Here is a 139,573-nt window from a genome sequence, read left to right as displayed (position 1 = left end):
TCCTATTGTCCCTCCACTGACCAGGCCCGGCTCTGAGAGGAAGTGTACGTCCCTGGCCTCTGTCCTGGTGAACCCAAGGTCAGGTCCTCAGGGTCCGGGGCCGGCTAGGTCCTCATCATGCTCTGCATTGGAGGGTGCGACCTGCTTCCCCCTCGAGCCCAGGACCAGGCCAAGCCAGCGCCAGCACAGTCTCCCAAGGGTCTGCGGAGGGATGCCGGAAGAGCCAAGGGCTGCACATCACTCGTTTGTGTGTAAAACAAACTCGATTTAAATTTCAGGATGCGCATCTCCACCCCGCATAATCCCGAGGATGAAACTCCGTGCAGAAGCCCAGGCGCCCGTGCTGAGTGGGCACCTCCCCTGGCGGCAGTGCCCACCCCCCCCAACCTCTCGCAGGCCTGGCTGTTGTGGTCCCTCGTCCTCTGTAGCATCTCTTCCCGCTCTCCTTCTCATGCACCTTGGGCAGCTATGGGGGTGTCAGGGGACTTCCCAGACAGTCCAGTGGTTAGGACTCCACGTTTTCACTGCAGGGGGCTCAGGGTCGATCCCTGGTCAGGGAACTGAGATCCTGCATGCCGTGCAGCATGGAGTGGCCAAAAACAGAAAAAATGGGGGGGTGGGGGGTCAGCCCCTCACCCAACACCCAACTGTGGAGCCTCTGGACTTTGAGCAAATGCGGTAATGGGAGGAGACTCTTGGGACCCTTGGAAGGATAACTGTATTTTACAGGCGGGAGGGACATGAATCACTGGGGGCCAAAGAACAGACTCTGCTGGATGGACCCTAAAGTGGCTTCGTGATCCAAGCCTTCTGGTGTAACCCCTTCCCCTTGAGTGGGGGCTGAGCTGTGACCTGTTTGTAATCACTAGACTATAGCAACAGTTACGGAATGTCCCCTTTGCGAGTACTTTACAGAATTGCATAATGCCCATCTTTCTGGGAGACTGTCTCCCTTACTGGCTTTGATGAAGGAGCTGCCATGTGAGAGGGCCCCACATGACTGAGGGTGGCCTGAGGGCAGCCCCCGCAATGGCCAGCGAGGAACTGAGGGCAGCTTCCAGGTGACGGCCAGCAAGAAACGGAAGCGCTCATGTGACAGCCCACAAGCACCTGGATCCTCCCCCAACAGCCACAGGAGCTTGGACTCTTCCCCGGCTGAGCCTCCAGACGCAACCCAGCCTCCTGCCCCAGAAACTGCGAGATAACAAAAGTGTGTCATTTCACACTGCTACGTTGGTGGCGAGCATGAGATGCTCAAAGTGGCAGCTAGACTGGACGGAGGATTTACTCTGCTGAGCGTTTTAAAGAAAATAATATCTCCAACTTCAGTGATCATGCTAAAATGCACAAAGGACTACTCAAATATTGAAGACCACTCTGGCTCCCAAGACCCATTAACCAGAAAGAAGGTCAGACTCAAAAACACAAACTCACGCTCAAGGTTTCTAAGCCAACTGTGACTTGGGAACCTACCTCGGCTCCAGTGGGATCCTGTCGCTCTTTCTTTCCCAAGGTCTCCAGCTCACCAGAGGCTCCCCAAGCTCAGTTCTCCCTGGCTACCACCCAAGGGTGTCATGGTTGTATTTGCTTAACCAAAGCCACCATTCATGCTGCATTAGCATTGCTAAGCATTTAGACATTCAGACCCTTTCTTAGTCTGCTCAGGCGGCCATAACAAAATGCCATAGACTGGGGGCCTGGACAGCAAAGCATTTCTCACAGCTCTAGAGGCTGAGAGTCCAAGATAAAAGTTCCAACCAATTCAGTCTCTGGTGAGAGCTCTCTTCCTGGCTTTTAGATGGCCACCTTCCCACTGTCCTCACATGGCAGGGAGAGAAAGAGAGACTCACCTCTCCTTATAAGGACACTAATTATATAGGATCAGGGCCCCACCCTTATGACATCATTTAACCTTAATTACCTCCATAAAGGCCCCATGTCCAAATATAGTCTCACTGGGGGTTAGATGAAGGGGGTGGCCCATTCAGTCCATAAGAGACCCCCATGGCCATCTGCAAAGAGAGGCTTATGTCTCTCCCTCAACCATGGACAAGGGAATCTACCCTGGACTTTCTCTTATTTCCTTTGACAATAAAGGAAACTTTATTGTCAAAACTTCCCAAAACATTTTCCATCAAACACCAGTGTGCATACAAGAGTAACAGGTGTTTTGAGAAAAGAAGATTCCACAGTGAAATAGGTTTGGGGTGACAGGGTTATACCAAGGTGGCAGGCCTCTTTGAGCCAGGGGTGGTTCTCCTTGGAATGGATGCGTGAATGGCAGTGCCTCCGGCCCAGACTCCACGTGGCCACTCGCCCTTCTGAGTCCAGCCAGTGAATCTGTCCCCAAGGTGAGTCAGAGGCTGGCGAGGAGACCCACCTAGTCCAGCAGACAGAGGAGCCCCGAGGGAGCCGGTTCTGTGACAGGACCACTGGCCTCACCCATTCGCTGACACGTCCTGACCCAGTTCCTGCCTCAGTCACAGTTTACTGCCGCTTCACAAATGGCCTGAAAGGTCACTTCTCTGCCAACCCATGAGCAAACTAAACACGAAGCTTTTCCTCCCTTCAAATGTTTAAAAGGCCATCGAGGTCCAGCCGGCTGCACAAGGCTCCCTGCTCAGACTCACCACCCCGGAATCAAAGCCCCAGGTCCCGACAAGGTGGGGGACCCAGCAGGAGACACACGAGGGTAGCCACGCCGTGCACCCATTCGGCACTCCTCTGGGAAATAATCAGAGCCTGGCACACAGTTGGTGCTCAAAATAGACACAGCTGAGCCGTGCCCAGAACGGCTACAGCGGCAGACCGCAGACCGCACCCCTGCCCGCACAGAGCCACCAGCCCACCAGGAATACGGACGGTAAAGACCAGAGGCGTCCAGGGTGCTGGAGGCCGAGCCCCACCCCCGGGCTGCGTCAGCCCTCTCCTGGCACTGCTGTAAAATTGGGGAAGGCAGCAGTCCTTTCAAGCATGACTGAGCCCTGATGTCCCCGTAGGACCTGGGCTTGGCACAGCTCCTCCAGCGGGATCCCGCCGCCCAGCCCCAGGGAGCGCTCAGCGCTCAGCCTCTAGCTGTCACCTCCTTCGAGGTCTCGCCCCTCCCTTCACCCCACATTCAGAGTGAGCGAGAGGTCACTCTAGAGGTCCAGCCACCGCAGCCTAACGTTGGATGCTCTGTCGGGGGCAGTGGCTCTGGGGCGCCCTCGGGGATAGGCGACGCCTTACAGGCCTGAAGCCCCTGCAGACACTTTCTTGGCCCAGTCCCACCTCCCCCTGCCCTGCGCAGTGTGGACCCCTCACACACATCCGGCCCCCGACCTCCGGCACGGCATCTGCTTCCGGAACACCCAGCCTGAGACAGTGGTTCCCGAGTGGTCTGAGAAGGCAGCCCCCCTTCCAGAGGGGTGGGGAGTGAAACGCTCACGGATTCCATCTCTGCTGGCTCGCGAGGCTCTAACCCCCTGCAGGGCTGGCGGCCCAGGTGTCGAAACTTTGAACAAGAGGAACTGGGACTGCGCTGCTGCTGGAAGGGACCAGATGGTATCTGTGAGGACTAAAGACTGGATGGTCACTGCGAAGCCCACCAATGTCCCAGAGGAAGACGAGGGGCCCCTGGGGGCTGGCAGGCAGTTAGAGCGCAGGTGTGCAAGCCAGGGACCCTGGGGGGGCGGGGGGGGGGGCCAGGGCAGGCAGTTAGAGCGCAGGTGTGCAAGCCAGGGACCCTGGGGGGGCGGGGGGGGGGCCAGGGCAGGCAGTTAGAGCGCAGGTGTGCAAGCCAGGGACCCTGGGGGGGGGGCCAGGGCAGGCAGTTAGAGCGCAGGTGTGCAAGCCAGGGACCCTGGGGAGGCGGGGGGGGGGCCAGGGCAGGCAGTTAGAGCGCAGGTGTGCAAGCCAGGGACCCTGGGGAGGCGGGGGGGCGGCTGAGAACACCCAGCACTAGTCCGAGGGCCAGGATGGTCAGAGTGGCTGGACTCCACAGACAGCCAAACGTCCGACCAGGCAGGCCTGCCGGGCCAAGGTCAGGGGCCTGGCTGGGGGAAGCTGGAACCACGGCACACGGGATGAAATATCTGAAGATGCCCGTCCCCAGGTCCTCCAAGCCTTCTGAGCCACAGCTGGAGCCCACCCAGCCCTGCGAGCTACACCCCACCCCTGCCCACAGAGTGGGGGGCCTCCCCTGTGAGACAGTAAGTGTGGCTGAGGCAGGCCGGGACCCGGGACCCGGGACCCGGGTGGACACACGCCTCCTGGAGCGGCGAAATACAAAGAAACCATAAGGGACTAAAAATAACTGCGTGCATGCGCAGGCGGGGCAAATTCTGGACAAAAGATACAAAGAGACCAAAACAACCCAACCGCCGCTTCTGAAGAGCGGAGAGCAAAAGCGGGGTACTGCGCATGCCCCCTGCACGCAACGCCGCCGAGGGGGCGGGCGCCCTACCCTCGCCCCACCCTCGCCCCATATAAGGAAGCAGCTGGCCCCTCCCTCAGGGAGAAAGCGAGCAAGGGAACCTGTTTATTCTCGCTCGCTCCCCCCACCCCCGCTGCAGCAGGGGCCGCGGTACAGCCTCGCCTGAACTTCTTACCGCGCCTCTTGTCAATTTCTGTTGATTAAGGAGGCCAAGGACCCTGGTTGGTAACAGCACCCCACCTCCCCTGCACGCACGGCCCATAACGAGGGTTAAGTCATAGCCTGATTAGGGACGAGGGGGCGCCACCCCAGCAGTGGAGAGACGGGGAACACACAGGATTCGGTCTGAGGGCGCCAGAGCAGAGACCGGGTCATAGAGTCATCCGGGAAGGAGGATGCTTTGGGAGAGACTGTGGACACACTGGGCTTGTCCCCTGGCCGGGAAAACAGACCCGCCTCAGCGGGAGAAACAGAGAGGCCCCTAGGCTGGAGCAGGCTGTCCTCAGCGGAGAATCGCGCACCTTTTGAAAGGCACCTCCTGGCACTCCGTGGCCCCGGCAGGGTGGAAGCGGGCCCCTCCGAGGGCAGGGTCACGTGTCCTAGAGCCGTCCCGCTGTAGCGCAGCCAGCCCCTCGGCTTGCTCCTCGGCGGTCCAGGGTCCCACACAGCGAGATGGAGGAGGAGGAAAGCCCTCCACCTGCAAGCTGGGGTGCAGAGGGGCCCGCTGGGTTTGGGGGTGCAAACTGAGAACTGACAGCAGGCTCACCACCTGCTCTGCTCAGCCGCACGGCCCTGGACAACAGCATCCCAGCCAGAACCACCCCGACGCCCTCCCCACCCCCCCCACCCCCAGAGCCCCAGGACTTCTGACCTTTTAAGAGAGAAACAAAAGCTGGCTTAGAACTGCATCCCAAGGGACTCGAATTTTCCTCAAGTACTGAATTCAAAAACGTTTTCCCACTTCCCTTGAAAGGAGTATCAAAAACTGCACTTGAATCATTCTTTTTTTTTTTTTTCCTGTACGTGGGCCTCCCACTGCTGTGGCCTCTCCCGTTGCGGAGCACAGGCTCCGGACGCGCAGGCTCAGCGGCCAGGGCTCACGGGCCCAGCCGCTCCGCGACATGTGGGATCCTCCCGGACCGGGGCACGAACCCGCGTCCCCGGCATCGGCAGGCGGACTCTCAACCTCTGCGCCACCAGGGAAGCCCCTGAAGCATTCTGAATAGATGTCACAAGTGTTATAAAACCTAGGTGCAACTAATTTTGTCCACCTGGTCTCTGTATTCCCAAATAAAACTTCACAAAGACTTAAAATTCTTTCCCCTTCCAAAGTGTGCTCAAGAACACACTTACAAGGCGGGGTGAGTGACTCCCGCCAGAGGGAGGAGGGGGCGGAGGGGACGTGAGCTTGTGTCTAATTCTGATTTCATCAGCGCGCCCCTGCCCCAGAGCCTGGCTCCAGGGCACGGCTGGACTTCTGCCCAGAGTGGGGCAGCTGGGCCGCTCCAGGCCCGGGCCCAGGCATCTGCTCGGCCGCCCGCCCCACCCCTTCCCTCCGGGCTCCCCACGGGCTGAGTCAGTCGCGGTGCAGGAGCAATGGTGGCGTCCAGGCCACAGTCCTAGACTTGCTGATGGCAGGGCTGGGGAGCAAGCCTGTCTCGGGGTTGACACAGGAGAAGCCGGCCTGGGAGGCGGCAGGATGCGGTGGGCAGGCATCCCTGTGTGCCCGCTCCCACACCCTCCTCCCTCCCAGGGCTCTGGCCTCACTTGGTCCCTCGAGGCTGCCCCACCAGCTCCGGGGGACACAAGCAGTCGCCTCGGTGGCCACAACTCTTCCCACTGACTGAGCATTTACACCGTTACAGAGGCAGGGAAACTGAGGCTCAGGCAGCGAAAGCCACTCGCTCAAGGCTGCAGAGCTGAGACGTGGCCAGGCTGGGACCAGCCTGTGCACCACCAAGGCCGCACATCGGGTCCACACCCACCTGGCCACCCCTGCAGCTCTCAGCCCGGCACACAGAGGGTCAAAGCGAGGCAGCCGGCGGTGCAGGTGGGGGTCCCGTGTGTGTTCACGGACTTGTGCTGAGACCCTCCAGGGGCTCTGGAAGCTTCCAGGGAGCCCCACTCTGATAATGTGTCAGGGCTGGAGGGACCGCTGACCCTGGCTGCATCCCAGCCAACCCACACCCTCCCTGGGCTTCAGGGCTCCGGGGCGGGCGGAGTTGGGGTGTGGCTTGTTTTGGGGGTGGGGGGGCCTGGTGGGGAGAAGGGAGAGCCCTGGGCGGGGAGAGGCGCTCAGGAGCATCTCCTGGGCCAGGGCCCGCCTCCCCTCACAGCCCCACCCCCCCACCCCCGGGAAGCCACCCAGAAAAGGAGGAGGAGAAAGTTCATTGCCTGAACATGGGTGCAGAAGGGGAAGAGTGCAGGCCGCGCCCACGTGGCAGTTCCTGAGCGCCCGCCCCGGCCAGCAGCCTCACCCAGGCAGGCTCCCCAGGGGGTGGGGAGGACCCTACTGGGACCAGCGGCACCCCCTCCTCTCCGCTGGCCCTTCACGCCCCTCCCCTTCATGCCCTTCTCCAACTCTGCCCTCCTCTGCCCTGCAGAACTGGCTTGTGCCTGTCCCCCGAGCCCAGGACAGCAGGGACAGGGCCCCAGGAGCCGGTCAGGGTGCGGGAAACGCAGGTCTCTCCCACCAGCAGCAGGGGGCTCACCCAGCTCCCAGGACCAGGCTTTCCCTCGGGGCCAAAGCCACGCCTCTGTGTGCGAGGTCTGCCCTGGCACCAGGGACACAGCCCAGAACAAAGCCTATGTCTCTGCTCTGGGTCCCCCGAAGAGTACAAGTAAACAAGCATATGGGTTGCCGACCCCACCTGAGGAAGGAAGATGCAGGGAGGAGATGGAGAGCAGGGTTGGGGGGGGGGGGGGGACCCTCAGAAGCGACACCCGAGTGAGGACACGGCGGTGGCGGAGAGAACCTGGAGTTCTGGGAAGGTGCTCCAGGCAGAGAGTGCGGCAAACGCAAAGGCCCTGAGGCAGGAGGGGCTCCCAGGAGGCCACAGTGGAAGAGAGCGAGAGGGAGGCCAGACCAGGCCCCGGTGGCATCCCAGAGCCGGGACGGAGCTGCCTCTGGCCCTCCCCTTGTCTTGATGGTGCAGACAGCTGATGCCTGGGGAGGAAAGCGAGTGTCTCCTGCGGTTGTACGGGCCACCCTCTCCCTAAACACACACTGAGTGCCAACTGTGTGCCTGGAGTGTCTGTGCGTGAAGCGTCTGCAAGGCGGATGTGGGGCACTATCTCCAGGCCAGGCTAAATCCTCCCCCGGCAGTCCCACCGTCTGGACCAGGAGGCCGGCACCGTCCAAGGCAGCACTGACGGAAAGCGCCGGCACGGAGCAGGCAGGGGACGGCCTGGCCCCAGGCTGGCCCTGCTCCAGCCGCTGCTGCCCTGCTGCTTGCAGACCTCAGATGTGAGGCACTGCGGGGGAAGCCAGTGATGACGGAACACCCAGGAGGTGGCTCTGGAAGGTTCTGGGAGTTTGCCCAGCACATCCTCCCACCCCGAGGGGTCTGCAAATGCTCCCCCAGGGGAAGCCGCAGGAGCAGGGTGTTTGGGGGAGGAGAGAGGTCCACGGGAGGGGCACCAGTAGGGCTTGGCCTCATCCCGAGGGCATTGCGGGTGGCTGCTGCGGGGTACGCAGGGCCCGCAAGGCCCTCTTCCAGTTCCCCCTCCACACACAAGCCACCCGCCTCCTTGCAGATCTCCCCAGAGAAAGGCAGGAGCCATAGGGCTGCACTGACCCGGGACTGCGCCGTGCTCGGGGACCCAGGCACTGAATGCGTGTGATCTCACGACAACCCAAGCAGGGGGGACGGCCACCCCCGTCACAGATGCCCAGGGGGGTCACATTACCCCCTCCCCAGCCATGCAGCGGCCGGGTGCTCCAGCCGCCAGGCTCAGCCCAGGTCAGGACCGCGAAGCCGACCCCAGTGCTTGGCCGAGCTCAGCCCTGGCGCTTAGACGGAGCCCCGTCACCTGCCGAGTTTCCAAGACGAAAGAATGTCGGCCCAAGTCAGAGGCTCACAGAGCTTCTTGCCCAAAGCCAGCCCAGTCCCAGCACCCCTCGGCCTCCCAAACGGACACCCAATGCGGGTGTCAGGGCAGGCTTCCCGAGCAGATGTGAGGCACAGCCCGGACAAGAAGAAAAGCTGGGGAGGAAAGCCAAGTGCTTCCCTCACTCCCCGGGAGATGCCCCGAGTGGGAAGACGGGACACAAGCCTGGGCGGGACCTCGTGGAGGGCAGGCCGCAGCCTCCTCCCCAGCTCCCCCTGCTCACCTTGGGGCCCTGCTCACCGCAGGGGCCAGAGCCACGATCACATGCAGTTTGCACCCCGAAGGCCAGAGAAGCCCCAAGCTCAGACCCCCCAGCCTCCTCCTGACAGTGGGGCAGGGGCAGGTCCTGGGGCTCTGCTTCCAGCTGGGAACCCTGGCAGGGTGGAACTGAGGGTCCCCAGAGGGCACCAAGTGCCCCTCACAGACGTGACAGCCCAACACCCCGCGAGTGAACGGACTCTGTCTGGACCTGGGACATGGGAGGACAGGGCCCGGCACGTGGCATGCCAATGACCACATGTGAAGGGAAGGGTCCTCAGAAAAGCCCCTGTGGTCGGTGCCGTGACTTCCGCTTTGCCTGCTGGGAACTGGGGTGACCTGCCCCAGGCCTGCGGCTCCAGAGTAAGGCCCGGCCAAACCCTCCATCTGCAAGAGCCTCAAGACCCGACACTGAGCCTCCAGACGGTTCCTGCAACCCCGAGGCCCGGGGTACTACCTGAGGAACAGTGAGCCACCACCCCAGCCCAGGACACCCCTCAGGTCCCCTGGGCTGCCCGTGGCCAGGCTCCTGCTTGGGTAGGCTTCCTCTGCCCCCTAGTGTCCGCAACTTCAGGGCCCGTCAGGGTCAGTGGGGCAGGAGGGCCTGTGAGCAGGACCTGGGGCCAGTCACACCCGCGGCCTCGGGCATGAGTGCAAGTGGGGTGGGGCGAAGACCCAGACAGGCCGTGCTCAGGAGGCCGTGCTCTGTGGTTGTGAGATTCTTAATCATCCTTGAATGAGGACCCCTGCAGTTTCATTTTGCACTGGGGCCCGCAAGTTCTGCAGCTGGTCCAGCTCCCAGCTTCCGCACTGGGTGGGTTGGACTCAGCCAGGCCCCTACCCCGGCCTTGGTTGCCCATCTGTGAAATGGGTTTATGCCCAGGTCCCAGGGCGGCCTCAGGGGTGAAGGAAACAGAGACTGAGCTCTGACACTCTGGGGCGGGTGGTGAGGGAGTCCGGGAGGCTGGTAGGGGGAGAGAGGAGGGGAGAGAGGGAGTACGGGGGAAACAGGAAGAGAGGGAGGTAAGGGGGAGTGCAGGGAAAGGGTGGGAAGGAGGGGGCAGGGAGGGGGCAGGGCCTGCTGCAGGCCGGGCACCCGCGAGCATGGAGCCCCCCAGGGCCGCAGCCTCTCTCTCTCTCTCTCTCTGGAGCCGGCGTCCCCCACTCCCCCGCCACCCAGTCCCCCACCCTCACGGAGGAGCTGGGAGGACTGGGCCACGTCCCGTGGAAACGAAGTGGCTGCACGTTTCCCGAGATGTTTTAAACGTTGTTCTGGCAAAACGCTGAGGCTCCCACGCAGCCCGAGACATCCTGACATAAAACACGCCTGACCCCAGGCTCCTCCGGCCTCCTCTCCCAGCCAGCCCCAGCTCCCAGCTGCCGGACACACAGGCCCAGAAAGGCCAGCCCACCCTCTTCAAATGGCCTCTTTTTAGGGCCAAAATACAGCTCATGGTGAGCTTGTTTCTGCAGTTGCTAAATACAATAGCAACGCTGCATCCGTGTGGCTGGTTTCCTACTCTGCGCAGACTTTCTGGGCCAGAAGGGGCCCAGGTCTGCCGGTAAAAAGGCCTCATGGTGCAGGGGAGAAACTGGAGTCCAGAGAGGCACAGGAACTTGCCTGGACCTCGGAGCAAATGGTTGAGCTGGGGGCAGTGTGTGGTCCCTAACAGCTGGGTCGTGGGGTGTCCCAGGGGAGGGGCCGGCCTGGTCAGCGCAGCACAAGTGTCAGCCCTGTGGGCCCTCTAAGCCTCACCGCCCCTGTCTGTACCTGCTTCTAAACAGTAAGGACATCATCTTACCTAAACTACCTGGTGCAGGACCTGATTCGTGGAGGGCAGCAAAAACAGACACTCAGGCAAGGAGGGAGTGAAGGGCTTGGGCAGGTGAATAGGAGTTCACCAGGCTTGCCAGGCAGAGGCAGGGACCCAGACCACGTGGTGCACAGCAAGAAGGAGGTCAGCTGACCCCCACCCCGGGCCTACCACCCCTGCTCACCCCGGCTCCCTTCAACGTGTGAGAGGTTCTGGAAACATCTCCCGTTAGGGAGGTGAAACTTTTCCCCTGTCCTCTTATGTTCAGTTTTGGAGGCAAGAGAGAGATTATGGGAGAGAAAAGACAGATTTTTATTCCTTTGCATTTGTACTTGGGAGTTCACAGAAAAATTTGACTCAGGCAATTAGAACGTGGGGCTTATATGCCGCCTTACGGGTACATCATAGGGGAAGGGGAGGGGGAGAAGGGTACTGGCAGGAAAACACGTGACTTTCCGGAAGGATTCCTGGGCCCCTAGGAGAAGGGCAGGAGCTGTGACAGCTCTGCACGTGTCTGCTCGGGTGCGGTGTGTAAGCCCCGGCGCGCTCGTGCAAACTGTCTTTACTGGTGGCTCCAAGGAGGGGATTTATGACAATTGGATTCTTTGGAGTTCTTTTGGGCGTCTCTGCTTTCAGGCAGATCAGAGATTTGGGGACCCAAACGCCTTATTCAAAATAGTTTCTAGGCCACCAAGGCCTGCTGGGAGCCCTGCACTGCTCTCCCCAGACCCTCCATCTGGCAGGGGGGCATCCACTGAAGACACGGGACTCACAAAGGTTCAGGCTTCCGTGGTCACGTGCCTTCTGAAGGCTCCTTGCCAGCGAGGGTGGCCTCTCCTCCACCGGGGGCACGGCTGCTGGGGGGGGAGTTAGGGACATCCCCGGGGGAGGCCCCGGGGTAACCGAGCCACCGTGTAGGCAGAGGGATGCCCGGGAGAGCCGCCTGGGTGCATCCGCGGAGGGCCCCGAGTCTGGAGGGTCTGGTCATCGTAGTGTAACTCCAGGCTGCTTGTACCAAGGCTTCGACACTTTCGTCCATTCCCCGCCCCCCAGGTCACATCCGGGCTCCCGGTCACGTACCTACGCGCAGGTAGGGCCCTTCTCTGGAGACGAGAGAGGAAGGTCAAGGGCTGTAGGGCACCCAGAGCTCACCTCCACTTCCTGGCCCTCAGTTCAGCCGGCCTGCAGGGCCCGGGTGACTTCAGCTGCAGCTCCAGACCTAGAATTAGCACGTGAGCTGAGGCCATCGGGCCCAGTGACAGTGAAGCAAGGGACGTGGGTCAGGGCCGGGCATGCAGAGGTCAGCTAAGTGAGCCGAACGGAAGCAGGACACCGGCGCTCCAGAGCGGCAGTGGCTCAGACCTTCTGGCTCTACCCCAAGAGGCCTGCCTGCCCGGGAAGCCCCAAGATGGCCCCTGGGGGCCGCAAGCACGGATGCCCTCCACACAGGTTGGCCCCAGTGGGTGTCAGGTTTTCACCAGCATGGGATGTAGCTGGGAACCCCACTGTTGACTTTAAAAAATGCACAACGTGAGAGTTGCGAGTTAAGTTTTATTGGGGGCAAAATGAGGACTGCAGCCCGGGAGACAGCGTTTCAGATGGCTCTGAGAAACTGCTCCAAGGAGGCCAGGGGAGGGGCCGGGATATACTGGAGTTTTGCAACAAAGGGCAGGTAGTGGGGAACTGTCAGAGGATTATTGTTAATTAAAGAAAACCAGATATCTCAAGTTAAGGAAGTTAGCACTTGGGTTTCCCTGGTGGTGCGGAGGTTGAGAGTCCGCCTGCCGATGCAGGGGACACGGGTTCATGCCCCGGTCCCAGAGGATCCCACATGCCACGGAGCGGCTGGGCCCGTGAGCCATGGCCGCTGAGCCTGCGAGTCCAGAGCCTGTACGGGAGAGGCCACAGGAGTGAGAGGCCCGCGAACTGCAAAAAAAAAAAAAAAAAAGGAAGTTAGCACTTCTCTGTGTATGGGAAGATGCAAGAGTCTGGGCTCACTGAAATCATTCCTTGCCTGACGTGCACCTTAGCTTTCTGGGGCCTGTATCCTGTGTTCTCACATCCTGCGTTTCCTCAGGGCTCACCTGCTCACGTCGGAGGGCTGCCATTATTGGTGACTGTGACATCCTTTGTTTATTGATATGGCAGGAAATAATCCATTTATAAGTATTCCATTGATCACCACCATGTCTTGGCCACACAACGCACCTGCTGGGATGCCCCCGCCTCTCCCCACGGGGCATAGAGCATCGCGATCCAACCTCAACCTCTCCGCATGTGCCCCCTACAAGGACTCAGATATCCAGTGCAGAACAGGAGCTCTGTCTACGGTGGGATCTCTGGGGGCCAAGGCCGCTAGCTTAGAGCTAACTGGCCACCTAGGCCCCACATTGGCTGGGCCAAGACCAAGGGGAACTGTAGAGGAAAAAGGTCTTCTTCATTTCCTCCTGGCCCCCTGGGCTGCCTGCTCACAGGTCCAGGGCGGCTCCCTCGGCCCCACGCCCACTCCCACAATCACGATAGGGATGCAGCTGAGCTCTGGACAAGGCTTCTGCTTGGACACCCGCAGGCACCTACACTGGCCAAGCCTGGGGACACGGAAGGAGGGAGGCTCGATGGGGCGTCGCAGAGGCCGCTGTCCGAGGGTGGAAGTGGATGGCTGCACTGAGTTCCTGGGGGACGGGGGTGCAGAGGAGGGCCCCGAGCCCAGCCGGGTGTCTCTGGGGCCTCAGCCGTGCACCGAGAGAGGGGAAGAGGGAGCCAGGTGAGGAGAGCGCAGAGGTGCCCGCGGCGGGAGCTCCGGGAGGGTTGGGCGGGGGTCAGGGGAGGGGAGGTCCAGCCTGACCCGCAGCTTAAGAGCGAGCAGCCTTCAAGTTGGGACTCTGGGTTTTTCCTCATGGGAGAGATAATCAGATTGGGGTGAGGACAGATGACTAAGTCACCTCTGGCAAGAGAGGGGTGACCCGGACGCTGCTGCTGCTGCAGAGGGCAGTGGAGGTGGCCTCGCGGGGAGGTGGCCGTGGGGATGGAGAGGGACGGGCGGCACAGAGGCAGCTCTCCCCCGACCCGCTTCCTGCGGAGCCTGGCCCTTCCTGGGCAGACACCTCCTCACTCCTGCGCCTTCCGAAGTGAATGCTAAACAGGCCTTGAGGGTGAATCCTCTGCCCTCCTTTTAAAACTTTTTTTTTCTTTTTTTTTAATGAAAAAGACCATTGAGTAACAGGCAATGGAAACTGATTCTATGGAGAAGTTTGGGACAGTCTCCAGGCCAGTGACCTGCACAAACATGGAAACTTCTGGAGCCTGGGGAGGGTCCGTGGCCACAGGCCTGTGGATGGATACCAGACGGCCGGGACGACCAGGGGCCTCCCTGTCTCAGCCACCGGCATGTCCCCATTTCATTGGCTGCTCCAGCCTCCTGCCTGGCTGGGTGCTCTGTTGGCTGGGCGTTTTATTGCCTAGTTGTGACTCCAACAACATCAACGCCCTCGCCCTACAGACCGTCTTCAGGCAGACAGATGCCGCATGGGGGCTGTGACTGACTGGTTGTCTCCATGAAAAGAAGTAGCAGGAGTTCAGCTGCAATAAAGATGCAGAAGACACACCGGAAGCGCCAGAGCTGTGTGTTCCTAAACCACGCGGCCTCGGGTGTGCAGAGCTGGCTGGGCCCTCTCGCCGTGCCCGGCGCTGCCCCGCGTCAGAGGTGCCACCCTCGCCCCCCCTTCCCCATAGCCACCGACAGCAGCCTGCAGCCGGGAAGTGAGTGGCCCTCATCTGCCTCTAGCCTCCCCGCTAGGCCCGCACGGCCCAGCACAGCCCTCCCAGGGCAGAGGCCTAGCAGACAGACGCGGCGCACAGCCTGGCTTAGGGCAGCTGCCGCTGGGACAGTCCCGTCACACTGGCTTGACTCTCGGCCGGATGCTGTGCTGAAACCTTTATGCCAGAGGAGGGGGTTCCTCTTTTATCCCCATTTGACAGACAAGGAAACCGAGGCCAGGGAGCCCAGGGACATACCTGAGGTCAGGCGGCCGGAGTTGGAACACACATCCCACCAGGCTGCAATGCTCCCCCCAAGACACAAAACAGTCCCCGCAGGCCCCCAAGGGTCCATTTAGGCCTGGGCACAAGGCAAGCGGGGAGGCCTGGGGCCCAGCTCAACTCAGACACTGACGGAAGCATCCTGCGTATCAGACGCTGGGTCCCAGTGAGGAGAAGAGTCAGGAGTGTGAGAAAATGGGCCACAGGTTGGTGCCACGAGGGCCATCTTGGAGAAGGGCCACTGCTGGGACCTGGCTGAGCCAAGCGGGCCAGGTGACCAGGAGGACAGCGTGCGAGTGACAGTGCAGGACTTCAAGGCGGTGGCTTCCCCTGGGCCCTAACCACGTGTGCTGGGAAGCCGGCCACCATGTTGTGAGGACGCTTAAGCAGCTCCCTGCCCCCCCCCCCCGGGTCCTGCAGGGGGCCAAGCCGGCCCGCCACGCGGTGGCGACCCCGGGAGCAGCTCCTCCGGCCCCGGTCAAGCCCGCAGAGGATGCAGCGCCAGCCAGGACCACCCCTGAGCTGCTTCTCAGTTCCTGACCCACAGAAACGGTGAAGGAGGATCGACGGCTGCTGTTGCCTTAAGCCAACGAGTGTCAGGGTGGTTTGCTACACCAACCCTCCACGGCCCTCCTTGCTCTCAAGAAGAAGGTGGGAGATCTTCTCCCAGGACCCAACTCCTACGTGCGCCGCCAGGCGCCTGTCACGGTGTTTTCTCCCGTTTAGTCCCCGGGGCACACGGCAGTGCGGGGCTCGGGGGAGCCTTTGACAGGTGGCGTGAACAGACGGCCATCACCTGTCCTCGGCCTCCAAGGAGCATCGAAGCAGCCCCGTCAGGAGCTAGTTCCGGCTGAGGGAGGAGAGGCGGGGACCCGAGCGCTGGGCCCAGGCTTCCCCACATCCCCAGCACTGCGGAGGGGGGGCAGCTGTCACGTAAAGGGCCCCTCACCGGCTGACGGCCGCCAAGCAGTAGGAGGCTCAAGGACCCTCCAACTAGCAGGGACAGGACTGCTCGGAGGCAAGGGAGCCGTTCCGTCCAACCGACGCGTTCCCACCACGCCAGGAACCTCCCCCAGGCCGTCTCTCGGCCAGGCGGTGCGCTGTCACAGTTTCTCTGGGGACAGCCTGGGTTTGGCAGCCGTGACAGCCTCTTCCGCAGCTCCCCAGCACATCTCTGAACGCCTGCACTTCACCCTCAGGTGACCAAGGTGCCGTCTGGGTCTTGTCGACGTGGGGACGCGAGGGACATGCTCTCGACCCGGCCACTGCGCTCCTGAAAGCCGTCCAGGAGGCCTGGGGACGCTCGTGGTGTCGGCCGGCCAGGTACCCCGCCCCACTGGGAACAACCCAAATCCCCACCAGGGAGGGCACAGGAGGGCCCAGAGATGCCATCTGGAAGAAGGCGCTCGGCACCCGATGCCCAGGAAAGGGGCCCCACGCCAGCGATGAGAACAGCTGTGCGGGGCATATCGGCCTGTCAGATGCCGGAAACTTCTGGAGGGTGAGCACAGAGCGGGAACATCATTCTTCAACGAGCTCTGGAAGATTCTTTCTCCCACGCCCGCGCACCTATCCGTGCACCAAACCCACCTGATTCGGCCACTGACCAGCAGACAGAGCTTCAGGCGACACCTGCCCTTCTCTGGGCCTCAGTGTCCCTTTTGTCACCCAGAAGGCCTCACAGGGACGGGTCCCCAGGAGCCAGAACCAAAGCTCCCGCAGCAGGAGCCCACCTGGTCCCGGCGCCGCAGGCCAGGACCGCCAGGGCGGGGCCTCCAGCTGTGAGGGCCCCAGGGCTCGGGAGGGAGGGGAAGGTTATAGCAGCGCCCCGGACGGATGCACAGCATCTCACACCAAGATGAGCAGAAATGCTCAACTGGGGAGAGCTCTGCAGGGAACCAGGGCTGGCTTCCTGGAGGAGGCCACACCCGGGCTGGTCCGAATCCCGCCTGACTCAGGAGGGGGCTTATTTCTCTAGGCCTGGGGTTCTCGACCAGGGGCATTTTTGCCCCCCGGGGGACATTTGGTAATGGCTAGAGACACTCGTGGTCATCACAGCCAGGGTGGGGGTGACACCTGGCATCAGGCGGTAGAGGCCAGGTGCCCTGATGTCCTGCACTGGACAGGACGCCCACCACAGAGACACAGCCAGTCCAGACGCCCGTGGTGCTGGGCACAGAAGCCCTGCTCTGGGCCCAGAGGGGACAAAGGGACTTCACAGACCGACCAGACCCCGCCCACGGGTGCAGCAATGGCCCCGTTGCCAGGAGCCCCCAGCAACCTGCAGGCAGACTTCTGGGAGAGGATGCGGAAGCCTGGTTTGGGGCTCGAGGCAGAGGTGCCGGGACTCTGTACCAGGGGCACCGGGGAGCCTCAGTGTCTGGGGAGGGAGCCTGGCACCGATGCGAAGGGGCTTCTTGACTTTGGACTCATGGCAGCAGGGGTAGGGGGGTGGGTAGGGGATGGGGGCTCACTGCTGAGTCAAGCACGGCTTAAACCTCCTGAAATAAATTCTCAGAAACAGACATTTGTCATTTTGGAGGGTCCTACCTTCCTAACTTCAGTGGCCTGAGTGCCATTTCCTCCACCCGCCTCTGAGCTCCGGGCCACCCGCCCACCCCCCCCACCCCCCCCACCCCCCGTATCCTCTCTTGCCCTCCAGCCTCCTGCTGGCTCAGCTGGCGGGGCAGGGGCAGGGCAGGGCAGGGGAGTAACCTAGTTCTGCTCCCCTCGGCCGGGGCACGGGGCTGCAGCGTCCCCTCTGAGGATTCCCATGAGGCTCCCTGCAGGGCTCTGGGCTCCTCCCCACCTGTGGCTCCATGGAGGTGACAGCACCCACCCCTGTTCCCAGCCTGGCCCTGCACCAGCCCTTGGATCCCCTGCACCAGCCCCGCTGTGTAGGAGGTGACTCGTTAAACTCCCATCGCTGCCCCAGTGGCCTGGGGCATCCGCTTCCTGCCGGAACCCTGCTCCCTCCCAGTCCCTGAGGCCCACGACTCAGACGGTGACAAGTCAGCCGCCCCTGACTCAGCAACCTCTCCAGGCCTCTGTTTCCCCAAACTGCAAATTGAGAGCTTGCTCCAGGGGAATCTGAAGGACCCGACAAGTTTCCCTCTGGACTTCAGAGAGAGCAGCCAGGCAGGGTGACCCGGCCGGAGGGCCTCACAGCCCAGACAAGCACCACCGCCACCGGCCACCACTGCCCGGGTACCTCCCGGCCCGAGCCCTGAGCGGAACATTCGCGCTCGGCGGCTCATGGACTCTTACAATGACCCTACCGGCTGGGCATCAGTCCCATCGTACAAATGGGGAAGCTGAGGCTCAGGGAGGGTTCGTCATTGCCTGAGGTCTGAGAGCCTCATTTCCAAAATATACAAACAGCTCCTACAATTCAATAACAACAACAACAAAAACCCAATTGAAAAATGGGCAGAAGACCTACGTACACATTTCTCCAAAGAAGACATACAGATGGCCAACAGGCACGTGAAAAGATGCTCAACATCTGACGCACGTGCATCAGATGAGCTGAGGAGGATGTGGCTGGGTCCCCCCCACACCATCCAGGCCCAGGTCCCTCGTCCTCCTGTCCTGTCGCCTGGGACAAGCAAGGCCACTCGCCCTGGGAGCTGCCCAGGGCCTCTGTAAGGAGACAGACCCGGCCCCAAGCCCACAGTCGACAACCAGTATGCAGTGGTGGCTGCAGCCGGTGGGAGCCACAGTGGACAAAGGTTTAAGAAGAAATGGGACTTTTGTAGAGTCTCAAAGCACAGCAGTAACGCCCCACCTCAAAAACAGAAACCCACCAGCGTGAGCGGCCTGGAGTTCCCAGAGCACAGATGAAGAGCTGGGACTGGGCAGGCACGGAGGGGGGCCTCCTGGAGGATGCTCAGGCCTGAGGAAAGAGGCACGTGGCCTGGGCATTCTGAAGCCAGCCCCCGGCTCTGGGGGCTCCCGGCCCCTCCAGGCACCAGGCACTGGGCTGGGGGCTTGCATCCATCATCCCCCTTAAATCCTTCCAGTAACCCAGGGAGGCCAGTGCTGCTAATGTCACAGAAGGGGAAACTGAGTTTCAGACCCATGGGCAGCCCGTTCAAGTCCCTGAAGGCTGTGGGTGGCGTAGCCGGGAATCACAGCCAGGCCAGGGGCCCTCTCAGGGTCCACACACCTGGCCCCGCTTTCCCATTGGTCAACACAGCCAGTGCTTATGGGGGGGCCTTCCAACCGCCACACCTTAGGCCTAGCCCTGCCCCTGGCTCTTCAGAGAGACAAGACTTCCATTCACAAAAATGCAGAAGACGTGAAGATCAGACTGTGCTGTCCATGTGCCGAATGCAGCAGAATCCAAAGAAGGAGGAAGCTCAGGTGGACAGGGGGGTTCAGGAGGGCTTCCTGGAGGAGGGGGTAGGATTGCAAATGGTCTCAGACTGTTCTCTGTGGAAGCCCCAGGGCCATGTTGCCAAGACCACTTGGGGATAAGCCACTTGGGGTCTTTCCTAGGCTGCATCTGCTTCCAGCCACCAGGCTCCCCACGCAGGCTGGAGGCCTGCTGTCCAAGATGGACCTGCCCCTCCCAGCCGAGCTACAGAGAGGAGATAGGAGCTGAGGTCCTGAGTGCAGCCGCAGACCAGGTGGCACTGAGCCTCAGGCATCACTGCAGACCCATTGCCCCACGTGCAAGCCCTTCGGTCAGCAAGTGCTCTTGGGTTCCTGGGGTGCCTGCATTCCCTGTGGGGCGACGAGGCCTTCAAGGGGCTCCAAGGAGGGTTTCTGACTAACCATTCATGGCCAGGGTCCCCCAGCGGAGAACCAGCCCTGGGGAAACACACAGGCAGGGAGGTGCCCCTCCACCAGCACCCAGTGGGGAGGTTTCGGGGTAGCCGCTCCTAAAATTAGCAGCATCAGCAAACACTCAAGCATCCACCACTTCCGCTGCCCCCCACCAAGAGGACGGTCCACCTCCTGTACCTCCCTACGCCCCCACCTTCCCCCAGAGAGTTAACGAAGGAATCAGGTCTGTCCCCCTACAGCCAGACCCTGACATTCATTGCCTCATCGCACCCCAGGCAGACAGCAAACTGAGGTCTCAGGGGACAGTGCTTGCTGGAGGCTGACCGGCGTCCAGAACCTCCTGAAGGACCCCTGCCTGGCGCTCCCGCCCCACCCCAGGCCCATGGAAAGTCCAGCAAAGAGAATCAGCCTGAGGAGAGTGCAGCCCACTGCCAAGGCCCCAGCAGGCGGTGGGAGGGAGACAGAGAGCTCCCTGCTAAGCAGAGAGCCAGCGGCTACTTTCCATGGAAAAAATGTCTTCAGACCCCCAGAGGCCGGGAGGCCCCAGCCCATGAGTCAAGGCTCTGCTGCAGCCACTGCTGAATCGCTTCCCAGACAGACAGCCTCGACCCTGGCCCCCCACCCCATTCTGCGCCAGGCTCTGTCCCCCTCCCATCCATCAGGGCTGGGTCACAGCGAGGGCCCCCTCCAGGCTCAGCCCCACCGGCAGGCGCCGTTGCGCCTAGCAGGCCCCTGGCCCTCTGCCTCGCCCCAGCACGGGCCCCGATGCGAGTCCCCTGTCCTCCAGGATGTCTACCTCCCCCCTGAAAAGTGGGCTTGTTTCGAGTGGGCTCCTGAGAGCCCACAGCGGCGTTGCTCGGGGGTGACCCCGGAGCCTGGCCTCAGGCCCTGGGCCCTTGCTTTCGGGCCTGGCACCAGTCAGCTGCCAGCAAACTGGGATCTGAATCCCTCCAGGCAGACGCTCGCCCATTCTCGCGCTGTCACTGGGCTTCTCTGCTGGGTTTTATTTCAAGAAGCATGTCTGAGACAGAACGTGGAGATGACAGCTAAGCCGGGCCACCTGTGCGGACCTCCCTGGAGTGCCTCCTCGGAGATGCCAGGGCTTGTGCCCGACAGGGCTTTATAAGTGGCAGGTGAGGCCCTTTCTGCCCGGGGGGCCCCCTGCCGCTAGGGCTGGGAGGGGTCTGAGGCTCTGGCGACCGTGGCCCAGAGGCCTGGGCTCTGGCGGGGTGGGGAGACTCCCCGGAGAAGGGGACTTAGCACCCTTGTGCAGTGAGGACCATATCAGCTCCCGCCGTGTTCCAGGGCCCCTGGCTCAGGGACCCGCCCTCTGGAGACCCCGTCTGGAGGTGCTGGGACAAGCAGGGTCCCGAGGACAGGGGTGGACAGAGGTGGGCTGCCATCCTCCCCCCACTCCAGGGCCCACGGTAGCCAGGGGCTGGGGACACCGTGGGGGGCCCAGACAACCGGCTACAGGGCTGACTTTGGACAGTGCGGGAGCCGGGGGGCACTCAGAGGCAGAGCCCTGAGGGCCGAGTCACCCCCGCAGCCCCGAGGGGACCCTCCTGACGACGAGGCTGGAGGGGAAGCAGAGCAGGCCCGGCAACGCCGTGACGTTTCCGTCCGGGGCCAGCGGGCTCTTGGCAGGGTCAAGAGACACTGATCTTTTCGGGAGCAGCCCAGTGGGCGCCCCTTCTCCCTCCCAGGCTGTGGGGTTGAGACCAGAGAACCCAGGACACCCAAAGCAGGGGACCCCGTCTCCCCCACTTCTGCTTATCTCCTTGTGCAAAAGACCCCATGGGTCATCAGCTGGCCTGGCTCGAGGGCCAGGAGCCGGCCTGGGACCTATTTCATGTTGTGTGTGTCCCAGAACCAGCGGCGAGCTTCATATTTTCCCACTGACGTCACCCGGCATGGTTTGAATCTGAAGTGACTTCGAAACCCTCAGAGACATAATTGCAGTTGTCTTTGCAAAGTGAAATCAGATGGTTTTTCCAAACCTCCCCAGCCCCTGCCTCTTCCCCCACTCCCTCTCGCCCTCTCTCCTTTTTATTATGTTCCTTGGACCACGTCCAGGTGTTTCCTGCAATAGCAACCCTCCAAACATTACAAAAAAAGAGCAGGCGTGCGGCTTCCCGCCGGCCCGGGTGGAAGTGGCGACGTGGCAGGGCGGGGGCGGCAGCCAGAGCTTCAGGCCGGCAGGAGGCAACAGGCTCCAGCCAGGCCACAGGTCCGGACACCCGCAGAACATGGCCGCAGGGCCACAGGGCTCCGGGGCAGCCCCCATCCCCGGATGCGGGGCCCTGGCCCAGCCGTGGGCCGAACGCAGGCCGTGACCTGAGAAAAAGCAGGGCAGAATGTCAAGTCTGGTGTGATCCCAGCTCAGTGGCTCACACATGTGGCCGTGGGAGAGCCACGTCTTCACAGCGGCTGGGCGCCTTACTGACAAGCAGCCTCTGTCCAGGGCTGGCATCGGGGACCACGTCACCTAGACCAGCTCACCTGGAGGCTGGTCCACAGGGCCCATGGGAGGCGGGGCTTCAGAGCCTGGAAGGAGACCCAGCGCCCCTCCTGGAAGGAGGCAAAGATGGGGAAGGTGTGTCGGGCGGGGATGCCCGTGGAGCAGCGGCCTGGCTAGACCCACTGCTGGGGCCCGAGGCACCTCTGGGAGAGCCGGCACATGAGGACCCCTGGATGCCCCCCCGAGCCTTAGTGAGGGCAGCACAGAGGCAGCCCCTGAGCCGGGGGAGAGAGAGCCAGATGCTGCCTTTGGAAGTCCCGCAGCCCCAGCCAGCCCCCAGCGCTCCCCCTTCCGAGACGACTCAGCGTCTGCACACAGACGCTGAGTCCAAAGTCTTAGCAGGCAGTGTCCCCTCTGACCTATGTGCCTCCAGGTTCAGAATGGGGTGGGGTGGACGGGGGGAGGCCTCGGTCAGCAGGACCCCCCTCAGGGAGGGTCCCCCAACCTGAAAGAGTTTGGCTGTCCCCAGGACTGTAGGTGCCAGGTGGATGCCCGGTGGGCAGAGCTGGGAACCTGGACAGGGAAGCCCTCAGCAAAATGTCCCAGGGTCTGAGGACGTCCTACAGGGCCTGCTGGACACAAGCCTGCCTGCTGGGGATCGAGACAGAAATGGGACGGACGCCCCCCCACCGGCCTCGGGGCCAGTCAGCAGGGAGACTGACACTGCCGTCCAGGGGCTCCGACCACCCTCAGCTTCCGTGATGCACTGGAAGGACTCACAGAACCCAGACAAGCCGCTAAGCTCCTGGCTAACGTTTATTAGGGCGAGAGGACAGGTAAAAACCAGCCAAGGGAAGGTCCGCATGCGGCAGGTCCAGGAGATGCCAGGCACCAGCCCCTCCTGATGGACGTGTGATGTCATGGGTGAGGGTTGGCAGCCAGGGAAGCCCCCCTGAGCTTTGATGCCCAGGTTCTCGTTTGGGCTGGGTCATGTAGGCATGGCTGACTGGCCACGTGGGTGACCTTAGCCTCCAGCCCCTGCAGAGGTCGAGCTGGTACCATGAGCCCCTAGGCGCCCCCATAAACCCCATCATTTCACAGACTCTCTGGCCTGGCCTGGGGTGCCCCAGGTAGACAGAGATGCTCTTATCAGCAGGATGTCCCAAGGGCTCAGAGGTCCCTGCCGGGAGCCGGGCCAGGGACGGACCTTTCTTGAATGTGCAGGGTGTGGGCAGCCCAGGTCTGCTGAGTTAACCTTTGACTGCACAGTGACCGTGACCCACCATGCACCATATTGGGAGGCAGTCTGCCCAAATGAGCCCAAGTTGGGGAGGCGAGGAGGGAAAGCAAAATCACAGCCCCTGCCAGACACATGGCAGGCGCGGGGCCAAGGGTGGGGCCGCCGTCACCTCCATCTTACAGGCGACGGAACAGAGGCTGGATGGGGGCACGGAGCCAGACTGTTCCGGAGCCCAAGTCCAAACCCAGTCTCACATGCAGCCAGCCCCTCAGCAGAGCGAGCTGGACCCACGTCTCGGCGAGACCCTGCAATGGGCTGGGACTGGCTGCTGGACCAGCTTCCTCTCCATCACCCAAGGGTTCTTCCCTCAACTCCAGTGACACGAGCACCCTTCACAGCGGCCCCTGCTAAACCCTCCCAGGAGCCCCGAGAAGAAAGACCGGGACCACTTCAGTCTCAAATGTGCAGCAAGTGTCTGGAAGGGCAGAGGGTGATACTTCACCCCCCAGAATGAAGCCCCGAAGCTCGGATTCCAGACAACAGAGGAGGGAGCTTTGGGGAAAGGGAGGTCTTCCTGCTGCCCACCCCATCCCCCGGAACCACAGAGTGTCGATTCCAGAGAAACCCCCTCTTTCCACAGAAAGGAAAGCTGACACCCCAGAAAGCAGAAGGGATGTGCCTCTGGCCACACAGAGCCGTCACAGCCCTCGGCCGCCCCGCACCGGTCACCTCTCCAGAGATGCCCCTGATGCAGGTTTAACCTTTTGATTCTTTGTAGAAACATTTTGGAAGGTTCACATCTAAAGGTTTTCATGAACACGGTAGCTTTCCAGGCTGGTCCCTGGGAATAGCCACGGGTACGGGCGGCATCTGAGTAGCTCTGCAAAGCAGCCTCGCCTGGGACCCCAACAGCAGCAGAGACGTTTCCGTCAGACCTAAGGAAGACTGCCCGAGCGGTAGCCAGGAGATCGTACCTGGTTACAGACAAGTTTGGGGAATCCCCACCTGCACCTCCTTCCTGTAACACCTCAGTGAAGGCTCTGGAAGGCACAGGCACACACAATGGCCTCATAACACAGCAGTAGGGCCAGGTTATGCTGTCCAATGGCCTGGCCAATACAGCTAAGGTCTATGGCCCGCCTATTAGTAGCTAAACCTCTAGACCTTGGTGTTTGGAACTAAAAGATGGCGAAATAGCTGCACTGGCCCAGGGGCAGGAAGAAGAGGATTTAAACCAGCGGCTCCTTTAGGAGAAGCTGGTGGGAGGTCACGGAAAGTCCTTGATTTCTTCAGACCCCACCTAGGCAACGAGGAATGAAATTAGAAGGTTTTCTTTTCCCTACTTTGTACCCAAAGAACTACTATTTTCCTTTCAGTGCCCAGCTCAAATGCCACCTCCTCTGGGAAGCCTTCCAGCCTCCTCCCCTGCTGGCTGCTCCCTCCTCTGAATTCCCACAGCACCTTGGGCGTGGCCTCCTCCTGGCCCAGATCAGCCCACATTGGCTCCCCTCCTTACATGCAGCCCCAAGAGAATGTTCTAGATTTTCACTCTCCAATATGCCAGCCACTGGCCACATGTGGCTTTTGAGAGCTTGAAGTGGGGCTTGTACAAGTGGGGATGATGTGCCGTAAGTGTAAAATGTGTACCAAACCTCAGACTTGGTACCCAAAAACGAGTGTAAAATAGCTCACTAATAATTTTTAGATTGCCCACATGTTGAAATAATAATAGTTGACACATGGGGTTAAATTAAATATATTGTTAAAATTCACGTGGCTCTTAATGTGGCTACTAGAAAATTTTCGGCCACACACGTCACATTCTATGGGACAGTCTCTGCTCTCCCCTGAGCCAGCCCAGGGCCCGGCCCACGCAGGTTTCCAGGCAGTGTTTGCTGAATGAATGAACAAATGACTGGGTGGTCGGGGCCACACGCCATTGCCTTTGCCCTGGAGCCTCGGACTCACCCCAGCGTGACCCATGACCATCCTGTTAAAACACAGACGATGTGTGAAGTTTCAACCATAGCTCCCTCCTCTGGAGTCTGCACCCAACCCGTGCCGCAGGCAGTGTGCGCCTGGCCCTGTGCTGGGGTCTCGGGGCACGCTGGGGAGAAGCTGGGGGGTGCACCCCGAGGGGTAGACGGGGAGCTCCAGTGAGCGTGCAGAGGCCTGCAAGCACGCCCTCGGCTGTACCTGCAGGCTCACAGCGGGCTGTGCAGGCAGTGGGAAGGCTGGGCGCCCGCCTTCTGCTCAGGCTGAGAGTCTGCCAGGCCGGGCTGGAGAAGGAAGCGGGAGGCTGCGATGTCCTTCCCTGGGTCTCTGCGGGCTGGCTCCTCACTGAGGCCCGGCCCGACCACGCCGTCTAGGTCGTCTCCCCAGACACCTCCTGGGGCTCCCCACCTGTCCCACCACTTGATTCTCACTCTGAACTGGGAAGGTGCCCGTCTGAGGCTTTCTGCAGGCTCCGGGGAAAAGCTGGGGGTGTGGCACTGGGGTCCAAGGTGGTCAAAATTCATAATCGCTTCTCGCTCGACAAGGTCTGGCCACAGAGGGAGCTCCCACGGGACCTCCGCTGGGACCAGCTGGGGGCGGATGTCCCAGGCCCCGCCACTCTTGCACCGGTGATCTCCTGCATTCTGCATGCCCCTCCCCTCGGCAGGCAGCCACTGCACCCTCCCCGGCCCACTCTCCACCATGGGGTGTGAGATGATCGCTGCCTTTGCACCTGGTCGTGAAAGTTTGCTCTCTTTTTTTTTTTTTTTTCCCTGCTCTGTGTTTCCAGAACAGGACGTGGGAAAGAAAAGCATTTGGGGAAAAGGAGGGCCCCTCGGCCAAGATGAAACCAGAGATGCTGGTATGGGGCCCCTGGCTACTGGCACCGTCTGGCACCGTCCATTTGGGCAGCTCCGCGGCCCCAGGCACGGGGGACAGAGTGCGGAGGGACAGCACCTGTCCATCACAAAGCAGCACGCTGCTGGATGGGCACTGGGAGAGGGAGGGCTGGAGGCGGTTGCCAGGGAGACGTCAGGGCTTAGCCAATCAGCACCGGCCACCAGGCTTGGTGGTGGGGTTCACTCAGTGGAGCAATGCTGTCCTCTGGTGGTGGAATGGGGAGCTGACAGCCCAGCCCCATCTCTGCCATCATGCCGGGTGGAGGCAACTGGTGATGTTTTCGCCTCATTCTAGGTACAGTAAAGATACCCAGATAGGCATGCGTTTCTCTAGTGGGGGAGGCCGAATACCTCCCTTTGTGATGAGTTTCACAACCATCCTGTACTCCAAGGAGGTTATTTTTATTGGAGTCACCCTCACCTGCTGCCCCACAAGTCAAGGTAAGCTGTTGGCAGGTAACAGATCACGAAATGGCTCTTTCCTTGAATCTGACTTAATTCGAAGTTATAATCCACAGAGTTCTGTGCACAAAGATAGGCTTTATTGAATTTGCTCAATCCGTAAGTTATTTCGGTTTGGTAAACCCTCAAGTTGCAGAATAGAGGAACTTTCCGCTTGGAATAGTTAGAGAGCGCCACCCACTGTCGACCCAGAGAATTGCAACCCAGCTTTACAAGCTGTTGTAACTCTTGGAACAGAAGGGCCACAGCCTCTGCGAGTGGGGCGGCTGGAGGGGTAGGAGAGGGTGTCCAGGAACTGGTGGGATTTCTAGAGCCCTAAGAGGTCCTGGCGGGACCAACAGAAAGAAACCACCAAAGTCAGAGGGATGAGTAAGTGAAGTCAGCTAGCTCCGGACCTTTAAGCCAGCTGCCCTCTCACACATTCCAGCTCACCCATGGACACAGCTACACAGAGGCAGTTCTATCAGGCTGGTAAGTGTACAGCCTCCACTCTCCTAAGGCTGTGGCAGAACCAACCCATCAGGCATCTGAATCCTTCTCAACACAGTGCCCCAGGCAGCCCCTGCTTTTGACTGGAAAGGGCAGACAGCTGGCCCTGGAGATGAACAGCTCAGAACAGCCCCTCAATCCACATTCTATTTGCTCCTAACTCATTTGTTTGTTTTGTGGGTTTGGGGGAGGTTTTTTGGTATATTTCTTGTTTTTTTAATTAAAATCTCACTTATCTGTTGCACCCAAAGTTCACTGGGTTTGTACTCGCTGGCAAATTCCTGGACCCTTTCCTCCAACTTGTCCTACCAGGGCCCTCTGAGACCTCAGGGCCCTCCAGCAACCCCGATATCTTGGTCCTCTACCCCCTGGGCAGCCTCCTGAGGCCCAGGGGAGCCCCACCTTCTACACCCACCCACCTGTGACATTCTGCTCCAGAGCGGGGAAGCTGATGTGCGTGACTGCAGAACCCAGGGGCAGGGTGGCCGAGACCCAGGACTGGGTTCCAGAGCTGCCACCACCAGCAGGGCCCTGAGACACTGTCATGGAGGCTCTGAAGAGCTCACTTCCTGTTCCGTAAGGATGCTCTCATCTCCCCTCCCACGCCTACCTCATCCAACCCCAGACAAATCAGAAAACCTTGCCTCCCTATTGGGAAAGTATTCCCACCCCCTACACATGGGACCCCTCCAGCCCAGGTCCTGCTGACCTAGAACATGAGTGGGGGGTGATCTACTGGAGAGCTGGAGTTTGGGCCCTGAGGGGTAACATATGGTGTGGCCTGGGTGTCCAGCTGAGCTTCCTGCACCCCTGCCATCCCTGGTGCGTTCACTGGGCCTGGAAGCCAGACCGTGGGCCTGCCGGGTGGGCACCAGCTGTGAGATGGGACTGCTTTCCGCCCAGCAGCCCAACCCTCCCTCGCCCGAGGCACCCGGGCTCTCCCCTATCAGCTGAGTTTGGGGCCTTTCAGATTGAAACACAAAAGCTGAGCTACTGGATGAAAACTTGTCCATGTGGTTCTGTAACTGGGGTCATGCCCATTCCCAGAGAGCTTTCATTGCTGGGGAAGGGGTTCAGGCACATACAACAGAGACCCTAGTTAGTGACCTTAGAGGGGTAGGAGGGAGTGGGGAGGGAGGGAGGTGAGGGAGAGCCAGTCAGTCTAGCAGATCAGCTCTTCAGCCCCCTCCCGTCACCAGACCCCAGCAGCCCCCCATCATGCTCTCTCCCTCCATCTCTCTCTCCCCACCCCCTCCTGAATATGGGATATTACACACAGGCTGGATATGGAATACCTCTGAAAAAGCAACGTCCTTATTCGCAACAGCTGGGCTGTCTCGCAAGAGGTCTTCAGTAAACACACTGGTTTCCGTAAGTCAGTATTCAGGCCCCATTTTTTATGTATATATGCTGCTTTAATTTTCTAAATAAACTTTTTTTATTTTAGAATCGTATTAGATTTACTGGATTGTTGCAAAGATAGTACAGGGAGTTTCCATAGACCCCTCGCCCAGCTTGCCCTTACGCTAACTAACATCTTACATTCATATCGCACATTTGTCGTAACTAATGAACCAATATCAATACGTTACCTAAGGCAACAGCTCAGAGATATTGCGGGTTCGGTTCCAGACCACTGCAATAAGTGAATATCGCAAGAAAGCAAGTCACAGGAATGTTTTGGTTTCCCAGGGCCTATAAAGTTATGTTTACACTGTACTGTCGTCTATTAAGTGTACAATAGCATTAGGTCTAAAAAAAACAATGTACAAACGTTCATTTAAAATATTTTCTTGCTAAAACATGCTAACCACCATCTGAGCCACTGGTAAGCTGTAATCTTTCTGCTGACGGAGGGTCTGGTCTGGATGCTAATGGCTGCTGACTGATCAGGGTGGTGGTAGCTGAAGGTTGGGGTGACTGCGACAATGTCTTAAAATAAGACCACCATGAAGTCCGCTGAATTAACTGACCCTTCCTTTCGTTAACGATTTCTCTGTAGTGTGCGATGTTGTCTGCTAGCATTTCACCCACAGTAGAACTTCTTCCAAAATTGGAGTCAATGTTTTGAAACCCTGCTGCTGCTTCATCAACTAAGTGTGTGTAACATCCTCAATCCTTTGTTGTCATTTCCACAATCTTCACTGAATCTTCACCAGAAGTAGGTTCCATCTCAGGAAAACACTTTTGATGGCCAAAAAGCCCATGAAAAGATGCTCAACATCACTGATTATCAGAGAAATGCAAATCAAAACTACAGTGAGGTATCACCTCACACTGGTCAGAATGGCCATCATCAAAAAATCTACAAACAATAAATGCTGGAGAGGGTGTGGAGAGAAGGGAACCCTCTTGCACTGTTGGTGGGAATGTAGATTGATACAGCCACTATGGAAAACAGTACGGAGGTTCCTTAAAAGACTAAAAACAGAACTACCATACGACCCAGCAATCCCACTACTGGGCATATACCCTGAGAAAACCATAATTCAAAAAGAGTCATGTACCAAAATGTTCATTGCAGCTCTATTTACAATAGCCTGGAGATGGAAGCAACCTAAGTGTCCATCGACAGAGGCATAGATAAAGGAGATGTGGTACATATATGCAGTGAAATATTACTCAGCCATAAAAAGGAATGAGATAATGCCATTTGCAGCAACATGGACGGACATAGAGATGATCATACTAAGTGAAGTAAGTCAGACAATTATACCACTCATATATGGAACATAATTTTAAAAAAATGATAGAAATTAACTTAATTACAAAGCAGAAACAGACTTATCGATATCGAAAACCAATTTATGGTTACCAAAGGGGAAACATGGGGGTGGGGGGCGTGTATAAACCAGGAGCTTGGGATGAACATACACACACCACTATATATAAGACAGATAACCAACAAGGACCTACTGTACAGCACAGGGAATTCTACTCAATACTCTGTGACAACGTGTAAGAGAAAAGAATCTTGAAAAGAATGAATATGTATATATATATATATATATATATATATATATATATTTATTTATATATACACACACACACACAACGGAATCATTTGCTGTACACCTGAAACTAACACAACATTGTAAATCACTTTACTCAAATAAAATTAAAATTTAAAAAAAGCAAAAAATATGAGATTGAAGTTGGTAGACGTTAATACGTAAAGCATGAGTTTAGGGCAAAGGTCAGCAAACTAAAGCCCACTGTCTCCTTTCATAAATAAAATCTTATTACAACACACACACTCACAAAAGACATCACTTCCTTTGCTCATCCGTAAGAAGCAACTCCTCCTCTGTTACAGTTTTATCATGAGGTTGCAGCAATTCAGTCACATCTTCAGGCTCCACTTCTCATTCCAGTTCTCCTACTATTTCCACCACATCTGCAGTTCCTTCCTCCACTAAGGTCTTGAACCCCTCAAAGTCATCCAGGAAGGCTGGAATCGACTTCTTCCAAACTCTTGTTAATGTTGATATTATGACCTCTTCCCATGAATCACGAATGTTCTTAACCATATCTAGAAGGGTGAACCCTTTCCAGAATATTTTCAGTTAACTTTGCCCAGATCCATCAGAGGAATCAGTATTTATGGCAGCTGTGGCCTTACAAAACGTATTTCTTAAATAATAAGACTTGAAATTCCTCCTTGACCCAGGGGCTGCAGAACGGATGCTGTGTTATCAGCAAGGAAACAACACTGATCTCATTGTACCTCATCTCCATCAGAGCTCTGGGGTGACCAGGTGCATCGTCAATGAGCAGTACTATTTTGAAAGGAAATCTTTTGTTCTGAGCAGTAGATCTCAACAATGGGCTTGAAATATTCAGTGAACCATGTTGTAAACAGATGTGCTGTCATCCAGGCTTTGTTGTTCCATGTACAGAGCACAGGCAGAGTAGATTTAGCATTATTCTGATGGGCCCTGGGATTCTGGGAATGGTAAATGAGCACTGACTTCAACTGAAAGTCGCCAGCTGCATTAGCCCCTAACGAGAGAGTCAGCCTGTCCTTTGAAGCCAGGCATTGACTTCTCCTCTCTGGCTATGAAAGTCCTGGATGGTGTCTTTTGCCTGGAGAGGCTGTTCTGTCTACACTGAATATCTGTTGCGTAGTGTAGCGCCTTCATGAATGATCTCAGCTGGATCTTCTGGATAACTGGCTGCAGCTTCTCCATCAGCACTCGCTGCTTCCCCTGGCACTTGGACGTTACGAGACGGCTTCTCTCCTTAAACCTCTTCAGCCGACGTCTGTCCGCTTCAGACTTTCCTTCTGCAGCTTCCTCGCCTCTCTCAGCCTTCACAGAACTGAAGAGCGTTAGGACCTTGCTCTGGATGAGGCTTTGGCTTAAGGGAACGTTGGGCTGCTCTGATCTTCTATCCAGGCCACTCGAACTTTCTCCATACCAGCAATAAGGCTGTTTTGCTTTCCTAACATTCGTGTCTTCACCGGAGCAGCGCTTTTAATTTCTTGCAAGGACTTTCCTTTGCCTTCACACCTTGGCAAAGTGTTTGGTACAAGAGGCCCAGCTTTAGGCCTATCTCAGCTCTTGACATGCCCTTCTCACCAAGCTTCGTCATCTCTAGCTTTTGATTTAAAGTGAGAGCCGTGCAACTCTTCCTTTCACTTGAACCCTTGGAGGTCATGGTAGGGTTATTAATTGGCCTGATTTCAATACTGCTGTATCTCAGGGCAAAGGAAGGCCCTAGGAGGGAGAGAGAGAGACGGGGAACAGCCGGTCGGTGGGGCAGCCGGAACACACACATTGATCAATTCAGTTCACCGTCATATACGGGTGCCGTTCATGGCTCCCCAATTACGATAGTAACCTCGAAGGTCACAGATCACCATAATGGATATAACATTAATGAAAAAGTTTGAAATATTGGGAAAATTCCCCAAATGTGACACAGAGACACAACATGAGCACATGTTGTTGGAAAAAAGGCACCAACAGACTTGCTTGACTCAGGGTCGCCGCAGACCTTCAGTTTGTAAACAACACAATACCTGCAGCGCGCAATAAAGTGAAGCGCAATAAAACGAGGTTTGCCTGTGTTTGTGTCCATAGTTTAATTTTCTTTGTTTTTTCCCTCATGTCCTCCTCTGTCCCAGGGCCCCACCCAACCTTTAGTTGTCGCGTCTCCTAGGGCTCCTCTGGGCTGGCATGGTTTCTCCGACTTTCCGTATTTTCCATGACCTCGACAGTTTTCAGATTGCTCAGGGATTTTGTAGAATGTTTTCAGCCGGGGCTGGTCTGGCATTTTTCTTGTGGCTGGACTTGGTGGTGGGTGTGGGAGGAAGACCCCAGAGGGGAGGTGCCCACCTCATGCCATCACACCAGGGGTGCGGGCCAGCACCAGGGCTCATCACTGCTGGCGTTGACCTTGATCCCTGGCTGAGGTCATGTTCGCCAGGTTCCGCCCCATCTCCGCCTCCATGAAGCTCCTCTTTCTCTCCCTCCCTGTAGAGCCCTCTTTATAAGGAGGTCACTGGGCACAGCCCACGCTCAAGGATGGTGGGTCAGGCTCCACCCCCTAGAGGGCAAGCGTCCACGTAACTCCTTTGGAATTCTTCTGCAGGGAGATTTGTCTCTTGTCCACCGTTTGTCTGTTTATTCAATCATGTATTTATACGAGTTACAGGCTCACGGATATTCATGCTATCCTTCGAGTTATCATCCAATCCAACTTTATTTATTCTGTCCCAGCTCCGGTTGTTACAGCTTCAGCCATTGGGAACCGTGCCAGCCACATCCTGTGTCCCCCTGACGACCCCACTGTCATGCTTCTGTGGTTCCTGCGGGGTTCTTTTTTTACTTTTACTTTCAATAGCACGACAAGATGCTCCAGGCTCATCCTGGCCATTTCCTGCCCCAGCCCTAGAATCAGCGATCTCCTGCAGAAGCCATGGTCCTTGCATTGGAGCATCTCCCGCAGAAGCCGTGGTCCTTGCATTGGAGCATGGTGTTAGAAACCAAGATCTGGGCGCATGGGTGCTCGGGGCTGCTGGGGGCTGTGTGTCACTTCCAGTCTCTCTCAGCTGGTGGAGCAAGGAAACTGTGTGTATCCTACGCTGGGCTGTGTTTACACATAATTATAGGTATTCTCCATGCAGCCGTCTGTAGGAAGCCAGACCTGAGTGCGTACTGCATCTCCAGCTCTGAGCCACTGCCATGCCGGTCATTCGAGCACCTCCCCTGCTGGTCTGTCCCTCCCACTCTAGCAGCTACGTGCCAGGCCCCCCCCCCCCGACACCCACCCCACGGCACGGTTCAGTTCCAGTGTAGACATACAGCAGCATCGGATATCAGAGCCGTCAGCCCGCAGCCCCGGAAACGGCTTTCTCAACTTAAGTGCGGCCTCACACAGTGCGTTTCATCTCTAATTTTACAAACGCCACTCCTCTCCAAAGCTGCTAGCTCAGCGGCTGTTCCCTCCACCCTTTCAGTGAGGTTCATTCAGGAAGGTTGTTCTGCCACCGTCTGCACGCCAACCTGGGATTCTCCCAACCTCCTAAGTAATTCTCTATTTGCATGCAATAAGGCTCCCTGTTTGTTCAGTAAAATCCTGTGGGTTTGGACAAGTTTGCAGAACCCACCAGTAGCCTCGTACAGAATAGTTTCACTGCCCTGAAAATCCTGCATCTCACCTACTCGCTCCCCCCTGGAGCCCCTGGCAACCACTGATCTGTTTACCATCTCTCTAGTGCCGCCTTTTACAGAACGTTGCATAAATGGAATCATGGAGTATGTAACCTTTTCTCTTTCTTAGGCTTTTTCACTTAGCGATATGGATTTATAATTCCTCCCTGTCTTTTCGTGGCTGGACAGCTCATTTGTTTTTTATTAAGAGTGTTCCCTCTGTCTGGATGGACCTCAATCTGCTTGTCCATTCACCTCCTGAAGGACATCTTGGTCGCTTCCAGTTTTCGGCAATTATGAAGGAAGCTGCTGTAAACGTCTGTGTGCCAGTTTGGGGGTAGCCTGCCAAACTCCCTTCCAGAGCAGCCCTCCCCAAGCCCTCTGCAGAGGAGGTGAAGTGCTGGGGGGAGCCTGCCCTGACGCCCCTGCGGTGGCAGCCTCTCCCCTTTCTGAGCTCTCAAACGGCCTTGGGCATCTACAGAGTTTGGGCCCCACTGCCCAGCCCCTACCCCGCCTCCCCGAGGTCTCGGCGGCAGATGGAGAGGGAGGTCCCCAGGCATCTCTGCCGGGCTGCTCCGTCCCAGAACCCGGGGCCCCACCTGCCCCGCTGGGCAGCCTGGGCTCCGAGCAGGCGGCAGGGTGGGCTCATGATGGCTCCTCTCCTGGCAGGAGCGCCGCCTAGAAGCCGGGGGCCGGGGTTCCACTGCTCAGGCTGAACCCGGGCGGTCACCTCCTCTCCGGGCCTCAGTTTCTTACCTGAGCAATGGGGCTCCTCATCTTTGGTAGGATCATTACTCTGCTCTGAGCCGTCCGTCACAGCACGTGCTCACTACAGGACTCCCCCATCCATAGAAGGGAGACTGAGGCCCAGCAGGGAAACGTTTTGTCCACCAGTCCCCAGCGGGGTTGGACTCCGGGCCTGGCCTCCTGAGTCCCATGCCTCCCCGATGGCCCCGGCTGGGCACTGGCAGCTGCTGGTGTGAGAAGGGCAGGAGGATGGAGGCCCGACTTTGGTGGCTACCCGGAGACCTGTCCCTCCCCAGCCAGAGCAGGCTTCTCAAAGCTACATGGGGACCAGCCCCCGGGGGGTAGGGCGGCCAGGAAAGCCTCTGTGAAGCGCGTTGGCTCTGGGCCCCCAACCCATGTGCCCCTCTGGGCTGCGGGCCTGGACTCACCTCTGCCTTGTGGAGACGGGAATCAACCACAGTCCCACAGGCGGAAGCAGCTTTTCCCAGCCCCGCTGGGTGCTGTGCACCATGCCTCACGGCTTTGGGTTGGAGTGTCCGCGGCAGTCCTGCCAGGTCAGGGCAGGGCCCCAGGTGTCCAGGCAGGGAGGGCCTGGGGGTCAGGCTCGGGGACAGCTGGGCCAGGCCGTCCAGCGGGGGGTGGGATAGGGATGTTCGGGCACTCCTGGATTCAGACCCAGGGGCCCTAGTGGGGTGGAAAGCCCCTCAGGGTGGGGCTTGGGCCTGGTAAGTATCATCCGTGAATGACTGCACGAAGTCCCCTCCCCGGGATTCCCAAATGCCCAGGGCTTGGCCACCCACCCGGGCAGCTCTGACCTGCCCTTGGATTTTCACCTTCAAGGACACGATGGTGCTGACCTTCCTGGTCCCCCGGCCTGGAACTGGGCCCATAGCCCTGGCGTCCTGGCCTCCATAGACGTGGCCCCAGGCCAGAGCTCCGAGGGCTCCAGCCCCCGCCCCTGCCAGGTCTGCGCCTCTGTGCCACAGTCCCTTCGCACGGAAGTGACACAGGAAGTGGCGACTTCAGAGCACTTTCTGGATGACCAAGGTCTTGTACACCTCATCACAACGGCTCTGGGAGGTGGAGACGTCTGTCCTCGTGGTGGGGACGCGGAAACTGAGGCCCAGAGAGGGCGGGACCCAGCCTGCCCCACCTCCCGGCGCAGGCTGAGCGCACAGTAGGCCCTGCTGCCCAGCCCACCCTGGGCATCCCTGCTAAGCACCCGTGCCGCCCTCGCTTCTCCCACCCCAGCCTTCTGATGTGATCAGCTTGGGGGAGGCGGCCTGGGCCTCAGGATTCCGCGAGGCTCCTGGTCATTCTGCGTGTAGGGAATCGGGGACCCACTGCAGCGCGGGCGGCAGGGATGGGACGGACAAGGGACCGGAAGGACCAGGGTGGGCTTTGCCCCAGCACTTCCAGCAGGGGGCAGTGCCGCCTCGCACCTGGGGCAGCCTGGCCCCGAAGCTTCTGTTCTGAGGCACTCAGCGCACCCTTCTACAGGGGTCCCTCGTAACAGGGGTGGGGGCTGGGCTGGTCCTGCCTCTGGGCCCTGTCACCCGACTCAGAACTCCTCCCAGGGGCTCTGTCTGCATCAGGGAGGCTGCCCCGGGGCTGCAGCCCCCTCCCAGCCTCCTGTGGGTGATCCGGGCATCCACATAGAAGGCTTCTGCGGCTGGGTGGGGTCGGGGGGGTTGAAATGGCCAGCCCACTCTGACACTGAGTCCTCGAGGTCACCAGCAGTCGGGACGCCTCCCCTAGGGACAGGACGGATGGGAAGTCCACAGCCAGCAGGCTGGCCGTTCCCCGCAGTGTGGACCCACAGCCACACTGGCACGTAGTAGGGCAGCAACCTCTCCTCGTCCTGGCTGGGGACGACCCACCACTGCAGGGGAGCCCCCGCGTTCGGGGGCAGATGGGACTCTGTGTGGGCAGCAGGGGCTGAGGACTGAAATCGTGCCAAGGCCCCTCTGCCTAACCCTCCACATGCCGGTCACTTCCTGCCTGAGGTCTCAGCTCCCCTGACCATCTCTGCAGGGTTCTCGTCACTCTGGGTACGGCAGCCCTCGGGCCCCGTGATGACACCTACTCTTCTGTCCTCTGCATCCTCTGCTGGGCATCGAGGCCTCACTGGGGGGCTCACCCCACCTTTCCCGGATGTCCCCCCCATTTCCCACACATGCCCTTTCTCCAATCACACTGCCTGCTTGCTGACGGCAGGTCCAGCCCTTTCCTGTCACTGGGCTCCGGCACCCAGCCCAGAACCTGTTATCTAAGGGAGCTCAGCACGGTTCCATCCAAAAACCCCCCACCCAAATCTCACCTCTCATGTTACAACCCCCAAGCCCTGCTGACTCATCCTGTCCACCACCTGATCCTGCTGGTGATAAACTTATCAAGCCCAGCATCTCTGGTCCAGGGGGACCGCCCTGGGCAGGAGTCACCATGTCAACTGGAGGCAGCAGAGAGGCCAGAAGCCAGGTTGCCAAGCGATGCCCGTAGGCAGCCTGGGTCTCCGCTTGACTGGAGGCTCGCCAGGGGCACAGCTCTCCTCAAGAAGCCGGGTGTCAGAGCCCTGCCCACCCGAACTCACCCACCTCTCGGCCCCCTCCACCTACCGGCCCCTCTGCTGCCGTCCCTCCGGGGTGACGTCAGCCCAGGTGTGCTCCCTGGAGCCTCTGTCCTGGACGTTTGGGGGATGCTGGGCCTGGATAGGTCCTCGGTCACTGCCCTGCTCGGCCTGGGAACCCGCCTCTCCCTGCTCTTCCCCTGAGACCCCCGTGGCCCCTCCTCGCCCTGTAGCCATTGCAGCCATCCCTCCTCAGGGCCCACTTACACCTGTGACCCCGCACCCTGCCCAAGACGCCCCTGCAGGATCCATCCGTGGAGGCCGGGCCCAGAGCTGGGCCAGGGTAGCCAGTGGGCCTGGGCATGTGGAAGGCAGGGCAAGGGGCCCTCAGTGGGTGGCAACCCTCCAATTCTCCAGGCCCCCCAGGGCTGACCCACTTTTCAGACCAAGATGAGGCCCCCACGGCTGGTATTATTTGAGCTTTTATGACAGGAAACCAGAGCGGGCCAGTCCCAGCAAGGCCCGGAGGCGGTGGGAGGCTGTCTCCCTGTGCCCGCCCCTTCCAGGAGGTCCAGGCTGAGCTCTGGTGGGCAAGGCCACGCCCTCACTCTGGGGGAGGCCCCCCCAGGCAGCAGCAGACCTGGCAGCGGGTCCGGCGGCAAGGCCTCCGCGCCCTGCGCTTCCAGAGTCCCACTGGCACGGCCTGCAGCCCTGGCAGGGACGGGAGCCGCTGAGTTCGTGAGGTGGTGTGCGTGCACGTGTGTACGAGCGTTTGCATGGGTGTGAATGCGCGTGTCCCCATGTATACTGTATGTGCACGAGCACATCTTAGGGGGGTTACCAGGGGAACCCCTGCCTCCTGGGCCACAGGCCTCGTGGTGAGATTCACGCCCTCCTGCCGGAAGCCACCTTTGCCCTCGGTACCATGTGTTCGGCGCCACCGGGCGGGACTCTGGCCCTCAGGGCTCCCAGCTCCAGGACACCCCCGGGGCTCCCTGGAGGGTGCCTGCTGGCTGGAGGTGCACGAGAGGGTTCGGGGACCATCACCAAACTGCGGCCAGGCCCAGCGCAGCCCCCGGACAGCACGGGCACGAGAGGGGGAAGGGGCGTCGCTACCTGCCCCCTAATGGGGCAGTTCGATGACGTCACTCATTCTGTGGCTGTGTGAGAACCTCCCGCCCCTTCAAGCCAGTGTGGACACCGGGGCTGGGCTCGGCCCACACCTGGCCCCTCGGACGCTGAGGGCAGCCCTCTCGGGAGGCCTCTGGACGGGGCCCAGACCCAGAGGCAGGCTCCCGGGAGCTCTGCGATCGGAGCAGACCCAGGAGGAGAAAGGGCCCGGGGGGGCCCAGGGCGCAGCCTCACCATCCTGGACAGGCCAACACCGCCGTCCGGGGTGCAGATGGGGCACCTGGTGTGGACCCCGCCCAGGTCAGGGCGAGGCCGGCAGGCCCTCCCCCTCCAGGGTGGCCGGAAGCCCCCGGCGTGGCTGACTTCCAGACCGACAGGACAACCCCATCAGCACAGAGGCAAACTGAATGGGGATGTCGTTTTAAACACTCGTGTTTTGTTTCTCCTCTCACGTTTGGCTTTGAGTTTCTCTTTTCCACAATTCTAACACCATTGTTCGTGCATCCCCGGCACCTGCGGCCGCGAAGTATTCGGGAACAATCACGTGGGGAAGTAATTTCACAGTCACAGAGTCTCGGGAAGGCCAGCTGGCAACAGGGACAGAACAGAGCAAGGCTTCAAAGTTACTCGAAAGGGGAAGAAAACCCTTGAAAGTCTCAGGCCCACCTTCCTGCCCCAGAAAGAAAACATCTATGTGCGGCGGTTTCGTCTGAAGCCCGTGCCCCGTCCCGAGAGCTCCCCCCTCCGCTCCACCTTGCGTGCCAACGTTGACTCAGAAAGCTTTCGCCTCAATCTCTAGAAGCAGAAACAAAACAAGTCCCCCCTCCCCGCCACATCCTCCAAGTATACATGAGGGATAAAATTACATTTGTACAAAAATAGATTTTTTTCTACCTTTCCCGATGCTTTAGACATCTCTTTTCTCTGTATGTATTTGTCATCCTCTCTAAGTGTGAGCTACGCATCCCGGCTAAGGCATTCTAAGGACTGGGAACGGCTAAACCTGTTTGCTCCAAAGCATCTTAAAATAGATGCATCTCCTTGCCACGAGATATCCATTCGAACCCGGATTTCACCAAAGGAGGGGTCCTTACGTACTTGCTTACATGAAGCAAATCTGTAGGAAAACGGGGGGTGGGGGTTGGGGGGGGAGGAAAGTCTTGATTAAAAATAAACAGAAAACGCTGGTAACTGGTACGTGTGTGTGGATGGCAAGCAGGTCTGTGCACGCAGGGTCTCTGTACAGCAGGTACATTGTACACCACACACCTGCGTGGGCAGGGACCGAATTCCGTGATGGGGACGACATCAGCTGATTACCCACTGGCTGCACGTTCCAGCCGGTGGAGGAAGCTCGGCATGGTCTCCGGCACTGGCCACCGGCCTGCCAGCCCGAATCCTTCCGGAACACGGCGAGTGTGGCGCCGTCTTCCCCCCTCCCCGGGGGACGAGAGGGCCAGGGGCTGACCCGGGAGTCATCTGGGCGGACGTCCCCGGGCAGGCCAGCTTCCAAGGAGACGCCTGACGGGGGACGAGCCGGAGTCTGGCTTTGCCAACACCTTCCAAACCCGGGGCGTGGTCGTCTTCACTCCTCGGCCTTGGGAGGCCCACCTGATGTCCAAGCAGGGAGGGGACGTGCCAGAAGCGTCCAGCAGGCGGGGACGGGCACAGGATGGCTAATGAGCTGATGTTAGTGCTATCTTTAGAAAATTAAAGATTGTCCCACCAAAATAATAATAATAATAATAATAATAATTACAAAAAATCACCTTAGTTGAACCAGATTGGTAATACTACTGAAGGTCTGGTTAAATAAAAATCCGACCTCTCTACTGAGTAATGTGCCGTTTCCCCACCATCATCTTTCAAACAAACAGCACTGCATGACAACATCGATGACAGCGGACCGAGGAGAAGATGAAAGGGCGGCCCCCAAGAGCCCGAGATGCTGCCGTGCCGGCGGGGCCACGGAAGGCTGAGCGGCGAGGGGCCAGGGAGTTTCCGGCTTTGGGAGGGGGTGGCCTGGGGACCTCAGTGCTTCACGGGCAGCCAGCCCACGAGGCCGACCCCCCAGCAAAGCGCTCCATCCTGGGTCTTTCCCACTGGAGCCATCACGTTCCCGAGGGGTCCAGGGCAGCGGGAGGGGGCTGGGCGTGGACAGGGTGCATCTGGCTACAGAAGGCACCGGGGTGGCGGGCCGCGGGGCGGTCCACGTTCCCAGGGGGAGGGGGTCTCAGAGGGAGGCCCCTGAGGGTGCCGGCCTCCCTCTGCCTGACACAAGCATGCCCCCAAAGGGTGCCAAGACTTGCAGGAAGAGTCTGGGAAGAGGGACAACTAGGCAGGCGTGGGCTCGCCCCATCTCTGCCCCAGATGGTGGACGGGGCTGGGGGTGCCTGTGTGGCAGGGGATGCCTCGCCTGGGCCACCACGTTAAGGGCGGGGTGGGGTGCCAGAGAAAGGACGTGTTTGTGGAAGCTTCCACATCTTCTGTCCAGGCACCTCACGCTTAGCTCGGGCCAGACTCTGGAGGGCAAAGAATGGACCCCGTCCTCCCTAGAGGCCTGGAGGCCGGCATCTCCCCTTCCAGCCCCAGGGGCACCCTTGCAGCACCCGGGGGAACAGACTCGGGGGGAGGGCATCCACAGCCCCCATGCCCACCCCCGCTCTGGGGCCTCTCTGGTGGGGAGTGGTGGGAAGAAGACAGGCACCGCAGAGCATCCCCTTCATGGGCTGAGGAGACAGGACTCTCCTCCCCAACTCCTACCCCCGGCCCCCCAGCCCCCCGGCCCAGTTCAGGCCCCCCCCGACTGACAAATGCTGGGTTCATGGAGTACGAGGCATGCGAATGGAAAGTACTCAGACCAAAGGGAGGGCATTACAGTGCAAAAGAGGCCAGTTCAACCTGAGAGACCCTGCCCCCCGCCCCCGCCCCAGGGGCAGAGGGCCTGCCTGCCTGGGGTGGGTGAAAGGTTCAGGGGTGGGTGCAGGGCTGGGTGGGGTGCCCTCAACCAGAGCAGGTGTTGATGGAGCTCCCACAAAGGGCTCCATCAGCCGGCCAAGACAACAGCCGGGCTGGCTGTCCCCGAGGGGCATCCAGCCCCGGCCCAAGGGTGCTGGCACTCAACGGTTCCTGACCCCAAGAGTCCTCTGGACAGAACAGCCAGCAAAGGGGCCTCTCTACCCAGAGCGTTCCAGAATGGACCATCTGCCCCCTGCCCCGAGCCATGCGCCCACAAGTCCCTCCTTCGACGTGCCCAGCTGCCCGAGGACCCTCTGGGGAAAGTGACTCTCCTCTCCTCCCGTCCCTGTGGGCCTCCTTGGTGATGACCTCTGCCCTTGAGAGGTCAGCAGAGCCCAGGTTGGCATGGCCCTCCAGTGCTTCCAGGAGGGCCAGAGACCAGGCTAGCCCTCCAGGACTGGGGACTGGGGTCAGCCTTGGCCCTGGGCACAGACTGCAAGATTTGGGGGCGGGGTGGGGGTTGATTACCCAGGGCTGGACAGGACCATGTGGGACAAGAAGCTGAAACCAGGACGATGCAAAGAGAGAAATGAGGTGGGGTGCGGTGGGCAGGTGACTCCAGTCCCTGCAGCCTTGAGGTGGCCCCAAAACCCTGCAGAGAGGTCAGCTTCTGTTCTGACTGGCTCGGGGACAAAGCTGAAAGTCATCTTTGGAAACAGGGGTTGCTCACCCTTCATTCTGAGGGGAGACAAGGCTGCTTGCCCCAGAGCCCCTCCCGTCTTCCCAGGGGGCAGGTGGAGTCTTTTGCAATGAAAGGCCAACCCCCCCACCTGTCCCCTCCTCCCGATTGTGGGTGAGGCCCGGCTGGCAGGTTGCCAGCACACACAGGAGGCAGAGGGATCCCTGCAAACAGAGGACCTCGCGACAACAAAACAGTGACGGAACAAAGCCACCCTCTGACCGCTGCAGCTCCGGGGGCGGGGGCCTGAGACCCCGTGAGCCGCCCGGGCTCCCCCGGGGCTCACACCAGTTCCTGCCACTCCGGCTGCCACCCCAGCATGGCCACTGCCCGGTCCACTCGAGTAGTACTGAAGATAACGAGGGTGGCAGCACATCTCAGGCTTAGCAGTGACAGGCCACGCCCCCAAGTCCAAACATCCAGGCAGAGGAGGGGCGGGGCGGGCTCGGCTGAGAAGAGCTGCTGGCAGCCGGGCGGGGCGGCCGGACCGGCGGGTGCGAAGAACGGCCGCGGGCCTAAGTCATTTGGTGCGGGGCTTCCAGCATCTCCATGAGGAAGGTGTCGATGGGCGTGTCCCCGATGAGCTTGAAGAAGAAGAGGTGTTCCAGGCACTTGAGGCCGATGGAGCGCAGGGCCGGCAGACGAAGTAGCAGCTTTGCAAACCTGCGGGACGGGAGCCGCGTGAGGGGCGGGCGGGCCCTCCCACCCTCCGTCCCGGCGCCCAGCGGCCCCCTGGGGAAGGGACCAGGCTCACTGCCCCATCCCCCTGAGGCTGCCACGGCAGGAGCCCCCCAGGGTGGAGATCCAGGATGAAGGTCCAGTGGCGAGACAGTGGCCGGGCTGGGGCAGGCTGGACGGGGCTTCGTGGGGAAGCTACGACACGTGAGCGTTCTCCAGCGCAAGAGGGAGCCACGGTAGGATTTTAAGCAGGAAGAAGGGCTACGAGAAGAGATCTGAGTACCAGCAATGCCCCTGGCTGCAGGGGCGCCAAAGGTGAAGCCACTTCTGAGCCGCTCCTGATCTGGGAGCAGGTCTGAGCGCCAACAAGCCCTTCTCAGCAAGGACCAGCCTCCAGGGGGCCCCACGCCAGGGCCCACCTTCCCCAGAAAGAGCTCGGCCAGAGGCACCTGATGCCCAGACAGGGCGGGTGGGAGAGAAGGAGGCGCCTCGGTCCGTGCCCACCCCCTGGGGAGTTTCTGGGGAGGACGCTGGGTGGGGGAGGAACACAGGAAGACATTGGGAGCCTCTTGGAAAAGGGACGCCAGGCTTAGTGGCCCCGCTGCCAAGGACAGTTGCCGTGGGGGGGTGACGGGGCCACATGCCCCTCCAGCGACATCCACATCTGTCCCCCATGCCGTCCCCATCCCACGTGCTGCCTGGTCTCTCCACATGCCCCTCCAGGGGCCCCAGGGCCTCATTAATTATTAACAGTGTCTGTATTTCAGGGGGAAAAGCCCCATGCTTGGCTGCAACACTACCCGCGTTTTAAAGGCAGAAACGCAGCTTAGAGGCTGGAACAGGGCCAGAGAACGAGCTGTTTTCTGCTGAGCTGGCGAGATGGGCTAGGGCGGGAAGCCAGGAAAAACAGGCGGGCCTGCCACCCCTCCTCTCATCCTCCTCCGGGAAGTTTCACTCTAAACCAAACCAGATGAGGCTGAGCAAGACAGTTAACCCTGTGTGGCCCGTGTGTGCCAGTCGGCGGGGCGGCCAGCGGGAGAGGGAGGGGGCAGAATCAGGAGGACAGCAGATTTGGAATGCCGTGAAGCCACTGATGCTTCCCCTTCTCCTGGACGCCCACGGCGCGCCCGGCACTGTGGACCCAGAAAGGAGACAATTCCAGCCCTTCCGGGGCCCACAGTCGGCCAGGAGAGACGGGCAGGTCTGCAGACCACGGCCATCTCCTCTGCATACGCTTATAAACCACCTACTGTGTGCTGGCGTCCTTCCCTGCTAGGGGTGAGCACGCCAGGCCCCTACCTCTAGCGGTTCCCTTTGGCAGGCGGAGGAAGGCACTGACTTCGTTCACGTGCTTTACAGCGACAAGCACCTACTGTGTGCCCGCGCTGGGCCCATCTTTTTGGTGGGGCTACAAGGACGCGTGAGAGCGTGCCCACTGAGGCCGGGCGAGCGCCTCAATCCCCCACTGCCCTGGGTGAAGGCAGGGTGTCGCCTTCTAATCCACAAGAGGGTCTGAAGGGCTGGTGGCGGGGCCCTGCCCCGGGCAGGGGGTCTGCAAAGAGACCCCGAGGTCCGTCCAGGCAGAGGCTGGGCCGAGGCTCACCTTCCTGGCTGCTCGGGGTACTTGTGTTTGCAGTACGCCTCCAGGGACGCGTAGACCTTCTCGCGAAGCGTCTCCACCTCGGCCGGGTTCGAGAGCCCCTTGGAGTCTGTGAGGGAGCAGGGGCCGCGGGTGAGAGGCCTTCCCCGGGGAACCTGCCCCAGGGACCGAGAGCCCCGACTCGGACGAGGCTGCTCGAGCCCTGGCCCTGCCGCCTGCTTGCCGGCCACTTGACCTTGGGCCAGTCCCCTGACCTCCTGCCACTCAGCCCCATCTGTAAAGTGGGACGGGCCTGCCCCCCGGGGCGGCTCCTGGTTACCACGGCAACCGCGTGGCCTCCAGAGGCCTCTGCTGCATCGGGTCTCAGCCCCCTGGAGCGAGATGAAGGCTCCAAACCCTCTTGTACCTGAAAGAGCCAGAGCCACACTCTGGGGGCCCTGAAGCCATCCCGAGCCCTGGGGCCCTGGCGGCAGGAGTCCAGGCTGGAAGGCTCTGCCTGTGGACGGAGATCCCCGGGGACCAGGGTCGCCAAAGCCCCCAGGGCCCAGGGGTGAGGCTTAGAAGCACGGGCCGCCCGGCTCATCCTGGTGAGCCGTCACAGGCCTCTCTCCGAGGCACTGAGAGCCCCCCGGCCGGGCAAAGCTTTGCTAGTAAGCCCCCTGTGCTTCTTCATCTCCTGGAGTTACCCAGCAAGCTGACATTGGACGAGCCTCTCTCTCTCTCTCCCCACTGCCCCCAGACAGCAGCCACCACTGCGCATCTGGGTTTGGGCTCACACAGCCCTGAGTCTGGCCCCAGCCAGGCATGGTCCGTCCTAGTGGCTCAGGGGGCAGAGGCTAGAGCCTCCCTGCTGCTGGTCTGAAGCTGACGCAGCGTCCGGGGGCTCAGCCACGGAACAGGACAGCTGTCGGTTGGCCTGTAAGTCCCAGACCAGGGGGGTCCCACACCGGCCCTGCCCTGGCTGGCTGATGTCCCAGTAGGAGCACTGCGGCCCAGTGTGAATGCCATGGTGGCCCGGGGTCCTGGGCACCTTGGGAACATGCCAGGCTCCGCTGCAACTGGGCTCCCCCAGGCCCTGGGGCTCTGCTAGCTCTGGACACCTCCCTTCCGTGCCCAGCAACCCCACGCCTGGGCCCCAACAGGTGAACCAGAGCCAGGAGCCAAGCCACGCACGACTTCAGTGGGGATCCCGCCAGGCAGGGCTGAGACACATGGCTCAGCCTCCCATGCTGGCAGGGCCACGGGCTCGGGCACAAAGCTGGGGAACACAGGCCCCTGGCAACGGGCTGCCCCCCACGAGCGGACTCCATCCCCACCCCGCCCGGCCCTCAGCACTGAGCCGGTGGAGGGCGAGGAGTCAGGGCCCGCGACCCCTAGGGCCGCCCCATCCTCCCACCGCCCGGTCAGCTCCCTGCACCTCCCCCTAGAAGCCCTCAGCAGCCCCAACCCTGCCCCCGGTGTCCCCATCCACCCCCTAAAGCATCCGGGCTCCAGAACTCCGGCAGCAGAAGCACGCGAAGAGGCCATCTCCTCTGGAGCCCGGGATGCCGGTGCGAGTGGGGCCTCGCTTTGGACACAGAGCCCAAAGGCCCGGCCAGAGGCCTCAGCAAACCGCAGAGGATGAGCGCGGCTGCGCAAGCCTTGTCCGACCTTCGCGAGGGCCTTGGGAAGAAGGCGGCATGGGTGTGCCCCCCTCGTAAGGGAGACCCCGAGGCTCGGAGAAGGGGCAGGTCGCTGACGCTGCAGCGCCCGTGAGCAGTGGGGCTGGGATGAGAGCCCGGGGACTCTAGTCCCCCAGGCGGGCTGACACCCGGGCCTGGACAGCAGGTGAAGCGGCAGGAAGGCAGTACCGGGGTTGAAGAGGACGATGGCGCGCAGGCAGCCCAGCTCCGTCTTGTCCATCTGCATGTCCCGCATCTTGGACACCAGCTCCGTCAGCACCCTGCGGGGGAAGCGGGCAAATGCCGACGTCCCAAGTCAGACCACGGCCCTCACAGGACCCGCCAGGAACCCCAAAGCGCTCGGGAGGCCTGCTGTGGGCCTGGAGGGCAGCTGAGAAGAGCCAGGAGACCGGGGGAGCTGCCCAGCCTGTCCCATCCCACCCCGGGGGCGCCATGCCTCTTCCTCAAGAAGGTCTGCGAATGGGATTTTATCCTGGGGGGCCAGAGACTAAAAAGGAACCTCGTGACAGCCGGCGCAAGCCAAGGCCCCGCACGTCCAGGGCAAAGCCCACTGCCACACGCCCCCACGGGGATGCAGACCGACACGGCGGCCTGAGCGCCGCATTCCTGCCGCTCCCCGGAGTCCGCCCGCGGGAAGGCATTTCCCCAGCTCCGGGGCTTCCCGGCTCCTTCCTTGCAGCCGGAGCGGGCTCCGTTCCACTTCCCGACACCGGCCACTTATTACATTCCCATCACCGTCCCCTCTCTAGCAGCTGGAAGCACAGAACTGTCAGCTGGGTGCGTGACTGGGGCTGCACTTCTAAACATGTCCCCAGAGGGACATGCTCTCCGAAGAAGCCGTCTGTGGGCAGCAAAGCCCGCGCTCCACAGCCCCTTTGGGTGGCACTACTGTACACGAGCTCGTTAAAGGCCCTGAAACGTCCTGCGGCAAAGACACATCCCTACACTGTCTAAACCAGTGCTTGCCCACAGTACGAGGTGCCCCTCTGTTCTCCCTGAGCTATCCCACGGGGCAGCAGGGCTCCCACATTTATCCCCGGGGGGCTACAGGAGGGGCTTCTGCTGCTCCCCTCTAACTTCAAGGCTCCTGTACTCGGGGGCTCGCCTGGGACCCCTCCCACCACCATCCCCACCCCCCACGCCCTGCCACCCGCTCCTTCCCACTCACCACTCCTGTGCCACGCCCCCCACACCCGAGGCACCCTGGGACGCCCCTCCCCAGCCCTTCCCACTCCGGCTGGCTGAGCTGACACCCAGGTCCCCAGGTCCTCCGGGCTCTTAGGCAAGGCCCAGAGACAGGAATGAGTAGCTCCCGCCCGCCCTGCCTGGTGCAGCGCAGGTGGGCCATGATTCTGGAGGTACTTGAACGGAGCCCCCTGCCCACTACCCAGCACTGGCCCCCTGGCTGTGTGCCGAGGGGCAGAGAGCGGTGTCTCCACCGGGGACACGCCAGAAGCAGCGCTGAGATGCAGCCGGGCACCCGGGGACAGGGTGCGCGCGGGCTCACAGGCGCCGCGATGCTTTTAGTCTCAGCTCGTAAGAGTCTCCGCCGCATCCGACATGACAGCAGCACGGAACGGTACCTACGGCACAGTCTACCTTTGCATTAAAAATAGGGCAGCTTTCCTTCCCATGGGCAGGACTTGAAAACATACTTGGAGAAAAGTAAACCAAAAACGTCAGCTGCGGCTGTCGGGTGTCCCCGGAGGGATTTTAACCTCAGTCCTTGCACGTCTCTGTATCCCCGCAAGTGTAACCCTCGTGAACAGGACAAAGGCCAAGCAGGTCACGGCCGTGGGCTGGGCTGGGCCCCCACCTGTCAAAGATGGCGCCCACCCCCGCGCTGTGGGCGCTATTGCGGTGGACGTGCAGCCCGGTGGCCAGGAGGATGCCGTCCTTCACGGCTATGGAGCGGTGGGAGAAGGAGGCGATGAGCAGCTCGTTCCAGCCTGCGGCGGGGAGAACACACGGTCACTGCTGTCTCCAGACCCCCGGGCCGCCCTGCCCCCGACCCCCGTTGGGCCCCCCAGAGGCAGCTCTCACCCTCCCAAGCCACGGTTCCCAAAGTGGGCTCCATGAAACCCCGAGCCCATGACCGTTCCACAGAAAGGAAGTTCCCGAGCATGGACGTTTGGGGGATGCCTCTACAGCGCGTGCAGCAAAGGCCCTGAGAAGTCCTGCACGGAGCATGTCCTGTAGCGTAGTTTAACCCAGGCTCCCCAACTAGGGTGCCAAGGAAGTCTCTCTCTGTAAGTGCCAGACGCTTGTGCCACGGAGCACAAGGGAGCTCCCAGGACCCTCTCCAGGCGGCCCTGGAGCAGCTGCCGCCAGTCTGGCCCCCCACGGCAAACTCCCAGATGCCACAAAATGGCAAATTATTGAGCGGAAACAAGGTGTGTTCAGAGCCGAAGGCCAACCCGCCGCTCTCTCTGCATGAGGCCCGGGCACACCCAGAGTAGGTGCAAGGGCTACAAAGACGGATGGAAGCGATTCTGTGAGCAAGGGTCTCGAGGGCCCCATAAACTGGACAGCATGAATCGCCCCACGGGACTGTCACTAGTGACCGTCCCGGCCACCACTCCTGAGCGCCCCGAAGGTTCTGGGCTGGGGGCCGCCAGTTTCACAAGGATCATCCCACTGAATGCTGACTCCACCCCACAAAGCAAGTACTGGCCCCGTTTCATACAGAGGAACAGTGAGGCCCAGGGAGAGGAAGGGGCTGCCTGGCCAGTGAATCAGAATGCCCTCTGACCCCGGGTCCCAGACTTTCCCAATCCCTGCGGGTCTGACGGCTCTGGGTGTTGGGTTTTGTGCCCCAGAGTGAAAACTCCTCTGGGCACGGGCTCTCCCCGCCCCCAGGTTCAGCGCGAGGGACACCCCGCTGGCCAAACACCAGGGCCAAGGGCCAGACCTCTGCGAGGGGCCGGACCAGCCCCCCAGCGCCTGCCCTACCTGCCACGCTGCGATCACTCTGCCTCTCTCCCTCTCATCCCCCACTGAGGCCCACCCAGCCCCTTCCTACCTCTGACCCTGCTGCCACCTGTCCTGCCCCAAGAGTGGGCCCGGCAGGCGCTGGGCGGGCCCGATGCTCCTGTGGCTCCCAGCACAGGCCCGGAGCACGCAGGTCAGCAGGTGCACACCGCAGGGCCCAGCGCGCACGTATGGACCGGTGGGGCGGGGCTCCCGCCCAGCACCTCCCAGCTGGCCCGTCCCTACTGTCTCTCTGGCAGGAGCTTTGCGCCAAGGACCCCAGCAGAAGCCGGCTTCCACGCGGCAAGGCCGTCATGCCCACTTTCCAGATGAGAGAACGGCCTGGAGGGCGGGCGGCTGCCTCGTCGGGACTCCAAAGCCGCCGCTCCCGTCCCCCAGGCCCCAGGATCTCCCTCACCACCTGTCCGGCCGTGGGGTGTGTGCTGAGCACGGAGCGAGCTGTTTTTGCAGCAGCTTCGCGCAGCGCAAGCCCAGCCTGGGAAAGGGGCTGCGGCCTCAGTCGGGGGAGAAGGCAGAACACACAGACCCCCAAGGGCAGCCCTTGCTGGACATGCTCACCCCCCTCCACAGGTCCCCCAGACGGCCCGCCACCCCTCTGAAGGCCACTGGGAGAGACCCCAAACTGAATCCTTCCTTATGAGGGAGGGCAGGAAAACCCAGGCTGCGGTGGGCAGTGCCGGAGCAGAAGCCCCGGCCCGTGCCCCTTCCCCTGCGGCCCCACACGGCAGCAGGAAGGCCGCGTCCCACCCGCAGGGCCCCAAAGCCCCCGCCCCTCTCCTGTCCACGCCTGCCCAGCCCCCGCCAGGCCCGGCCACTCACCTGCCCGCAGCAGGATGACCTGGTCGTCCAGGGGCAGCTCGGAGAAGTGTGGGATCCGCTTGGCCCACTCCACCAGGGTGAAGAGCTGCTTGTCGGCCGCCTGGCAGATGTTGGTGACGGGGTCATTGGGCTGCGGGAAGGGGCACCGCGTGAGCACCGAGCAGAGAACGCGGCCCCAGGCCAGGCCCCGCCACACGCCTTACCCGGCAGTGGCGGCTGAATAACGCCCCCGGTGACACCCACGTCCTATACCCCAGAACCTGCTAATGTGCCACCTTACCCGACAAAGGGGACTCTGCAGACGCGGCCAAGTTAAGGGTTTGGAGATGGGAGGTTACCCTGGAAGAAGTGGGTGGGCCCAGTGCCATCACGAGGGTCCCTACTGGAGCGGGCAGGAGGTCAGAGCGGAGAGAAGGCGTGAGGACGGAGGCCGAGGTCGAGGAGGGAAGACGCTGCCGGCCCCGGAGCCGGAGGAAGGGCCGGGAGCTGAGGAACGCGGGCAGCTCCAGAGCGGGGACAGGCCGGGCAGCAGCTTCTCCCCGAGAAGGGCCAGCCCTGCCGATGCCCTGACTTGGCCCAGGGACACTGAGCTCAGACTTCTGACCTCGAGAAGCATGAGATACTAAACTCTGTGCTGTTTTAGACACTTGATTTGCGGTCACTTGTTCTAGCAGCCACAGGAAGGACACCGTGCTACGACCCACTCGGTCCCCACCGCAGCCCCGGGGGCTGGGGCCGGGTGACCCCGTGTCACAGGCCAGACTCGGGGGTGGCACTCAGAGAGGGTGCATCAGAGGCCCCTCCAGAAAGTTCTAGCCAGAAGGGGACGCCCCGGTCATTCTCAGAGACGAGGAAACCTGGGCGGCCTCTGCGGCACCCTGCTGCTCCCGGCTCCAGCCTGTGGGGCTCGGGTGGACCCCCTGGGCCCGGGGACGGGGGGACCGAGGCCCGTGCACAGGATGTGGAAACCCCTCATTCCAGAAACCATGACGGCCAGGCAGCCACACGGGGGAGGCCCCCTCGTAAGAGCTTCCCCTGACAGAAACCATCCGCCCTCCAGGGACGCAGCCTAAACAACCCAGCCCCGTGAAGGGCCTGCTGAGGGCTCTCGTGGGAGGCCCGGTGACCAACTGGCACCGAGGCCACCGGGGTGGACAGAGCCAGGCGAGCAGAAAGGGGACCTGGGACCCCGGGAGAGGCGGCAGCCGGGGGCGTGGCCAGTTGGTCCGCGGACCTCAGGGGGAGGGGCAGACAGGCACCAGCTGCTGGGCGCCCCCCCCCCACCTGCTCTGCAACAAACCTCCCAGGAGCGTCAACCGGAAGTCCACACACTCGCTGGGCCCCGGACACCACGTGCCCAGGACACCCTGCGGGCGTCGCCCACCCCATCCCGTCTGATGGACAGCGGCAGCCACGGGCACTCACATGAGCGAAACACCCAGCAGCTAGCGTGCCAGAGGCCAGGGCCAGGTTCTCGCCGGAGCCACTGCGGCCAGGCTGCACTCCCTGGGGACCGTGCTCCTTGCCCTTCCACACCGCAGGGCAGCCCCTCGAGGTGAGAGCACAAGCCTGATGGTGGGGGGCACGGGGGAGCCATGCAGGGGGAAGCGGGGGGCGTGGGGAAGACCCAAGGAGAGCCCCAGCGGTCGGGCCTTCTCCCTGGGCACCGGCCAACGGCCCCCTCCGAGCCCTCAAGGGGCCCAAAGCAGGTCCGGGGCACAGGCTGTCACCCTGAGCCACTCCCGGGCAGGCCGGGGCCTTGTAGGTGAGCACAGTCACGCCTAGAGCCGGGGGCGACGTCTGCCTGCACGGTGGGTGCAGGACTAGGCCTGGGGGGCTGTCCTGGGGGAGGGGCTCCAGCTCTGCCCTGCTCCGTCCCCGCAGGGTGGTCTCCAGCAAGTACTTAACTTCTCCGAGCCTGGATTCCCGCTCAGAGACAAAACAGGCCTCATTCAACGGCAGCTTCTGGAGTTCCAGCCCGTGCCTGAGAGGGCGGGACCTTCCCTGTCCTAGGAGGTGACAGCGGGATCCCCAGGCAGAGGCCCGAGGCTGCCCCAGGGCAGAGAGGTGTCGCCGGTGTCGAGAGAAGGGGCCTAACGAGCTGTCCCCAGAGGGGGGGCCCCAGGCCAGCCCAGCGCAAGCTGCAGCACGAGGGCAGACCCTCCGCCCGCCGGCCGGCCGCCCGCCGGCCCGCCTGCCTGTCCCCTAGACCCCCTCCGCCTGCTCTGAATTCGTGGAGAGAAGACGGCAGATTTGTTTTCTTCCCAATAACGTCCTTACTTGACAAAATTAAAAGCTGGCAGGCCAGGACTTCTCTTTCGGGGTTTCGACTCAGTCGTGAAGCCCTCCCCACCCCGCACTGGGACCGGAGAGGGGGAGTGGGGTCGGGCCGGACCACAGACCAGATGGACCGCTGAGCATCACAGCTGACGGGAGTCATTCTACGAGAGGCCGAGAGGCGGCGCGCCCAGGAGAGGGCCCGCCTTCCCTGGCACGCAGCCGAAGCGGGCGTCTCAGAGGGGCCGTGGTCCTGGGGCGTCACAGAGTGCGGGGCAGCAGGGCGGCCTGCGACCCCCCACAGATGAGACGGGACCCTCACGCTCGGAGATGGGGGTGGGGGCCACGTGAGAGCACCTACGGGCAGGGCAGGGTCCCGTGGAACAGCCTGATGGCAAGGATGGAGAATTAACCCACCGCACGCCCCCACGTGCTAGGGGCCGTGAAGAGTAACGTCACGGGCTCTGAGCCCCCAGAACAGGGGCACCAGGGGGTCAAAGGGAAAGGGGCTCCGCGAGGAACTGACACCTCTCTGAGGCTGAAGCCCGAGGAGGAACAGAGGGAGCGGCACATGCAAAGGCCCTGGGGTTGGGGCAGGGAGCTGGGCAGGTGCGTCCGGTGCCGTCTGGGCCACCGTGAGCCAGGGAGACCTCAGGGCAGTCCACAGGGCTGTGGTCCCACCCTGACCACACACGGGAGACATAGATGAAGCCTGGACCTAACGCTGCCCGCAAACCTGGGGCAGACACAGAACCCCTGAAACCCGGCTGGACGATGGGCCAGAGACAACACGAAGCTTGAAGGTTACCATAACATCCTGGGCTTTGAGCCAAACAACCAAAACCTCACCCACCCGACTGGGGACATTCCAGAGGGGGGTCTCCCTCCCAGGAGCGCGCCGGGGCCACAGTCCCCAGAGCAGGGCGGGTGTGCACTCACCGAGCTGGGGTTCAGCCCCACGTTTGCCTCCACGTACGTCTCGGTCTTGGGCTCGACGGCCAGCTCGGCCTCCAGGATCTTCTCCACGGGCATGTCCTCGTTGGCGCTGCTAGTGGACTCCACCTCGTTCTCAGCCCGGTCCTTGCCCCGCTGCCGCTCCTCCTGCACAGCTGAGGCACGGGGAGGCTTCCAGTCAGCCCGCAGCTCCCGCGGCAGCCCCTCCGCCGCCAGGGCCCGAGCAGCGCGCCCACAAGCTGGCCGGGGCCGGGGAGAAGGATGCTCAGAGCCGGCCAGACTGCGGCCCCCTTCTCTGCCCCAAGCCTGGCCTCCTGGAGGCTGTGCGCTCTGAGAACAGAACACGCTGCCTCTCATTAATTCATTCGCCTACTAGTCACCCCAGGACCCGCCCAGGGCCAGGGCAGATGGGACCCAGCTCTCAGGAAACTGACAGTTCAACAGGGATCCCAACGTGGAGTGAGAAGGGCTTTGATGGGCTGCGGACTGAGGCAAAGCCAGGAAGGCTTCCCGGAAAAAGTGACAATGAAATTGAAGGAACGGGAAAAATAGGGAGAGCACTTCAGGCAGGAGAGGTAGCGTGCGTCAAGGCCTAGAACCAGAGCAGAAATGCCGCTGATGGAAGGGCCTCTCACGTCAGCTAGGGAGCAGAACAACGGGTGCAACGCTGGGGAGCGTGGCCGAGAACAGGATCCAATGTGCCCCAGGAAAAGGATGGGGTGAGATGCAGATCTCTGATGGTCCCTTTCTGCTGCGGGGAGGAGAGGGGCTGGGGGAGAGCACAAGCTGGGTCAAACCCAGGCTTGAGACGGGACAGCCCGGGCCGGCCGGGCGGGTGCGGGGGTCCAGCACGAGGGTAGAACCTGAACAGATGCTGCAGTCGGGGCAGCCTAGTTTCTGGGAACCCAGGGAGAGAAGCTGATGGGAGGAGGCGGAGAGGGAACGGTTCATTCCAACACATCCCCGCGGAGACCCAGGTTGGAAGGAAGGCCGAGGGGACCAGGCACCCCACGGCCGGGCGTTCACAGACCCTCGACTTCACAGCCCGTGCAGCTCAAGCCGCCCTTTCCCAAGAGGGGCCGAGACCTCCCTGAGGTCACCCAGCAGGCCCAAGGCGACGCTGAACCAGAGCCAGGCTGTGGACCCCACCCAAAGCCCCGCAAAGACACAAGAAGGCTCCCGGGGGCCTCTGCAGCGCCCTCTGCTGACCCTCACACCCCCACTTCCTCTGCTGGGGACACCAAGGGCCCTGGACCCGGGGAAAGGAGGCCTGGCGGGGTGGGAGAGGCTGCCCACACAGCACCAGCACGGGGGAGCCCCTGGGCGTATTGGGCCTGTGCCTCCCCAGGGACGCGCCAGATGCCACTAAGCGAGGGCCGCAGCGCCAGGACGGGGCCCGCCACCGCCGCCAACCGCCCTCCCTTGGTCCTGCTCTGCTGAGCCAGAGCAGATGTCCAGACGTCCCCCGACACTCCCAGGGCGCCCACGGCCTCCTCAGGACCAGCTCCTCAGCCCCCACCCCACACAAGGCTTCCTGGGGCCCCTGAAGACCCCAAGGCAGAGCAGGAGCTTATGCGAGGCGACTTCCCGAGGGCGGCGGTGAAACCTCTCACACACTCCCAGCCCCACCGAGGGGAAGGCCCTGCACGCAGCTCCCAGCATGGAGCCTTCCGGAAGCCGGGAGGGCGCGGCCCCTCGGGGGACTTCCCACGTGCCATCACCCCTCTGGGCCTCCGTCGAGGCTTACCCTCCCCTGCAGGAAGTCTGGACCGGGCAAATCACAGTGCCCTGCTCCCGCAGACGCCGCTGTCACGGGACTGCCCCCCACGCGTACCTCCAGACCCACCTGCCCTGCCCAGCTCCGGGGCCCAAGCTCGGGGCTGCCTCACCCCGGGCCCTCTCACCCTTGGCCTCGGGTGGGTCTCGCAAACGCAGGGGACCAGCAGGAGGGAGGAGGGGGTCCGCGGCTCTGGCGCCCGCCCTGCCCGGCCACGGTTCTCAGCGGTCACTTCCTCCTCAGGCCACAGCTCTAGGGGCTCTGCCGGCCCACCCCCACTCCGTCCTCCAAGCCTGGGGGCGCGAGGGCTCCCCTCTCTTGCTCCCTGGGGGTCCCCCGGGCCCATGCGACTCTTGGGACACCGCCCACAGCGCTGCAACAGTCCACGTGGACCCCTCTCCACCACGCCGGCCCCGCCAACGACCGTTCGGACCCTCTCCGGGCCGTGGGGCTCCCTGAGGCCGGCCCTGCATCCTTCCCGCACCCACAAATGGCTATTTACGGATGGCCCCTGCCGGGGGCTGCGCTCTCCAAGACGCAAACGCCGACTCGAGCGAGAGATTCTCCATCCGTGTGGCGAGACTCGGGACAGAGGGCCGGCCCACGCTTCAGATCCACCAGCTGGGCCCCGGGGCCAGGCGGGAGGCCTCGAGTCAGAGTTTTTGCAAGCCTGGTGCTTCTGGAAAGCCTGACAGCCGGTGGGGCTGGGTGGGGAGCTCAAGCTGGCCGGCCTGGCTCTGGCCTCTTCCGACACAGCGGATGCCGGGCTGGAGCAGGGCCCCTCCTCGTGTCGCCGTCTGCTACAGGGGACGGGGTCACAGGCCAGAAGAGTGGGCCCGGTGGGCGGCAGTCACAGGCTGATCTGGAGTGATGGGGACCCTGGCAGGCCGGTGTCCCTGAGACCCTGAGGGTGGGGGTCCCCAGGGTCTGTCCTCTGAACAGAACCCTAACTCCTCAGGGCCGGGACACAGCTGAGAGGCACGTTTGAGCAGGTGGGGAAACAGGCCCAGAGCACCAAAGGGGTGCGGCTGAGCCCTCAGGAGAACAGGCGGCTTCAAGCTACAGGCTCTGGAATCAGACACTGTGTGGCCCCGGGCGAGTCCCTGGCCTCTCAGTGCCCCAGCTTCCCCAGCCACAGAGGGACAGGTCGGCACCGGCCTCCAGGCTGGATCCGCAGGAGGCGCCCTCGGGACGCGCACAGCCCCCATGACGCGGCCCAGTTAAGGGGCTCTCCTCCCCTTCCAGACGGTACAGGGTGGCAGGTGGGGGTCCCTCAGCACTTGCCTCCTACGTGGGGGCGTCCGGAATTAATTCGCGAGCGCTCTGTGAAGCGCTCTGAAGCCATGAAGGGCCGGGCCGCTCTGAGCAGCATTGTTACAAATGTTATTGTTTTATTTAAACACGGGGGGGGGGGGGGGGGGGCAGGGGGAGGGGCTGGGGATTCATGCTTTGCCAGCTCGACCACCTCTTAGACGTGGCTGTGTTTGACTTATGTCCGCTGGCGCCGGGAAGCCTCGGGTGGGAGGCGTCGGCCAAGACAGGGCCTCGTTATCCTCCCAGCCCCGAGCCACGGGCAGAGGGGCCGGCACGGGGAGGGGACGCTGCCGGGAGGGCAGAGGAGGCCGGGCCCCCACGCCGGGGATCCCCAGGAAAGCCCCCGGGGCCGACCCTCCCCCAGCAGCCGAGCACGCGCCTGGGAGGGGCACTCAACGCCCAGCATAAGCGGGGTCCCCGGCGTCAGGAGACAGCTGGTGCCGGACGTCCTGGGGAGCAGCAGCCCACAGCCAGGGTGGGACCCCCGCCCCGTGACCTGCACAGTGCCCACTGCCGCCCTCTGGCTCCTGGGGCCGGGCAGGAAGCCGCGAGGTGGGAGGGGTATCTGGGCGGGGTGGGGGTGGGGGGACCACAGGTCTGCCGCCTCCTTTGCTTTGGCACCGCCCGGCGGCTGGGCCCTTCCTCCATCCCCTGTATGGCCCCCGGGGCAGGCAGAGCTGGACTTCTCCAAGGGCTCTGGCCCGGCTGCCTCTTCTCAAGGCCGGCGGGGCATGTCCCTGTCAGAGGTCACAGGGCGAGTTATGTCCCTCGAGCTCGGAGGACACATCCCTCCTTCCCTCAGGGGGCTCAACCCAGGACAAGACGCCTGCACACAAGAATGATCACGTGCAACATACACGGGCACGCACACGGGTTCACACGCTTGCACACACGCTGCGGCCCCCACTCTCTGACCCCACCACCCGCCAGGCGCGGGGCTGGCACCCGCCACGTTCCCCCCAACGGGCCCTTCGGGGAGCCTGCCGACACCCCCATGCACCACGCGGAAACTGAGGCTCGGAGAGGCAAGGCCACGCGCCCCACCCGCACAGGGAGGCGGGGGAACCAGCGGGGGCCTCTCCGCAGCCGCTGCGGGGCCATGCCCGCCGGCGCACACGCGTCAGGCACTGCCGTTTCCACACCCCAGTCCCTCGGAGGCAGGGGATGGGGCGCAGGAAGGAAACGGGGAGAGGCCTTCCTCAGAGAGGAAGAAGGAAGCAGAGGCGGGGCAGCGGGTGCCCCTCCAGCCTGCTGCTGTCAGGTCTCCCCCCTTCAGACGGGAGCACAGGCAGGCCCCCGAGCCCTGCAGCTGCACGCTCAGCGGACAGGCCCGGGCTCAGCCTGGGGAGGGCTGGCCCGCGGGGCAACTCCCACCTGGGCCCCACCAACCCCGGAATGCTGCGGAACGAGCCCCCAGGGGCTGCGTGTGTGCGCACGCCCCTGCCGTTGCCCGACACGAGACGCCGTGGGCCTGCCGCGTCCCTCCTTACCAGCGCGGGGGCAGGGTGCCCGTCGGCCCTCCCTGCGGTCGGCCGGTCCAGGGGCCAGCCCCAAGCCTGTGCCCCACCGGCCCCAGGGGTGTGATCAAAGCCTCTCCCAGGGGTCGTGCGGCACCGAGGCCGGTCAGCATGGCCGCCCGCGTGGGGCTGGCGCCCAGGAGGGCTCAGGCCGGCCCTGGGGGCGGACAAGCCACATCCTGTGTCCTCCCGGCCAAGGCTGGGGTGGCACTCCAGGCCCCCGTCCCCCTGGGCCCCACTGTGCCCCAACTCATGCTGCCACCAGCCCTGCCACCACCAGGGAGCCCTCCTGGCGGGGGTCGCCCGAGGACAGCAGAGAGGAAGGAGGCTGCCTCAGGACCGAGCCCCCTGCAGGGCCGGCACTGAGGCTGCGCCGGGGCCACCGGTCACTCCTCCCGAGAGCGAGGCAGTGGGCCAGGCCCCGCAGGCGACGGAAGCACGACGGGCGCTGCCACCCACGCCAGGACAGAGCCTCCTCCCGTGGCCCCAGGGCTCGCGGGCCGCACGGCGGCGGTGAGGAGAGTTTTACGTTGTATTGGGAGCAGGAGAGGGCGGTGTAGGAGGGTCCTGACCGCCTGCTTGTGACTTATAAATCCAGCAGGAGGCAAGGGGGTGCGGGGGGTCCTGATGGGATCCGGTATTTATCTAATGGCCCATAAATCAGGTCTGCCTCAGGATCTCGCCCAACGCTCCACATTTATGCACCAGACGAGAGACGGGAGCAGCCCGGCCCTGCCAGTGTGGCCCTGAGACCTCCGCAAGCGCCCCTCCCCCCTGCACCCCATTTCTCCACCCGGGAGGTGTGGGAACAGCGTCACAGCACCACGGCTGGGAGTGTGTGCGACAAGGACAGGGCCCCCAAAGAGGCTCCGCACACGGCAGGCGCTCCTACAGCCCCCGGTGAGCACAGGGGAGGGGTCGGACCCGGTGCCTCCCCAGCCCCGAGCCTGCAGCTCCACTGGGACAGGAGAGGGGCGTCATCCACTCTCCCCCAGGCCTTGGGGGAACAGGAGCTGGGGTCTGCCCAAGGCTGACCTTAGGAGGGGGTCAGCGTTTCCGGGAAAGCCCTGGGGACCCGTGGACGGTCACCCCCTGGGGCCCCACAGTGCGCCACATCCACTGAGTTTCTCGGCCTCGGCGTGCGCTGACCCCGGCAGCTGGGCACGGGGTCTGCCAAACACTCTTCCACTCTTCTGGTGTCAGCTGGACATCTGCCCACCCAAGCCTTGCCTGATGTCCACGGCTGGGCCAGGGGCCCACTCTGGGCTCCCACAGTGCCCTGGGCTTCCCCCAAGGCAGCACTGATCACACCTGGGGGGCCCTGCCTGGCTGTCCGACGGTCACTGTGAACGGGCGGATGCCCATGGCTCGCTGCTGTGTGCCCAGCGCCCGGTGTGGTACCAGGCGCCAGGGGTGGCCAGCTCACTCTACACCGTGGTGCCCACAGGGAGCCCCGAGCCACAGCTGCATGTCAGGGCCCCACCTCCCCTCAGCACACTGGCACCTCCCCTCTGGCCAGGCTCCACATCTGGATGCAGACTGATCCGCTGCCCACCACACGCTTGCCCCCTGCCCAAGTTTCCATCCTTCAGGAACCACGCTGCACTCACCACCTCCAGGAAGTCTACCCTGACTACAAAGGGTGGCCAGAGGAACCGGGGCTGGGCACAGGCCTCCCCCAGCCAGGCACATGCTTCCCTCTGCCCTCCTGATGGTCTAAAGGAATAGATCTGCACTGGAAGCCAGAGGCCCAGGCTCCAGCCCGACATGTGACCTTGGACAAGCCCTGGACTCTCTGGGCCTCAGCTTCTCCACCCACACAAAGAAGGGTGGGCCAAGGTCTCCATGGAACACGTACCCTGATCAGGAAGGCCCGGAGCCCAGGCCGGCCCCTCGCTCACGCTGAAGGCCAGGAGGCACCCCGCCCCTCACCAGCGGCTACCACCGAGGCCCATCACATCACTGCACTGCACAGGCAGCCTCGCGGCCTCAAGGAGCTAATCCTGCAGGACCACGCGGCCCAGCTGAGGTTTCGGTTTCTCAGCAAGAACAAGTGGGGCTGAAGAGATAAACAAGTGAAAGGAGATGAAAACTGCAGTCCCCACGAGAGAACAGTCCTCGGTGGTGAGACGCCAGCCCGAGACCCCGACAGGAGCCGGTGGGAAGGAGGTGGAAGAACGCAAGCCACGCGTGGACCATGGGAACAGCCGCAGCGGAGAAGGGGTCCCAGACAGCACCTCCTCAACCCGCGAGGCCCCAGGCACGAGACACTCCAGCAGAGACGCAGACCCAAACTGAGAGACGCCACCCAGAATACAGGAGCCGCCGAACCTGCGCTGGGGAAACCGAGGCCCACGGACGGCCAAGGGCCACGAGCAGCCACCCTGCGCTCGGGCCCAGGTCTGGCCGGAGAGCTTGACAAGCTCAGCGACCTCAGGGGAGCGGCCTTCCGCGCTACACGCCCCTACCGCCCCTAATAAACGTCACAACCCGAGGCCGAGAGACCCGCGGCCCGAGTCCCTCTGCTGGGAGGACCTGGGGTCGCCAGGCACCCCGGCCAGATCTGCAGGAGGAAGCACAGCCCAGGCCCAGCTGGCGTCCAGCAGGCTTGGGAACGTCCCGATGGTCTCTGGAGTTCCCTGCCCCACCCCCGGCCCGGGTCTCCTCGACCGGCCCCTACTGAGCAGCGGGAACGAGGCTCCAGGACCCGCACGCACGCCTTCCCGGGCTCGCGCATTCAGCGCCCGCATCTCCCACCCCCAGCCTTGGCTCCCGCTGCTTCTGCCTCTGCCTCTCCCAGAGCCCAGGCACTCGGCCGGGCCCACTATGACCTTGAAGAGGCTCTGATCAATGTCTGTCCCCAGCGGGGCTGGGAGCCACCAGCAGGCAGGACCGAGAGTGTCTCTTCCGTAATCCCAGAGCCTAGCACACAGCAGGTACTCAGGAAAGAGCCGGTAAGTGAGCTCACAGCCCCCGGAGATGTGCTGCCAACAGAGCAGCAGCCGCCGCCTCTGGAGGGAGTGAGCACCCCGTCATCAGAGGTATGCAAAGGAGGTCCGCGCAACCGCCAAGTCCAGAGCCACACCCTGTGCTCCGAGAGGGGAGAGGGCCAGCACCACCTACCTTCGCGTTTCATGCCCATGGCCAGGCACTTCTGGTAGCGGCAGTACTGGCACCGGTTCCGCTGCCGCTTGTCAATCAGGCAGTCTTTGTTGTCCCGGCAGGTGTAGGTCAGGTCCTTGCGCACCGTCCGCTTGAAGAAGCCCTTGCAGCCCTCGCAGCTGTACACCCCATAGTGCTTGCCTGCAGGTGGGGCGGCCGTGAGCAGCCTGCGGCCAACTGGCAGAAGGGGCTCGTCCCACTGGGGGAAGGGAGCCAGCCTGGGAGCGCAGCAGGGCTGCATCCCGGCCCCACCCAAGACCCGGAGCCCGGGGTCCTCGCCGTCTCCGCGTCTGAGATGGCGGCCCGAGGAGGTCGGCCGTCCTGCCCCCGGGGCTGCCGGGCTCGGGAGTGGGACGCGAAGGGCCCTTCACCCGGGGCACAGCCCTGCTGCCCCCACGCCATCGTCACCACCACAGCTGCCTCGTCTCTGGAAGCCTCAAAGCCACGCTGCCGCTTACCACCTCCCGGACGTGGACACACTGGAAGGTCCCGGGTGCGCGGCTCGGAGCTCCGAGCAGCCCCTGTTGGCCGGGGCCCTGCCGTCCCCACTGTGCCCTCGCGGCCTACCTGAGGAGCGGTCCCCGCAGATAGCACAGATGTGCTTGGTGAAGGACGCCATGTTCCCCGAGGGGTGGGCCGGGACTTTGAGGACGCCGTTGAGGCCCAGCGGGGGCTTGATGTCCTCGCTGCTGCTCACGGGGTTCATGGGCGAGTTGAGCTGAGGGGGGAAGCCGGGGTCAGCCCTGGCAGGCTGCTGCGAGGCACCTGCTGCTGGGCCAGGAAGGTGCTGCCACACACCCCCTTTACTGAGAGAGAAACTGAGGCTCGGAGAGGGGCCTTGCCCACCCCAAGCCACGCGGAGCGGCAGGGCCCAGCCCCGCTGAGCGCAGGCGGGACGTCGGGCACCACTTCCTCAGCCGGGCTGGAGGAGGCCGTCCTGCCCTCAGGGCCCGACCCTCCCGCAGGACCCCAGGCTCGAAGGAGGACCCGCAAGGCCCCTGCTCACACCCTCTGCCCCTCGCCCACCTAAATAAGAACCGCCTGCCATTCCTGGGCGCTCCCCCGACAGGACAGCAAGAGCGCTGGGACCCTCCGGTGAGGCAGGCGCTTTGGGGACTCCCAACCCATAGATGGGCACTGAAGCCTGGTCCCAGCAAGGAGGGAGGAGATCCAGGGTCCACCAGCAGGCCACACTGCCCCGGCCTCGGCAGGCAGGGTAGGGGTCTTGGATCGTGTGACCCAAGGAGAGAGGGAGGAGACAACATCCCTTACACACACACACACACCCCTCCATCCCTCCCGCCATCCTGACACTGCTCCAGGAAGAAGGGTGGGAAACTCACCAGTCACCCTGGCAACAGCTGCTGCGGCTGCAATGACACAGCAGTTTTGGTTCCGCTGCGCCCACCCCAGCTCTCCCATCAGCGCCAAGGGCCCCGAGGTGCTTCCCGCCGCATCCTGCGCGCCAGCCGGTCCCCACAGGCGCCAGGACGCCAGCTGCACGGCCCCCCAGCACCCCGACTTCTGCAAACCCCTGACAAAGGCGGAAGTCAGGTCCTACGATGTCTCTGGATGGACTGCAGCTGCCACGCTGCCCCCCCGGTCGCCCCAGGCTGGGCCCCTCCTACACAAGGGAACCTCACCCCCTTCCTTCCCCGCGGCCCCCAACCCCCTACTCCCATCCCCCTTTCTCACGGGACGGGAAGAGCCGGGTGCTCAAAGCACAAACCATCCCAAAGGCTGTTTCACACCAGCCCCAGCGCCTGCAGGGATTCTTCCAGCCCTGGACAGGTCTGGATTCTTCTGCTCAGGTGGGCTGTGGTTCTGTCAGGTCACTTAACCCCACGGGACTCGCGGGGGGCTGCAAGGAGGCCGGGAGGCCAGCCCCGGCCACCTGGGGCTGTCAAGATGCAGGAGGTGGGGAGAGAGGGCGTCCAGAGGTCCCCACTGCACCCAAGAACACGTACCCCACACCTCCAACTGCCCCCGCAGGACCTGCACGCTTCAGGAGTATCTCCCAGATGAGCCTCAACTAAGCAGGGGCGCCGACTGTTTGCTAAGGGCCACTGTGCACGGCAGCTGTCACGTGGAAAGCCCCTAGTGAGCAGGGAGAGCTGCCCTCCCCTTTCCAGAGCGGACACGGAGGTTCAGGGAGGTCAGGGGACCAGCAGAGAGCCCACGGGTGCTAAGTGGCCGAGCAGGTGTGAGCTCAGGCCCCTGGGAGCCACAAGCGCTGAGGGACGCCCCGCACACGGCAGAAGGGACAACCAGGGCCCCAGGGCCGCTCGGTGATCCCATCCACCAGACCATCCGCTGAGCATCCAGCCAGGCGCCCGAGGCCCCGAGGAACGCGCCCTGCCCGGCCTGCAGAGCTCGCCCACGGCCGTAGGCGGGACGGCCACAGCTTATCGCGGGATTCTGCCTCCTCTGTGCCCTGTGTGACTGCAGGGAAATCATCTAATCGCTCTGGGCCTGACGCTCCTCGCGTAAAAACTGGGGAAAACTGAATGCCTCCATCCCAGGGCTGCCGCTGGGATGACGGAGGATTCGCGGGCAGCGCCAACAGCAGAGCTCATGAAGCCGGCCTGGGGCGCAGCAGCCCCTGCATTAGCACTCGGGCTTCCGGGGGCCGCCGCTAGGCCAGCTGGGCCGCGGACAATGGAAGGCGGCGTCCCAGGCAGAGGGCTCCCCCCCACCCCTGGAGCAGACGTCTGGAGGTGGGGAAACCAAAAGACTGTTGGGAAAAGGGCAGGAAATCCGTGCGGCCGGGAGTGGAGGGTCAGCAGCAGGGGCCGGGGGCAGGCCTTGAGGGGCCACTGGGCGCGTGGGAGCAGCGGGCGCAGGCTGGAGGCTGGCACGAGGCCTCTCTCGGGCTGCGGGAGCCCGGCCGCGACTCCACGCGGCTCTGGATCCGCTAGGCGGCACCGAGGAGAGGAGCTCGGGCGTTTCCTCTTTCTGTGGTTGCTCAAACCATGCCGGGTGGGTAGGGGCCACCTGTCCTCTCTCCCAGGCCCCCACGTGCAGGCCCTCGGGCCCGGCGCCTCCCCTAAGGAAACAGGCAGGCCGCAGTACCAGGGAAGCAGCTGCAGGCAGGATGGATGGAGCCGTCGGTCACGGTCAGTGTCGCGGCCAAGCTGGCTCCCAGGCCACACGCTGAGGGCGTCCCTGCCCTCCCGGGCTCAGGCTTCCTTCCCGTGGGCACAGCTGTCAGCCCAGAGGCTCTGGGGAGCCCTAGGAGACCCTGCACGTGTGTGAAGATGTCGGCTGGCCGTAGCCCCATCCTCACCCCGGGCCTGGGGCCTCCACTTCCCTTCTCTGCCTCAACTGGTGGGTCCTGGCACGGCCGCCATGGCAAGGCTGGGGGGACAGGGGTCGCCCTTCTCCCTCCCTAGCCCCAAGCTGGTGGGCCTTGGACTGGTTCACAGCCCCCAGGACAGAGCGCGGGGTGCCTTGTTCTGCCAGACACGCACACCCACCCACCGTGGGTTCAAAGCCCCCCCCGCACCTATGGGGGACGGCTCCCCTCCTGCACTCCGTCCCGTGTCCTAGGAGACCCGGGGCACCAACAGCCTCTTCTGGAGGCCAAAGACTCCCTGGCGTGCCCAGGATGGGGGTCCCATCCCATTTCCCCTTTCACATCCTTGGCAGGTATCTCAGTTCCCACGGAACCTACAGGACTTACTGAAATAACCACCCGGCTCCATCAGGGCCCCCTAGGCCTCCTCGCCGCCCCTCTCTTCCACGCCCACCGTGCCCTTCCTTCCCGGCCCATCCCCCACGGTCAGGACGGGGTGGCAGGCCGTTGGCCCCGCTGGCCTCCGTCTGCCCGTGAAGGCAGGTGGCGAACGCCATGAAGTACACGTGGCCTGCTGGACGCCCCATCACAGAGGCCTCCCAGCCGCGGTGCCCACGGCGAGGACAGACGGGCCACGCAGGCCCTGCTCCAGGGAGGCTCGCCGGGCTGGTGAGGCCAGGGGACTGAGGCGCCCACACGTGCCAGGTCCTGTGGGCGGGCTCCGGGATGTGGTGGGGAATGCTCCCTGGGCTGATGGAGCCCCCGAACCCGGGGAGAGAGGCGGGGCAACTCGGCAACGGCACCTGAGGTCCAGCCTGGCCCTGCCCAGACCCGCCCCCGCGCCGTTTCCATCTCCCTGCAGGCTGGGGTCGAGGAGGAGGCCCTCCCTGACAGCAGAAGTCAGAAAGCCTCACTGGTTCCGGCCCTGTGACTTTGTGGTTGTGGTTTTGAGGCAGGGTGTGGGGGCATGTCCCCCTCGAGCTCCACCCACACTTCCATGAATCTGGGGAACCCCAGGTTTCCAGGACAAACTGCTGAAGCCTAGAAGCTGAACTCAGGGCCCAGGGAAGGAGTTACGGGGGCAGGGGTGGAGGCAGGGGTCGGGGGGACTGAGGCCGCGCACGGGACTCAGACCACGGCTAAACCAACTGCGGCCTGATCGACCTACGGAGGAACAGGCGGACGGCTGACCAGAAGGGCGGCCGCGAACGTCTGGGACACACGGGGTTTGTTCCCCACCCTCACCCCCTCCTAAGCTCCACTCCTGCCCTCATCCCCTCATCAGCCTCACGGGACCTGCGGCCCCTCGCTCACAAACAACCCGCATTCAACAGGCACCCACCGTGTGCCAGGCACCTGGCTGTGTGCAGAGAACAACAGAGAACGGGGTGGACGTGGCCCCAAACCGCCACTCGCCAGCACCGCCCACCCTTGCCCCCAGACAGGCTACCAGTGCCCGGGGGCACCAGGCTCCCTCAAGGTTTGGGGGGCATCACTGCCACCCTCGGGCCCTGTCCCCGCACAGCCCTTGCTCCAGACTCCACACCCAGGCTCCCGCCGAACGCGTGCCCGCGGGGCGTGCAGGGCAGGCACCGGACCCGGGGGCCAGCAAGGAGCCTCACGGGGCCCTCCCTGGGAGCCAGCAGGTGCCGCCTCTGTCCTGGTTCCCAGGGGACAGGGTGCAGGCCCAGCCCTCGTGTGCCCTCCGGTCGAGCAGCATCGTCAGGGTGTGGCGGCCATACGCTCACAAGGGCACGGCCGGGCCCAGGAAGGCAGCCAAGACCCCCGTGCCAACACCTCCGGCCTTCTGCCTGCTTTTGGTGACAGGTGACATGAGGGGCCACCTGAGGCCCGAGCTCCTCTGCACCCGTCCTCCAGGCACAAAGGGGCTGATGAGGCGGCCCTGGAAGAGCCAGCCAGGTGCTCCAAGACCAGCTCTGGACAGGCCCAGCCGATGGAGCGGGGGAGGGCTGTCCTGCAGGCGGCGTGGCTCCGTGGGCAGCAGGGAGCCCACGGGACACGACCAGCTGTGCAGCTCTGGGCCGTGGAGGCTGCGCCCGAGTCCTTCTCTGGCCGCTGTCCTGCAACCCCGTGGAAACAGCTCCCAAAGCTTCCCCCACGGAGCCCTCCTCTAAGGGGGCCTCCCTCTACGGGGATGAAAGCTGGACCTGGACTTGAACGACGCTCAGAGCAAAGGGGGCCCCACCAATGTCCAAAAGGACAGTTTGAGCCTCAGAAAGAGGGAAGACCCCTGGGATTCAGCAGATCTCCCAGGCATCCAGTGAGAAATCCACCAGGAAACCCCCAGAGCCGGGAGAGGAGATGCCTAGCAGGGGTCCTGGGCACTCAGGACAGCTCTGCAGGGGTTCAGACGAGGAGCGCCCAGGGGAGGGTGGACCAGGCCTCGGGGGTCCCCACGGCAAGAACTGGCTGAGTCAGGCCCACCACGTGCCAGCAGCTTCCTGATCTGGACCCAACCCCGAAAGCCAGGCTGTTCAGAGGAGCATCTGGGCAAACACGACCACAGAGACCACCAAGCCCGGCAGATGAGCCTCAGGCCTGGCACCCCCGAGGAGGCAGCGTCTGCCCGAGCCCGGGGGTGGGGGCAGGGAGCACCGAGACACCCCGTGTGGGGAAGGGTCCGGGCCTGGACACAAGAAGGGCAGGCCAGGGGATGACGGGGCTCCAGGTAGGCGGCTTCAGCCTGAGGACCTAGGAGTCCCCACCCTACAGAGCTCTGAGTCCTAGAGGCAGGTCCCCCCCGCACTGGAGGGGGCCTCGCTGGGGCAGAGGGCCGGCGAGGAAGCTTGGTCACTGACCCCCCAGGGCCACGGGCACAGGAGTCGGCCAGACCTGAGCTCAAACCCAGGCGGAAGCTGCCTCTCTGACACTGTTGCCAGAGAGGAAAGGGAGACGTGACAGCACCTGCCTCCCAGGGTCCACAGGACTATGCGGGTAAAGCCAGGCCCCGTCCCTCTGGTCCAGGCCCCGCCCCCGCACTTACCTGGGGGCTGCCGGTGCCGAAGCCCAGGGTGGGTGTGGTGGGCACGGACATGGAGTGGGGGCCCATGGGGGAGCTGATGACCGAGAAGGGCGGGCCCATGCCGTTGATGGGGGAGCTCAGGGTGCTGATGGGCGAGTGCAGCTGTCCCGGGGAGCCGAGCGAGGAGCCGATGCCGGGCCCCAGGGAGGGGTGCAGCGAGGGGGCGGCCATGGAGCCGCGCCCCGTGGGGGAGTTGAGGGAAGAGGAGTTCACCTGCGTGGAGAAGTCTGTAAGACAAGAAGCCACAGGAGGCCAGTCAGGAATCCACACCTGAGGGATACAGCCTGGCCCGCTACCCCTCAGGCCACAGCTACCACACCAGGCCGCGGAAGGGCAAGGGACCCCCACTGCAATCCTACGGCTCCCCAGCAACACGAGGCCAGTCCAGCCACGCCCAGAGCTCCCCCCCAAGGCACCAGCCCCACCTGGCCCAACTTTAAGGTTCAGGCTGGGCCCCAGGCAGATGCAGGAGAAGCAGGCTGACAGCTGCTCTCAGATGCCTGTCTGGGCAGGGAGGCCAGATGGCTGCCCCTGGAACCCTCAGCACCCCAGGCCTGTCCACCTGGAACGCCTGGTGGCCGGGAGTTGCCAGCCCCTCTGCCCATCTACGCAGGGGGTCAAGGTGAAAGTCTGGGGATGATAAAAATAACGAAGGCTGACATTTTCGGAACACCCACTGTGTAGCAGAAACAGTGCATGTCCTCAGCAGGGATGAACGCACGGAGTTAGGAGGTACACGGCGGTCCTATTATCCCATTTTACAGATGGGGAATTGAGGCCCTGTGTTCTTACCGCTGCCCACGGCAGGGCAGGCCCAGCACACAGCCTGGGCCTGCTCAGGTACCCCAGCGGCGGTGGCCAAGACAACAGGCCCCCAGGCCCCTCTACCTCATGGGGCCCCGAAGAATACAGCTTCCTGTGTGCCCAGGCCTGGTGGCGTGCAGCCTGAGGCAGGGGAGCTTCCAGGCAGGCCTGGTGGAGGCCGGGACCTCCCACACACCAGCCTTTCATGCCAGGGATTTCAAAGCCCCCCAGGCACTAATTGGGCCTCCCCTTCCTACCCTGAGGGCTCAACGAGAAGCTTCCCCAGGAAGGAGGCTCTCCGGGTGAATCCACTGCCCTGGGGCCTGAGCAGACCGTGGGGAACTCAGAGAGGCCCAAACAAGGCAGCATGAGTCAGGGCTGCAGGCCACAGCTAGTCCAGTCCGGCCTCTGGCAGGGTGTCCTGAGCAAGCCACGCCCCCTCGGTGGGCCTCAGCCTTCCCATCTGCAAAATGGTCTCTCGGGCCCTTCCCGCCAGGCCTGCAGTGATCACACATGCTTCTGAGAAGTCGAGCGGGCCACGGGTGTGATCGGGCGGCCCCCGTCCACGTACCCCCAAGTCGGGGGACGTGCCCAGCTTGCACCAGCAATAGCCGCAGGAGAACTTCGCCTGCCTGAACCTCGGAGCGGCCGTGCCCCGAGCGGTCCCTGAGCGCCAGGCTTGGGGCAGGAAGAAGCCTTGTTTGTTTGTGCATCACCCCCGAGTCCTCTCACCCACTTTGGTCACCGGTGCAAACTGAGTCTCGGGGACAGGCTGCAGGACACCGCTACCAACAGTCAGGGCCGGGCAGACCCGACCCCGGCCAGAGCCGAGCTTCCTCCAGGGCCTTGTGAACTTGTCCATGGAGGTGATGAGCGGTGGCCAGCCCGTGGGGTGGGGTGGTCCCCGCAGGAACATGGGAGGCTCTGCCAACCCTGGCGACCCCCTTCTCTGGGAGCACTTGCCCATTTCCATCCTGTAACCCCCAGCCTGCTGGGCACCTCCTCCCTTGCCTGCCCTCTGAGGGAGGAGGGGCACGGGAAGGGGGCCTGGAATTCCCAGCCAGGGAGTGGGGGCCTGCCTGCCACTGCACCAGCAAAAAAGCCTCATCTGATCCGTCTGAAACCGTTGCCATTCACAGAACTGGGAATAAACCATTTCACTGAACTTGAAAATAAGAGCTTAAAATTCCAGAACCAGATGGCGGCACCTATTGGCAGAGATGGGTACTGCAAGCCAGCCCTATTAGTCATTAAGCTCCCTGCACCCACAAGGTCTGGCTGCACATCCTTGACCTCACTGAACGCTGCGACCCTGTCCACCCACCTGTGACAGACAAGGAAACGGGCACAGGGAAGGTGCAAAAGTTACCCAGGCACACGCCCCAAAACCTGCAGCTGCCCCTAGGCCGAGCAGCCATGGTTCTTTCTACCAGGCCCCTGGGACAACTGGAACGCCCATTTCACCTGGCCCTTGACCACCCCTGCATGAGGAACCCTGAGCCAGCTGGTCCCTGTCCAAGCCCACCCTGCAGGACGCAGGCTAGCGCTGGCCCCTCCCCTTTACTCAGTCCCGAGAAGCACGCCTCCGACTTCAGGCGGGGAGGGCAAGGGAAGCAAGATGGACATTACAACATCTGTTTTGCAGACACCTCCACCAGAGAGCACGGGGGGCAACTGCTGGGGCTCTCGATCGGACAGGGGTCCCAACCCCAGCAGCGCGTCCAGAAACCTGAGGGCCTGGCCACCCTAGGGGAGCAGCCCACTCTTCTCCCCAGCCTCTGGGAACGAGATGGGGGTCTGGGGCCAAGAGGGAGACAGCACTCCGGGATTCTCACAGCTTCCTCACCTCCACCCGCTGCCCGGAAATCTTGGGGGAACTGGGGGGCTCTGAATGGGAGAAGAGGACGGGGTGGGGGACTTCTCGGGGGCTGCTCTCCTTAAGGGGCAGAGTGCAGCCGGGAGCGCCACGGGGCCCAGAGCCTGTCGGGGCCTCTGCTGCGGGCCGGCCACACCTGCGGGGTGCGGGGAGCCGGGCTTCCCGTTCACACAGCTGCAGAAGAGGCTCCCCAGGTCCACGCTGGGCCTACGCGGCCTGAGCTGTCTGCTTATTTGTTTCTTTGTTGCTCCCTGGCAGGAAGGGGTGGGAGAGGCAAGAGAAAGCCTTGGCCGGGAGGAAGGAGGGAGGGAAGTGGCTCCTTAGACCGACAGCTACCAGGCTGCACCCCAAAGCTTCTGCAGCCCCTCAAGTCTGGGAACCGTGAGGAGGGCAACAACGAGATGGAGGGAAACTGGGCAAGAGAGGAGGGGCCGGGGGGCCTCCGGTAAAAAGGGGGGGCCAGGGGAAGGGGCACCAGCCTCCAGCCTCTGCATGTGGCCCGTCTCCCAAATGCAAAGGTCGGGGCCCGGTTCCTGAGCCCAGCCCCCATCCTCTGAGCCCCAGGGTCACGTGTACAGCAACTGCTCCAAACCAGGGACTGTGAGCCCCTGGGAGGGGCCACCCCGGCCAAGATCCACCTCAACGACCCCCACTCTGGGCCCTTCCTGTTGACACAGAACATCCACAGCAGACACCTTCCCGGAGCCTGGGTGACAACGGGCAGGGGGTATTTTCTGGAGTCCTCTGGAGTCTGGCCAGGAAGGGAACGTAAGGAGGAAAAGGGAAAAATGCCTAAACACCCCCTGCTCGCAGAGAGGCCCCGCCCTGCCCTCCACGTGCACGCAGGCTCTGCCTTTTCCGGGCCACTATCTGTCCCCACCCACTGATAAACAGGAGATGCGATAAGGCGCTATTCTTGAAGCCATACTTTGGACTCGCAGGGGACTTGTCACCAGCGGTCACCACACGCTTATCTGATCCTGGGCTGCGGGACACCAGGCTCAGGCCCAGACCCCACCCTGGGAGCTGCTGACACCCAGCTCTCCCCACCCAAGGGGGCACACGGGGCCTCGGAGGGAGGGGCAAAACCCAACTGCCGACTCCTCCCCCCCCCCACCGCCGCCCAAGAACCCGGGCCTCGCCAGGCCTGAACCCAGCACCTCACACCGCTTTACACCCTCCATGCCCCTGGGGACCAGCAGTGATCCGTGAGACTCAGGACTCCAGGGAAGGAGACCATGGCCCGGGAGCTCACAGGGACCTCCAACAAGAGACAGGCCCCCGTCCAGGCAGGAGGACATCCCAGCAGCCCCAACACAGGCAAAGGGACTTCAAAGAGCTGCCAGATTCAGTTCCAGAAGGCTTGCGTGGAAGAGGTGATGAACAGATCTCTCCCTTGGCACAAAAAGCGTTTCAAGCCATAAAACTGACTCTAAAATGCAAATACCTGGAGGCCAGATAGGGAAGCCACGGAGCAGAGATGGAATGCCCTGGAATGCTCGGCGCCCAGAGCAGGAGAGCAGTAACCCCCTGGGCCCCCAGAGTATATGGGTGTGAAAAGTTACATTCAGTAAAGTTAAAATAAAGAATGTTCCCATGGTAACTGACAAGGGCACAGGCTGCTTCTCGATAGTGAGTTCCCCGTCGCAGCTGTATGCAAGCAGAAACTACAGCCACCACTCAGGAGTGGCCAACCAGGTGGGCCCTGAGGTCCCTCTGAGAGAGGGAAGGGACATTCCCTGCCCTCCCCCCACCCCCCGCCAACAGTCCTGAACCGCACGGGCTCCCTCCAGAATGCCCACCAGGACCCTCCTGCCCCCCCGCCCCACCCCGGAACCCCCAGCAGGAAGCGGGGGAACCCCCACCAACTCCTTTCTGGTCTCTGCCAGACAGCTTGGGAAGGCGGGGGAGGTGGCAGGAAATACCAACCCCGCTGAGGCTGCCCGGCTGGGGCGGGGGTGAGCCCCTGGACCTCCAGCCCCTCTTCGGGAGCCAGGGAACCCCCGACTCTCAGAAAGGGGAGCTCAGGGCTCCACCGCGGCCCTTCTGAACCTACAGGGCCGATCAGGGCAGGGTCCGGGCGGGCCACAGACTGGGGTCGAGGACCCAGCCAAGCAGGAAGCCCAGCGGAGGGAGGGGAGGGACAGGCAGTCCAACCGAAGGAGCACGGGAAGGAGTCCCGTGGGGCTGGAGTGAGCGGGGACTTCAGAGGGGGCCGTGCAGGACAGCACGGAGGTGGGAGAGGGGGCCAGGAGGGGAGGGGGGCACAAAGGGGGGAGGGGCGCCCCGAGGGCGCCAGCACCCTACCCTGACAAGAATGAGCACAAATCCGCCCCCCCCCCACTGCCCCGAACCAAAACCCCACCACGGGGTGCTGGAGGGCCCTCGGGAGCTTCCTGGGACGCCCGCCTCCAGACCCCACCTTCCGGAAGGACTGCTTCCCCCGCCGCCCAGGGGAGGGAGAAGTGGCAGCCCGCTGGGGACTGTGGTGGGGCCGTGGCGGTCGGGGTTTGGGGGAAGCTCGGGGTGGTTGGTGCAGGGGAGGGGTGGGGCAGGAGGCGTCCACAGGCTCCACGGGGTGAGGGGCCTTCACAGGGGGTGGGGGACAGACGTGCCCCCGACAGGGGTGTGCCGGCCCTGGTCGGGAAACGCCCACCACTCAGGTTCCCCTTCTGTAAAATGGGTACGCCGACAGCAGAGGCTGCTGCCACAACCCACAGGAGTGGGCCCCACGAGCCCCTGCAGGGTAGGGTTCCAGCGCAGGCCACGTGCCTGCAGAGGGTGGACCTACCACCTCCAACCCCAGGGGGCGTGGCCAGCTCACCGCCCCTGGCCCAGTGTCAGTTTACAGCTCAGGTGGCCTAGCCTGAAATTTCAGCTCCTCTGGGGTCACCCTGCCCTTTCCCCAACGAATGCCCCCAGCCCCAAATCTCAGCCCCCGCTGAGGAGGACACAGGTCAGCTCAGCCCTTACACGTGATCAGGAGAAACTCCCGCCTGCCTCCGGCTCTCCCCCAAGAGCCTGGGACCTCAGAACAGGGTCAGATAGGCAGCCCACCGGGCAGGCAGCCTCAGGGGCCCCTTCGGAGAGGCCCCCAACGGGCCAGGAGGGACCCAGGCCCAGCAAGCCATCGGCCTGCAGGGACCATTACTCAGGTCCCAGCTCCACACCAGAGCCCAGGGTGGCGCAGACCTGCCCAGACCCCAGGGGAGAGAGGAGGAGGGGCAGGGTGAACCAAGGCATGCACCTCCTTCAGCCCGCCCCCCACCGCTCACAGACGCCCACTGGTCACCCGACAGGGGCTCCACCCCCTCCCCAGGCCGCATGGACAGCAGCAGCTGGCCTCTCCCAAGTACTGCTTCCTGGCACCGCCCTACCCAGCCCTCCGTGACACAGGCGGGGATGCCCGAGGGGAAGGGGGCAGGAGGGGGCAGGCCGAGTGGACGCCGAGGAACAGGCAGGACCCTGCTGGGTGAGGGACAGTCACCACGTCTCCAGCAACCTCAGGGCTGCTCGGGAGCCCCGAGTGACTGGGGGCTGCAGGCCCGGTAGACAGAGGCTCCACCACCATCACCACCACCTGAGGGACCCCTTGCCCTGCTCCCTGCACAGACAAAAGGCTGAAGCCCTAAGAGGCGGATGGTGACGCTGCATGGCTTTTGCCACAAGTGACAAACGGACGATGTTTCAGGCTCTGATGGCCGTCCTGAGCCGGCCAGGGCTGGTGAGGGGCGGAAGGAGGAACGGGCAGTGGCGGCAGCCGCCCTCACCCAGCACACTCGTACAGCCTGGAGGCACCGTGACCGGGCCGCTGTCAGGGAAGTGGGGAGCACAGCCGGGAGGAAAGGGGGGGCCAGGAGGGGCTCCGTGTGACCAGCCAGCCAGTGCCTGGGCCTGAAAGGTCCAGGAGAGAGCTGAGGGGTAATGGTGCCAATGCACTGGGGCGCTAGCGCCAGGGTCTTGGCAGGAGGCTGCCCCCCCACGCCCACCCTCCAGAAGCTCACGGTCTAAGAGGGCTGCGGCCACAGCCCTCACACCAGGCCCAGCTCGACGGTCAACCAACGTGTCTCCACCACTTTCCCCCGATTCCTGCGGTGGGCGCTACCACCACCCACCGGGCCAGTGGCACTTGGGCAGATGTCCGAGGGGGGCGCTACCTGGCGGTACCCTAGGCGCTGAGCTGCACCTGGGGTAGCACTGCTCCAACCACCACGGTACAGAGGAGGGATCTGAGTCCCAGAGCTGCGTCCACTACCTAACTGTCCGCAGCTTACGGAAACACGCTCGGGGAGAGGGGCTTGGGGGGTGCAGGGAACACCCTGGCCGGACCCCCAGGAGGTTGGGGCCGGACTCCTCTGGCCCAGCTCCCTGGCTGCGTCACGCCCCTCTTCGCCAGGCCACGCGGCGCGCGCCCGGTGCTACAGGAAGAAGCCGCTCACAGCTTCAGGGTGACGGGGACCAGGGCCTGCTGCTGGGACACCTCCCTCCTGGCTCCATCCTGCACCCTACACGAATGCCCCGAAGGCTGGCTCGGGAAAGGTCAACGCCCCACCTTCCCCGCCCCCTTCCCCATGACTGTAGGGCCTCCGGGACCTCGGGGCACGGCCGGTTTTTCAGGAGAAGCCAGGTGGCCACAGGCAGAGCCAGTCCCTGGCAGTCCTGTCCCCAGAGGCCTTGGGAAGCTTGGGGGCTGGGGGTTGTTCACGGTCAGGACTGGCAATGACAGCTGTGCCAACGTGACTCTGAGACCCAACCCAGCGCCGGGCTGCCACTTGGGTGCCGCTCCTCCATCCAGCCAGCAGGGTGACCACCTCAGGGTGCAGGCCACAGAGCCACCACCTGGGACCCCCAAACATGAGGCCGGTCCTTCTAGGAGAACTCCAAGGCATCTGAATTTACGGGGAGGTTCCCCCACTCTCCCCGCCCCAGAGACGGCTGCGGGACAAGCATTCACTAGCCTCCATGACTGGACCACCCACCCAGCCCAGGGCCCCAGAGGTGCGAGAGGCCGGCCCAGCCAGCACCAAGGAAGGAGTCGGGAGGACACGGTGGACAGGCAGTGCCCGGCTCAGCCCCACCCAGCAACACTCCCTCCAGCTGGTTCCGGAAAGGAGCCCCCCCGCAGGAGGGCTGCCGGGTGGAGGCCGCACAGGGCCACCCGCCCAGAAAGATGCCAAGGGACAGAGAGAGAGTCCCCAGAGCTGCTTCCAACCCCGTGGCCGGAGGCCCTCAGCAGGCCAGCCTGCACCCCTGAGGGGCCGTCCCCTCCCCCGGGCATGGCAGGGAGACGACCCCGATCTACCGCTGGACCACTGGGCCATGCCTCCTGTTCAGTGGCCTAACACGGGCTGCCTGGGGGAGAGGCTGGGGAGGGGCAGCAACCGACCCCCAGGCCTGCTGGAATCCCCAGGGGGGAAGCACAGGCACAGAAAGGGGGGAGGGACAAGAGGGACGGGGCCACAGAGCCGCTGGGGAGCCAGCGGCAAGTGAACCTGCGCGTGATGCCGCTGGCACCGCGGCCTCTGCAAAATGGAGATCCCCAAACCCACGGCCTGCCGGCGGCCCCGTGGCTTGGGAACCCCCCCACCCCCGCCCTGACCCCGCAATGAAATCAAAGCCTCCAGAACACAGAGCTAGAGTCTAACGAGCAGCTCCTGTGTGGCTGCCCCGAGCCAGCGTTGATCACAGGGGCTCCGAAAGCCTGGGGACGTGGGCCTGGCTCCGTCCCACCTGCAGAGGAGGAAGGGGCTCAGGGAGGGAGGGGCACTCCCCAAGCCGGAGCCGGAGTCAGCGGCCGGGGACCAGGACCCAGCTCTCCACCCTGATGCTCCCAACACACTTCACTCTCACGCAGAGCCCCCGCAGCCAGCCTGGGTGGCCGGCAGAGCTCCAGGCCGGACCGGTGCTAGCAGGCACACCCACCGTGGGGTCGAAGGGCACGGGGAGCTGGGAGCACGCTCACCTCTCCGGGGCCGGGCAGGGGCTCCCGGGTGCCGCAGCCTCCTGTCCAGGCAGCACCCCTGAACCGTCCCCAGCACCTCCAGGGCGCCGGCCCAGATGGCGGGTGGGGGGCCGCGGAGAGGGGGGGAAATTCCTGATGAAACCCCGCCTGCTCGACGGCAGCCTGGTGGTGGGGGCCCCGAGCCCGCGGGCTGGCTGAGGCAGTTTCTCTTCAACAGGAAAAGAATGACGCTTGTTTCATTTTGAGCCGCGTCGCTCCGGCTGGCTCAGGGGCCCGCGGCCGGCTCTGTCATGGAACGCCTGTGCTTTCCACCCCCACTACAGCTGTTTTTCTCTCTAACTTTCTCGCAGCCCCTGCCGGCGTCGGGAACATGTTTGCAGACACTCAGGCCCAAGTTCGCCAGCGTCCCATCCACCTGTGCTGGCGTCGGGGGGCTCCATGCCAGGTGGCCAACCTGTCCCAGTAGTGTGGAGCGGTCAGTGAGAGATCGGGGCCCGCCTCCTCTGGGCCCGGTGTGGGCTGGCCTCTCCCGGGGCGTCCCCAATCCTCCCACCACCCTCCGAGCATCGCCACTTCTCGGATGTGGGCGCAGATGCTTGGCACCTCCAGTGTGTGGTGGCCCGGGGCTGCACAATGGGCGGGGCCGGGCCAAGCCGGAGACCCTGGAGGGCAGAGCGCCAGCCCAGCTCCCGAGCGGCTCACGCACGGCAGGCTCTCCGAGACCCCCGCTGCTGCGTGCCGAGAGCCCGGCCCCTCAGCGTCCTGCCCTGAGCAGAGGCTGCCCCACACCGCGCTGACTCAGCCAGGTCGCCAGGCTGGTGCCGTCGTGGGCGGAGGCACAGATGGCAGGGGCTCTGCAGACAGCAGACAGGACCTCACCCATGAGACAGACCGAGAACGGGACATCCGCCTGCTGGAGTGGGGCTTCCCCATCTCGGCCGCAGGAGGGGTACCTCCCACTCGGACCAGCACAGCAGCCCCAATCCCACCGCTCCTGCAGCAGGGCCTGCAGCCTAGCCGGCTCGCCCCGGCTCTGGAGAGGCCCCCTTCCCCAAAGGGCAGCCTCCGGGGGCGGGGCGGGGCGGGGGGACCAGCCTCTGAACCCCCTTGGGCCGTGTCGCCACTGTGCGGATTCAGCTGGGGGCCCACGGGGCTGGCAGGATTGGTTCCCAAGCTGAGATGCGACTCTGCCACCCCTTGGGGACCTGCTGTGGGACAGGGTCTACCCTTCACCCCCGCCCCCAGGCCCCCAGCAAGTGCAGGGACAGGAGAGTGGGTTCGACTCTGCACCAGGAAACGGAGGCCCAGGAGGCCCTAGAACCTCCACCCCCGTCCTCACAAAGCACTGAACCGCGTCCCCAGATCTCCGACCTAAGGCCTCATTCCTGACGCACCTTGCCGGGGCGGAGCGGCCAGGAGGCTGAGAACCTTCTCATCCCACAACAGGCGATTTTCAGGGGCTGCTGCGGCAGCTGACCCCGCAGACGCGAGGGTGGACGTGTAACAGGCAGCGTCCGTGTCCCGTGACCCCCTGCCCTGAGAACCCAGACGGGGCCTCAGCAAGCACCCGTGGCAGCACCCAGCCCGGCCACCCAGCCCCCAGGGCCTCCAGGCAGGAAGGGGATGGACAGACTGACAGGTGGAAAGTCTCTCCCTGGGCCCGGATGACCGTGACCTCCGTCCGCACAGCACCGCCCCCCGGGAGTGACCCACCAGCCCCTTCGTACAGACGAGAGCCTCGAGTGGCCAAGCTCAGATCTGCCTGTGGCCGGGACACAGCCACTGGCTCTGCGTGCCCTTCCCATGGCCGCCCCCCCGCACTGGTCACTTGGCAGTATGGCCACTGTCCACTCAGTCACCACCAGAACCTTCCATGGCTCCCCACCACAGGCCCCAAACTCCAAAGCCCGCCCCCACCTTGTTCCGGCCACCTGGGGCCGGGGCCTCTCCCCTTGCACCGCCGCCTCAGTGCCCCTTCCGGGCCCTCTCGGCTTCACCAACAACCACAAGCAAACCCCGGGGGGGCCAAGGTCAGGGTCAATGCGGGGAGGGAATCTGGGAAAGTATGTTTCCACTGCCGGCTCCTGCCCTTGGGAATATATCTGCCGACAGCTTCCAGCAACTGTGAACCACGTGCGGTTTTGAACACAGGATGGGGGGCTGGGGGCCGCCCACCGCGCTCCCAGCCAGGTGACCGACACGCGCTCCCAGCGGCAGGGCCGTGTTGAGGGGCCCCAGTGGCCAGACCTGTGCCCAGGGGTGCTGGAGCTCGGTGAGGCCCAGCTTGGAGGGATGGGGCAACACCAAGGCCTAGGGGGACACAGCAGGCAGGCAGTAGCCTCCAGCTCTCATGGCTGCCGGAGGGAGGGGGGAGCCCCTCAGCACCTGACAAGGAGAAGCGGGGACCCAGAACCATGCCTTCAAAGCTCCAAACCCACCCCGATTCCCCAAACCCACACGCAGCCCACAGGGCTGCCTGGGAAGCAGGGCTCAGTCCCTCCTGGGAACATACCGCCCGCTGGACACCTGGGGAGCCCTTAGCACCTGGCCCCGCGAGTGAGCAGCTGTCGCCTGCATCGTCAGAGAGAGGACGGTAAAGTACCGCCTCACTCTGTCAGAGGCCTTGAGTGCGACACCCACGCCTACCCAGACCCAGGAGGGCTGCAGATCCAGGCACAGGAAGACCCCAGATACTAAGAGAGCCGAATGCACTCGAAACAGCAACTCCAGAAACTAAAAGACTTCGCGCGTTTGGCTCAAGGAGACGCCCTTGCTCAGAGCCCATTGACTCAGTGTCACCCACTACGCTAACATGCCTCTTTGGATGATTTCCCAGAGAAGGGACGACCGGAAAAAGCGAAAAGTGGTAGCAAGAGATGCTATAGGTGGGAGACGATGGGGACAAAAAATCAAGCCACTATCCACCAGCCAAGTAGGTGCATGTTCCACGCAGAGAAACCCCAAAATACCCTGCTCTCATCTCCTGTGTGTGGCCAGAGTAACGGTCCCAATCCCCTGCAGGGAGACGGGCAGATGCGCGGCAGGACTCAGAACGCCCAGCCCGGCCACCAGGTGCCCACGATGACCCCTCGTCATGCTCCCATGGGTTGCAACCACCAAAATGCGCCCCTTGTACACATACGCAGCTTCCAGCTGAGAACCCTGGAAAGACGTCAACACGCTCCCCACTCTCTCTACGAGCACAGAGCCTGGCCTAACAGCCCGGGATGTTTTCTGTATGAACGTAATTTTAGATGATTTTAAATGTTCTGTCACGTCAAGAGATGAACTGACCCGGAAAATTCTCTTTCCTGCGCTCAGTTTACAGACAAGGAAACCAAAACCAAGGGCTGAAGAGGCCTGTGCAGGGCCCCGTGTGTGGGGGGTGCTCAGTCCTTGCCCTCGAGGAAGAGCTGCCGGAGGGGTGTGAACGCAGACCCCCCACTGACACCTCCGGAACAGGAAGGCACCGCCCCCGGTACACGTGCCACAGAGCTCTTTGCTGCAGGAGGACAGGGCCGGGGAGGAACCTCGGGCTCAGAGACTCAGACCTGGAGCGAGCCTTCGCGGTCACTCAGGGAGGATGGGAGACACCGAGCCCAGAGAGGCCCAGGGCCGGCACCAGGACACGAGCACACCCTGAGTGCCCGTCCCTGAAATCCTGACCGAGCAGAACGTGGGCAAGGCTTGTACAGGGCAAGGTAGGGTGGGCAGCCCCCCAGTCAAGACGGCCCAGCGCCCCCGGCTGCAGTGTCCTCTCGTTTTGGGTCCCAATTCCAACACCACGTGGTTCCCGGAGACGGCCCAGTGCAGCCTCGCCGGGCGTCCACACCTTCCACACGGCGTGAGGGAGGCCGGGTCACGGCCCCATCCAGGGAGATGCAGGCGAGGCGCCCGAGACGTGGGGCCTGAACATTCACAAATCACAAAAGGCCTTTCAAAAGCCTGGAAGAGCCAGGCGGTCCCGGCTCCCACCCCGAATGCCACATCTTGCTGGAGGCCCTCCCCTGAACCTCCGCGGGGCCCTGGGAAAATAACTTCACGTCTCTGGGCCTCAGCTTCCCCCAGAACCTGGGCACAGGGGAGCACGTCCTCCTAGGGGCATCGGTGAAGGTCAGTGAGTGACCCACACGAGCCTCGGCACAGGGTGAGCGTGAAGAAATGGAGCTCCTGGTAACCCAACGAAGGGAAGCGGCCCGTGAGCCGGGCCAGCACGATGCGGGAGACCGGGACCCGCTGGGATGCCAGCCTCTGGTCTCCCCGCAGGCCTCGTCCCTGATAAACCCCTCACCACAGGAGCCGGAGTCAAGACCCAGGGGCGAGCCAGGTCCAGGGCCATCTGTCCATCCCGGGCCGACTCCGGGCAGCCCAAGCCCCGTGTAGCCTCATCGCAGGGTGCCTGTGGCTCCCAGAGCAGACGTTTCCCACACCAGACCCAGGAGGATGGGCCAGGTCCACCGCACCCTCCGACCAGACAAGTCCCCGCCATCCCCAGCCTCAGTTTCCTCATCTGAAAAGCCAGACCCCGAGAGGCCCTCCAGGGAGCCTCAAGGCAAGGAGAGGAAAAGAGCCAGCCCCTTTCCCTTCCCCACCCAAAACCCGTTGGCCCAGACACCCAAGGCAGGCCAGAGCCCAGCAGCCCCGGCCTCGGGCCGGGGACAAGAATCGGGACGCCGACCAGACGCGCCGAGCACAGCCGGGCACCTCACGTGCGCTGGGCAGCCGTGACTGGCCCTAGACAGGCACACTCTGTGCAGACACCCAGCACCGGCCCGGCTCTCCCCACCTGTCCCCCGCATCCCCCCGCCCCGGCGCGGTCACCACGAGCACTGCACCCTACAGACGAGACACAGGCATCTCCCAGGCCATACCGCCCCCAGCGCCCCCCAAGCCCAGCCCTCACCTGCCGGCCACCTGGGGTCGCCCGCCCGCCAGGCCAGGCCACCTCCCGAAAGAGAGGCCAGAAGGTACAGCCTCATGGCCAGGGCGGGCGAGGGGTCCCACCACGGGGGCGGCCCCATCAGCCCCCCGCCCGCCGGCTCAGGGTCCCACGGCCTCTGGAGATGCCGCACGGTGGACGAGCAAAGCAACAGAAGCTGGCGAGGAAGGAGGCCCGGGAGGGCCAGCGTCTCCGCCAGGCAGCTGGGAATCCGCCGGAACTGCTGAGTTCCCCTTTCCCAGGGCCGCCCGGCCCACCACCCTCACCCAGACACCTGGGACCACAGGCGGCTCCCGCTGGCCGAAGCCAAGTGCTTCTCAGAGGAGAACAGGGACCCCAGCCTCGTTTCCTCCACCTGAGAGCAGTCTCGGCCTTCAGACGACGCGGCGCATGGGACCCTCGCCCAGCCAGGGGCCCAGAAGAGGGAGAGGGCAAGGCCCAGACCGGAGTTCAAATCCACTCCTCCGCTGCCAGCTGCCTGGCCGTGGGCAAGTCAGGAGACCTGGCCAAGCCCACTTCCCCAGCTGCAGGCTGGCGTGAGGGCGCGGGGATGGGGCACGACGGCTCCCCGACGCGCTGCCAGCCGGCACACCCAGGCACGCTCATTCGCCCAGATGTGCGGGCCTGGCGGGGGTGGGGGCGTGGGCTGGAAGAAGCCCAAGCAGCACTCGTGGGGGCCACACACCCCCGCCCACCCGCAGGTCCCCCCCACGCCTTCCCCCCTGCTCCCCGACAGGAGCATCCTGTGCCCTGACGCGCCAGCAGCGAGGGGTCCTGCAGGAGGGATGGCGCCGGCCGAGCAGGGGGGAGGTGGCGGTGCCGCAGGGCCTTGACCGCCGCTGGGAGCCCCCCAGCCCGGGAAGCAGGGCCTGGACGGGACTAGACGAGCCCCGGGTGGGGGCTCGGCCTCACAGCGGGTGTGCAGGAAGTACGGAAGGAAGGAAGCCTTCGTGGCCCCCGGCCACCCTCCAGCCACACAACGGGGTCATTCTCCCGGGGCACAGAATGCCTTTTGTAGCCCATCAGCCAGCAGCCCAGCCCAGGGCCGGCGGTGGAAGTGAGGGTGCGGGGGGCTATATCACACAGCCTTCAGCCCCGCTGCGCTCTGGCAGGCAAGTGGGGCGTCCTCAGTCCCTGCTCCCCCGAGGCCTAAGGTCCAGCCAACACTGTCCACATCAGGCTGCAGGGGCCGAGGCTGCCCGGGCAGCTCTGAGCCGCACATGCTGCCCGCACACGGCCTGCTCTGTGGCAGCTGGCGGCCAGGCCAGCCCCGGACAGAAGGCAGGCGGTGCCCTCACTTGAGCACATGGAAACCCTGCTGCCCACTCCAGGCCTGGCACTGGCCGTGGGGCAGGGTCAGGGCCCAGGCGGCCTCGCTCGTCCAGCAGGACTCCTACAGAAGGGCCAGGGACTCCCGCCCACACTGACCCGGCTGCCGGCCCAGCAGCAGTCCCCCTCCCCTGCCCCCCAGGCATCTCCAGCGCACCCCACCATCATGCACCCATCCGCTCGCACGGCACTCTCCACCTGAGGCCCAACTTGCTGTGGGACCCAGGCAGGTCCCTTCCCTCCAGGGGGCCCACCACCCACCCCGCCCTGACCATAGAGGTCCACACTCGCTGGAACCCACTGAAGTTTGGGGTTCAAGGATGAAGAGGGAAATCCCCAGGGGTCACACTGCAGAGTGGCGGGTCCAGGACTCCCAGCTCCAGGGAGGGAGACGCGACATCCTTTCCCACGTTTTTTGTCTCAGGTTTCTGCTGTGTGCACGTGTGGTTTTCGCGGAGGCCTGATTTTAGCAAGACCCTGGCCAGACGGTCCCGAGGCTGCTGCCGCCCTCCTCCGTATTGGCCGGGATTCCTCATTCACTCCTCTTCACAGCTCCGGGCTCCCTGCTTGCCTGGTTCAGGGCCCGGGACCACACCTGGCTAAGCTCACCCGATGGACGGGGGCGTGGCGAGGGCCGGCCTGCAGCAAGGATCACAGCCCGGCCCCAGTCACAGAGGCAAGCCACGCCCACTCAGCTGTGGCTGGTGGTCTGCCGTGACCCCCGGCTCCTCCTCGGCTGGGGAGGTGCCTGTGAGGCCCTCTGGACCCTAAGCCCCACTGACTCAGTTCACTTGCGCCCAACGAGCCTCATCACTTGAGCGCTACCAGGGCAGGAAAGGTGCTCAGCCCCACAGGTGGCAGGCGGGGTCCCCTCTCGAGTCCACAGAGACTTAATCCTGCCTCAGCAGCGCCAGTGCTGGGCCCAGGGCACATCCTGGCCAGCAGCTGGCTCCCAGCCCACCACGCCCCCTCAGCCTCAGGCCCCCCGAGCACCACCCCATGCCCGGACGGTGCCACCTCCTGTGCCGCCACGACGTGGCGCCTCGCTGGCAGGAAGACCCAACCTCGGCACCCTCAGAGAGAGTCCAGCTGACCAGGCACTGGGCCTGTCCCACCAGCTGGGCGGCCTCAGGGGTGACGACGCAACCTGGGCACGTGACCCACCTGTGTGGTGACAACTGGGGGTCCCCTCGCAGGACTGGGTGTTCAGAGGCCCCAGGCCCTGCCACCCCGGCCCCCGTGTGCGTACGCGAGCCACATCCACGTGGGCCCCGAGGCCCGCAAGTCTGCGCGGGGCACCGCCACGTGCCTTCTGCCCCCCGGGTCTCACCAGCCAGGCCCTGCCCCGGGCTGGCCCAGCCAAAGGCGCTCAGACATTAGCGAGCACCCGGAACGTGCCAGGCGCCGAGCAGAAGCCCAAGCAGAGCACGTGCTGCCTCCGGAGGGGCAGAAAAGGGGGGGCCCGGGGGGCTGACCCGCGGGGGCTGACCCGCGGGGCTGCAGCAGCCCACGCGCACATCTCCTCCCGACCGGCGTTCAGCGACATCCCGTCAGGGGTTTCAAGCTGGCCACGGCGGGAGTGTCTGCCCCACAGAAAGCAGAGAAAAACCACAGATCACACCCCCCGCCCCCCGAGCCACAGGGCTGCCCCTCTCCGCCCCAGCTTCCCCCCAGATGTAACAAGGGGGTCGGCATGCGGCCTGAAAGGTCCCTCGCCTCGCCCCCAGCACCTCTCCATCCCAGAGACCTACTGTTCCTTCCAAGCACAGGGGCCCTGGTCCAGACCCCGCTTCTGGGCCTCCTGGACAGGCCGGCAACACCCAAGATGTTGGCCCAGGGGTTGCCCCTGGGAGACGGGCTCTGGGGCAGCCTCTCTCTCCCTCCAGCTGTCCTAGACCTGCTTCAGTGACTACCTCCTGGCCCCCGGGAGCACCCCCACCAGGCCCCGCTGCGGCCCCCTGCCTTCCCCAGGCCTCACCCTCGCAGTCTAGGACTGGAGGCTGGAGCCCAGGCCCTAGCCAGCAGCCCCGGAGCCCAGGCGAAAACAAACACACACACACACACACACGCACACACACCACCCAACCCTCTGCTTCCTTCCTCCCCAAGGCCGGCACGAGAGAACGGCAAGCAGGGGCCGGGGGTGGGCGGAGGCACCAGCCCACATGGCTACGTTGAGCCCCCGGCGCTGCCCCCGGCTCAGCCAGTGGCCCCCTCCCTCTCACTCACATCCTGGTGGGGTGGGGGACGGGGGGGGCTGCTAGAGGGGCAGCACAGAGACCAAGGGCCACGCTGAGGCCGGCGGGCCTGGGCCGGGGGCGACGAGGGCCCCCTGGTGGGCGCACCAGGACTGCTTACGGCTCCACCTGCAGCCCCCTGCCCCCCACCAGGAGCACTTGATTCTTCCTGTTTTCCTACACCCAGGAGGCGCCCACAGGGACGCGCAGGAAGTCAGGGGCTAGTCCGCCGTGAAGCCACCCCCTCAATGCCCTGAGCAGGGGCCCCACCCCTGCTGCTGACCGTTACACCTTGGAAAAACCCTGAATTCACCCAGGGGTCTCTATCGATCACTCCCACCAAGGCCAGCCCCACCTCCCTCTCTCAGAGGGGCCCTGGGGCCACCACGGCCAATCTGCCCCACGACGGTCTCAGTGCCCAGCCCAGCGTCCCCGGGAGGCTCCAGCTGGTGTGGCCATCAGCCCCAGCCCTGGCCCTCAGAGCAGCATGGTCATCCCCTCTGGGTCTTCCTGTCAGGGACACCTCCTGCAGGGAGCCCTCCTCACACCTGCTGGACAGAGTAGGAAGGTCTGGACAGAGCCCCAGCCCTGTAGATGCTAGCTCAGGTCCGAGCCCACCGCCCCAGAAGGCAGGTCTGCAGACAGGCCGGGTCCTCCTGGACACCAGCCCCAAGCCCGGGCTGGTCACCCCACCCCCGCCCCCAGGCATGCTGTCTCTTCAAAGCCTCTGCAACCTCTGCCCTGCTCCAGCCGCCCCGCCTCCCCCAGGACCTCAGTGCCCCAGCCCAGCCTGCAGGCCGCTCCTTCCCTGCAGTGGTGCCCACACCGGCCCTCAAGGGCAGGAGCCCCCCTGCTTTGCAGAAGCAGCAGCTGAGGCTCAGAGGGCACACGGTGCCCGGGCCACAGATCCGACAAGAGGCTCCGCCGGGCCCAGGCCCCGGCTCTGTCTGACTGCCCTGCGCGGTGGGCACCACGCCCCACAGCAGGGCCTCCACACGCCCACTGCCCCTGGGGCTCTGCTGTCTCTGCCACAAGCGGGAGAGCGGGGTGCTGACCCTCAGGAGGAGGTGAGGCTGCTGCCGACCCTGGAACCCCTGCAGATCTAAGCCCCCCGAACCCCGGGACTGGCGGCCCAGAAGCACCACAGAGGCCTGTACTCTGGCCTCTAACCCCCGAGACCCGGGGGGAGGGGTCTGCAGGTGTTCAGCGGGCCTCAGTGGCCAGCATTATCCCCAGCTGGACAGGAGCGGGACGGCCCGGGCACAGGAGGGCTGGGGTCTGGCCTGGAGGTGCCCTGGGACAGCAGCAGCTGCCCCTTCAAACTGAGCCCACTGCCATGCTTGCCCCCTGGACATCTAGGGACATCGACCCACCCGACCCAGGGGCCTGGACTCCGTGCCCATCTGCCTCCCCACCTCCCCGTCCCCCTCCCCCCCAGCAGATTCTCTGCCCACCTGGAAGGCAGGCACCTGGGCAGCGTCTGCTCCGTGTGAGGCTCTGAGCCGGGTGGCAGGCAGGAGCCCCGGCCCCCGCTGCACAGCCCGGGGAGGGGACGCTGGGTCTCAGAGACCCCAGCCCCAGATCTGGGCCTTGTCCCAGCTCCTCCAGGAGGCACAGGCAGCCCCCGGCCCCCAGTCCCCCGGGCCAGGCCGGCAGCGTGCCCTGTCACGCCCGCCCACGGCCGGGCCCCCGCCGCCCCGGCTCCCAGGCTCCGTGTGACTCACAGGGCCGGCACGCCACCTCCGGCCCCTCCACAGGCGGCCGCCCTGAACACACACGCCACACTTGTCCAGACTTGATGCCGGTGGCCGGCGGGATGGGCCTGGGAACCGGGGAGGGGGCCGGCCAGGCACTGGGCCACAAAGGGGCCCTCAGGAGGGGCCCGGGTAGGTCACACTCAGGCGGGTGACCCAGGAACTGTAGCCCCTGCAGGGCTGGAGCCCGATCCCAAAGAGCCCACAGGCCCCGGGGAGCGGCGCAGGGAAGGAAGGGCCTGGGAGCTGGGCCCACACCCTCCTCGAGTCACCAGCCCAGAGGCCAGAGTGCCCACCAACTAGGGAGGGCGCTGAGCGCCCCCAAACCCCTCCCCCTGTGAGGCTCAGCTTCACCCTAGGGGCCAGGTGGGCAATGGGCCCTGGCACCCTACAGGCCACAGGCCTGGGTCTCGGGCTCTGGCCGGGGCCACACAGGGAAGCCCACCCCAGGGAGGGTCTCGGCCAGAGCGTTCAGGCCGGGCCCGAGGTCTCAGTCATCAATCAGGAGTGTCGTGTCACCTCCCGGAATCAGGGGGGCCGAGAAGGGGTGACGGCCGGGAGGCTGAGGCCCTGCCAGCCGTCAGGGGAGCGTGGCAAACGCCTCTAAGAGGGCGGCCACACCGCAGCTGTAAGGGCTGGAGCGGGCCTCCGACACAGAAGGGCCACCGCCCACCCACCATCTGGGGCGGGGCCCTCCTCAGCCTCCCCCGTGGTGCCGCCGCGGCCAGAGAGCAAGGGAGGCCCTGGCCCGGGAGTCCCCAGGAGCCCCCCGTGCCGGGCACCCACCTTGAGGCAGTCTGTGCCCCCTTCGGTCCGCAGGCATGGACACCGCTCCCTCAGCAGCAGGAAGCGGGAAGCCCACAGGAAGTGGGGACAGACCCCCGGGGGCAGGGTGAACGGTGGCGGGACCCGAAGGGGAAATAAAGGCCAAGGGCCTGGGAAGAGCACAGCAGGGACAAGCAGGTAGGACAGGGAACGGCAAACAGGTCCACTCCTGCTGCGCGAGGCGGTGGGCAGGAGGGCCAGCGAGGCGGGAGCTGTGCCGGCGGGCCAGCGGCCGTCAGCGGCTGCAGCTGCTAATGACTGCGGGACGGACGTCAGCAGGGCCCACCCCCGCCGGAGGGAAGGCGCGGGGCGAGGGGCCCCACCGAGGCAGGGGCTGGCCTCTCTTCCGGGCACAGGATGGAGCAGGACAAGCCGGCTGGAGGAAACAAAACAAAGTCACGGCCAAGGATGGCCTGGCGCCCCCCCCCCCCGCTCGGTTCAAGGGGATCCACAAGGCAGCCGGGCGGGGCCCGAGGCCACCTGTGGGCGGGACGCCCGGGGGATCCCGGAGGCAGATGGACACACGGTCAGGCTGCAGCACCTCTGGGGTCCAGAGCCCTCGGTGTGCGGGGGGGAACCAGCCTCCCTCCACAAACCCGGCTCCAGGCTGCCCTCCGGAGCGGAGCAGGGCAAGCACGCGGGGGTCGGAGCGCCCCACCTCTGGCTGCAACGGAGCTCTCGACCGACGCTGGTGAACCACGTCTCAGCCAGCCGGGGAGACAGGGAGAGCTACACCTCACACCTGCCCCCGGGCACTGCCACGGTCTGGACGGGCATCAACAGCCCCCCCCACCCCCGGGGACAGCTCCCCCCGCCGCCTGGGACAGCCCCCCCCCACCCCCGCCGGGGACAGCTCCACGGGGACGGGGGCCAGGGAAGCATTTCCCTGCAGGCCACCAGGAACGGGCCACCTCTTCTCCCTGCTCCACCCTCCAGAGACAGGAGTGTGTGGCCCCTCGGGGGGCAAGAGTGAAACTGCTCGGGGGCTAGGACCCCCCGGCCCAGGGACCTGCACACAACCATCACACAGCTACGCCCGGGGCGGCCTGGCTCCCCTGCGTGGCCCCAGCCGATGGAGAGCACGCCTCTCTCCCCATGACGACGGCACCCGTCCCAGAACGCGCCCCTGAAGCAGGCCGGGGTGGCCTGGCACCCACGGTCCCCCTCTCCCCGGCCTCTTCCCGGAGCCCGCGCCCTCGGCCCCTCCCTGCCTTGCCCAGAAGGCGCGCGGCTGCCAGCTTCCTGCTGAGCTGCTTCTAATCCCCAAACGCAGCCAGTGCGAAACCTGCTCGGCACCCACGGCACCACCGTCCGCTGTGCAGCCCCCATCTGGGAGGGCAGGGCGTGGGGAGGGCCGTGGGCTTTGGCCCCACCCAGCCCCCAGCCAGCCCTGCCACCTCCCCAACACCCCTCCCCCACCCGAGGGGACGGGACGGGTTCCCGGGACACAGGCTGGTCTGGGCAGCGGGGGTCCGTGACCCACGAAAACACACACACACACACACACACACACACACACACACACACACACACACACAGAGGACTAGAAAAAGGGAGAACTCAGACTCGTGGGTGAACATGATAAATCTCTGGAGGACAGGGGGCTCCCCACTCCCCCAAATCCTGCACAGGCAGGCGATGGGGCGCGGGGACAGGGGCCGACACCCCACATCCCCCCGAGGCACATGACCCCAGGGCCTTCATCCGCCGCCGGGCTCTGCGTGGGTAACAATAGGATGTGAAGCGCCCAACCCGTGTGCAGGGCAACCCTGACCCCCGGGCACAGCGCTGCCCCCGAACACATACATGCTCCCCAGCCGTGGCAGCCCCGGGCCCGGGCTACAGAGGCCCAGCGACACATGTGGACGAGTTAACCGGCCACACACATAGTGAACTTGATGGTGAACTTGTCAAAGGCAGAGTCCTGCCTCCTGGGATAAAACAAAGAAACGGACGCACCCCCGGGCCAGGGCCACGTGAAGAGCTGGCCCCAACAGCCCGCTGCCGTGAAGTCTGAGAGGAGCAAAGTGACAGAGGTGAGCCAGGGCTGACAAGGTGAGCCAGGGCGATGCGTGCGTTTCACTGCGAGCGCACTGTACCCCAGAGCCCAGGGCAAGCTCCAAACGGGGCCTGCCCCACGGGGGAGCTCGACGTGGGGACACTGCACCGCTCTGGGCCTCAACCCGACAGCCCTGGAGGGAGGGGACCCGGGCTACCCCCATTCTCACCTGCTCATTGCTCAGCGGGGTCACCAGGACAGGCCGTGACCCCTGCACTGGGGAACGGCCCACCGTGACAGCGGGATGGTAGCCAGCTAGCCTACCAGCAAACAACCCGACAGATGACCACCAGTGCCCGTGGAGAGCTATGAGCGCCCACACCACCCGGGGGCCCAAGGGAACAGGGGCGGGGCCCCCTGGGCCCACAGCTGGGAAGCAGCAAGCCTGGGGTTCTGTCCCCAACCAGGTCCCAGAGGCTACTCAAAACTGGCCGGGTCCCTCCCCCAAGCGGTCTGGCGCCCCAAGGCCCACTGCTAAACGCCAGCCAGGCAGGGGCAGTGCCAGCATTTCCTGAATGCCCAGTGCCCGGGAGCCCACACTGAGCACTTCAGAGTGTGTAGCTCATCCAGCTCTTTCAGAAATTCTACAAGCATCACTGTCTTTCTACAGAAGAAGTGAAGCTTGGAGACACAAAGTTCAACCTGCCCAAGGCCACCCAGCTGGGTCAGTGCAGGCGAGACAGGGGTCCAAGGCTGCCTGGGCACAAGGTGCGGGGCTAAGGGAGGTAAGCAGAGCGGGCCAGCAGGGGGACAGACAGCGGGCAATGGCGGGATCCTCCACGCCACAGGGCATGGAGACACCGACACAGGTAGCGCAGACGGGCGTGAGCACACACGCGGGTCAAGGCGTGTGCACACACACATGCCCTGCTGGGGGCCCAGAAGCCCCTGAATCCCCCCACCTGGCAATGCCCTCAGGGGAGTCGGCAGCGCTCGAGGGTTGGGGGGCTGTGGCTGGCACAGGATCCTCCTGGGTGCTGGGCCCAGAGTCTCCGAGAAGCGGTTCTCTCCTCCACCGGCCATGGGAGGGCCTAACCCCCCCCACCAAAGGCCTCCTTTTCCTCCACCGAAAGGAAGGGGGCGTCTCGCCCTGCCACTGGAGACCTCAGCTTTATAGACACTGAAAATCCGTATTCCGTTTTTATTTAAAGCATAATAAACACCAAGATGGGCCATTATCTGGCTACACGCGGAGGGAAAAGGCAGCCAGCAAGCTAACCTTGGTCGGGTGGGACTCAGTGGCTGGTTTTGACTTTCTTTGGTTTTGGTAACAGCGTTGCAGGGCGCTTGAGTTTTGTTTTCTCTTTTGGTGGGGGTGGGGTGGGGCGGGGGGAGGTCAAGGTTGCTTTACAGAACCTCAGCATTTCCCCCATCAGCCATGTGCACAAATTCTCCCACCAAAAGCGCTCTCCTGGCCAAACGCGAATTTGATTTCCTGCAGAACCCCACCCGCCCCAGAGCCCTTCAAGGGTTCCCCCAGCGTGGGCTGGAAGGCGCCCCAGGAGGGCTGGGGGTCCCCTGCCCAGCCCCACACCTGCTCGTCGCCCCACCTGTGTTCTCGGCTACGAGACAGCTGACCAGCACCACTAGGGCCCGAGCTCTAATGCCAACCCCTCCGAGTGGCCCCTGGGCTAACCCAGAGACGAACTGGGGGTGACTCTGGGCCAGGGCCTGCCTGAAGCTTCTGCCAGCTACCTAGGACCAACCTACCTCAGCACCCCACCCCCAGAGCTCCAGAACGGGCCGAGGCCCACCAGGAGACCCCTCAGCCTCCCTCCAAGAAGCTCCCCCACCTCCCAGACCAGGACTGGGCCAGCTGAGTGCCCAGACGCCACTGTCATTCTGGAAGCAGGAAGGTCTCCTCGGCGCCCAGGCCAACGCAGGCCGTGAGGGCCACCTCCTGCCCTCCTCCTCGCCAGACCTCGGCACCCCTGGCCCTCCCCAATCTGAGCCTGCCCACTCTCCACCCACAGGCTTGGGAACCGAGTCATTTCCGGGAACACACCAGCCCTCTCACCTCTAGGCTTGGACATGCTGTTCCCTGGGCCTGAAACTCCCCCTACACCTCTCTTGGCTCACTCCAACCCCGTTTGAATGACACCTCCTCCAGGAAGCCCTCCTGATTCTCCCAGCCAGGGTAGGGATGTCTTCTACTACATACCCTCAACAGGGCACTCACCACACCACAGGGTGTCCCCAGCCCACTAGTCTGAGACTGAAGATCTGGGGCCTCCGAGGGCTGGAGCCGCAACTGGTTCACCAGGCATCCCTGGGGCCTGGCCTGGGGCCTGGAACACAGCAGGCACTGAATAAAGACCAAATGGACTGGGGATTGAGAGGTGGGAAAGGGCCAATACAGGCTGCAGGGTTCACCACAGTCCTTAAGAACCAGCGGAGCGACCACCGAGTTCCAAGGAGGCCCTAAGGTGTGAGGAGGAGGGCGGGAGGTGGTGCTCATGGCCATCGTCGGCCTGGGCGCCCAGGAGACCTTCCTGCCTCCAGAATGACAGTGGCGAGCACCAAGTTCCAAGGAGGCCCTAAGGTGCTGACAAGCTGTGCAACCCCAAGAAGGCTGAACAACCCCTCTGAGCCTTTATCTCCTCTTCTACAAAGAGATGTCGCATAAGAAGAAAGTGGCCAGGAGGCAGTGGACGTGAACGAGTGACCACGAGGCTGGCCTGTCCTCATCCATCCCCACAGGTGGTGAACACAGGCGTCCCACAGCCCACAGATCTGGGTTCGAGTCCTGGCTGCTCAGCTCACAGCTCGGGGGTGGGGGGGCCCGCGGGCATCTGACCCAACCCCACTGGGTCTAAGCGTCCTCGTCCTCCGAAAGGGGACAGTGCCCTCGGCTTCGGCTCCCTTCACGTATCACGGAGCACCCCCTAGTGCGACGCCTACTCCCCCACTGCCCCCCACTGTGCTGGGGACAGGCAGATAGTCAAGGCCAGGCCCTGCCAGGGACAACCAGTCCAGAGCCAGAGGCCTTTTCCAGGAACCCGAAGGGCCCAGTCAGTCAGTGATACAGCAGAAGGAAGGGTACTCTACCTTCCTGGCGGAGACTCCACTTGCCTCCCTCCAGCTATAACCTACAGTAGACGCCTACATCCCCACAAACCAAGCCCTGGGCTCTCTGTGCACAGCTGGGGGATGGGACAGACCTGCATGCAGGCCCACCGTGAGGACAGTCACCCCAGCCAGAGGCCCAGGGAGGGCACCAGACTCACGCAGGGGACCCCTGGCACCGGAGGCACTGAGACCAGGGTCCAAGTCCAGCCCCACCTCCTCCTGACCAAGGACCACAGGAAGCAATGTCACCTCTCTGGGCGCCAACGTTCTCATCTGGAAAATGGGCGAATAAAACCTCCAGACAGGGTTGTTTCGGGACATAAATGGTGTGAGCTGAGCACGGTGCCTGGTGTACAGCAGGCAGGCAGCAACCACAGTTCCTGGGACACAGTAGGTCCTCAGGAACCGAGAGCCACCTCGGGGGGTCACCGCCCTTCCCGTTACTGTCACTCCCAGCCCCAGTGAAGGCGCTACGTGTCACCGGCTGGAACCTGCGTGGTCCTCCCCACCAGACCACTGAAACTTCCATCTTACCAGCACGTGGGTCTCCCGACGCACCCTCTATCCATAGGCCCCTGGCTCAGCGGCTGCCTCGCTGTGTGGCCCAAGCCCAGCCCCTCACCCTCACTGAGCATCCACTTCCTCATCTATAAGAGGCTGGTCTCCGGGGCCCCTCCCCCGCCGACGGGCGCCAGGCAGACGCCGCGGTCAGGGTGAGGCCGGCCACAGGTTCCTAGAACCCCAGGCCCCACCCCACAGGGGGCCTGGCTGGGGTCTGCAGGAGCGCCGCGCTGGGAAGACGGTCCTGAGCCCCTCTCCTCTTCCTCTTAATCCAGAGAGCCAGATTCCAACCCTCAACCCGCTCCACACCCAAGCTGGCAGAGGTCCCTCAGGGATCAGAGAGGTTGCACAGCTCAGAATGCCAGGGCCAGGACCTGCCACCGGGGGTGGACTTTTCCATTACACCACCTCCTCCCAACCTGATCCAGCAGAATCCTAGAGAGCATGGCCTTCACCGGCCGCAGACTAGACACCAGTTCCCTGCCTCCTGCTGTGTGCCCCCAGCAGGTCACTTGGCCTCTCTGAGCCCCAGTTTCCTCTCTGAACACTGAGCATAAGAACACCCACCCCAGGAGGTTACAGGCAGGGCTCCACGAGCCCCGGAAGTCGAGGGCCTGGAGCACAGCGGATGATCAAACCTGCAGCCACCACGGTCACTGGCTGCCCACGCACAGGGCGGCCCCAGGCCCACTTCCCACCATCTCCCCAAGGTGGGCTGTTCAGTAAAGGGCCCACACCCCCAGTCCAGGGCTGTCCACCGGAGGGCATGGGAGCCAGGACCCTTGGCCACCGCCCTCTGCCACCAGGCTGGTGTGTGTCCCCCACGGGCCAGCGGGACATCCTGGCCCACCTCCTCCTCTCTCCGCCCCTCCCCTCCCTCCTGCCAAGGAGGCAGCATCGGCACAGACTCAGAGGCCTGGGTTCAAATCCTGCCCTCCACGCCAAAGCCACCTGACTTCCGTAAAATGGGCAGGTCACAAGGATTACGTGGGCCCAGGGTAATGCGGCCCTGCCCTGATGTCACGACCTCTGCCCCGCCCAGGTGGCGGTAGGGGAGGGGCGGTCTCTCCTCGTTTCCCCGGGGAGAAAACGGGGAACTGGGCACCCCAAGAGGGAGGCCCTGGCCAGGCCTGGCACGTGGTCCTGTGACAGCTGGCAGGATGTTGGGAAACCCATAGGCACTTACTTCAACACCGCGGCCGCGTCAGCGACCAGTTTCGACACACAGCGGCGCCCGGGGAGGGCCGCGGCCCTCTCGTCCGCCTGCCTGGCCCGACCCAGATGCGGCCCTCGTCCTCAGGGGTGCACAAGACGGGCCGCGTCGTTTCGAAGGTGCAGAGGCCGGCCCCGTGGCCCCGGGCCACCACAGGCCCGCTCTGCCCCAAGCCTCCCATGGCCCTGAGTTGGCCCAGCGCTCAGCGGACCCACCAGGGGCCAAGCTCAGGGAAATCACGTTCTAGAAAGAGCGAGCACCCCGGGGCCACTCCTCACCAGCCCCGGGAGGTACAGCCGAGTCAGGGAGGGTTCAGCCCGGCCCGCCCAGGCCTCACGGTCAGCGCACGGGCCCAGCCGAGCCCAGGGCCTGCACACGGCCTGCATCCCTTCCGGCTGAGCCCAGGGCCTGCACACGGCCTGCATCCCTCCCAGCCGAGCCCAGGGCCTGCACGCGGCCTGCATCCCTTCCAGCCCAGCCCAGGGCCTGCACACGGCCTGCATCCCTTCCGGCCGAGCCCAGGGCCTGCACACGGCCTGCATCCCTCCCAGCCCAGCCCAGGGCCTGCACGCGGCCTGCATCCCTTCCAGCCCAGCCCAGGGCCTGCACGCGGCCTGCACCCCTCTCAGCCGAGCCCAGGGCCTGCACGCGGCCTGCATCCCTTCCAGCCCAGCCCAGGGCCTGCACGCGGCCTGCACCCCTTCCAGCAGAGCCCAGGGCCTGCACGCGGCCTGCACCCCTTCCAGCAGAGCCCAGGGCCTGCACGCGGCCTGCACCCCTTCCAGCCCAGCCCAGGGCCTGCACGCGGCCTGCATCCCGTGGCTGAATTTTAAGCAAAAACAAGAGGCGCCTGGGCTGGCAGCTGCCACTCAAGGGCACCCCTGCTCCCCAAAAAATGGTCCCGCTGAGCCCCACCCACAGAAAGAAACTGAGGCCCAGTCAGGGCGAGGGACTCGCCCAAGGCCACACCTGGAGGAGCGGGGGCAGCGGGGACCCCGCTCTGGCGCCACACCTGGCTGCCCGCACTGGGCCAGGAGGACGGGAGCGTTTTAGTTGGGGTGGGGTCTGAGTCTGAGTTGGGACAGGGTCCACCGTGGAGGTAAATCCCCTCCGCGTGCCTTCTGCCATGCGTCCCCGGGAGGGAGGGGGCGTGCCCAGGGTCCCTCCAGCCGCTGACCCCCGGAGCCGGCCCAGGGCCCCCAGCGCCAGCCGCCCTCCCCCACCCCATCTTCAGCCTGGGGGGGCTGAGGTTCCCGGCACAGCCGCCTGCCGTTCAGGCCTGACACGGCCTGGCCCCCGGCCCCCGGGAGACATCCAGGACCAGTCAGTGGAGGGGACGCTGCAGGGACCGCCACCTCCCACAGTGACTGCACCCCTCACCCAGCCACCCAGCCTGGCGGCCCCCCGTCTCAGCAGCATCATCTCTTAGGACGAGGGGCCCTGCCGTGGTCAGAGCTCCACTGGGTACACCGCCCACCAGGTCCTGCCGGGGGCCAGCCCTTCCCAACCTGCAGACTTGCCACACCTGGGCCTCCACGCGCCCAGCACTCCTACCCGGGTGCCCCCTGCCAGTGGCCCGCACAATGCCCAGCTGGCTCTCAGGGACAGCTCAGCGGTTACCAGGAAGGATGACAGGGCCACCACGCCACGGTCTCTGAAATCCCGACAGGCTCGACACGGCCGGCGGCACCCAGAGAGACACGGAATTTCAAATGACTGTACCCCTTCCATCAGGTGGGGACCGGGTGTCTTCTCCACACCAGGTACTGCTCTAGACCTGGGCACGCAGCAGAGAACGCACAGGGGGATGGAGTGCGAACTGGCACAGAAATAAGGCAGGTAATTAGGAGGCACCAGGTGGGGTCGCCCGGTCTGGACACAGTGTCAGGGCAAGGCCGGCAGGAGCAGGCCACGAGGGAGGGGGCCCGGTGCTCCCAGCAGCAGGAACCGCCAGCCAGAGGGGTCTCCTGCCGGGGAGAGGGCAGCCTGCCAGGGTTCAAACTCAGGCCCGAGGTCATCAAAACTCAGGCTCCCCCGGGCCCACCGTGGATAGAAGTCACCCCACATGCCCTCTGAAGCCTCCGGAGACGCCCCCGATGGGCACAGACAGGTGGCTGTCCCCCCGGCCCCGCATCAGGAGACCAGGGGCCACAGCTGGCTGCATCCCAGCTCGTCAGGCAACAGGATCCCCTCCCCAGGTGCCCGGGAGCCCCAGCCCAGCACCCCGCTAGGTCTTCAGACCCAGCAGAGTCTGGAAGCCGGAGAGGGAAGAGGAGAGTGTTATCCATGGTGGGACGCAGCGCCTTGAACACCGCGCTCGCCGCACGCGGAGACGCGTGTCTAGGCACGTACACGTGTACGTGCGCGACTGTGCGTAAACAAGAGGCGTAAGGTCTCAGGCTAATGGGCCTTGCGCTGGGAGGAGGGGGCCTCGCCCCCGGCCCGCACCTCCTTTTCCACCTCTGAACCTCAAGGCTGCAGGGGACGGCAGGGCAGCTGTGCGACGGTGCCCGCCTGGCCGGAGAGGGAAAAGGACGTTCCGAGGTCACTTGGCCGAGAGGGACCCAGGCACCCCAGGCTGGACCTCAGAGCCAGGCCCGTAACTCCCAAACCCGGTCAGCACCCGAGGGGCGAGGAGACCCTGGACTGGGCTGGGGGTGTGGGGACCTCACAGGGACAGGGCGACAGGACCCCAGAGGCCCTCGTCCCTCACACCCACACACGCGTGTGCACCGCCCACGGAACGGAGCCCGATTTCCCTCAAAAAGACAGCCAGCGCTCCGAACTCTGCTGCCTGGCCCCTCACCCTGCAGGGTGCACGTCTACCCCATCCAAGTACCGGGAGGTCCCCGAGGCAGGGGCCGTCTGGCCCCGGGAGGGAAGCCCCAGGCCCTCGGGGCCGAACTCACCAGAGCCCTGGGATGGCCGGGGTGAGAGCTGCTCCCATCTTCCTGGAAGGGGCCTCGCCTCCTCCTGGGGGCCTGGTCACGCCTCCGTCCAGCCCCCGACCGACCGTCTGCTGAGCCGGTGGGGGCACCGGGCACTGGGAGCCCGGACTGGACTGGGCCACATACCGGCGTGTCCTCCTTCACCTGGAGGAGGCCTCTGCAGGGACAGGGGCGCCTGGGGACAGGGCCCAGCGAGAGGTCTCAACTTAAGGCCTCTCCTCCACCTCCACCCCCCACCCCCATATCTTACACACGTGGTAAGCGGGGAAAGGAGCCTCCGTAACTGAAGAGCGAGAACCAGGTGAGAGACGGGCTGGTGCTCCCCAGGCTGAGGGCCCGGGCCTCCTCCAACCCCGGACCCCGGGACTCAAGCCGAGGAAACTCCTGCCGCTGCCCCTCAGATGGCGGAAAGAGTCCCGGGAGACGGAGAAGACCCGGGCCGACACCCGCTGCAGCTGAGCTCGGGCAGCCCGGGCCTGGAGCCCAGCGCTCACGCCGGTACCTCCACAGGGTGAACGAGCAGGGTTGTTTAATAACAAATTACAAAGAGCCGGCGGGGAGTGTCTTATCAGCAAGGATCTCCGGCAGGGCCGATCCCGTGGACTGATGTCAGGGAGCTCTGGGAATGATTTAGCTTAATTAGCAGTTCCTGCACGATCAGCAAAAAGCGCTGGCTGAGCCGGGGCCCGGGAACCAGCGTAGCCGCCAGAGCCGGGGCCCTGGGTGACGCCAGAACCAGAGGTGCCAACAGGTTGCCACAAGGCAGCACGGGCACTGCGGGCGCTAAGGCCGTCTCTGCCCCTCAGTGGGCGCGTGGGCTCCCACGGGCCCACCGCACAGCTGGGCAAGTCGAGGCCCGGGAGACTGCACTCCAGGCAAACTCAAAGTCCAGGGCACACCTCGAAGGCCGGCCGAGAGAAGCCCACCACGCCCTCCCTGGCAGCCCGACAGCTTGGCAAAGGTTCACGTCCCGTCTATGAGCAGCTGGCTCCTTTACTGCTCTGTGCCACCTGCCACAGAGGCCCGAGACCACCACCCAGCCACCCCCTCCAAGGGCATGGAGGCAGGGGGCAGACCTTGGTCCCAGGGCGCTGCATGGCCTCGGGCAAGGGATCCTCCGCTCCGGGCCTCAGTTCCCCATGTGTCCGTGGATGGCCCCTCCCGGCCCTTCAGACCCCAGCACTGTTATTATCTCCAGGTGCAGCTTCTGGAAGCAAGAAGCCCAGGCCAGGCTGGCCCGGCTCGGGACGAGGCCCATGCCCACCGGTGGGGGACGCTTGATCCCCACCCTCCCACGCCAAGCCCTGCTGCGCTGGCCCCGGGCCGGCCTCACGCTGCCCGAGGATGCTCAGGGCTGGGGCAGCTGTGGCTGGTGCCGGGGAGGGGGCCGCTCCCTCGGCCCTAGGAGCCCGCCGCAGCCGGGCGCTCTGTCACTGACACCAGAGGTAGCGAGTTCCAGAGGGGCCGGGGGAGCACAGGAGCAGCCCTGCCGAGGAAGCTGGAGCCGGCCGGAGATCACTGTGGATTCCTGAGCCCGTGCCAAGGCCCTGGGGCCCGGAGGGGCGGTGAGCCATGCAGCGGAGAGGAAGGCCCTCGCCCCCTCCCCATGCGTGCAGGGCATGCACAGGGGACCACCCAGGCAGCGCCGACGCCGGAGAATCGCCCCCAGGACCGCAGTCCCTCCCTGGCCGCCTCCCCGCCGGGGCCTGGCGTCTCCCAGCCTCAGTCTTCCTGTGCGACCGGGCACAGCATGGCCCGCAAGGCCTGGCCTGAGAGATGCTGGCCAAGTGTCAACCCCACCCCCCAGAAAGGAAGGGGTGCAAGAAGCTGGCGCCAGACAAAATCCTACAGCCTTAAGGCTCAGGCCAAGAGACAGCCATGCTCAGAGGTAATTCGCCTGAGCCCCTGACCCGACCCTTCACCTCTGGGCTACCCACGGGCTCACACGGAGGCCCAGCTTTACCAATGCTGAGCGTCTGCGTGTGTGCCTTTCCCCACCAGCCAAGGCCCCCAGCGTGGGACCCGTGCCCCAAGCTGGGTCCTGATCCAGGCAAGGTGAATGAACGGCGTGAGTTCTGCCCAAAGCATCTTCCCTTGCATCCACGGAGCGTGCCAGCTGCCCCTCCCCCAGTCCGCCCAGCTCCTCGGAGCCACCCCCGCCAAGGCAGCCACCAGGGTCAGATGTAAACCGGTCCCTCCCAGGCCCACCGAGGGACAGCAGGGCCCCAGTCCCCGCACACAGCACAAGCCACTGGGCCCCCAGCGCCCCAAGCAAGGAAGAGCAGGCGGCCTGGCCACACACAGCACCCGGGCCTGCCACCCACACCAAAGCCGGCGTGAGGCCCAGAGAGGGGCCAAGAACGCCCCGTCTCACACCACAACCGGGTGCCGCTGCGTGTCTCAGGGGCGGACACACCTGCCAAACCCCATTCGCAGGGGCAGGGTCGGCCCACACTCCAAGCGCACCAGGACCCAGATGCCTCCTTGGTCACCCGCCCAGGTACCGCTGCCCCCCCCCCGGGGAAACAGCAGGTGGGGCAGAGGGGTTTCGGCCGGGCACCAGCAGGCCAGTGGCTGTGACCGAGTCTCCACCTCTTTGTCTAAAGCAGGAGTCCCCCAGAGGACCCCGAGAGATGGCACACGGGGTGGGGGGCTCTCCCGAGGCCACGTGCAGCCAGCCACAATCGTCAGCAGCCCCTGGCCACGCACCCACCCCACCCCCACCAGGAGCTGTCAGCTCCCCACCTCCTCCCTTCCAGCGCCCGGACCCCGGCTACGCTGCCCACCCAAAACCTCACAGCCTTTACCACGAGACACGCCCCCACCAGATGCTGCGGGACTGCCCGCCCCACGGGGTGACCTCGGACGGGCACAGCCCTCTCCAGACTCAGTTTCCTCATCTGAGAGGGGAGGGGGCAGAGAGGAGAAAGGACCTGGAGATCCTCATGCCATGTCCAAAGGCCAGGGCCCACATCCCAGCTCGTGGACCTCCTGCCCTGCCGGGACACACGGGTTCCCACCTCACGACCTCTGCACCCTGGTCTGGAAGGTCTGGGCAAGACGCCGTGGACCTCGGAAACTCAGCTCAGCTCAAGATTTAGGGAGAAAGATCCATGACATCCCGCCGGTGGAAGAACCTAGAGAAGCAGGCTGGAGGAGGGGGGGGCGGGGCAGAAGACCCGTCCGGGAGGGGGGTGCCCAGCAACCACGCCCACAGCGCAGGCTGCCGGCTTTGGGGGGGGTTGCCGTTCTTTTCCCTGGCTGTGAAGTTCAGCAAAGGCTCTTCCCCCCCAAACTGCTAAAGCAAGTGGAGGTGACAAAACATTCCCGCCCGAGGTTTCCGCAAAGGGCGCGACTGTGTTTACCCAAAACTCATGCCACCTGAAAGCCGGCGCCCTGCCCCTCCCACGCACCTGCTGGAAGGTGGGCACTTCCCCCGACGCGAGGAGGCCCAGCGGCCCCCCAGAACCCGGTGCTTTCACCGTCGGGAAGGTGCAGCGAGGGGCCGTCCTCCAAGGGCTGTGCTCAGGCAGACGGCGGCTGCTGCCGTGCCAGCCGAGCGTGACCGTGCGCTGAGTACCTGGCACGGCCCAGGACGCGGGCTCCTGGAGGTGTGCGCGCCGTGTCCCCTCTGCACGACCCTCTCTGCCCACGTGCCCCGTCGGCGCCTGCCTAGAAACGCTGCCAGCAAGTCACAGCAACGGCGGAGACAGGCGCCCCTGCAGGGTGAGGGCCAAGAAGCACGCCAACAGGCCCCCAGCAGAGCCTTCTCCTTTCTCCTTTCCGCCCCCTCCCCTCTCAGATGAGGAAACTGAGGCTGGAGAGGGCTGTGCCCGCAGCAACTCGGGGGTCACCCCTGGCCCATTCGGGCTGGGCGCTTAGATGGGAAACCAGTAAGCCGTGAAATGAGCTGATCCTCTAAATGGACCCCCTTCCACCTCTCCCCTCCGGCAGGGAAGGGGGTGGGCAGACAAGGCCGGTGCCTCCTGGGCCCAAGGCTTGTCTCCCCAGGGGAGGGGACGCCGCCTCTGAGGCCGGCCCTGCTGCCACCAGGCTGTGCAGGAACAGGGAGCAGCGAGGCCTCGCTGCCCACACACCCGCGGCCATCACTCACAGTACGCCCATCACAAGACACGAAGACCCCCAGAAGGCTCCCCACCACAGACAGAGCCCAGCAGCCCCGGGAGGGCGACCATACCGTCCCAGACCTGTCAAAGGGAAGGGGGTGGGAGGAGGGGCGCCAGCCCTGCGGCCATCCCCGTCCTTCTCTGACTAAGGACAGCAAGCGTTTGCCCAGACCGGGGCTGGGAGCTGGGGCGGGATGGGATGGCCGGGTCGGAGGGCGCCTCGGGCCCGAGAAACACGGTGTGGGAGCCAGGCTCAGGCGGGGAGGCAGGGCTTCTGGCGGAGGAGAAGACCCCTCCCCCACTCCCGCTTGGAGCCCCGACAGCCAGGCTTGGCCATCATCGAGACCGTCCACCCCGGCCAGGAGCTGGCCACGAGAGACGAGTGGCTCCACACAGACCCTGAGGCTCACCCCTGGGGACCTCCGGTCTCTCCTGCTCGGGGGAAACAACTCACGTGGCCCCAGGGCCCCCCGCCCCAGGGAGAGAAGGCGGCCCATCTCTGGGAGGCAGCTCTGCAACCTTGAATACCACCGTTTATTCGCTCAGAGCACCCGCGGCCGCGAGCGCTGTGCCGGGTGCTGGGTGCACAGTGGGGACACGGCCAGCTCCACTCCCGCCCTCTGGAAGCCCAGCCGGGCAAGGCTGGGGGCGACCCCGGACCAGCCACCAAAACACGCTGCCTGTGGCAGGAGGGAGAGACGTGGGGCTGCGGGAGCGCCCACGGGGACCACAGCGGGCGCGAGGGGTCCGGGAGACGCCCCGGCCCCGCACAGACCTCTGGCCCCCATACACGAGACGATCAGGAGCCGGGGGGGCAGGTCGGGCAAGGAACACGCGGGGCCGGGGCGGGCGATAGCCCAGCGGCGATGGGGACACTGAGGCACGAGTGGGGGCTGCCCCAAGCAGCAGGGACAAGCAGAGCCCACTTTCCAGAGCCACGTCCCTCCTGACCCCCTCGGGCAGTGGGACAACGTCCAGGAGAGGCAGTGCTGGCCAGGGGCGAGCTCGGGGCTGGGAGGGGGCCAGAGCTGGGGCACGTCGCCTGCACCTCCGTCACCTGCACCTTCTGGCCACGGCTGTCCCCTGGATGGACTCGGGCTGGAAAGAGCGAGAGGGACGGGGGTGGGGGGCGTGGGTAGCAGCGGGTGACGCGAGGAGGGACCACGGGGCCCGAGGCGCCAGGACAGCTGGGCAGGTCCTGAAATGGGCCACTGCACACAGTGGGTCGCAGGCCCGGATGGCGTCAGGGCCAGCGCGGGGACAGCCGCCCTGCCGCGAGGGAGGCCTCGGTCTCCCCACCCGTGACGTGAGCTCTCCAAGTTTCCTTCTGGCTCTGAGACCAGGTGCCAGGCCCAGAGAAAGCTCCAGTGTTAATTAGTTCATGAGCAAATTAGCAAAATGGTCACCGCGTTACTCTGATGAGACAGATGCCAGGACACATGGCAAAGTCAAGTCTGACACCGAAAGGCTGCTCGCTCCCATCAGATAAACTCCGAGCGGAGCCCGCAGAGGAGGCGCTAGCCGCACCGGGCTCAAAGGGAGCCGGGGCGGAGCCAGGCACCTCACAAACCCTGCCAGGCCTCCTGGGTTCCCAGACCACCCGGAGGCGGCTCCCAGACCCCAGACCAGAGCAAAGATGGGGCTCAGCTGGGGCTCTCACAGGTCCCAGCCCAGGACCCCTTCGCCCAGCCTGCCCAACAGCCCCATTCGGCGCCCGCCCGGCCTGCCCCCGCCTTGGTCCCCCGCGTCCACCATCCCCCAGGCGAAGTCCCAGGTCTCGGCCCAGCCCGGGGGCAGCCCCACTCCCAGGGACCCCAGGCCTTGAATGGGGCTACTCCCTCCAGGACGTCCTGGCCAGAACTCCTCCCTGGGTGGTCCCGGATCCCGGGTTGCCCCCGGACAAGTCAGACCCTGGGACCGAAGCGGGGGCCCCTCTGCTGCTAAAGACCTTTCAACAGGCTTGGAAGCAGCGTCTAGACGAGGGGTGCTGGGCAGGGCGCGGCACCCACGTCGTCCCCACCGCCTGTCCTCCAGACGAGGAGGCGGGCTCAGGGATGCCATCTCGAACCCAGCACTTCTGCAAGGCCACAGGGCACACCCGGTCTCACTGTCACAGCTCGGTCCCGTGACCAGCACGGGTGGGAGCGGGGAAGGAACAGCTGCTTCCTGCCAGCTCGGCCCTGGCCCCGACCACACGGGAATCTGCAGCCCGTCACCGGCTCAGGCAGCGGCCGGACGCCGACCCCTCACCCCGCAGCCTGGGCAAGGCCACCGAGAGCAGCGCGTGGCTCCCAGCCCGGGCCTGGGGACCCTGGGACCACCCCCCCACACACACGCCCCCACCCCCTGGCCAGACAGTGAGAGCAGGGGCTTTAGGTAAGAGCCTGGGGGCTCCTGCCACCTCTGCCTCTTGGGGGGTTAAGTGGCCATGACAAACCAGCCCGGATCACGGCTGAAGGACCGGACGCGGCACTCAGCGCCGCCAGTCCCACCCCGGCTCAACCGCCTTGCCTGGCTCCTTGCCCCTCTCCAGCCCGGGACCCCGGGAGGCCCCAGAACCTTCCGCCTAGCCTTGGTGGGGCGACAAGGAGCCTCAGTGCGTGAGCTCCTCCCCTTCACAGGCCAGGCCCACCAGCGCCCCCCGGGCTGCCCTGCCCAGCTAGACAGATGGCCTGAAGCAGCCCACGGGGAAGTGGCCAGGAGGTCGGCCAGGCACCAAGGGCTGTCACAGGACCTCCCGAACCATGGCTGTGTGTTTGGGGAGGGCGGGGGTGGCCACAGGAGGGGCCGCCTGCCACCTGCCCCCGCCAGGGCTCCACCGCGGCTGGTTCTGACCCCAGAGCCACAGGTACCTGCCCTCTCCTGGGATTCAGGCCACAAACGATTACTGGGTTTTTTATTACTTATTGAGCAGAGTGAGGGACGGGTCCTTCTTAACCAATCTTCGGGAAATATCAAGCCCAGGCCCACGGAGAGAGAGTGGGGGCCAGCCTCCTCCCCTGGGGTCCCACCCTCCCCAGCCCAGCACCCTCCAGACAAAGGCATACACAGTGTCCCCTGAGAGGGCGCAGAGCCCAGAGGAGAATGAGGACGACGATTTATGGAATTCATTTTCCACGGAGCTGGGGGGCTGGGGGCTGGGAGCTGGGCAGATGGGGGGTTGGGAGCTGGCGAGGCGCCGCAGGGCAGGAGCGCCAGAGAGCCAAGAGGGATGGAGAAGGAAAGGGAGTGAAGCCAGAAGAAAAAAGTGCCCGGGGAGGGGCAGCCTGGGGCAGCAGGCACCCCCCGCATGACTAATTAGCTGGTTACTGGCGAATAACGAGCAGAGGTGCCCTCCAAAACACCAGAGGCCCCAGGGAAGCCCCGACAAGGGAGCCCCATCAAAGCCGCCTGGGCCCTGCAGCCCTCCCAGGCTCTGCGTGGCCTCGGGCATCCACTGCTGGGCCTCAGTTTCCCCAGATGTTCACTGAGACTGGTGGGTTTCAAATCTGGTTCTTAGGCGAGGAAGTGGCCCAAAGGGAACACCTCACTCTCCTCGCCTGTCCCTACTGATAGCCTGGGAGACCCGCCCCCCAAGGCCCCCCACTCTCTGCTGCAGACCCTGTTTCCTCCTGGGCCTCACCCCAAACTTCTCCTGCACGAGGAGGTGCTCAAACGCTCCCTGAACTGAACGGGCCCCTCTGCCTTGGAGAGGGGGAGGTGACACAGGCTTAATGAAAATCCCCCCCAACGTGGGGTGTGAGCCTCTCGGCGACTCTAGCTTGGCCCACGAGGCTCCCCCGCACCCCTTCTTTCCTTCCGCTTTTCTAAGCTCTAGGGGATGCTGGGACACCCCCCTCCCCTTCCCTCCCTGAGCAGCAGTGAACTGTCAACTGCAGGGCTCCTGGCCCTCTGCCCTCATGCACAGCACGCTTTCACACACAGGCCAGGCTCAGACCTGCGGGATTCCCGAGGCTGCCACCACCGCCTCGCGGAGACCCCAGCCCTGGCCCAGGCCTGCCCCAGAGCAGCGTGTGTCGGGCAGGGCTGAGCGGTCCTGCCCCATCCTGCTGACAACAAGGGCAGGGAGAGCCTGGGGGCAGCGCTGCTCTACTGAAACAGCACCAGAGGGAAGCCTGGAAACCCAGATTCCTGGAGAATTCTCGGGAACTGGACCTTGTTAGCTTCCGCATACAACACGTCCAGGGTTCCCACAGGGTCAAGTCCAGACCCGGCACAGGCCCTCTGGGGCCAGCCCAGGCTCAGGCCTTGACTTCTCCGCAAGAACCCAGAAGTCCCCTTTCACCTCTGGGCCTTTGCAAATGCTGTTCCCCCATCCGTTCCCTTATCTAGACCTGCAGGTTGTTGCCTCTTCCAGGAAGTCTTCCCCCAAGCTCCACCCCAGCCCAGGTTGACGGAGTCCCTTTCACCCTGGACTGCAGCTGCCCACGTCCTGCCCGTCGCCCCAACTAGACCCTGAGCCCTCGCCTTACCTCCTGCCTGAAAGTGGCCTCCTGCCAAGCTCACGGCTCATCAGGCCAGGACAGTCTCCAGGTGAGGACACCCAGCCTGGGCTGGGCAGAACTTGGCAGTCTGGGCCCTGACCTGGGAAAGCAGTGACTGTCGGCTCCTTCCTTGGTCGGGGGCAGGGTGGCCAGCGGCAGCCCTCTCAGAAGTGACACACGGCCTCCCACGGGGACCCCTCTGAAGGACACAACCCTCGGGTGGGCAGGCGACCAGGGTCTGTCCACGAAAACACACGCAGGGGTTGCACCTCACTCCCGCCATGCGTCCCAAAGGATCCCCAGGCCACCCATGGCCCGTGCTCCCGCCGGCCTTCCCGTGCTCCCGGGGCACCGTGGATAACTGCGGCCGCCCCCGGCCTCCTCCCCAGCCGTCACTTCTCCCCGCTGCCCTCGGGCCTGCCACGAGCTGCCGCCACAGTCTCATCCCCTGGTAAGACAGGTCACAGGCTGCCAGGGCCACACTGGTCAACTTACAGAGAAGCACGACTGACACCTCCTTTTCTAGGAACGTGGGCTCCGCCCTGAGGGTGGCCCTGCTTATTTCTGAAACAGGTCCGCGTCCTGGGACGTTCTGGCTAACAGAGAGCCGACTGCTGCCTGGGAGGCGCATTCCCTCCCTAAACGCCGCTCAGGACCGTGTCCACCACTGCATCCCCGGGCCTCAGGGGGCCTGGCGGGCGTGGGGTCGCCAGGGCCTCAGCGGCTCCCGCCCTCCCCTTGACCCAGCCGTCCGGGGCCTGGCACAACTCCTGTGGACAGACCCCCTCCTCCAACCCCACCCCCGGGCCCAGGAGGAAACCGAGGCGGGAAGGGCCTGACGTCACACAGCTGCAGGACAGGGGCTGAGGCGAGACCCAGCTCCGTGCAGGCCTCTCCCCGGCCCCGCAGAGCCCGCTTTTCCCCAGGACGGGGCCGGGGGAGCGGGGAGGAGGGTGCAGGCGTGTCCCGCAGCAGCCGACTCCGGCTGGTTTCTCCTCCCGGGGAGCAGGCCCTCCACCGGGGACCAGATCCAAACCCGTCCAACTGCCCCGGACGACCCAGCGCCGGGCGACTATCTGCTCCAACGCGTTACGCAACCGGGCCCCCAGCGAGCGATTGCAACAGGCCGCTGGGCCGCAGATAAGCAGGCAGAGGTGTGGGGTGGGGGGACTGGGGGCGGATTTTTGCTTTGCTTTGTGTCTCGTTTCTGCTCCCCAGCCCGGCTCGGGCCCTGAGGCTGCTAGGTGGGGAAGGAGGCAGGTGAGGGGGCCCCGGGAGACACCCTCTATCAGGGTCCAGGCTGAGCAGGCCCCGGGCGAGGGGAGGCCTTTCCCGGCCGTGTGGGCACACGTGCCGCCGGCCGAGCCGTGACCCCCCCCCCGCCTCAGTAGGACCCTGATGAGAAAGTCCACCCTCCCCATCTGAAGCCCAGCGGTATCTGGTCCAAGAGTCACAAACAGGATCACCCCCGTGCGCCCAGCACGCAGGGCCGTCACTTGGGGGCAGGGAGGGCCCCACGCCCCCACAGCCTCCTCTGTGCACAGGGTCCCCTCCCTCATCAGCAGGGCTGGGGGACGGGCTTGAAGAGGAGCCCGCCGTGGGGACCCTCGCGCCCCGTGGCCCGCCCACCCGCCAGGGATCTTTTCTCACGCCCAGATGGTGAGCCCAGCCCGAGGCCAGACCCGGGGACCCCAGACCCCGCCGCCACGTGCTCCATCTTCCCAGCGTGAGCCAGACCGTTCCCACCCACCCTACAGAGACCCAGCGAGGCAGCGCCTTATTCTCTCCATTTCAGTGATGAAGAAACCAAGGCTCGGAGTGCTTGAGTAACTTGTGGCCCCCTGCTCCCCAGTGGGGGCACCCCCAAAAGCCTGACGCTGTGCCGCCCACCCGGGACCAGCCTACCCAGCCCCACAGGGTTGGGGCAGGGAAGCTGGGCAAAGGTGGGTCGGCCTCCCGAGAAGGCCCCTAGCCCGTCCCAGACCGTCTGGGGTGGCAGGGAAGGAGCAAAGGCCAGCAGGGTTCATGCTTCCCCGGTCACCAGGAAAAGGAGGCCTGGTCTGGGACAGCCTGAGCCCGGCTCCCACAGCAAGAGCTCTGGCGGGCCCCGCTCTGGCTCCCCGTGGGGACACAACCCTGCCTCCTCTCTTCGGAGGCATCCAGGTCCAGCAGCCATCCCAGACCTCGTCCCCCAAACCCGGCTGTGGTCACCCCCCCCAAGGGCTTATCTGACACCCTTAGGCTGACACCCTTATCTGACACCCTCACAGCCTCTGCTCCCCTGGGACCAGGGAGCCACAAAGCTTTCCAAAGAATGCAGACTCCAGGGCAGGGCAGAGCCAGGGCCCTGGGAGGAATTCCCCACACAGCTGCAGGTTGCACAACGGGCCAGGTCTCTACCTGCCTCTGCAGTGTTGCAAGGACCCACCGCCCTTCAGGCTGGAGAACAGAGCGAGGGCAGAGGTCGGTGCTTCCCCCACCCTCAGGGGGGCAGGGTCCGGGCCTCCCAGACCTCGCAGCACTCAGCCCTGGCCACAGAGGATGCCTTGCAAACCTCTCTGCAGGCAGCCGCCACCCCATCCCTCCTCTCGGGCTCTGCTGGCCCCCGAACTCTGGGCCTGTGCCTCTCCCTTCCCACCCCACCCGAGAGGTGAGGCCCAAACAAGCGAAGATTAACCAAAACTGACAAGCAGTGATTCCCAAGGCTGTCGCTGAGCCACGAGCGCCGTTCACCTTCCCAGCCTCCCGAGGGCAGATCGGGAAACTGAGACTGGGGCGGGGTGGGGGGAGGTGCCCGACATCCTCCTGACCCCGGACGACGGCCGACGGCCCGGCTGGTCTTCACCATCTGTCTTTCAGTTGCCAGCACTCCCTGCCCCCCACAAGTCAGACTGGCCGCCTGGCCCAGCTGCGGAGCTCAGATGCCCAGCCCGCCAGGCACCGCTCACGCTGACCCTGGGGACCCACAGCACAGAGCCTGGGACCTGGGCCTGCACTTCCCCAGGTGAGGATGGACTCCGGGGCAGAAAGAGGCAGAGGGGAGCCAGGCACAGGGGAGGGCTCCTGCCTGCAGGGAGGGGGTGGCCCGGCCCCAGCCCCACCCTGAACCCCAAAGGCCAACCTGGGCAGGAGAAAGGATGCACGGCCCTCCTGCAATCACGGGTCCCGGGCACTCCTGGAACAGACACCCTGCTCGCACAGCTTCCTGAGAGCAGGGGAGCCAGTCTCTGGGGGGTCCCTCTGGCCCAAACACCCCGTAACACTGCGGCAGGCTCCCCAACTACCACTGAAGACTTCCTAGTGGCCTCAGTCCCTACATGCCCACGCCCATCGCCGGCCCTGGAAGGCCCACGGGCACTGGCAGGGAAGTCAGCGTGCAAAGGTCTGCGGGACGGGAGCCACTGATCAGGGACTCGGAATCATCACCTGAGGAGCGTGGAGGGCCCGGGACATGGGGCCAGGTCTGACCCAGACCAACAACAGAGCTCCTGAAGATTTAAATCTCCTGGGAAAACACACACACACACACACACACACACACACACACACACACACACACACACACACACACACACACACACACACACACACGGAGTTACAGGAAGGATACTGGGGAGCACCTGGCCCAGATGATACCTGCACATCAGTGTCACCCAGGGGCTGCTGAAAAGCCCCAGTGCCCAGGCCCGGCCCCCAAGGCTGCTGATCTAATTGGTCCAGGGCGTGGCCTGGACACCGGCAGTTCTGAAGGCTCCCCTGCTTTCAAAGGAGGGCAAGGCAGGGAGGGTTCGGGTTAGGGTCAGGGCAGCCAGGGTGAGAAGCTACGACCGGGTCACTTTCACAAATCCCTCAGGCCTTCTCCCGCCAGCCTGTTCAAGGAGGGGGGGTGCAGAGTAACCGGCGGCGGCATCGGCGAACAATTCTGGAGGAGTGATGATGACCACGGACACGGCCTCGCCATTCAGCCCCTGGTGACAGAGCTCAATCCCAGTAGCTGCGGACGCCGGCAGGCCCAGGACAGCAACGGCGCGGCACGCACCTCTCCTGCCCCGATCTCCCTGCTCGCCATCACTGCACCTCGCCGAGGCCCCAGAACTTCTCCCGCTGAGCCCCTGGCGGCCACGATCAGTCAGTGAGAGAGGCCTGCGGGCTGGGGCCTGCGGGCTGGGGCAGACCTGAGTCCCCGCTCCAGGGGCCTGGTGGCCTCTGCTCCCCGAGACGGCACCTCTTGCTCTCCCAACCCCATCCCCTGCAGCCCCTGTGGAACACTGCCCCGAACTGCAGACACAGCTTTCTAAAAGCGCCCTCGGCGTGGCTCGGAGATGTGTTTGGAGCTGCCCATGAGTCTTTCCAACATCACCAGGGAGACGTCAGGTGTGCCAAGTCACAGACGGCTCGGCTCGCCAAACAGGTACACCTAGCCCTGGAAACAAACCACCTTCTAAAGGGACCGGACGGCTTCAGGGAGGAATGGCCCCTTCCCTTCCCGAGGCCTGGTATCACTGCCCAGAGGGCACCTCAGCCCTCCTGCCCTGGGAAGGGGTTGGCGGGAGGGCAGGCGACCTGCTGGTCTGGAGCAGGAGGGCTGTATCCAGGCCACCACCTTCAGGAGGACCGGAAGGCCCAGCTGGACACACTGGGGACACACACGTTCCAAGAAGCTGACAGGGCATCCCTTGGTAGAGTCTGAATTCTTTTGAACACAAGGGAAGGTTTGCTGAAAGGGGGGAATGTCCAGGGCAGCCACGCGAAGGGAGACCAGCCTAACGCCCCCTGCACGTACACACACGGCAGCACGAACACATGCACACACACACGTGCCCACTTGCACACATGCACACACATGCAGCCCAGGCCGCCAGATCCCCCTCCACTTCTGTCCACCAGGCCCAGGCCTCCCACACCCAGGGCTGTCAGAAATTCCAACTTCTGGGGACTTTCGTGAGTACAATTCCAGCAGCCTTTAAATCCGCCTAAGAAAATAAACATGCCCTCTCCCCAGCAGAGCCGGCTCAGGCCAGGGGATCCAACTCGGCAGACCCTGGAGGGCCCCGGCCAGTCCACTCACCCTCCCAGCCCACGCGCCCGGGGCCCAGCCCGACAGCACGGGGAGAACCCAGGGCGCAAAGTGCCCTCTGCCTCCCGGGGTGCAACCAGTGCCCACGATAGGAAGTGGGGGCCCCGTCCCCCAGGAGACAAGGAAGACGGGGGAGACCGCGCTGAGACCCGCTGCCCTGGGCCGGGGAAGATGAGCAGATGGGGCCGACGCGCCCAAGGCGCTGCAGCCCACGCAGCTGCCCCCGACCCCCGGGATGCGCAAATGGAGTGGGCACCTCGCTCTCCCAGAGGACCGCGCCCCTCTCTGCGCCCCATACAACGTGCAGGGGACGCTAAGGACCGACGTGGAGCCACTCCCCGTGCTGGCCCCGCACTCGGCCCCTCAGTCGACCCCATGACACCCGCACCCTGACTCTGTTTCACAGGGGAGACTGCCGCTGAGTCAGGAGGTAGCTGCAGGACGTGGCTGGGGCACGCGGCCCCCAGCGCCCGCCGGCAGCCGGGGATCAGCGCCGGCCCCGCCAAAGGAAAACAAGGGAGGCCCAGCAGAGGGTGGCTGGAGGCTGGGTGGTCCAGACACTTAGCCTCGCACGGTCTGCTCTGGGCGCGCGGCCACCTCTGCCCGCTGCTGGGCAGAGGCGAGGTGGGGAGGGGCAGGGCGGTGCTGCCAAGCCCTGGGCCGCCCGTCTGTGGGCCCAGAGTGGGACCCCTGCGCCCTCCCTGGTGCCCGAGACGCACCCGCGGGCCCTCATGCACCCCAGGTGGGCCCTGGCGAGCGGCCACCAGGCCTGGCTGGATCCCCCAGCCCAACCCCGCTGGGGTGTCCGACCCTCCCGTCAGGAGTGGCAGGGTCCATCCACGTCTAGGCTGCCCCACGGCCCGGGAGGCCTGGGGGCGGCTCACCTGCCCCCTGCCTCGCCACGTTCCCATCACACACCTGGGCAGGCCCAAAGCCCACTGCAGCCCTGGGACCAGGCCCTCAATCCCTCAGCCCCCAAGCCCAGAACACTGACCCCTGGCTGTATTCAAGCCCCTCACACATCACTCCTGGGACCCTCCTGCGGGGCCATCGGGGCTCCAACTCCCCACACATCAGGCCTCCTGACCAACAGGAAGCCAGACCTCGGCCCCCCAGGCTCTCCCCGTCCTGACACACGTGCACACCTGCACACTCACACATGGGCACACAGAGACCAGAATCTACCACCCCCCACCCTGCCACACACAGACCAGAACGACCCCACCAACACACGCCAGCCACACACCCCGCCCCCGAGAGGCCGGGCCCACAGCCTCTGCATGGCCGCCACAGACCTCCCCGAGACCCCGCGCACCCACTCTCACAGACCCCACTGGGCGCTGTTCACCTCTCATCTGATGCTTAAAAATTCATTCACGGCTCCAGATTGGCTATTACACCTCGGCTTTAATTAAAGAGGGCCGCACAACGGCATTTTAAACAGCAGTGTCATTTTCTAATTGACAAGACTCCATCATCAAAAAAAAAATACTCAGACGGGCCTGAAATGGAGCCGGCGCCCCTCCTCCACCCCCTCGGAGCAGGCGACGAAGGTTCAGCTTCAATTTTTAATCCGCTGATGAAATATTCACAGGCCAGGGAGGGGATCACGTTTCCCAAGGTGTAGGATCCCTGGCCTCTCCAGGGGCTCCCCAAGCTGGGAGGACACCGAGTTTGGGGTGATGAGATGAAGGCGGGGGCTGGACACCTGCCCGCCCCGCAGCCAGCACCCTGTCGCCGCCTGGGTCCACAGGCTCTTCCCTCCCCTGCACCCTGCCCTGGGTGCATCACAAACTCCACTGCTGGGGGGGGAGGCCTCCGGGGGGTGACTCCTTGGAGGGGGACACAGGGGCCCAAGGTCACCAGCAAGGCCCCCCCAGGCCTCCTGGTCCCAGACCTGCCATGTCTGGACCTCCATTGCCAGTCCAACCTGCTCCAGGAGAACCAGCTCTGTCCCCAGCACTGTCGTTTCCTAAGCGGAACGTCAGAGGCCCAGCCCCCGACGCCAGCATTTCCTCATGATCGGGCATTTATACCTCAAGGCTGCAAACGCTTCTCGTGATGGTTAAGTCGGCGGCCCCCCGTTTTACAGGCGGGGATACTAGAGCGGAGCGGAGAGGCCCTGGCCGCCCTCCCAGGGCGTCTGCCCACCGTCACCGAGGAGCACGGGAACGGCCAGGTGAGAGAGGCGTGTGACACTCGGCCTCCAGCGGTGGCAGTGCAGCCCCTGCCCCCTCACGGAGCCCACAGTACAGACGAAGAGGCAGAGCCGGCGAGAGGGGCCCCAGGACTCAGCTCCCCGAAATGCGTCCCCGCGTGCAGCAGGGTGGGCGAGGACCCCGGCCCACCTCCTTCCCGCCTGCCTCCGAACAGAGGGTGAAAACATTCCAGATGAGCAGCGCCCTGGGTGGGAGGGGTGGTGAACCAGGCCGCCATGCCCGGCCGGGCACCAAGGGCAAGGTCCTTCCATTTCCTGCGCAGGCCACACGGTGAGCACAGCCAGAGGACACATCCGTGGGCCTGGCACCATCGCTCCTGGGCAGCTGGCCGGCTGCCCGCTGTGCCCTCCGCAGGGGAAGATCCTGGACGGAAACTACGGGCCTCTGAGGAGGATGACCCCGCCACAGGCAGCCCCGCGGAACCCCCAGCCGCTGACCCAGCTGCGAGACCAGGATGGCCAGCCTCCTCTACAGCTGCGGGAACTGAGGCTCAGAGGAGCCGGGGGTCTCTAACGCCAGTGGTGTGTTTGGCCCTCCACCCTGCAGTGCCAGCGCCCCCAGCGCTCTAGAAGGCCCATCCCCCCACCTCCCCCTCCCTCCCCCACCCCTGCAGCACCGCGGCAGCTTCCACGCATCCTGCCGAGCGAGCCTGACACTGACCAGCTGCCCAGCCGGCCTGGACAGGTCGTTTAATCAAAGCCTGCGATCAGCACAGCCCCTCCTGAGATCACTGGGCAGATGCACCCGCCCAGCCATCTGGCGCAGCCACTCTTTCTGACCCTGGACCTGCGCGTACCCCGGACAGAGGCGTGAGTCCAGGGCCCGGGGAAGGGGGCCCAGCAGTGCAGGAGGCGGACAGTGTTACGGGCAGAACGCTGGTGTGTGCTGTCAGCCAGCCGCCAGCTGTGTCCCTGCCCGACCCCCCAAGCCAGCTGCCCTGCCCGCCTCTGAGCAGCCGTCCTGGGTGGGCACGGCCCAGGAGCTCGGCCCTGCGGGATCACGTGCAGAGCTGTGATCGTTGGGTTCACACCCTAGACACACACTCAAAGCGAATATGGCCAAATTCTCAGACACGGAGATACACACAGCCTCAGGGGGGACCGAAGACCCAAAGAGCCCAGCATGGGGCCTCCGATGCCGCCAGCCCAGCCCGCCCACGCTCACCTAAGACTCTGGTCCCCGTCCCCTAATGCTCCCTGCACATAATAAGCCCCAGGGACCGAGAGGCCGCGGGCCCCAGCCCACCCGCTGTGGCCACCACCCCCAGCTGCAGCAGCCCGACACCAAGAGACACGGCCCGCTCGGTCCCACAGACCCTGAGACACCAAACCTCATGTGGGCATCGGGCCACCCGTGGCCCCCAGGTCAGGTCCCAGCGCACCAGAGGGGGCTGCTTCTCCCTCACCCCCTCCCTGGCCAGGCTTCTCAACCCCGACACACCAGCCCCCAACTTCAGAGCCCCCCCCCGGGCAGACAGGCCAGTCTCTGTCTGCTCTCTCCTGCCCCATCAGGGATGCCCCCCACTCCCCACTCACCAAGCCCACCAAGCCCTCCACCCGGGCCGGGTCACTCCCTGCCCAGAGCTGCCCAAGCAGGCGTCCGGGCACAGCATCACAGGTGGGGGCAGGTGGCAGCCCCAGGCCCGGCCAACCCCCTCTCCCGGGAGAGCCTCCATGCGGGCCCTCCTGGGCCGGGGCAGCACTCAGGGGACCCCCATCCCCACCACGAGTCCAGGGGCAGTGCAGGTCCCTGCCTGGCGGCGGCGCAACACCAAACATCACCCACCGCCTCAGCACAGGCACTCCCTTCACTGCCTGCGACACAACTGGGTCTCCGACATGCCTGCCCCCTCCCCAGAGCCTCTCTGCCCACTGGCGCTACACCGCAGCTCCCACGGGTGCTGGGCGGAGCGGGTGTCCGGGGCGCAGCCTTACTGAGGTCCAGGAGCAGGTGCTCCTGGAGGCCGGGGGGCCAGCGTTTGGGCACCACGCTCAGAATTCTACTCTCACTCGGGGGCTGTGAGCCCCCCACCCAGGTCCCAGCTGCCCCCCGCCCCAGCACCCCTGGGAGGCATCCTGGTGGGACTGGACACCTGACAGCGGATGGACCCGGGACAGGGCTAGGGTCTGGATGTGCAGGAGCGGCCCATCTCAGGAAGACAGGGGAGCACCGGGGTCAGGGGGCGTCCCACAGACAAGAAGGGGTCAACAGTCCCCGATATCAGCACATGGCTCCCCAGCCATGGCCAACCCTGACCTGCAGCAGGGCGCTCCCACGACCGCCCTGGGCTCAGAGAGCACCCTCACGCCCACGGGGAGCTCCTGCCGAGCACCCAGCCCTCCACGGATGCTGTGCTCCCCGCGCCAGCAAACGCCGCTCCAACCGCCCTGTCGCCTGTTCCCACCCTCGAGCCCCTGCTCGTGCTGACCAGGTGCTGCACTGAGAACATTCCACGCTCTGACCACAGGCCCCAGATTCCCAAGTCTCTCTCCCAAGACCGGACGTCAGCGTCCCCGGCTCTTCCAATCTCCACGCGGCCCTGTGTGGCCTCACTGACCACTCGGGACTCCGGCCTCTTCCCCCGCCAAGCCCCCCACAAACAGCACCACCTCTCACCAAACCTCGCGGGCACCCCAATTCCCAGAGCCCCCAGCCCTGGCCTGTTGGTGTGGCTTTAACTGCAGCCCAGACCCACCGACTCCCCCATCCCCACAGCCGCCACCTCCTCAGGGACTGAGGACCCCACCCCTGCCCCTGGGCCTGGTCTCACCAGCGGCCAGGGCTTCCCTCCCCTGTGGGACAGGCCCAGAGCCCCACTGGAGCCCACGTGGCTCTGCCTCTCCCGGCACTACCCGTGTCCCACCTGACCGCCATCCAACACCAGCCTCTGTGCTGACCTGCCCTGGTCAGGCTCACTCCCACCTCAGGGCCTTTGCACATGCTGCCCCCGCGGCTGGGAAAGCTCTTCCTTCCCGTCTCTGCCTGGCTGCCCCTTCTCATCCTACAGCCTCACCTCAAGCGTCATCCCACGTACCCAGGACTCGGCCATTATCACCGCAGGCCCCGTGCTCCTCTGGACGTGGGGGTGTGGAGGTCAGAGGCGAGCCCGGTTCTGAGCAACTAGGCCACGGAAGACTCCTCCAGGGCCCTCCCGCTCAGAGGACACACCGACACTGTGACGGCCACCCCCCGCCCCCCAGCTCCCCTCCATCCGGGCGGAGGGCGCGCCGTCTGCCCCTGGGACAATGCTGGGGGGCGCAGACAAATGCAGGCTGACCGCCCTGAGCCCGCAGTTAATCTCGGTCAGCAGCGTGGCAGGGGGCGGGGTGTCCTCCACCCAGTGATTTGCATTTTTATTAAATCACAGAAAACTTAGACACCTTATTGCCTCCCTCAGCCTTTAACTCCTTCTCTGCCCTGCACTGCACGCAGCCACTCCACGCGGGTCTGTCCCAGGGTGACACCCAGGCTCCCACCCCACCTCCACCTGCCTGTCGCCTCCCCAGTGCCGGCCCCTGACCCTCCCCACAGCCAGCCAGGGCTCCTCTTCACAGTACAGGACCCTCCCCGCCCAGCACAGAGCCCTCCCCGCAGCACAGGACCCTCCCCCACAGCACAGGACCCTCCCCCCCCAGCACAGGGCCCTCCCCCCCACCACAGGACCCTCCCCCCCCAGCACAGGGCCCTCCCCGCAGCACAGGACCCTCCCCCCCAGCACAGGGCCCTCCCCCCCAGCACAGGACCCTACCCCCCCAGCACAGGGCCCTCCCCCCCAGCACAGGGCCCTCCCCCCAGCACAGGGCCCTCCCCCCCAGCACAGAGCCCTACTCCCCCAGCACAGGACCCTCCCCCCCAGCACAGGACCCTCCCCCCCAGCACAGGACCCTTCCCCCCAGCACAGGACCCTACGCCCCCAGCACAGGGCCCTCCCCCCCAGCACAGGGCCCTCCCCCCCAGCACAGGACACTCCCCCCCAGCACAGGGCCCTCCCCCCAGCACAGGGCCCTCCCCCCCAGCACAGGACCCTCCCCCCCAGCACAGGGCCCGCCCCCATAGCCAAGCTCCTCTCCCAGGGCCCAGCTCTGGCCAGTGCGGCCAAGAGGCAGTACCTCCTCCGCCTCCCGCAGTGGCCTTGAGTCAGGCAAAGCACCTCCCCCTCGGACCTGTTTCCCCCTATGACATGGGGTCTCGCAGGCCCAGCTATGACCCCGCCCTGACACCGTCCCAATGGGGAGGCCCCGAGACCTCCCACCACCACAAGCCTGCGGGCAGGCGGCAGGGGGAGGGGCAGCGGCAGTGGGGGCTGTCCCTGGGCAGCCCAGCCCTGTCCCCAGCCGCCTTCTTCCTTCACCCCCTGCGCTGAAGGCCTGGGGAGGGGGCGCCAGGAGTTGGGCAGGTCCCACAGCCCCTGGGAACCCCGAAGCCCCAGCGCGCGTGCCCCCGTCAGGGGACAGACAGGAGCCCTGCCAGCTAGTCGCTTGCAGGATGCACAGGGCCTCAGGAGGAAAGAACAGGCTCAGGTGGCCAAGGGTGACAGTGGGGGGAACCAAGGCCACGGCAGCCCGGGGGTCCACGGGGGCGACACCCACGCGAGACCGGAAGGAGCAACGGCGGCTGCAGGGCGACCCGGGGAAGGGCACTCCGAGGCAGGAACAGCATGTGCAAAGGCTGTGCGCAGGGGAAGGGCTGGGAACATTCTAGCAACAGGAAGCAGATCGGTACAGCTGGTCCCCCGGGGGGAAGAAATGAGAGACAGGCCCGGGGCTGGGACTTCACCCTGAGGACCACGGCAGCGTGGGAGGGGCATAAAGACCACAGCGTGATCAGGGTCAAGTGCTTCAGAACGCGTGAGCAAAGAGCACCTCAAGGAGACGCTGTGTGGCCCGACGCCATCACATCACCCTGGGTGTCACCCCCACGTGCCCCACCCCGACAAGCCGCCGCCCCCTACTGGCAACACGGTCCCTACAGGGCAGGTGGGGAAAAGACACCATCGGACGCACAAGGCACGGGGCCGTGGGTGTGGGGGAGGCCCTCCTACGGGGGGCATCAGGGAGGGCTTCCCATAGGAAGGGGCGTCTGAGCACAGCCCGCCAAGCAGGTGCGGCACCACTGCCACCATCGCACCACGCGGTGTGCTCATCTGTGCCAGGAGTTGACCCAGATTTAGTCATGAATGAACCTGGCCGAGAGTCGAGTCTCTAATTACTTTTCACTTCCCCTCATCATGCATTATGCATCGACAGCGAGCGAGCAGAGAGGGGGGACAGGAGGAAAAGCACACAGCACAATTACTTTCAGCTCCAATTGTTCTCTCCCGCCTCGCCCTCCCCGCTGCGGGGGGAGAGCCCTTCCTAGCTGATGTTTCACAAATACCTTAAGGGGTCAAGCAGGCGACTGCCGGGGGTGGCAGAGTAGGGTGGGGGGACACCAGAGCTGTTATCAGACGCTGACACATCAGAGCAACAGAGATGCCTCCCCACCAGACCCAAGCCCGTGGCCCTGGCCGCTGCCTGCGGGAGGCCACTGAGGCAGGGACAATGGCTTCTCGACCCCAGGAGCCAACCCCCCTGGCTGGCCAGCTCCATCCTGGCCCCGGGGCATGGCTGGAAGGGCCCTGAGCCTACCAGGTGCCCCCACCGCCGACGGCCCAGGGGACACGAAAATCCCATCTCCAGGTTTGGCCCAAACTTTCAACATCCTTCCCAGCAGCCCCATTCCTTGGGCAGAACCTCAGCTCTGGGACCCCAGCGGGAGTAGTTAATCCCCACCTGACAGGTAAGGAGACCGAGGCCTCTGCCCAAGGCCCTGCCAAGACTGGGCGCTCACCCGCTGGGGCGCATCCGCTTCCATCTTCCAGGCAAAGAGGAACCACCAAATGCTCTACCGGGGCGGAGAGCCCTCCTGTTCAAGCAGCCTAAGCGACAGGCCCCGTGAACGCCAGACCCCAACTCCACACGGCCCAGAGCCCCAGGAGGCAAGCCCACCCTCCGCAGCTGGCATCGCCCCCCCGCTCGCCCCAACGCCACATCCACTGTCTGACCACGGGGCCAGCGCTGACGCTGATGAGGGCTCTAAGCCCACATCCATCACTGCCTGCAGGGCGACGGGACAGCGGGCACTGTGGCTGTGGGGTGGAGAGGACCTAACCCCAGGGGAGCGTCCAGGAGGAGGCCTAATATATGCAGACACCTGGCAGAGCAGGAAGCTGGAGGGTGAAGGGGCAGCATGGGCAGGACCCAGAGGAGGGAGCAGGCGTAGCTCCTGAGGACAAAAGGGTGCAGGGAGGGCAGAGGAGAGCGGGGCTGGGAGGCAGTGAGAACTTCATCCCGCGGGCACTGGGGAGCCACAGAGGGTGGTGCACAGGGGAAAGGGCAGTCCAGCAGGGCAGGGAGGTAGGCCAGGAGCCAGGGGAGCAGTGGGCCCCGGAGCCCAGAGCTGGCTCCAGCCCAACCCAATCTCCTGCCGGGAAGCCAGGCAGGAACCTAGGGCGCGACTTCCCACCTTCACAAAAGAAATCTGGGCCATGGGTGCCCCGGGTCGGGGTTTCTGTCGAGAGATCCGGTCTCCCCCACCCTGCAGCTGCTGAGTCAGAAGCCCGGGGCGGGGGCGGGGGAGACCCAAATCACACCCCCTTCCAGCAGCGCAGGCAGGCAGCTGAGCACGCTGGCGCCCAGCTCCCCCCACCCCCGGGCCAGACCGGAGCTCAGACGGCCAGCTCCCGGGCCCTCCCGGCCCCAGCACCCCCTCGCCGGGACGTAAGCCACAGCATCCTCACTTGTCAGCACTGGAAGGGACCCACTTGGGGCCGGGGACATGGAGGCCTGGGGCAGGACAGGGTGGGCTCGTCCACGCTTGGCCAGATCCCCTCCTGGGGCACGGAGCAGGGACCCTCAGAAGGCAGGGACGTCGGGCGCAGGCCTGGGGACTGTTTCAAGGTGGGGTGGCACTGGAAGCAGGCTGCTGGGACAAAGAATTGGAGCAGGGGCAGGGCGGGCCCGCCAGGCAGAGGGAACAGCACGCGCGAAGGCTCAGAGGTGGGGACACAGACGGCGCGGCCCAGCAGGGACCTCTCGGGGCTCTGCTCCGCCAGCGGGGCCCCAGAGGGAGAAGACTGCCAGGTCTGCGGGGAGAGCTGACAGGCCTGAGCACCCCACTCTGGTGGGGCCACGAGGGCCGGCGATGGGCCCGTGAGTGTCGCAGGCAGGAGGGCAGAAGGGCAAGAGGGAGCCGGGGACGTCACATCTGCTGACCGAGCCCCCGCCCGCAGCCGGCTTTGGGGAGGAAACGCTCTTTCCCACAGTTTCGAAAGATCCTCTTTGCTTGAAGGAAGAAGCAAACCCGGAATCACACCATTCCACGGCGTGGGGCCGTGCTCGCTGGGGCTGGGGCTGGGGCGCTGGGCCCCCGAGCCCACCCACCAGAGAGCCACCCACCTGAACACACTTCCCTGCAGGACACTAAGCAGGGAAAGGCCAGTGGGGACCGGACAAGGGACTTAACCCCCCAAGTCCGCGTCAAGGCTGCACCTGGCAACGGCTCTCGCCTCCTGGCCCTGGGAGATCCCTGAGCCCCAGAAGGTTCTGGAACCAGCGGTCCCTGAAACCGCCCCTCCCAGGGAAGCACTTCCTCCCAGGGGAGAACTCCCGCATCTCCCCCCGTGGCCCAGCCCATCACTGGGTGCCGCAGAGCACTGAGGGGCAGCCCTTCACAGGCCCTCCCCGCCAGCACCAGAGCAAGAAACTCCTCTCCCCAGCCTGCAGATGCAGACACTGAGGGTCAGGGAGGCCCCCAGCCACTGCTCTTCCCTGCTCCCCGGCGAGAACTAAAGTTCCGACCCTCCTTGAGTTCACCCTCACGACCACCCTAGAAGTAAGTGTCATCACCCCACTCCACAGATGACAAAGTCCAGGCTCAGAGAATGAGATGCTGCCCCAGGTCACACAGCTGCAAAAGGCTGAGCGGGGACCCGAACCAGGCACGTGAGTCCTCCCCCCGCAGCACGCCAGGGCCACCCAGCCCACACGTGGCTTCCCAGGCTCATAGAAGGAACCCCTCACCAGAGCAGTGACAAGGCAGCCCCACCAGCCAGATGGCCCTCTGCCCATGCCACCTCCCCAGGGCGGGGCGGGTAGAAATCCCATAATCTCTAGGGCCTCTCCAGGGAGGAAGTGTCCCCCCACCCCCGCCTGGGCCACGGGATTCGGTTTTCTGTCCTCTAATCAAGAGATTCCCCACAATCCTGGCAGCCACACGTGCACGCCAGGAGGAGAGGCCACCTCGCACAGGGCAACAGGCACGGCCGAGTCCGGCTGGGCCAGCCAGGGCGGGAAGGGCCAGGAGAGAGGCCGACTGGCTCCTCCCTCAGCGCCCTCCACCGGGCCCTCAAGTCAGAATCCCAGACCTACCAGGTCCGTCTGGGCACTGCTGGGGCTGCCCATGCCAGCCTGGGAAGCCCACCCAGCACCTACGGGGTGGCAGAGGGTCCCAGGTACCAGTGGGGCTCAGCAGGACAGAGTCCAGGATCAACCAGCTGCTTGGCACCTGCCTTACTGCCAACAAGTGGGGTGACGGGCACAGAGCGGGCACCTCGGTGCCGAGGAGGATGGGGCCGGGCCCCAGCCTTCCCACCGAGCGTGTGTCCTTCATCCATCGCCACTCACCTGGGCAGCCCTCCTGACCGCAGAGCCCTGTGTCCTCAGGTGCCAGCGGCACGCTGGGGTCTCACGCAGACTCACTGGTCCGTGCTCTGACATGGACACTATGAGTGCTGGTGGGATGGACCTGCCTGCGTGGAAAACATCTGTGTCCCACGTCCCCATCCCGGCAAGCAGCCCCCAATGTCAGGACCACGTGGGCCTTCTACTCTGACCTCACAGCCCCTCGCCAAGTGCTCAGGCCCGCAGCAGGTCCGGGATAAACCCTGCCCCTGGGCCATAATGGCTGGGCCAGTCCTGCCCAGCCCCTCCCCACTGACGGCCTGGGGCAGACAGCAAGATGCAGTGTTCCCAGCTCCGGCTCTGGGGCCCTGGCACCTGCAGGGCCTCGGTAGTGGCACTCTGGTTCTCTGCACCTCAAAATACACGGGGTTGGCGGCCCCACGCCCACAATCTGTGTGGCCTCGAGGATCTGCTGGGCCTTTGAACCCGGGCCTCACCTGCAAAGGGAGAGTGCAGTGGGCTGGGCACAGGCTGGCACCAGGCCACTTGGTGGACCGCAGCCCACCGGCCCTCCACCTGAACCCCAGCCCCACCCAGGCCTGGGAGCCACGGCGGGCCTGACCCCCAAGGTCAGGACCCCCGACCGCCAAATGCTAGCACAGGGCCCAGCCGTGCCCATGCAGGCAGGCGAGGGCCCCATCGCCCCAGGCCGGGTCGTAAGCCCTTGGGGAGACGCCCCCAACCTGGGGTTTCCACGTCCCCCACAGGCAGCACCATCACAGGAAGGCCTTGCGGGCCAGACCCTCCAACACCCCACCCCCACCCCGGCCCGAGGCGGGCTTGGCCGACCCCTTGGCACAGCTGGTCCCTCAGAGGGTCGGGCCTGGGCCGCGGCAGATACAGTCTGAATGAGGCCAAGCCCAGCCCTCCCCTCGGGGCACCCTGCCCGGCCAGTCAGAGGCAGAAACACTGAGTATTTATTTACCCTCATGTCCCTGACCCACCCCACCCAGCAGATACGCCCACACCGGTCACCCTTTCTCCTCTGTCATGAGGTTTCACCCCCAACCTCAACTTCCAGCGGAGAACCAGGCGAGAATGGGAGGAAACTGAGTCATGAGCTGGGGCACTGCCACCACACACTCCCCACAGCTGGTCCCAGGGGATGGAAACGGGCCACCCTGCAGAACTCTATACCTGGGGAGAGAGTGAGCTCCCTGCCACCGAGGGTGTGCAAGCCACGCTGCTGAACCGGGGTCTTGCACACACGCTTGGCTTCCCCAAGGCCCCAGGCCCGAGCCAGGAAGCCGGGTGTAGACTGGAGGGCGTGGGCCTATCTAACCCAGAGCTGCTAAAAAGAGCCAACGGGGAAGTAAAAATAGGAAATAAAAATAAAATTGCTCCAGCCAGCCCTGGTTGTTTGTGTAGGAAACACTGCATCTCCCGGCCCAGCAGGGCGGGCTCAGCTCTGGGCCCCTCCCGGACGAGGAATGTCTCTCCCCACATCCCCCCTCCTCCCAGGACTTAAGCTGTGCTCCCTGGGCAGGAAGTGCCTCTGAGAAGGATCCCGAGAGTCGGGTTCAAATCTCAGCTCTGACACTCATCAACTGTGGGACCCTGGGCAGGGAGCTGGGCCCCCTCCCAGGGCTGCAGACCCCCACCCTGCCCTGCCCGAGGCTCCGGCAACACCGGCCCACCACCTCCCCTGCCAGGTTCCCCTCCGGGACCCTCCCCATCTGCCCCGAGGTGGGCAGTCAGGAGATAAGAGCACCAGACTACAGGGAGGACCAGACCTGGCCCTCCGCGCGGCCCAGAGCTCCATTTCCGTATCCACCCAATTAGAGGAAGTCTTCCTTCTCATCCTTTCCTGCGGGTCCTTTCCAGGGTTGGCATTAGGCTCATTCTCACTAAAGTGTGCATGACTAACCCTGGCTTCAAGACCGGCTCGTTCTCCCAGGGTGCAGAACCCCACAGAAGAGAAGGCACCCCGGCCAGAGGGCCAGGCTGCGGCTCACACATCCCACCGCCCGCCCCGCCCTGCCCTTGGCAGGCAAGGACCCTCCACCACCCACCCCGCCCCGCCCTTGGCGGGCAAGCACCCTCCACCGCCCGCTCCGTTCAGGGAGGCACTTGCCTCATCAACGCTCATCGATCGGCCACGTCTGCCGAGGGCGCCCGCTGCAAGGGCTCGGGAGAGCTGCAGACCATCAGTGACGCTGCGCAGCCCGGGCCCGGGGCAGTGGGACACCAGCCGCGGACGAGCGCCCCCACCCACCGTGCACCTCTTCAGAAACGCTTGTCGCTCCCGCGGCCCCTTCAGCCCCCACCACTGGGTCTGACGTTCGTCTAGCCCCTCGCCCAGGCCGGGGAACTGGGGTGAGCCCTGGGGGACTGGCTGGGGAGGTCTGGGGGTGACATGGCTGGTCGGATCCAACACCGGTCCAGTGACCCTGCCCGACCTCTGCGCCCCACGTGGTTCTGGTTCCAAGTCCCCAAGGAGGGTCTGGGGAGGATGGGGTCCCTGAGGGTGGGGGTGGGGGGCAGCACACGCCACTCCCAGTCCTGGCCTTGCTGCCCAGCCCCCTCCGGCCCACAGACCCTCTGAGCTGGCCGGAGAGCCCGAGCTGGGGGTTCCACGGGTGAGAGCACAGGACAAGAGAGCAGACCCTGGGCCCTCTGGCCTCCAGGTCCTGGGGGCCAAGCCTGAGGTCAGGGACGCCAGCAGCCCACCCAATATAGGAGCGTGGGCCAGCGGCCACCAAGCACGGAGCGAGGAGTCCAGACAGCCAGGGATACGACAGGAATGATGACGGTCATTTCAGAAACCAGGCAGGGTGTGTGTGTGTGCATGTGTGTGTGTGTGTGCAGGGCCAGCCACCAAGAGGGGCTGAGGGTCAGCAGTGGAGGGAGGTCCGGGGCAGGCCATCTCCAGAGCCCTGGAGGGATTCCCTGAGACCCCCAGGTCCCCACGAGGCCCGTTCACTCCCCCAAGGCCATGATCTGCCTGCCCCCTCCCCTCGCCCAGGGGCCCGGGCAGAGCGCAAGGCCTGGCCTCGATGCAGGACGGACATGACGGCCGAGGGGGTGGGGGGCCCCAGCTGCCCCTCCAATAACGAGCTCCACAGCTTATCAGCCACGTGCAGGACCAGCACGGGCTCGGGAGCCATCCCCTCCCCGCTCCGGTAGCCGGCCATGAGAGCATCCCCGCTGCCCAACGAGGAGACACAATAACTGTCCACAAGCAGATACGTCTCGGCAAAGAGGTTGCGGGCAGGGCGGCTGCTGCAGCCGGGAGACACACGCGGGGAACACACCTCTCCGAGGCCTGCAGCCAGCGAGGGCACCGGGAGCTGCGACCTTGCCCCGCGGCCCTGGGACTTGGGGTGGGGAGGGTGCCAGCCGGGGTCGGAGGGGCTGCACCTGGACTGGGGGGCGGTCAACCTAGAACCAGAGCTGCCCGCGGTCCTGCAGCCGGATCGCACCCCAGCAGAGGAGGCCCTCTGAGCACCATGGCGTTTCCTTTTTATAAATCCCATCCCACGCCAGCCACGGGAGCCAGGAATAAGTCGGCAGGGAGCCAACACCCAGCGGCAGCCTGTCCCAGGCCGGCGGCTGTGCCCGCACGCCTGCCCACCCTTCCAGCCTGGGAGGGAAGCCCAGAGAGGCCTTGGACATCTCGGGCTGGGCTGTGCACTCTGCCTGCAGCATCTCCCATACTCTCAGGCACCCAGGCTCCCATAAGCCCCGTCTACACCTGCGGAACTAAGCTGGGACCGCCAGCCAGGCCGTGGGAACCTAAGGCGCGTGCTCCAGACTGCCCAGCTGCCTGGGCCCAGGTGTCAGGCTGCATCCTACACCAAAGTCCTGATTGCCCCCCCAGACCTTCCTCTAGAGTTTTCCTCATCTGGTAAAAGGCACATCACCCTTCCTGTGCTCAGGCCCAAAGCCCCAGACCACTTCTGCCTCGTTACCACTCCCCCGCCCTGCCCTCTGCCCCCCACTTCTCACACAGCAGCAGAGCCTCCTACCAAGCACAGGCCAGACGCCACCCTCCCTGGCCCGGGACCCTCCAGTGGCTCCACCTCGCCAGGGCAGGGGTTCCATAGGCTTCTCCGCGCTCTCTGATTCTGTCTCTACCCTTTCCCCTCACTGGCTCGGCTCCAGCCACACAGGTAGATTCAAGGAACTCTGAGTGGCAGGCCTCAGACGGACAACACTGACGTGCGGATCCGAGGACGCAGAAACTGACTTCTCCCAGGCAAACTCCTATGCATCCCTCACAACCCAATTCAGACAGCCCAGCCCACTGAACAGCAGGGCAAGCTGATGACCCTTCTCCTGTGCCTGCCCCGCTCCCAGTAGTCCTCCCAGCGCCACACTCACACTGTCCCCTCCCCCACAGTGAAAGCAGGCATGACCACACTTGTCAACCACGAGTGACCTACCCTGACGCACATTATCAGCCCCACTTTACAGATAAGAAAACTGAGGGCCAGAGAGGTTTTAAAACTCTGGCCCAAGGTGACACAAGTGGTAGTGTGGCAGCAGCCCACGCCAGTCCCTATGACCCCAGGCACCACTCACCATCTTGGGGGCTAAGCCTCACTCAACGCTGCCTCCCCAGGGACCAGCAGGCCCAGGCGTCTGCAGACAGACAGCCAGTCAGACAGACAGAGGCACGAACAGACGGCTGGCAGGTGGAAGCTTTGCTCTGAACCTCTCGGCCAGGCTTTGATTTCTACCCTCTCGCCCCACCGGCCAAGTTTCAACAAGACGTACTGAGCAGCAGAGGAAGGAACCACGTCTCAACACAGGCAGTCATCTGGGGCTGAGGACACCCTGTGCTGCATCCGGGCTCTGAGTCCACGGGACGCCCAGGTCCCATCCAGCAGCAGGTGGCAGCTGCATCTGAAGCACGCAGAGCGGGGGGGGGGGGGGTGGGGGGGGGGCTCAGCCCTGGACGGGGACACCCACGGTTGCAACCCTGGCCTCAGGCTCCCCGAGAGCTTCCAGCTGCCATCTGGGCCCAGGGATCCTCCAGGGCAGGGTCTCCGTCGATGGCTCCAGGCTCTCCCTGCTCCACGCCCAGGAATCAGCACCAGGGTAGACACACAGCAGGACTTCCCTCCCTTGAAAGTTGGGACGGACCCCCAGAAGAAGGGTGATTCAAACAATGATGACTTTCAAAGTCACTTTGCAAGGGGTGGGCTCCCCCCGCCGTGACGTTTCTCAAGTGGAGGGGGTGGGGGAGACATTTGCAGAAAGCGCTAATTCAGTCAACAAACACTTTCTGAGGCTGGTGCAGCGCCTGGTGCCGTGCGCTCGGCAGCCAACTAGACCTGCGAGCCAAGCCCATTGGTGGGCAGGGGTGCTCGGCGGGCTCAGGCCCCACGGGGAAAGGGCCGCGCCCGACTGGCGGTGCCTGCCAAGGGTCCCGGCCGTGGAGCGGCGGCGTGCCAGCCCTGTACTTCCCACCTCCGACTCGGCCCAACATCCTTCCTTCCATTTCACAAATGAGGAAACCGAGATAAACAGGGAGGAAGTAACGTGCTCCAAGTCACAAAGTGCATGTGGCAGAGCCGGAAGGTTCAGGCCAGGGGCTCTGAGCGGGCCACCCATCCCCCATCAGCGGTCTGCAGGGATCAGCCTCTTGGGGGCAGAGGCTGGCGCCCCGACCTTTGCCCAGGGAGACAGAGCAGGGAAGGGGGAAGGCCCTGGCTCCCCCCGCTGCTGTCCGCACCCCTCCAGCTGGACCCAGGAAGGTGGCCACCAGTGCCGCCCCGCCCCACCCCAGGCTGTGGCCCACCTCGCCACCGTCTGAGCTCAGAGTGGCCTGGCACTCAATGCCCAAGGCCCCCACCTCCTAGCCCTCCTCCTGACCTTGATCCTGGGCAGAAAGTCCAGGAGCAGGGGCGGGGCGGGGGCAGCTCTGCCACCTCCTGTGGACTCTGGCCCCAGTAAGAGCCATTTCTCTCAATCCAGGCAAGGAGGGGGTGAATCGAGGAACCACCAGGTGGCCCAGCACTCCTGCAGGAGGCTCCACGGGGGGGCAGGGGCACTTCGGGGACGGACCAAGGGATGTGGGGACAGACAGGCGGGTGGGGAAAGGACCCCCAGCTGCTCCACCCAGAGAGGGGTCCGACTCTGGCCACTCCGCCCAGGAGCCAGAGCTCCGAGCTGGCGTAAGAAGACGAGGTGGGCCGGCGTGGGCCACGCTCCAGACCAGGACACCCCAGGGCCCGGGAAGCAGAGGGGACATCGGGCCCGCAGACAGCGGGCTGAGAGGGGCTGCCTGCCGCTAGGCTGGGGGTGGCCAGGTCGCGGCCAGGCCCACTCCCAGCCTTACCTCCTCCCAAGGTTAATCACTCCCAGAGCAGCTGACCACATCCCTCACGCTCCCGCGGGTCCTCACCAGCACAGACCGGTAACCAGCCATCAGGGGGCCAGGCAGAGGAGCCTGGCCGTGCAGTTGGATCCTTCTGAAATCCTCCAGGGACAGCCCACCCAACAAACTCTTATTTATCCCGTAAAACCTAACTACAACATCACCTCCTCTTTGAAGCCTCCCTGACTTCCCCAGGCAATTTACAGGTGGAGCAACTGAGACCCAGAAAAATAAATTTGCCAGCCCAGGGCCACACGGTCCCCAGCTCAGAGCGGGTACTCATTCATCACACCAGCACGCTTTGAACACAAGAAAGCCAGAAAGCAGAGTGAGCAGTGCCTGATGCGGACAGAGAGGCTGGAGGGCCACGTGACGCTGAGCAGAGGCCCGAGCTCCACACCGGGGCAATGGGGGCCCGCGGAGAATTCCAGCTTGGGGATGTCAGGGCCCAAGGAGAGAAGGGGCCGGCCCGGCCTTGGGTGGTGGCTGGCGTGACAGCACCTGCAGCTCCCCTGCCCCCGCTCTGCCCAGCCCCCATCAGTAAGATTATTCCCCCCTGACATGCTGCTTTACCCCCAAACCGTCTCACCGTAACACTCCCAGGTGAAAGCCAGAGCTGGACCTGGCGGGACTGACCATACTCCCCACCGCAGCCGACTTCCTACCTCCCACAGCTCAGATCCTGTCCCCTCAACAGAGGAGGCCACTTCCTGAGGAGGGGATCCCCAGCTCTGCCACCCCAACTGCAAGGCCACCAGCTCAGGGGAACAGGGCCAAGGAAGGGAGGAGCAGAGGCCTCTGGTAGCCAGAGGGCCCCAGGGAAACCGAGGCCCGCGGGGAGAAGGGATCTGCCCGGGCATGCAGCGAGCTGCTCAGAGAGCCAACTGGACCGTCCACCCAACCCTGGGCTGCAGCCCTGCAGGGGAGGGGCCCTCCTGCCGCCCGGGGGTGGGGGAGGGGTGACCACCAGCCTGCCCAGGTGGGGCAAGACAAGGGGGTTCAGGGGACACCCCAAGAGCTCAACCATACAGGTCTCTCCTGGGAGCAGCAGGGACAGCCTCTGCTGAGGGCACCCCGAAGCTGCCCTGGATGAAGCCGGGTCACGGGGGTCCACAGCCAGGGCACCTCGGGCACGTCCTTCAGGCTCCCCAAGACTGAAGCCCTCATCCCCCAAATGTGGACACAACAGCCCCACTCCAGGGCCTGTCCACATGGAGGGCACTCAGCCCAGGCCACCGCCCTGCCACCGTGGCCCAGGGCCGCCCCACGCCGGGCCCGGCCTCTGAGGGCCAAGCGGCCAGCCAGGTGGGTTCTCTGGACAGGAGGCCTGCGTCTCCTGGAGAGCGGGGACCGGGCTGGACCACCAGCCCCTCGCCAGGGCCCCAGGTGCATCCTCCATGGCGTGCAGTCGTGGGTCACCTCCACCCCACTCCTCGACCACGGGCGCTTTCCTGGACGGCTTGGAGCCCACCGTGAGCCCTCCCTTGGCTGACACTCCCGTGTCCCTACGAGGCTGCGTCGTCACCCCGCGTCCGAATGAGAAGCGGCGGAGCTGAACCCGGGTAGCCCGGCACCCAGTCCAGAACTGAGCCCACCGCCCCGCACTCTACTCGGCCGGCTCACAAGCGAAAGACCGCGCACAGCCTGGCTGGCTCTGGCGGGAAAAGCACTCAGGCTGCCGGAGGACACGGCCCCGCAGACCGGAGGGAGGGGACCGGGACAGGGACCTCCAGGGAGGGGCTCGGGGCCAGCCGCCCGACGGCGCCTTCTCCAGAGGGCCGGGCAGAGAGCCTGTGAGTGCAGCGACTCCGGCCACCTGGGCTGTCACCACCTGACCTCTGCCCAGGGCCAGTGCGGACACTTAAGCTAAACTGGTCAATTACGGGATACTTAGATCCCTCCCTGGGGCTCCCCAGCCTCCCTCGGTTCTGGGCCGCAGCACCAGGAAGCCAGTTGAATCAGTAACCTCATTACAGCCCAGCGGCCGCACCCGGGGCCGGCTTTGAACTCCGCGGGGTTTATCCATGGCCACTGCAGGATTCACACACGGCTGGCCCGGGCCCAACCTGCTCTCCCCTCCCTCTCCTCCCCTCCGCGCCGGAGCCTCCAGACTCAGGACGGCCGCGGCCTCTGCTGAGACCCGTCACCACCGGCCCCGAACCCTGGGCACAGCCCGAGAAACCGAGGCACGGCGAGACACCACTGTTGCTCAGATGAGCCCACGGAGGCGCAGGGGTGCCGGGGCCAGGCTCTGGGTCACCGGGAAGCACACCAAGGGCTCCTCTTTGTGTCCCCAGCCCCAGCTGACGGCGCGCCCCACACCTGTCTCAGGAACTTGGGACCAAGGGCCAGCCGTGAACATCTCACGAGGAGGGACCCCAGGGCAACAACTCACACCGAGGCCCTCAGTGGCTCCAGCCCCACAAGGCCCCCCAACATCCCGTTTCCCAGCCCCAAGGTCAGTCCCCACCTTGGTCCTCGAGTCCTTGCTCTGACCCCAAGAGGCCCGGTCGCCCTGCCCCGGCACAGACAGCCCATCCCCCAACTTTGGTGCTCTGGGCCCGACACGTCCTTCCGGGACTGGGCTCAGCCCTCTTGACTTCCAGACTGTTCCATCACCTTTCCCAGAGACCCCAGTCCCCCTCGCTGAAGCCACTAGCGCCCAGGTCCTAGAACGTCTCGGTTGATGTAATGGGGGGCCCATGGGGTGGAGAGCACGTCCCCAAGGACAGGCCAAGGGCCCACGGGCCAGGTAGGGAGAAGGGGACAGGAGAAGAGCCAGGGCTGGGCAGGAGTTGGGGGGTGGGGGGGTCCTCTCCCAGCCCCGTGCTCCAACCCAGTGGCCCAGCCTGACCCCCCCGCCAGGAAGCCACTTGGGGTCCCCGCCCCCAGTGCAGGCCGCTGTGCCGAGAGACCCAGCCACAGCCACTCACAGGGGCACCTACCCCGTTGGGCTCCAAGCCCGCCCAGGACCCTTCTCCTCCAGCCCAGCCTCTGCACATAGCTGGAGGCCTCATTCCGACCCCAGGGCCCCGGGGCCCCTCCTGGTCACCGTGTCAACCAGCCAGCTCTCACGCAGCACGGCTTCTCCTAGCTCCGGCCACACGGGCTGCTGGGCCCTGTCTCAGCTGACCCTCCACCCCAAGCGCCCCTCCCCCTGACCTGTCGCAGCCCTGCCTCTGCTTCAGAGTCCACGCCAGGACTGGCTCCCACAGGAAGCCCGGCCGCCCTCCCGCTCACGGCCAGCTCCGGCCCGGCCGGCGCTCGGCAGGTGCTCCCCGGGCGCCGTGGGGACTGAAGCCAGCCAGCAGGCCCAAGTCCTTCTAAGGAAAAGCACATTGAGACTTTATTAGAATCAGCTGGGAAGGCCAGGCCCGTGCGCGTGTCCGTGCACGCGTGTTTGTGCGCCCGCTCGTGGGAGTGGGTGCGTGAGCGCCCGTGCGCGCGTGTGCACGTGTGTTCGTACGTGTGTTCACAGCTGTGCACCTGTGTGCATGTACGCGTGGAGGCGTGCGGTCACGTACATGCGTGTGCGCTGCCCACAGGGAACGCAGAGATAAGGGGACCAGGTGTGGCTGTCCTCGCCCAGTACCCCCACCAGGTCCCTCAGGAATTTGCTGCCTGACAGCTCTGCCCTGGCGGGGCGAGGACGGGGACCCCAGGCCACGGGGGTCTTGCGGCTGCGCCTCTAGCTGTCACCCAGCCCGTGGTTTTCCAGTCTATCAATAATACCCTCGACCCTGCGCCACCCCCAGCCGGGGACAACCCCGGAGGAGGTTCGGGGTCTCTACTCCCCAGAGGACCTTCGAGGGGTGAACGGGGACAGAACGGGGACAGACGGGGACAGTGAACCTTCAACCTCCACCAAGTCTCCCAGAACAAAACGTTCCCTCACCTAGGGCCCGACACGCATAACAGGGCTCCCGGGGAGCCAGGACGGGGCACAGACCCACACCTGACGATCAGGAGGTCGGGGGACAGCGGCGCCACCCCAGGGACTGGTCCTGGCCCAGCTGGTGCTCAGGCCCCACCACTGGGACACCAAGGTGCTGAGAGAAAGCAGGCAGGACCGTGCAGAGGCGCAGCGCGGCACAAAGACCGCGACGGTCCTCACGTTTCCGTGGGCCCCGCGAGGCTGTCACGAGGTCCTAGCAACCGAGGCCCAGGGACACAGCAGGCACCCAGGGAATGGAGCCATCATGTCCTCGGATGGACGGCACAGCGCCCCGCGCACGTCAGAAGAGATTCAGAGACATGGGACAGACGCGGGCCAAGGAGGCCCACCTGGCTTCTGGAGGCCAAGGAAATGGGTCCCTGAGCGGCCGCCCCGTTCACTTGCTTCACTCACGCAGGGACGCGGGTCCCAGGCACGAGAGGACACACCGACGTAGGGACACAGGACAGACGGCGCCAGGCACAGGGCAGGCAGGGCCCAGCTGCGGGGCCTAGAGCGAGCGCGCGGCTGCAGCCGCCTGAGCGTGCGCGCACCGGGGCCGCCATGTGCGCGTGTCCCCACTCTCCTCCGCGTCGGCCGGGGCCAGGTTTACTGAGCTGCTTTCTGCCCCACCACGCTCACTCGGCTCTGAGCTAGACGACTGCTTTGTAACTCTAGGGTGCAATTTCTCCGTCTGTGAGGCACCGGGGCGCGACAGCTCGGAGCAGCCCGCGCCAGGCTCGGTGGGCGCGCAGGCGAGGCCCTCGCCCCACCAGCTCCTGCGGGCCTCGGGGAGGGGGCACAGAGCAGGGGCCATGTCGCTGCTCGCTCAGCGCGGCAGGCGAGGCCGGGGGCAGCCCCCCTCTCCAGCGTGGGCCCCGCAGCCCCGACAGCAGCAGCCACACCTCTGCTTTGTGCTCCTGTTTCAGCCTCACACTCGAGAACCGGGCCCCTCGCTGATCCAGGCAGGGGGCACGGGGAGGCTCCGGCCACGGGCCTTGCCGTCGGAGAAGGGCCGTCAGGTAGACACGCCCCTGAAATAAGATGGGCTGCCTTTCCGCCAGCACCGTAGAAGGGCCAACACACGTGTCCATTTTACAGATGGACAGTTAAGGCTCCGGGAGGCCGGCAGGCAGGCCACACACACAGGGACAGAGGACCCGATCCCCAGTGGCCTGACCACCAGCCCACAAGAGGACACGGTCCCCCAGGAAGGTGCAGCTCCCAGGGTCTGCTCCCCCTCTCCCCGGGAATGGCCAGGTCATTCGAGAGAGAGCAGGTAGGGGGAGCAAGTGACAAAGGGGCCTGAGGAGGAGAGGAAGGGAGAGCAAAGATGGAGCTGCCCCTTGGAAAACGTAAGCAGTGCAGGCAGGGGAGGGGAGGGGCCCGGCCCTCTCCCCGCACCTTCCACAGCATCCAGGTAACAGACCTGCACCGTGCACGTCAGGGCGAAGGGATCTGATCCCCAAGCAGACACCAACCTCACCAGCCACCCAGGTTCTCAAGGGCCTGCACCCCTGCCCAGCCCTAACCCTGCCCGTAGTCAGCTCCCATAGGAACAGACCGGTCGACGGGACACCTCGAGGCCCTGGCCGCCAGAGCCAGCTAGACAAATTGTGACAAACTAGGGGTGGGTGAAAAGGGAAGGTGGATCACGTCTTGTCCTGAGCCAATTCAGTGGCCTCTGCTCTGTCCTACGGACAGCAACTGAGTCGGGCCCAGGAGCCCTCTTCTCCTAGAGGACGGGCCTTACTCGAGACCACCGCCTACCGTGGAAACACACCAACTGTGGAGAGAGCCCGGGCGAGCCAAGAAAATGAAAGTCCGGAGGCAGCTTCCACCGGCTCTGGGCAGGCGCTTGGGGCCTCCCCCCGACCCCACACCACCTCCTGTGCAGCCGCTGTCTGTCCCCCCTTGGCTCACCGAGGGGCCCCTCTCCTGATGCCAGAGCCCGTGGTACCCATACCCAGCCCCATTGTGTACCACACAGTAATCCCACCACCAGCCCCCAGAACGGGAGACAAGGACCACCAACCGAAACCCGCCCACAGAGGCACAGAGGGGGTGGGGCAGGGGCCGGGGAAAGGCAGGCAGAGGGCCTCCTGGAGGAGGCCCAGCTCCCCGCAGGCCCGGAAGGACAGGCACAGCTGGAAGAGCTGGTGGAGCTGGGATCAGGCCCCCAGCAGCTGCCCCGGGGCGAGCAGGGCTGCCCGCTCAAGTCTGCCAAACCCCAGCTCAGCGCTGCCTGCCCGCACGCCCTCCGTGGCTCCTCCTGGGGGTCCCCAGCTCGCCCCACCCATGTTCGGGCAGAGCGGGTCAGGGCTACACGGTGGGCCCAGGCACAGCAGACAGGCGACCAAGCCCAGGCAAGGATGCAGGCCAGCAAGGCCACGGCCACGGCCACACCCATCTGAGGGCTGTTTTTCTCACCCTGACACTTCCCCCGTCGACAAACAGAGCCCCCTCGAGTTTACCAAAACAAACGCCCCAACAGTCAGCAGTGCCCAGGCCAAGACAGGACTGCCTCGCAGGCTGGACTCCAAGCCCAGCCTCCAAGCCCAGCCTCCAGAGAGACACATGACCCTGTTATTTCGGGAGGCCCCGGAATGTGCTCTATTTTGGGTCCCGAGGGCTCTGATGTTACCAGATGCCCCTTACCGGGGCTCCAAGCTCTCCCAGGTCCCCAAGGGCTGCCCAGAGGGTGACCAGTGGACCTCCTGCTCTGCTACTGCCCCCCACCCTTCCCCGGGCAAAGGGGCTACTGGCAGCCAGGGGTCTGGGGTCTGAGACCTTGGGACACTGCGGACTCAGCCTTCCAGTCCCACTGTCCAGCCTGATGCCAGCGCACGTCTCCCCCCGACGGGCACGGGCACTGGTCCGCCCTGGGCAGTGGCAGCAGGGGCAGGGAGCAGGGGCTGCCTTGGGCACGTTCCTTGGCCTCCAGCTCTGTACCTTGGGCTCATCCCCGCCCCGCCCCCACTGGGAGGCTCAGCAGCTGGGAGACTCCCGGGCGGGTGACAGCAAGTGCCCAGGCCCACCGAGCCCCAGGCGATGGGTGCTGGAAGGAGCAGGCCCTCTGCCCAAGGCCCCGAAAGCGGCCGGACAGCTGTATGGGGCAACGCCACCTGCCCAGCAGCTCCAGGTCCACCCTGGGTCGCCAGCCGCGCCTGGACAAGCCGGGCCTCCTGATACTGACCCCCAACGAGGAATTAGGCCGTGTTGACAAAAGGGCTTAGGCAAGTAGCCGCTTAAATGGACCTTCAACTCCACCGGACTTCAGAGCTGCTCACCAGCTTAGAAAAAACTAAAGTGTAATCAGAGCCCAGGGCTCTCCACTCAGGCCTGGGGCACGAGCTGCCTGGGAGGCCACAGGCTGAGTCAAGGAGAGAAGCTCCCCCAGCCAGCCAACTTGCAGCAGCGCGGGGGCGGCGGGGCGCAGGGGAGGGGGAAAGGTGCGGGGAGGAACACAACACCTACCCAGGTTCCTGGGGCACGACCTTTCCTCTTCACAGGAACTCCAGCACAGCGACCCTACAGCCTGGACCCTATGTGTGCTGACTCCCAGGACCCTCCCAGGATGTCAGACACTGGGACCTGTCCCGCTCCAGGTACCCAGCCGTGGCCCTGCCTCATCGCGGGGGCCAGGAGGGGAGCAAAGGCAGAGCTGAGCATTCTTGGTCCAGAGGGACGCTCTGTATGTGCACACACGTGTGCAAAGCTTTAACGGGGGACAGGAGAGGCTGTCGGCCTCCACGGGGCCCCGCCAGGCCCACGCCAGGCCCGGCAGTGGCAAGTCAAACAACTCAGCTTTCAATCCTGCTACACACACACACACACACACACACACACACACACACACACACACACACGGTCACCACGGGCTGGGGGTTCAAATCCAAAATCCATCACTTTGTAGCCTGTGGCCTCAGTCGCTCTCAACCAGGTTTCTCATCTGCAAAATGGGCATAAGCACCCACCCTGGGGGCTCTGGGGAGGAAGGAGGGTGCTCAGCCTGGTGCCTGCAGAGGTCTTCGCTGTACAGAGTCAGGGAAGGAGTCTTAGACTTGACAGACTCGGAACCCTGCCCCCGTCACCCTGCCATATGCCCCTCTGTGAGCCGGCGCCGAGGGCTCAGACCCTCGCCCAGACATCCCGGGGAGGGGGGCCAGCTCCACGCGGCTCCCCTCCACCTCCCCGTCTCACCAAACGTCCCTGCAGCTGTGCTGAGTTCTGGCAGCCAAGCCGGTGGCCAAACTGCACCCCGGGCTGCAGGAGGGTGGGCAGGCAGGAGGGGCAATAGACCGCGGGTTTCATTCATAATCAGCTGCTCTAATTTCCATTCAGCACAAATCTTTCACCCAGACTGACAGCCTAGCTGCCGGCCCCACCACCAAATTAATATCCTTCCCGGGCTCATTTATAAAGTCTCCCCAACCCCTCCCCCCTTCCCGGCCTCTCACTGGCTCCCAAACCCTAGGGAGGACGACGGCTCGGGGCACCTGGCCATGCCCCCTCCTCCTCCTCCGTGGGTCCAGGCCTTGAACTGGAGAGCAGTCCGGGACAGGGAAGCCACTGGGTGGGATGGCAGTGGGAGAACAGGAAAACCGGCCCTCCGTGCCTCTAGGGTGTCCACCCCAAGTGCAGGGCCAGCTCCAGAGAACGCCCGGAGAACACTCTGGTGCGCCAGAGTGAGGGGCCCCATTTCTGGAATGGGGCCCCAGGTTTGATGTTCCCGGTCTTACGGCCCCTTGGCGACCCTGCCCACCCGCGCCCGGGCTGCTCTGGGGGAGGAGGAGTCCGGAGTGTTCCAGGGCCGGCGGCCTGCTGGACTCGGCAGCCCAGGCGGCGGCGCAGAGGCCGTCCTGATGCCAGGGCGGCTGAAGGCTAGGAGCGCACAAGTTGCGCCGCCCCGCTGGAGGTGGGCGCCCGGGCGGAGGTCGCGGGCCGCTGCCAGGAGGGGCCAGGAGCCCCCCCTCTTCCAGCCGATCGGCTGCCCCTCCGGCCCCGCCGCCCGCCCGCTGCCCACTCCCGCTCCGCCACCAAGTCGGCGGCCCGGCGCGGGCCGGGGGGCCGCCAGCCGCCCTCGCCCCCTCCCAGCCCGGCCGGCCCGGGTAAAAGTTGCCCGGCCCACCCGCTCCCGCCCGGCGCCCCAACTCCGCGCGGGCCGGCTGGGGGAGCGGGGCTAGCCGGGGCCCCCGCGCGCGCCGGGAACGCGCCCCGCCGCCGCCGCCCGCGATCACTCACCGAGCGGCAGGAAATGTTTGGTGTCCATGTCTGCGGCGACCTCGCGGCGGGAGGCGGACGAGCGCGGCGGCCCCCGGCGCGGCCGGCCGGGCCCGGGCGGCGGGAGCCGGCGGCGGCGGCGGCGGCGGCGGCGCGCGGAGGCCGCGGCGCGGCGAGTTGTTGCAAAAGTCGCCCAACAATGTAAACTACTTGTGCTGCGCGCCGCCGCCGCGCGCCCGCGCCCGCGCCCCCGCCGCGCGCGCCCGCGCCCCGCTCCGACCGCTGCGGCGCCGGCGGGGGGGCGGCGGGGGGCCCGCGACGGGCGCGGGCTCGGCGCAGCGCCGCCGCCCGCCCGGCCTGCGCGCCCGCCCGGCCTGCGCGCCCGCCCAGCCCCGCCCGCCCGGAGCGCACCCCCCGCCGGTCCCCCCGCCCGGCCGGAGCGGACTGCCCCCTCCGCGCCCCCACCTCGTCAGCCCGGAGCGCGCCCCCCGCCCCCCGCGCGCCGCCCGCCCAGCCGCCGAGTTGCGAGCGAGCAAGCGAGCGGTGCAAACTTGCAAGTTTCCCTCCACCAGGGGTTCCCCGGAGCCGCGCGGGGGCGGCGGGGGGAGCGGCGGGGGGGGGGCGGGGGGGAGCGGCGGGGGGGGCGGGGGGGCGGGGCGGGAGCAGTATTCCCTCCCCGGCCTGCCCCAAAAAAACCACCCGGCGGAGCAGGCGGAGAGCCTGGCTGGAGCGACCGGCACGGCCGGGCCATTGTCTGGGCGGCCGCACAAAGCGGCCGGCCGCGCTGCGCGCCGACCCTGGCCGGCACGTGGGGAAACTGAGGCCCTGAGTGGCCGTGAGCCCCGACGCGGGAGCACAGGCTCGGCTCCGTCATCTGGGGAGTGTTTTATTTTTGGAGCCCCCAGTCCGCCCCCGACTTTCACACTCAGGGCAAGCAGAGATCGAAGGGCACCCCGGCCCCGCCCCCACGGACCCTCCCCTGGCCCCCCGGGAAGGAGAGGCTCCCGCTCCTGCTGCACTGTGGCCCTGGCTTCTGGGAGCCCTCTTTAAAGGCACCAGGCTGGGGACCAGCTGCCGCGAGTTGGGTGCTGACATAGTGACCGGTGGCTATTTTTACGCCTTGGACAGTTCTCTGCCCTGGCTTTTAAATTCATGACTTGTTTGTTTAAAAGCGAAAGGAAGGACGCCTGTCCCGACCGCTCGGGCTGCTGGAGTTGGGGCTTCGGTGTGAGTTACCTGCGCGGAGCCGAGCCTCCTGAGCAGGCCAGGCCAGGCGCTGCCGTGTCGTCGCCGTGTCCGGCCGCCCAGCGCTGAGCCGCCCTCCTCACAGACCCCTGCTAGACCCATATTCCCGATGGTGACCCAGGCTCGTTGGGGTGGGGGTGGGGGCAGAGGGGCTTACCAAGGTCACACAGGCTGCACGTGGTGGCCCCCGGGCCAGGGGGCACTGATAGGGAGGTGATGACTGTGGATGGCCGTCACCGCTGCCCAGGGACAACCACTGCCCTTCACAAGAGAGGGGGTCCTACTGCGGGGTGCACCACTGTCACCTGTGTGACCTCAAGCCAGCCTCACCACCCTTCTGGGCTTTAGTTTCCCCTCTGTGGAATGGGGGAGCAACGGGCCCACCTCCTACTGGACAGCCAGGAGCTGGATCCCACCAAGGCCGTTGAGACCCTTCCAGGAGGGAGGCCCTTGGGTCACCTGGAGCATCCTGAGGCGGGGCGCTGTGGGACGAGTGCTGGCTGGGGAGCCCTCCCTCCCCCAGCACAGGCCACAGCCCAGGCTTGTCCTGTCCCCTGGCTTCTGCTCGATCCGTGGCCCATCCCCTCACGGAGAAAGCCCTGTCTTTGCTGGCTCCTGGGCCGCCGACCCATCTGCCCTCCCTCCAGCATCAGCCTGTGTAAGTGTGGTCCTCATCTGCTGTCATCACAACAGACGCACTCCCCCTTTCCCCCAGCACAGCCACCCGCTTCTACAACTGATTTCCTCCTGCCAGGGCTGGGGGCAGGCAAGCACCCAGGGAAAGGATGAGAAGGAGCAAACGGGTGCTGACACGTCTGGGGTGTGTGCCGTGTGCCAGCCCCAGTTCTCAGGCCTGTCTCCGTCACCTCTGGCGTGGCCCTAGCCACATACAGCATCAGTGGCCCGTCTGAACCCCATCCTCCCGGACTGTCCTGACCCGCATCAGACCTCGCCACTCCTGCCGGAGAAGAAGAGGCCAGATGCCCTCGCCACTCGGGGGCCCCACTGGGCACGAGGAGGAGAGCTCCAGCAACCCGTGGGCAGTGGGCACTGCCAGCCCACCCAACTGATGAGGACAGCGAGGCTGGGAGAGGCGACACGACGGAACAGGTCACGCTGCAGTGAGGACGAAGCCAGCGTTTGAACCCAAGGCCTGTCCTTGGAACCTCTGGGCCGCTGAGGGTGTGAGCCTGCACAGGCCCCCCGGGCCCCCCAGTGACCTGCGGTGCAGCACTGCCTTCCTGTCACATCCTGTGTGGACAGCCCATCCGTGCTCTGCTGAGGACAGGTCGGGGGTGTGCTTCCATCGCTGTGGATCAGTTGTTCGTTCAACAAACATCACTTAAGCCTTTACCAAGGGGCCAGACCCTGTGCTCAGGGAACTCATGTGGAGGTGTGGTCCCAGATGAAGAGGCAAGGGCCGATCCCAGCTCTGCCTCTTACCATACGTGTGACCTGGCCAGGTCACTCCCTTCCCTGTGCCTCAGTCTCCTTATCTGTAAAGTGAGCATGGCCACCCCCTCCTGCTGAGTCATGGAGATGACTAAACAAGGTAATGCTGGAAGAGTCTGGGCCCGAGGAGGTTCGTGATAGTTACTGCCACTACTGTTATCACTATTATTATAAGATGGTGAATTAGGCCCTCTGGCAGCCCCGGCCCAGGGGGGAAATAAGACACATCCACCCTCCCCCAGCCCCTTCCCCCTTGCCCTGGAAAACTCGAGACTCCCTTTGGAACTGTTGGCACTTGGAGCCAGGGAGACACA

The 139,573-nt window shown here is 64.5% G+C and overlaps 1 protein-coding gene across 2 annotated transcripts; it reads right to left on the bottom strand.

The window, feature by feature from the left end:
• Positions 1–40,874: 40,874 nt before the first annotated feature.
• On the bottom strand, positions 40,875–136,699 carry RXRA (retinoid X receptor alpha). Of its 2 annotated transcripts, none has more exons than XM_082842724.1 (10): positions 136,584–136,699; positions 66,839–67,104; positions 61,107–61,257; positions 60,501–60,680; positions 52,755–52,924; positions 49,539–49,668; positions 47,545–47,677; positions 45,897–45,988; positions 44,050–44,155; positions 40,875–42,431 (listed from the first exon to the last, which is right to left on the bottom strand). In XM_082842724.1, the coding sequence occupies exons 1-10, from the start codon at positions 136,609–136,611 to the stop codon at positions 42,284–42,286; spliced, it is 1,404 nt and encodes a 467-aa protein (XP_082698850.1). In that variant the 5' UTR covers positions 136,612–136,699; the 3' UTR covers positions 40,875–42,283. The 2 variants fall into 2 exon arrangements, with proteins under 2 accessions (XP_082698850.1, XP_082698851.1); XM_082842725.1 differs by lacking the exon at positions 136,584–136,699 and adding an exon at positions 134,817–135,702.
• Positions 136,700–139,573: the final 2,874 nt, after the last annotated feature.

Source organism: Leucopleurus acutus (assembly GCF_964270905.1).
Source record: "Leucopleurus acutus genome assembly, chromosome: 7".
NCBI lineage: Eukaryota > Metazoa > Chordata > Mammalia > Artiodactyla > Delphinidae > Leucopleurus > Leucopleurus acutus.
This window is presented reverse-complemented; position numbering and strand designations above follow the sequence as displayed.

Bases quoted from the DNA above. Each gene is read 5' to 3' on its own strand.
- RXRA (XM_082842724.1), bottom strand. From the start codon at position 136,611: ATGGACACCAAACATTTCCTGCCGCTCG. The intron at 61,258-66,838 runs GTAAGTGCGGGG...TTCCCCCCTCAG, and splicing joins TCGGCACCGGCAGCCCCCAG to CTCAACTCGCCCATGAACCC. The intron at 45,989-47,544 runs GTGGGGGCCCAG...CTTCCCCCGCAG, and splicing joins GTGGGCGCCATCTTTGACAG to GGTGCTGACGGAGCTGGTGT.